The sequence below is a fragment of the Lissotriton helveticus genome, chromosome 11 (genome assembly GCF_964261635.1).
Source record: "Lissotriton helveticus chromosome 11, aLisHel1.1, whole genome shotgun sequence".
Classification (NCBI taxonomy): domain Eukaryota; kingdom Metazoa; phylum Chordata; class Amphibia; order Caudata; family Salamandridae; genus Lissotriton; species Lissotriton helveticus.
In genome coordinates this window covers 1,149,681,249-1,149,822,926 of record NC_136072.1, presented here as the reverse complement: position 1 = coordinate 1,149,822,926, position 141,678 = coordinate 1,149,681,249, and the positions used below count along the sequence as shown (strand labels likewise).

At 46.8% G+C, this 141,678-nt stretch overlaps 1 protein-coding gene across 2 annotated transcripts; it reads right to left on the bottom strand.

Moving 5' to 3' along the window:
• Positions 1-20,415: 20,415 nt before the first annotated feature.
• LOC144792750 (catechol O-methyltransferase-like) lies at positions 20,416-80,610 on the bottom strand. 2 transcript variants are annotated; one of them, XM_078667929.1, is made up of 5 exons: positions 80,459-80,610; positions 36,491-36,773; positions 30,015-30,208; positions 28,709-28,840; positions 20,416-23,150 (listed from the first exon to the last, which is right to left on the bottom strand). In XM_078667929.1, exons 2-5 carry the CDS (start codon positions 36,771-36,773, stop codon positions 22,971-22,973), a joined length of 789 nt encoding a protein of 262 aa, XP_078524055.1. In that variant the 5' UTR covers positions 80,459-80,610; the 3' UTR covers positions 20,416-22,970. The 2 variants fall into 2 exon arrangements, with proteins under 2 accessions (XP_078524055.1, XP_078524056.1); XM_078667930.1 differs by having other exon boundaries at positions 22,182-23,150; positions 30,129-30,208; positions 80,459-80,575.
• Positions 80,611-141,678: the final 61,068 nt, after the last annotated feature.

Below are 141,678 nucleotides of genomic sequence, written 5' to 3'. Positions count from 1 at the left end.
GGTCTGAGTATCTTGGATTCGGCATAGGATGGTAAAACCCTTCCTGCTAAGGAGACCAACCGTTCTTAAGTTTCACGGACCGTCCGTAAATTGGACCTCACGTCCGTTGTCCGTGAGGATCCTTTTTACGAACGCCATTTGTCCGTAAATTTGGCCTTGCAGGGAGAAGAGCTGTTCCCTGTGAGAGGCCTAAGCTCCCTGATGGGGCCGCCTCGCATTTATGCTCCAGCACAAGAGCAGACCGACCCGCCCCTTGTCATTCTGTATGGGGCTGATTGCCACATACAGAATGACAATGGGCCAGTTTGGGCTGCTAACATTGCCTTCCGTTCCTGCTGAGTTCGAAGCTGTCCGCAGGATTTCAAAGTCCACCAAAGCCTTCTTATTATCATGAAAGTTAAGCATAGAGTGGGGCTGCTGGCCCATTTGAAGCATTTAGAAACAAACAAACGAGGCATTTGCACTTCTGAAAGGACCGTGAGTGGGCTTGAGGGTTCTCCTGCCTCACCCACTCTCGGAACTCGGCCTGCAAATGAAAATGAGAAATCAGAGGCTTTCAAAAGCGCATTTAAACCGTTAAGTAAATGAAACCCACAAGTGCTCAGTTTGCAATAAAAAAGAAAAAAATGAGTGGCAGTGCTCTCTTCAGTAGGCGTCTGCAGCTTACACCCCACATTGCCCCTTCCATGCTGCCGGTGATAATAACAATGCATCTACTACCCATCCCACTCATACAAATGTGAGAATATTGATATTTTAGGCCCCCAAAGTTATAAGATTGGCTTGAGCTGCAGGTAATAGCCGTTTTTAATGCATATTTAATTCATAAGTAACTGTTGAGGTAATCTCCAGGTTAACCAGACAGCACCACCTTGTGGCAGACAGTCACAAAGCACTGGTGTTGACAAGTGCGGAGCCCAGCACTGACTGGAAACCACTGGATCAAATTAAGCACTGCGTCAAGTACACTGACAGTTTCTTTAATAATTAATAATTGTGTTCCAGTTGCAGATACTTGGTCCAAAGTAGCACTGGATTACAGGGTTAAGGTAGTTCATCAGTCTCTCAAGATTCACTCTGAGACCCCAATCCAAACAAGAAACCCTCCAACCCCTTTACAACTCTTCGTTTTTAAGGGGGGCGTGCATTGGACACATTGGGCCTGATTACAAATCACTCAGAGAGTTATAGGGGTGGATTGGAGGGAGGGATTGTCATTGGCCAATCACAATTTATGTCTTATATGAAAGATTCAGCAGTTCACCAGAGACCCTGAAGGTGCTAGAAGAAGTTTATCGCTACCTGGACACCGGGAACACGTCTTCTTCTTCTGAGCCTCTTTTTGTTCTTCGATCCGATCATTTTGCATTGATGTAGTGACATGGAGGTTTCATATTGACATCGTTTTATTGATTGTTTTCTAGTCTTTACCAACTGGTGAGAATGGAAGCATCCAAATAACTTCACTCCCTATGACCTTTTATGTACCCCAATTTTCGATCCTATCTGTAAATCTTGTTATTTGATGTAGGTGCGAATAGGGGGCAATGTCGTTTCAAAATTCAGGACCTTATCCTGACAAATGCTGTAAGCTTTTTCATTGCATGTATCGATCAGACCCTGGACCACCATTTTGTATCAAAGGTGTGGTATGGGATGGTAAGTTATACTCAGTCTAGAGGCTAGAAGCAAGTGGGCGATGAGCTTTCCGCCCATTGAGGTCAAAGGGTATTCAGAATAGGGTGACCAACCGTCTGTAAATTTCACGGACCGTCCGTAATTTGGACCTCACATCCGTTGTCCATGAAGATCACACCCCACCCATTGCCATTCTGTCTGCAGCTGATTGCCCCATACAGAATGACAATGGGCCAGTCTGGGCTCTTACAGCATGTGGTGGGCCTTCTCCTGCCTCGGTCTAGCGCAGGACATTCTGTCAGATGGAAGAAATGTACAAAAACGCCCATGCTGCTATGTGCCAGTTCATGAAAAGAAGCTGGAGAAAGAAGTTAAGGAAGAGGTTATAGTTCTTACACAGTCTCATCATTTCAGAGCTGAAGCATTTTTAATATTATACACAACGAAGCCATAGTTGCTGCTTTTTTAGGTCTTGCTGAGCCATTGCGTTAGCAATGCTTGCGAGATATAAAGTAAGGGCTTTGAAATGTGCTCCTAAAATGCAGATTGGGTACAGTGCATGTGAGCAGAACCATGCGCATTGTGCACAGCTTCCATTTGCCACCAGACATTTCGTGCGCGCACGCCGCGCTCCGCATCTGCTGCCACACGCATTCAGCTCACCAGGCTGCACACCCCCTCACCCCTATATGCTCGCTCACCAATGTGCCTCCCACCCTTCCTTTGATCTCCGCTTTTCTCTGAACTTTCAGCGCGAGTTCTCACAGGCTCCTCTCCGCCCCCTTCCTTTAATGGCCCTCCCCCTCCCCCAGCACAGAGCGCTCATCGCTTGTTGTTTTCTCCCTGCCTGCTTCTACGCAGCCCGTTATTGCCTTTCGTTCGCTCAGGTGGTCACAACTCACCGCTTTTCTCGAATACATGCTCTTTTCGGTGAGTGTCCAGCGCTCAGATTCTATAATACTCTGCTTGAACCCGGACCCCTGCTCAGTCCACGGTGTGCTTAAATGCTTGAAGTTTTCCCCGGTTTCTAAATTTCTGTGCTGCTACTTATATCAATAACTTTCCTATGCTGGACTTCACTAATTGCTTGTTTTTTTTGTTTTTTTGCACGTTATTTTAGCCACTCTCTTTATTACATTACCCATTCTGCTGGCGTTGTCCTTTCAATCCACTTTTTGCTGCTGTACTGTCCCTCACATTTTAGCAAATTAAGGTGTTATGTGGGCTGTTAGGGCAGGACGATGGTAGGTGGTATTGCAAGTTATTTCACCCTTCACCCCCTCTCAACCCATTGTAACCTCCTTCAGCGCTGTGCACCCCTTCACACACTCGCACATAGCTGACCATCGCTGCGTGCTCTCTTCAGAGAGGCCAGGTATTGGATGGGCGTTCATCAGCCGTGTGATGTGACTACAGGCCAGGTATGTTATGTTATGTTATGTTATGGGTGTCTTATATAGCGCTCGGCTACTCCGAAGAGTGTCCCGGCGCTTTCTAACCCACAACAAACTGTAAAGGGCAGGCATACAGAAACAAAAGTGCGAGCAGATTACTGGCCGTATAGCCATGTCTTTAAATCCTTTTGGAAGGCCAGCAGATTGGAGGTACTGCGGAGCACCAAAGGAAGAGTATTCCAAAGCTGAGGCGCCAAGCGTTTAAAAGAACGCCCCCCAACCCTTGCTTTTTTAACAGCAGTGACAACGGCGAGGCAAAGAGATTCTGATCTTAGAGCTCTAGTAGGTTTGTAGAGAGCGAGACGTTTCTGGATATATTCCGCTCCTACACCATGAAATGCCTTATGAGCAAGCGTCAGTGCTTTGAAAGCAATCCGCTTCCGGATAGGCAGCCAATGCAAAGAAAGCAAAAGTTCCGAAGCTCTCGCTCGGCGATGCAGGCCAAAAATGGCACGAGCCGCCGAGTTCTGGACTACTTGTAGCCTCTGGAGAAGATAGTCCGGCAAGCCCAAATAGAGGACATTAGAGTAATCAAGTCTCGAGCCAATGAGGGCCTGAACCGTGATCCTCCTATGCGCCAGCGAGAGCAGGGGAAGGAACTTGCGAAGCATCTTGAGAAGGCCGTAGCAGGTACCGGTCAGACCAAGAATCTGGGACTTGAGTGTCAAGCCGTTGTCAATCTTGACCCCCAGGTTCTTGGCAATCAGAGAAGATGACCCGGGAGGGAACATATTCACCGGCCACCACTCCTGCCAACTTGGGTCCGACTGACATCCGAAGAAGAGCACCTCAGATTTATCTGGGTTGCATTTGAGGCTGTTACGCTGGAACCAATCAAAAACAGCCCCAAGACAACCCCGGATGCTCTCTCCGTCGAACTCAGCCCCCTTTCCACAAGTGAAAAGGAGCTGAGTGTCATCAGCATAAGACACGGTCTGGGCCCCAAAAGACTCAGCCAGCACCGCCAGAGGGGTCATAAAGATATTAAAAAGAGTTGGGCTCAATACCGAGCCCTGCGGGACTCCGACCTCCAGGGGCGGCACTTCGGCCGAGTACGGCGGGGCCCAGACCACCTGTCTGCGATCAGCAAGGTAAGAACGAAACCAGCTCAATACCGTCCCTCTCATAGAGTCTACAAAGGAGACCCTCATGAGGGACGGTGTCGAAGGCCGCAGACAGGTCTAACATTACCAACATGGCCCTTCCCCCCGCATCCAGCACTTCGTTGATAGCCTCATTGACCTCCAAGAGTGCCGTTTCGGTGCTGAGATTTGTCCGAAAGCCCGACTGGGTGGAATGCAGCAGACTATGAGTTTCCAGGAAAGTGGAAAGCACAGTGTGCACGTGCTTCTCCACAATCTTTGCCAGGGCAGGCAGGAGGGCGATCGGCCTATAATTGGCATGTAACTCGGGATCAAGACCCGGCTTCTTGAGTAATGGAACAACCATCGCCTGTTTCCAGACCGCAGGAACCACACCCTCAGTCAGTGAAAGATTGATAATGGGGTTGATAAATGGGTTTATAACCTCCGCTACCCCAGCCAACAATTTGGCAGGGCACGAGTCTAACGCTGAACCCGATTTAAGCTTGATCAAAAGCTCCTTGGATGCGAAACGAGACAGGGATGGAAACTCTGAGAGAATGGGACCTGAACTCGCTGACAAATTTAACTGATCCCCCGGAATGGTAACACCACTCGGGCCCAGTACAGAGAAAGAGTCTTGGATTAGCTTGATCTTGGTCGCAAAAAAACCAGCCAGCGAGATCACCCATGCCTCAGAAAACTCATGATGTGACGCAGTTGCCTTAGGGGCCAAAAACTCCTTAACAACCGAAAAAATTTCCCTGCAAGAGCTCGAGGCCATCTCAATTCTCGCCGAGAAAAACTTCTTCTTTTCAGACAGAATATCAACATGATAGGCCTTAATGGCCGCCCTATAGGCTACCTTGGCCCCAGCATCATACTGCTGTCGCCAGAGCCGTTCAGCTACTTTACAATTCCGCCGTGACAAAGCCTCCGTATACCAAGGGGCCGAGGCCCGTCTAGAGGTTTTCCGGGGGGCGATCACAGGAGCTAATACATCTAATCGCTCTATTAACCAACCTTGCAGCAGATCCAAATCTGTCTCGAGATCTCCTGATAAAGAACAGGGATGAGCCAAAAAGGCCTGGGCCAAACACTCTGGGGTCACCCGGTGAAATGCTCGAGAGGACTGCCTAGGCTGGCTAGCCGATAGACAAGATGGTTTATTGGTACCATAGATCTGGAACCTGATCAGAAAATGGTCCGACCAAAGGACAGGGACGGGACTGGCCATATGAAGTGGAAGAGTGGAAAACACCTGGTCAAGAGTATGACCCCTACTATGAGTCGGCACTGCCAAATAGGGGACAAGGTCCAAGGGGGAGGTGACATCATTGATTTTAATCGTGTCGCCATCCAATATTAAAATCCCCAAGCACTATACAATGTTCTGCTTTCAGGCATAGTGCCGAGGCAAGTGTCTGCAACTCATGAAAGGGCCCCAATAGTCCAGGTGGTCTATAAACCAACAGCCCAGTAAAGGATTGATGGGGCGATAGGGCTATTGAAAAGGCCACGGATTCGCAACCTGAAATGTCCTCCGTAGGGACGATCAGACAAGAGACAGATCTCCTAACCACAATCGCCACCCCACCACCCCTTCCGTTCAATCTATCCTGCCTGAATATCACAAAGTCAGGAGGAATAGCTGTCACAATATCCCGATTAGAAGCCTCGCCCAGCCAGGTTTCAGTAAGCATTAAGCACACCGGTTGTTCTGCGCATAAGAGCTCATAGATGTCCAGAGCATGCCTACTCAAAGAGCGAGTATTGAGTAAAAGGCACAAATTCTTAACAGCAGCCCTAGGGCTAGCAGCCTTTTCCACCGGACAGTTACCTGGTAGCCAACCACATCCTTGACAGCGTCTTTTTCCTCTAAAACGCCCAGGAAAAACAACAGAGCACACGCCTTTACCACTCCTATAGGAGAGAAGCTCAGCCGTCGTATACCTCGTCCGGCAGCCAGCCCCTCCCGGCACACCGGCAGCCTCCGGGACGCTGACGGGCACAGACGGGCTGAACTCAGGCGTAGCTCCGGCGGATATCCGGCGACCTCGCTGCGCGTACCCGCTGCGCGTCAGCATGACCGCCTTAAGTGCAGGTCAAGCCTCCTGCGAGCCAGCAACTAGCCCGACAACAAAGATGGCGCCGCCAGGCGTCCTACCTTTCCCCCAAGATGTCCGCCGAGATGAGGGCGAAGGGACCGGGCCCGCCAAAGAAGCGGTGAGTGGATTCGTTTTATAGTGCAAGTGTGGGGCAATTAAAATCAGTGGAAACAGTATAATCAAAATTAAATTAAATACGAAGAAAACAGGATATATTTTAAAATGCACCGCTAAAACGCGCCACTAGATGCACAGATGCTCCTCTAAGCGCTGCGCGCTACGCAGTACACTGCGGGACTCGAAAAAAATGTCCCCCAAGGGACTTGTGTTCCCACTATCCTTCCACAGCTTGCGCCTGTTTAGTCCCCCCTTGCACCCAAATGTGCTGCATTATACTGTATAATTTGTCCTCTTTTTAAAAAAAAAAATTGTTATACCCTTTCCTGCCACATACTATAGCCCAAGCCATCGTTCCTGCTTATTTATCTTATGCAACTAACAACCATTGACAAAACCAATAGACCTTAATTATTGTCAGTATGCTGCTACTCGTTGTATCAGATATCTGGATGCAATGACAGAAACAGCACACTAAGCTAAGAACGATTTTTTTTTTGCACGTTATTTTAGCCACTCCCTTTATTACATTACCCACGCTGCTGGCGTTGTCCTTTCAATCCACTTTTTGCTGCTGTACTGTCCCTCACATTTTAGCAAATTAAGGTGTTATGTGGGCTGTTAGGGCAGGACGATGGTAGGTGGTATTGCAAGTTATTTCACCCTTCACCCCCTCTCAACCCATTGTAACCTCCTTCAGCGCTGTGCAGCCCTTCACACACTCGCACATAGCTGACCATCGCTGCGTGCTCTCTTCAGAGATGGGCGTGTCTCCTGTTAAGGGGTGTCATTCATTCCAGTTACCTTACACAAGGTCACATTCATTTTTATTGTCTTGGGAATATTAGGTTATTCGTCCAGAACTATAGGATGTCGAGCGACTCTGTGACTCGAACCCGATTCCCAGTTCTAAAGTCAGCAGATCTGGCCATTACAACGCATCCTGGGGTAAGGGGAGAGGGGCAGGCAATGTAAATGTAAATTGATACTTGTATAGCGCACTACTCACCCGCAAGGGTCTCAAGGCGCTTGTACGAATACCGCTGTGGAACCCATCCTGGCTTTCCCTGTGAGGTGTCCACTCCTGGGCACCCCCAAGGTGGAGGCCAGGCATCCTTAGCGTTGTGGGGGCCGTTGTGGAGATTAAGCAAGCTATTGCCCAGAGTTGCAGAGTGGGAATCCATGATTGGAATAGGCACCGAGGCGAGAATGATCAGGTCCGTGGAATTTTGAGCCCAAGCCCCGCCGAGGCGGGGAATTGAACCCTGGTCCCTGGCTAGACCTCTGCATCAGGGTCTGTTGCTCTAACCATTGAGCCACACTTCTCCAGTGCCACATGCCACATGTAGGCTCAGCTCGTCACGGGCTCACGGGGCCAACAGGACCTCGGGCCGAGCCAGAGCCAGGCATCTAGCCCCCCCCCCCTCCAGTATTCAGGGAGCTGAGCCGAGCCTGCCAGGACCTTTCTACAGGCCTCTGCTCTGCTGATGTGGACGGCATTAAACGAAGAGTGTACTATAAGGTGATGCCACGAGTCCTCGCTTCCTTCCTGATGGCTCTGCGCACAAGGCGTCTCTTCTCCTTCTCGGTACATCTATCTCCCGTAGCGCCTCGCTCTGCACACAAGTGCTTTCTCCTAGCGCTGCATGCTCCTAGCTCACTAAAGCCTCACTAAAGCTTGACGATGAGTTCAAGCGCAGTGGAAGACCTTTTACAATAGTTGACTAGTTATCTTTCATTTGTTTATTGGTGCATTTGGATGTTAAACAGGTACTGCTAATAAGGTGAAATCTTTGCCCAGATGGTGTTACCGTGAGTAAAAAAGACAAAATAGTTAAGTAATATAACAAAATGTGTTGCATTATGCCACATAATTTTCCTTTTCTTGCCATATAATTTAGCGGCATACTTTGGTCCATCACTGCCACATATTCCCAGTGGTCCTAGATTTAATGTTCTAGTTAGACCACTATTTCTATGTCAGGAGAGTTTAAAAACTCAGAAATAGACATGTGCATACTTTTGTAATCGTCTAGCGTAGGGGCGACGTGTCGGGGTCTCTCGCACATAACCTATTTTGCATCTATTTTCTCACATTTCGGTAGTATTTGTAAATACAGTTGGGTAATTTAGGTGGCTCCTGGACATGTCACAGCAGCTTCTTTTGGCGTCTCAGGTATAATCACCCTTGGATCTCAAGAGGCTAACTCTCAGGTCTCACCGGAGCGTCACTTTATTATCTCACATGAAGGTCATTTGAGGATATAATGTGAGGGTCACTTTAAGGGCTAACATGAGGGTTATTTTGTTAAATGCTTTAGATTTCACGGGGGGAAGGGGTCTCAATCAGCCGGCCAATTAATCAATGTATTGGTTCACTTTTTTTCCCTAGAGGCGATAGATGCTAAGCGGAAGTGTGCCTGGGATTTATTGAGGCTTAACAGCAGTGCAAGGTATAACTCAGACCGACCATCAAGGGGGAGCAGGGAGTCTGGAAGCACATGCTTCAGAATATCAGCATAAACTGTGTGCTCCTCAGAGCTGACAACATTAAGCTTATCTGCCCCTTCACCCGCCCCACACACACACTGCCACACACACACACTGCCACACACACACACACTGCCACACACACACAACCACACACACACACACAACCACACACAGAACCAACCGTCAGTGCACACTTTCCCCAAGCGACCCATGACCCTCTGGGTAGGTCGCTTCCCCACCACTGCAGCGCCACCTGTGCCAGGACCCTACTCCTCCTGCCTGCCTACCATCTGCTCTGCTCTGCTGTCTGACTCCTCCTGCCTGTGCCGAATCTTCTTTTCGCCTCGCTCCGCTCGTGGCCCCCCCTGGGAGACCTTCCCTGTGTGCCAGTGCCTGCCTGTGCTCCTTCTTCTTTTTTGTGCCCCTGTGTGCCTGTATTGCCCTCTTTTTCCTTCTGTACCCCCGTGTGTGCTGATACACTTGTCCCCATCGCCGCTGCCCCACGTTTTTTTTCCCGCCGCTGCCTCCCGTGCGGCCCCGCCCCAACGTGCCCATTCGCTGACCTGCCCTCCCGCCTACCAGCCTCCCAGGGGACCCCTCCTCCCCACCTCCCCTTAAATGGCGGCCGCTACGCGGTGGCGCCGAAGGCGCGCCTAAGGCAAGCCCGTCTGCGCCCGTCCGCGCCTGGACCGCGCCCAGCGCTTGGACCCCTGGCCCTCCCGCCACCAACAAAGCAAGACTCCACTACGACGCCAACACCCTCATTGCGCTCAACAACGGACGGAGGCCTACCTGCCACAAAGCTACCCCCAAGCGCACCCACGGCCCCTTCACCTGCCGAAACTGCACCTTCACCTGCACCAACGATGCCAAAGCACCTACAGAAACGGGACCCAACCGACTGCGCTGCATTCTGCTGAACACCCGCTCTGCACACAAGCACGCCGTCGAGCTCTGGGACCTACTCACCACCTCATTCCCAGACATCGCCTTCCTGACCGAGACCTGGCTGAACGAAACCTCCTCCCCAGACATCGCAGTGGCCATTCCCGACAGATACAAGATCTCCCGCAGAGACCGCACCAACGGAGCTGCAGGAGGAATCGCCATCATCCACAAGAACACCATCAGGGTCTCCACGAACACCGACGACACCCTCACCGCCGCCGAACACATGCACTTCAAGATCCACACAGACCGCAAAACCACCCTCAGAGGCACCCTCATCTACAGACCACCGGCCCACGCCCCCAATTCAGCAACTCCATCGCCGACCTCATCAGCACGCATGCACTGACCCCTGCCAATTACATCCTGCTCAGCGACCTGAACTTCCATCTGGAAAACAACAACGACAGCAACTCCTCCACCCTGGTCGACAACCTCGCCACCCTCGGACTGAAACAGATAGTCACTACCCCTACTCACATCGCCGGCCACACGCTCGATGCCAACTTTTCCTCCAGCCCACACGTCGCCTACAGCCACGCCTTCGAGCTCATCTGAACCGACCACCACTGCATCCACTTCACCTTCCAAAAACCCGTCACCCACCACCGCACCCCACAGATCCCCCGCCGACACTGGGGCAAAGTTACCAAATACCAGCTGGAAACCCACCTCGCTCTCGACCCCCCGACCAGCCCCACCAACCCAGAGGACGGGGCCCGCTCACTCAGACTCTGGATGGAAAACTGTGCCAACACCATAGCACCAGTACGACAACCCACCGACAGAGACACCAGCCTGAGAGCCAGCTGGTTCACCCCAGAGCTCCTGGCCTCCAAAAGCACCTGCCGAATACTCGAAAACTGTTGGCGCAGCGACAGAACACCCGCCAACCACGCAGCCCACAAAGACGCCATCTCCAACCACCACCACCTCATCAGGACCACCAAAAGAGCCTCATTCAAAGACCGCCTGGACAACAACGCACACAACAGCAAAGAGCTCTTTAGCATCGTGAAAGAACTCTCCAGCCCCAGCTCCTGCACCAATGACATCCCGCCGTTGCAAGCCTTGTGCAACGCCCTCGCCACCTTCATCCACCACAAAATCACCAACATCCACAACAGCTTCAACCCCCGAATGAACCCGACGTACCCTACCACTATGAACACACCCAACCCCAAAAACCACGTCTCTCTGACCACATGGACCAACGTAAGCACCGAGGACATAATCAACACCATGAGCACCATCCACTCAGGCTCCCTGTTGGACCCTCTCCCCCACCACATCGCCAACAAAGTCAACAGCCTCATCGCACCCCACCTACGCAACGTCGTCAACCTCTCCTTCGAAACCGCCACCTTTCCTGAGGCCTGGAAGCACGCCGAGATCAACGCCCTACTTAAGAAGCCCAAGGCAGACCCGAGCGACCTCAAGAACTTCCGGCCCATCTCCCTGCTTCCGTTCCCAGCTAAAGTCATCGAAAAAAACGTCAACACCCAACTCACCCGCTACCTAGAAGACAACAACATCCTGGACCCCTCCCAATCTGGTTTCTGCAGCAACCACAGCACCGAGACCGCCCTCATCGCCGCCACAGACGGCATCAGAATCCTACTCAACAACTGCGAGACAGCAGCCCTCATCCGCCTCGAACTCTCCGCTGCCTTCGACACCGTCTGCCACCACACAGTTCGCACACGCCTCTACGACGCAGGGATCAGAGACAAGGCCCTGGGCTGGACCACCTCCTTCATCACCGACAGAACCCAGAGAGTCCTCCTCCCCCCGTTCCCATCCGGAACCACCAAAAACATCTGCGGCGTCCCTCAGGGATCCTCCCTTAGTCCGACGCTGTTCAACGTCTACATGGCTCCCCTCGCTCACATCGCCAGACTACACGACCTCAACATAATCTCCTACGCCGACGACACCCAACTCATCCTCTCTATCACCAAAGACCCCCTAACCGCCAAATCCAACCTGCACCTGGGAATGAAGGCCGTCGCAGACTGGATGGAAGCAAGCCGGCTCAAGTTGAACACGGACAAGACGGAGATCCTCATCCTTGGGCCCAACCCTTCAGCATGGGACGACTCCTGGTGGCCCCATCTCTGGGACCCCCCCGGCACCCACCAACCACGCACGCAACCTAGGGGTCATCCTCGACTATAAGCTCAGCATGACCAGCCAAGTCAACGCAGTCTCCTCCGCCTGCTTCCACACCCTGCGCATGCTCCGCAAGATCTACAGATGGATCCAGGCGAACACTCGGAAAACCGTCACCCACACCCTCATCAGCAGCTGTCTCGACTATGGAAACACCCTCTACGCCGGAGCCCCGGCCAAACTCATCAGCAGACTCCAAAGAATCCAGAACGCTTCCGCACGACTGGTCCTAGACGTCCCACGCAGAGACCACATCACCTCGCACCTCAGAGAATTGCTGTTGTAAATATCTTTATTCGGCAATTTGATCACCATAAAAGCAGACATATACATAACATTTTAATTCACCGGTAAAACTTTAAAAATACAGATAAAAAAGAAGAAATACTCCGCAGTAATAATTTACTACAGGCTGTTCAAGCATCAGGCCATCGGTCCCCCCATGTGCAATTTCAGTAGACGGGAGCGCGTCACCCACGCACTGCCCAGAAATTTTGCCACCCCGCAAATCATGAAGGAGGAAGAAGAGTCAGTAGAGAGTATACGTAATGCCTGGCTATGACACCTCAGCCCCAATTCCCTACACACTGGTTTCAGCCAGACTTTCCGCGCCACTTTGTATGCGGGGCAGGCAAAGAATAGGTGGGCCACAGATTCCTTTGGGGCTGCACATCCAGGGCACGAATACTGGGCGGCACCAGAGTTAGACCACCTCGCCGTGAAGTCATGCACCGGAAGCGTCCCATATCTCAATTTTAGATATAGCGCTCGATCTAAAGGTTTGGTTATCAGGTCAAGGAAGGGTTCCAGTTTTTTTACCCATTTGATTAACAGAAATTGGTCCGTGAGTGAACCCCCATCCAAGACCCTCAGTGCAATACTCTGAACCCAATCCCAATATAACTTTTTAATCACTTCCTTGGGAGGCGGCGTTTGTGACTCCCAAGCATCCCTTAAACCCAAGTTAAGAACCAGGTCTCTCAATTTCTTCAACCATCCTATTTTTCCCCCCGTGTCCAGCAAAAGAAGATCGTCCAACCCTGCAGCATATTTTGCGAGCTCCTCAGTTCTTCTTAGACGAGTCCAAAAGAGCAATGGGCGTAACCTTACCAAGTCCTTTAGAGATCTTCTGCCCAGATCTAATCTCAGGGGGATCAGCGGGGTGGAAGCAGGAAGGGCCACCACCTTCCTTAAGAAGTTATTTTCTGCTGACGATAGATCTGAGACGTTTTCAAACCCCCAGAGTTCGGAGCCATATAGTGCCGACGGGAGAATCTGGCCCTCATAAATCGCCATAACAGGGGAGACTGGTTTGCTGCTTGACTCACGGAGCTCTCTCAGAGTCACCCCGGATGCTCTTTGGTGACTGAGTAACATTTTGGCCAAGTGGTCCTTCCATGTCATTCGACTATTTACCCGGACACCAAGATAATCAAATGAGTTGACAATCTCCAGGGGCGCACCATTAAGCAAAAAGTTATTTTTAAATCTTTTAGAGGGGGAGAATGCCATCAGTTTAGTTTTCGAGGTGTTGATGATTAAGCCTCGGTTGGTACAAAAAGAACTAAACCGGTTCAAGAGTTTTTGCAGTCCCGCTGGGGATTTGGAGATCAGTAAGGTGTCGTCGGCGAAGAGTAGAGTCGGAACTCTTTCCCCCGCCAGGGATGGGGCATCCGTCTCCTCCCCTTTCAGATGGTCCACCACTCCATTCACGAATAGGGAGAAAAGGGTCGGAGCCATAACACAGCCCTGGCGTACTCCTCTCCTCACAGGGACCCTATCTGTTAACTGTCCCTGGGATCCCCATCTGACCCTCGCATAATTCCCCTCATGGAGCTTTACGATCAGACTCAGGAGCCTACTGGGAAATCCCATCTCACCTAAGATCTCCCATAGTTTTGCCCGAGGGACCAGGTCAAAAGCCGTTTTGAGATCTATGAAGGCCAAGTATAAACTGCCTTTCTTGATGGTAACTGCCTTCCAATAGATGACAAAAAAGCGAAAGACCTGGTCCATCGTGCCTACCTTCCTTCTAAAGCCAGCTTGAAGATGGGAGAGAATGCTGGCTTCCTCCATCCAATCGCCTACCCTTGAGATGATGACCCTGCCGACCACTTTCTGAATTATATCTATCAAACTGATAGGTCTATAGTTCGCAGGATCATCTCTAGCCCCCTTCTTGAAAACGGTTACCACCTCAGCCCCCTTCCATGAGTCTGGCACCTGATGACCCCTAGTTATCAAATTCATAATTGTGGCAATTAGCTTGGCCCAAGCCTGCGGCTCTGCGATCAACAGGTCCCCAGGGATCCCGTCCGGCCCGGCCGCCTTCTTTGGGGTTAGATGTTTAATCGCCCTCTCTACCTCGGTGGTCGAAAAATCGGGGGCATCCACCCCTAAGATATCCCCAGCTCCAAAACTAGTTACCCCGGGGCTGATTAGTTCATCATCACCTCCATATAGGGATGAAAAATGATTAAACCATTGCTGGCTGGTTATGTGTGCTGCTAATGGTTGCATTTTCCTCTGCCTTGTTCTATTAATCAGATCCCAAAAAAGATTCGGGTTCCTTCTGTTCACGGCGTTGGCTAGGTCCTGCCAATGCTGTTCCTCCCACTCACGTTTAGCCAGCGATAGTACTTTTAGGTATTCCTTCCTGGCCGCTCTAACCAGCAAAGGATCCCCAGAAAGCAGGGCTTTTGTCAGATTTTTCCTCTTGCCCTTACATTGATATGTATACCAGGGTTTTTTAGAAGTGGGAGGTGTAATCAGTTTCCTGTGACTTTTACCATTCGCGATAAAGAATTGGCTGACATGATCTATTGTAGCCTTATAAGCTGAGTCGAGGGAAGAGTGCGGCGACGTACTAATCTCATTTTCACAGACCCAGGCTTCCAGATCAGAGGACAGCCCCTCTACCAGGGATTTAATTGCCCCTAGGTCATCCTCCTTCAGGTTAGCCTTATCCCATTTCAATCTACGATTGTTGTTATATGGGATAATCTCTTTAGTTGTTTTTAGTGGGGCATTCACCCTACTATCTTTAAGGATGCCCCAATTAAACTTGCAACACAGGGGATTATGGTCACTATCCTGACTTGGTAGCACTTCCATATCAATAAGGTCTGCCCAAAAACTAACATCCATTAGGATGTAGTCAATTCGGGATGGCCCAGTAAGTCTGTTGAAGGTCAGTGCACCTGCCTGGTCAGATATAGTCCTGCCATCAAGGGCTCTTAACTTGTGGTCCCTAGTTAATGCATTAATTTGAATTGCCCTAGCTGACCATTTCCTAATGGGGGGCAGGGATAGAGTTGGGATGGACCAGTTTGAATCTTCATCTTCAATACCCAGGGGGTCGTCCCCGAGGAGAGGTTCAAACGTACAATTGAAGTCTCCCCCCACGATCATTTTTGCAGAGAGGGGGCAGTTAGCTAGGGCAGAGTCCAGAGCTGTTAAAGTTAAGGAGGCGATGTCCCCTGATGACCCTCTGGCATAAACATTAAAGAGGTCTAGCCTACCACTCTCCGCATTCCCTCTAGAAGAGAGGTGGAGTATGTCCCTACACTCCAAGTTGTGGTGTGTTACCGCCCAGTCCAGCTCTATTTTAATCCAAACCATGAGGCCACCCGCTGGTCTACCCTTTCCTTTACTTACTGCAGGTAAAAAGTGGGTGTTATACCCTGATTTATATAAGGGTAATAGGCTCCAGGTTTCCTGAAATAGGCACACATCGAACCTCTCAATGAACGTGTGCCACTCTGGTAAATCTAACTTCCTTTTTAACCCCGCAACATTCCAGGATAGTAGGTTTATTACCCGCCGACCCTTGGGCATTATGGTGTGTTCCCCCTTATTCACACCCTCATTGTCCACCATGGTCATACAGCAGTCCCCGTCTTGGGCCAAGGGAGTAGGGTTTACAGGACAGCTAGAAGTGCTGGCCATAGACTCGACTATCATGGGAGCCTCAGTAATGTTGTTAGTAATGGCAATTTGTACTAGAGGTGGACTAACTTGCCCTGCATCTATACTGCCACAAAGACGTGGGGCCTCCTCCCCAAGATGTTCGCATATCACCCCCATGGGCACGACTGGTCCTAGACGTCCCACGCAGAGACCACATCACCTCGCACCTCAGAGAATTGCACTGGCTCCCCGTCGACAAAAGAATCACTTTCAAACTCATGATCCACGCTCGCAAAGCACTCCACAAGACCGGCCCTGCCTACCTCAACAGCAGACTCTCCTTCTACGTACCCAATAGGAAACTCCGCTCCGCCGACCTATCTCTGGCCGCCGTCCCACACATCCACAGAACCACTTCCGGAGGTAGATCCTTCTCCCACCGCGCCGCCAAGAGCTGGAACACTCTCCCCCTCCATCTACGACAGACCACAAACCTCCCGGCATTCAGAAGACTGCTCAAGACCTGGCTCTTCGACCACTAGCTGCAGTCCCCCCTCCCCCCAGCGCCTTGAGACCCTAGCGGGTATGTAGCACGCTTGACAAATGTATTGATTGAGTGATTGACACCATCAGTCATCAGTGCACGCTTTCACCGGGCACAAACACCACCAGCCGTCAGTGCATGCTTTCACTGGACACAAACACCACCAGCCATTAGTGCAGGCTCCCACCAGGCACACACCACCAGACGTCAGTGCGCGTTTTCACCAGGCACACACACACCACCAGCCGTCAGTGCACGCTTTCACCAGGCACACACACCACCAGCCATCAGTGCACGCTTTCACCAGGCCCACACACCCCACCAGCCGTCATGGCACGCTTTCAGCAGGCACACAGACACACCACCAGCCGACAGTGCATGCATTCATTAGACACACACCACCAGCCGTCAGTACACGCTTTCACCAGGCACACACACACCACCAGCCGTCAGTGCACGCTTTCACCAGGCACACACACCATCAGCCGTCAGTGCACACTTCCACCAGGCACACACACCACCAGCTGGCAGTGCACACTTCCTCCAGGCGTACACAATACCAGCCATCAGTGCACAATTTCGACAGACACACACACCACCAGCCATCAGTGCACACATCAATGGTTAACGCATCCACAATTAACTATTGTAACAATAGCAGTATGGCGCACTTTACTTTTAAACATATTCATTTAAAGCGCAGCATGCCACCATTGCTACAAAAATAAATACACTTTTTTTGGCCTACAATTTATAGACTTTTGTTGCAATTAGTTTTGCAATATTTAGCAATGCCATTAGCTCAAACTTAATTAATGCGAGACCTATTGCATTGTAAATGCTTGTTATTTCTTTTATGCAACTAACACCCATTGACAAAGCCAATAGTCATGGCTCGTTATAGGTCTACTGTTACTGGATGCAATGATAGAAAAAGCAAAATACCAGTCGGGCGCCACCTTATGCTCAGCACATATTTTTAGCTTGGTTTTTTTAAGCCACGCCCTTAAATTACATCAGACACGCCACTTTGAGAGACCCCAGATTTTTCATCCCACTTAAGCCCTGGAAACAGCCCGTTGTCACAGTCGCCTCACGTCCTGACATTGTGCCTCATGCATGAGTCGTGACTTCCAAGTTTTCAGATTGCCTATGTGCAGGGGCATAGTGAACGCACCCCCATCCCACCGCACCTCTTGCTTTAGGAACTACAGCAGGAGTGAAGTTCTTGATGGGCCTCTTCTGTCTGCAACTCTGCAGACAAAGGCTCTGCTCATAATTAATGTGAAAAGATGGGTGAGTAAGTGAAGGAATTGGTAAATGACTGGATGGATTAGTGAAAGGATGAATTAATGTGTGAAAGGGAGAATGGATGGATAATAAGAGAGGATGGATGGATGAGTGAAAGGATGGATGATGGGTGAATAGATGGTTGAGAGAAATGACGGATGGATTGATGAATTGATAAGTGAAAGGGTGAATGGATGAGTGAAGGGTGGATATAAGGATGGATGAGTGAGTAAAAGGGAGGGTAGAAGGACAAAAGGATGGATAGATGATTGAAAGTGTGGATGGATGAGAGGATGGATGGACGAGTGAAAGGATGGATGAGTGATGGGGTCAATGGATGGATTCATGAGTGGATGAATAAATGAATGACTGTGGATGGGTGAAGGGTGGATGGAAGGTTGGGTGGCTAAGTGAAAGGGGAATGGAGAGAGAATGGGAGAATGGATGGATGAGTAAAGGCATTTGCCAAGATCTTATTATTTGTATGAAATATTTTTAGACTTAAAAAATGTATTTATTGTTTTAAAATCGCAAGTGCATCTGATTGTTCATCAATTGGCGGAATGAACTTGGGAACAGTGGTGCGGAAATATAAATTGTGTGTTGTTTTAATATGTGTTTGTCTATCTTTTATGGTTACTGAACCGAAATAAAGATTTTGAATTGAATTGAGTAAAGGCATTGGTGAATGATTGGGAGAAGGGATGGGAGAATGGGTGCATGGATAAGTGGGAGTGAAAGAATGCACATATGAGTAAAAGGGAGGGTGAAGAGCTTGAAGAAAGGATGGATGAGTGAAAGGTTGAATGAGTGAAAGGTTGAAGGAGTGCGTGGATGGATGAGAAAGTGAAAGGATGGCGGATGGGTGAAAAGATAAATGGTGGGATGGATGAGTGAATGGATGATGGGAAGAAGAGTGGATGGATGAGTGAAAGGATGGATTTGGTGAAAGGGTGGTTGGATGATGGATGGATGAGTGAAAGGGTGGATGGAGGGACGGATGAGGGAAATGATGGATGGAAGGATAGATGATGGATAGGTTTGCAAATGGTTGAAAAGGTTTGGATATGGATGGGCACACAGATGGAAGGACAGAATAAAGACTGAATGATGGATGAAAGAATTAATAGATGACAGAATGTACATTTGAAATGGTGGATATCAGGGGTTTGATCGAAGGATGAATGGCTAGATCATTGGACAAGATAGCTCTTCTGGGGAGGGTTGTGATGATTTACTTTGCTTTCTTGGTGCCATAAGAGCTTTATTTCAAAGTGGGAGGTATTTATATTTTCTGGCTACTCCCTTGCCTATGTGTGACTTTTCTGTATTTGCTGTGTGCTTATGTGTGGGATCTATATATCAAGCATTTGGCATTGTAAGTGACACCCAACTGCTATCTGAATGTTACACTCGTAATTGTCAATGTTTGCATGTTTTGTTTTAGGTGTAAGGTTTTAGGGAGAGCCTCATAGTGCCATGAGCTGTGCTTGAGGTATATATTGTGTTTGCAATGGAGAAGGCATCAAAAATAAACTGTGTGATAGTGTATCAACAGCGCCTTCTTTAAGAAAGCTGCAGGGAAAAGCACCTTTGTGACTTCCGTCAGCTATTACAACTCTCTGCAAAGCCCCCATAAGCAAAGCCAGATTCCATATTTTAAGTTCCTCTTGCTGAAACACCCATAATGCTTTCCCTATAGTGCGTTCATCACAGCAATCCCTCCTTTAGTTCACCTATGCATGCCCCTTTACATCTCACAATGGCACTCAGATATGAGATGCTAGTAATAAAGTCCATCCGAGCAGATCTTCCTGACCGCTTCTCTCACCAAACATGCCTTCGTAGGACCAGGAGTTGTAAACATAATATCAGACTGGACAACCCAGTGCAGTAACCATATAAATACATTATTATCATATGAAATACCCCAAAAAGACCTGCACAGTTGCTCAAAGCTGCGCACATACCAAAAAAAACAGGAAGTGCACGATTGTCTCAACTTAATATAATCTTTTTTTGACTTGTACTTAAGTGGTTGTCTATTTACACACTTTTATACTATCGGGCAACTTCCTCTGTCTGTGAAGCTTGCCTTTTGTCCCGAAGTTTTGTCCTGAATTTTGGCATTCTGTCCTGAATTTTCGTCCTAAATTTTGACCATTTGTCCTGAATTTTTACACTTACAGTCCTGAATTTGCACCCATGCCAGTTGGTCACAATACTTCCTACATCAACCAATGCAAAAACAAGTATGGCACAAAGCCAATAGTAAATGATATTTGCACATTTGGCATCTTCAATCAATTCCTCAACAATACCTTATTCCAGCCATAGCCACTTTTTCCCATGGCATGGCAGACTGGCTGTTATCCCTACAACTAATCTGGTCGAGAAAAAGAGACTTACATAAAGCAATCAGCCTGAGCATTTATCACAGAGCAACTGTAAGTTACAAGACAAAGAATTTATTTAGCTCTTACCATTTGAAGCACAGAGAAATTTCCTGTAACTCGGTAATAAATTATCAAAAATGCCACCTCTTGCTAAATGGCGAAACTTCTGTTTTTTAAAAATAATAATGATCAGGAGGAAAATTATCAGCACACTCTAACCAGAAAGAAAATCTAGCCAAAGAAAGTAACAATCAATAAACATAGTTGGGTGTTAATTTTTATTAACTCGGTTTTCACCACCACTTTCTTGGCATCACCTTCAATCCTAAATTATTTATTTGGTAGTCATGAGTAAGCTGGGAATGTTTCTCAGAAATGGTCAATATTGCTATATTGGTACGTTTTACACGATGCCATTACAGGCAGATACACACAATAAAGGTAGCATGAAATACCCTACATACCCATCTCTCGTAGTATAATATATAGTTTATAACAGTATTACGCTTTTACTCCTCTGTGTCTATCATCCTTCATTAGAAAAGTCAACACTTTCTGTATTTGGTTTATTTCTACCCTGTTTGTACCCAGATAAACTGCTACAAAAAAGCAATATAAAAAGAACACATTAGTTAAAAATGTTAGCGACTATGCGCATTTTTAAAGACAACGTACAAAATGCAAATTCAAATACAAATACAAATGCAGTTACATTACTCTCTTGCATACGTACAGTTTGACCTCTTGTGAAAAAGAACACACAGTTCATGCTTCGTTAACTTTGGACCACTTGAGATCACATTCCAGAAGTATATATCCTCCTAGGAAATAACAAAAGTGCCACCTCTGGGGTGGTCATCAAAATGTTGCTAATTCTGCTTGCGGTAAGCCAGGAACACGTGTGTCCCTTCCATGTGGTCTAGATCTGCTACTAGAATAGGCCTCGTGCACATATGTAATGTTTTCTATCGCTTTTCTCCATGCCCACTGTCCACAAAGTTATTAAAGCATGAATGAATCCAGAGATTGGGAGGTGCGTAAGCTCAGATGGGTTCTTAGCACCAAGAGTGCTGCTTGCCCAAACTCAATGCCAGCACTGAAGCTGGTCTCTTCATTGTGGAGTCTGCAGGTGCAGGGGGAGGTTGTTCCAGGTCAGAATCGCCAGGTGGGAGAAGGAGCGGCCTCCGCTATTCGTTCGGTGGATACAACATGAGGCTGCTAGGAAGAGGGATTTGGAGCAGAGTTTGCAGGAAGTTCATTTGATTGCTGGGGAACGCCAGTCCGTCATTGTGTAGTGCCTTGTGAGCATGAGTGAGCAGCTTGAATTGGCATCTCTTTGCGACTGGTAGTCAGTGGAGTTTCCTAAGGTGCGGGGTGATGTGAATCCATCTGGGTAAGTTGAGGATGAGTCTAGCTGCAGTATTCTGTATAGTCTGGAGTTTCGTCATTAGTTGGGCGGTTGTTCTAAGTTTGAGGAAGTTTCAGTAGTCTAGTCTGCTGGTGACACGAGCTTGTGTGACTGTTTGCCTAGTGTTGGGTGGGAGCCAAATGAAGACCTTCCAGAGAATTTGGAGGGCGAGGAAGCAAGCAAAGGAGACGGTGCTGACCTGCGTCTTCATGGAAAGCTGGCAGTCAAGGATGATGCCTAGGTTGCGGACGTAGTCGGTGGGTTTGGACCGAGCTCAGGTGGCCACCATTTATTGTTCCAAGGGGCGTCCTCGCCTTTCCCGAAGACGAGTATTTCTGTCTTGTGGGTGCTGAGTTTGAGTTTGTTTCAGGCGGACACATCTTTCATGCATCTTTGGAACGTGTCCTTGGTGGTCGTTAGGTCATTAGGTCATTAATCAGGGAGAGGATGAGTTGGGTGTTGTCCACATAGAAGACGATGTGGAGTCTGTGGCTCTTGACAATGTTTGCCAGGGGTGTCATGTATACATTGAAGAGGGTTGGGCAGAGGGAGAAGCTTTGAGGTGTTGTTCCCACTCTTTGGTGTTCAAAAATTGCCTTAAAGCATGAATAGAACTCCTTGTAGGGTCGGGTGCGGCCCCCGCACAGAATCTGTTGGACAACAGTTCCAGTTGTAGACATTTGAAGCCCTCAGCAGAACTTCAGAGATTACATGTGCTGTGGTTACTAGGGAATTCTTTCTTGGTGTCTCTCAGTTTGTGTTTGGTTTCATGACACTGATCTGGATTCATTTACATGTGGATTGAATGTACATATTTAGCTGCAACTGCTGCCTCTATCCTGGTTTACCCCAACCCTTAGGTTTTTAATGTAGGGCACGGCATCTCTGAAGATCGACTGACAATTGAAACTAGTATGAGACAACAAAGCAACACCACAGTAAAAATACACATTTTTGTAAAACTGTATAAGTGGACTACTTTTGGGAGTGACTGCACATTGTGCAAGTGAAGAATTCCATCGCTCAAAGACCGGTAAGCCGATGGCTAAAGTGGGCTGACCCTGGCCCTATGTTCTATACTGTGATGAGTGGGACAAAATAGAGAATGACACATGGACAGTTAATTAGATGAAGAAAGCTGGCTGAAAGCTCCTATAAGTAAGGACATTATATACAATTATGTTACAATGGCTAAGATCAGATCTAGAAGAACAACTTGAATCTAAGGGAGTCGAAAGAGAATATATTTACAAATAAATACAGCTCCACAGGGGTGATGAGGTGGACACTTCTGAAAACCAGATGTCCTCTGCGGCCGTCATCGGCTCCGACAAGATTTGAACCTGCACAAAAGGCACAAGGAACAACAAACACCACAACCACAACACAGGAGGTGGCAGGTAATAGACGCTCATCCCCTAAACACTGCTTTTTCCAAGGCGTCCTCGTTCTTTGAGTATTCCACATGGGAGGGGTAGTTGGTACAATCGTAGCGCCCACTTGTGCGAACATACTCAAGGAATTCCGGCGCACCGGGCCAGATGACATTATCAGCCACTAGCACAGAGCCTTTCTTCAGCAACCCACAGGTCTGTAAAGAGGAACATGGAAAGGTACCAGTTAACAGTTTATACATATTTTCTAAAAAGTAGTTTTATATCAAAAGGCGACACTTTTTGAATGCATTGTAAGTTGCAGATTTTATTAATACCAAACTCACAGACACTCATTTAGGGTGAAGAAGGAATTAGGCAACTCTTTACATACAGAGAAAAAAACTTGTGGACAATTGGACAACACATTTGGCAAGTACACAGAGTCAATTGGGGACAATTCTTTCAGTATTTTGTGGAACAAATGGAATATTTAACAGTATGCTTAGCAGATCAATTATATGCATCCATTATGTTTGCAAACTTTATGAACCTCAAACAATTGTTATTGGGAGAAACATATGCAACCAAATTGGGTCAAAATTGTGTTGCCACTATTAAGCAATGTAAAAAAACTTCCAATCACCTCACCAATCCTATTTTACAGAATATAATTGTAGGGGGATTGTAGGGGAAAAAGAGTCAACACCCCATACAAGGGAACTTCAAGGAAGATCAAGAGTGAATGGAAATGCTCTCCTTAAAAAAATGTAAATGGCGACCCAGAGTTCACAGACCCTATTTCAAACCTCAGAAAGCAATAATCACATGGACAGTGATTACATATCTCTTCATGAATAGTTTACAAACCCAATTAGGTATTTACAAATTGTCGTCATCGTCAAGTGGTTCTTGATTGACACCCAAGCAACATCTGCAGATGTCTACGGCTTAGTGTACTGCACTGCGGCATGTTTAGCACTTCATACCTTTGAAAAAGCTGCATTTAGCTTCAGGTTCAATGGGTCCCTTTCAGATGTGTGGTTGGAGGGACATTGATCGTAGTGTGTTCTACATGGGCGAAATTGGGTGACCTGCATGATGCCCAATGACCTCATCCAAACGATGTGTGGTGATAATCGGTGGCATTAAGAATGTAGGGGAAGATTTACAAGCCCTTGCGTCACTTTTACACCACCGTTATGTCACTTTTTGTGATGCAGTGGCGGCAGAAACAATGCACCACATTGCAGCCCATTTACAACGTGACGCATCTAGGGAGATGCGTCACATTGTAAAGCCCTGCACCACATTATACCTGCGTCACGTATAATGTATGCAGGGTGGGTGTTCCCATGCAAAAAAGCCTTGTAGAAGTGACGCAGTGAAATCTACAAGATTTCACTGCGCCACTTCTAGGATGAAACTGCATCAAAACCTTACACCTGCTTGAAGCAGACGTAAGGAGTGACGCAGTGTGGTGGGAATAGGCCTCCCCATGCATTGCTGGAGATGCATTGTGTTTGCGAAACGACTCCAGCACTGCGTGACTTTTGGAGCAAAAGATGCTTCAGAATTTCTGACGCCTCTATGATTCGCCGTATTTTAAATACAGCGCATCCATGGTGGCGCAAGGGTTCTGCAGGGAGGCGCAGGGAAACTGACGCATCTGTACAGATGCGTCAGTTTCTTGTAAATCTGCCCCGTAGGGTGGTTGACCAGGCCAATCTAGACCCAATTACACCAGCGGATTGTTGCTTTAGGACGGTCTGTATCTTTGAGGAGGATCAGAGAGTCAACAAATGTTATCTGGGTCTACCTTGGGGAGGCTAAGACTTCACACCAGAGGTTATAGTTAAGCGACCACAGTATACTATATAGGGTTTGGAACATTGCATTTGCTGAGAAGGTACAGTAGCCCAAATGGAGTAAGCACCGCTAAACAACTGGTTTGTCTACCGTGTTGGCCAACATTACCAGTACCACCAGCACCAATGCTACCCCCACCAGTACCAATATGACCACTACTATGACTATCACCATCAAAAACACTACCACCAGTTCCACCACCATCAGCACATACACTACTACAGTTGGGTTGTTTGACACTATATCCAGTATCATCACCACAAGTACCACTGCCACCAATACCACCAGTAGCAGTGCTACCACCAGTAGCACCAGTACAACCACCTGTACCACCAAGAGTACCAACACTCCATCACCAGTACCACAACTATCAATGCCACTGTCAGAACAAACACACAACAAAACATACCACCACAAGTAATACCCATACCATCACCAGTACCGCAACCACCACTAGTATCATCAAAGCGGCCAGTACCACAACCACTAGTACCACCTCCCCACAAAAACTACACTACCACCACCAGGCCCACAAGTACACAACCATCACAAGTACTGCTACCACCACCAGGAAGACTTCCACCATCACCTTACTAGCAGAAGTACCAGTATGTTATGTTATGTTATGTTTATGTCTCTTTTATAGCGCACGGCTACCCCAAGGGGTGACCCGGCGCTTTGGCAAAGAGGACTGAGGAAGAGAAACACAACACAGCTGCTCGCGAAGGCCAAAAGAAAATCATACCGAGAAGAGCCAGGTCTTCAGCTCCACAACCAATGCCAGTACAACCAATACCACCACACAACTGACAGCTGGCTGTCAGTGTAGTGTAAGAAATGCAAGACTACAACTTCCAGAATGAAAGAGCTCAATTACACCCACTACACAGCCATGGGAGAGGCTATTGTCACCCCTAAACACAATCCCCTTCCCTCCCGCCACACAGATTTCTAGAGCGAAGAATGAAGGGGGTGGGCGGACGATGAGGGGTAGCCACTGGTGACTAATCAATATATTAATGCAAAACAGCCCCAGGCCAGTCCTGTTTAATGATCATTGAATAAAGATTTACTTCATGAGCTACAATGTGTGGAAGTCTGTGACGAGTATGCAATCTTTCACCCACTACATTTTAATTTTACAATAGACACAGCCCTCCGCACTCCAGAGAAGTGCTTCACTTTACATTTGACAGGATTAGTTTGTGTTGGGTCATGTGTCTCCCCTACGGTTGCCTCTCTGGGGAGACCCCTGGACTCATGTGCTTGACAGCGACCGTGCACAGGGGTCTCACACAGGGGTGGGATGTGGGGTGTTTGAGGCAGATCGCTCCAGGCACTTTGTGTTCTAGTTGTTGTGGTGTATTTAATTCATACCTCGTGCTAAACTGCCTGGCACCGACTAACACCCTGCCTAAATGTAACTTTTGCCTAACGTACAAGAGTATAAATAAACAACAAGAATCCACCAAATTGGGGTCTGTGTTCCCTACAATGGTGGGGAGCACAAAGTGTGGGGAGCACAAAGTGTTTGCAAAATACCCCTCACACACCAAAAGGACCCTTGGTGTCAGGCTTCTTCATTGGGGTCTTCGCACCCCTCTACGGGATGCGGCGTGCTACGACCTACGACTACGCGGGAGCACTATCTCGTGTAGACTATGTGTGGTGTGTGTGAGGGTTCGGTGTGAGTATGTGGTGAGGTAATTTAAGTAAGTGAGTGATTTATTAAAAAGGTCCCTGGCTCGTGGGGTGAATCTGAACTATTTTAATGAGCCCCCGGGCAGGTACTGTTAAAAAGGGTGCGGGTTGAGGTGATTATGTGATATTAAGCACATCGCCTCTAGGGTGCGTCGACATGTTTCGGGGTAAGACCCCTTCTTCAGGACAGGGTGCACCACACCCCACCTTACTCACGTTTTTCTAAGTAAAAAATGTTTTTTACACAAAAGTGAAAATGTAGTGCTGTAATATGCCTACACAGTTCATGTAGTTCTTTGCTAATATGGAATAAACTTGGTGTTCATTAGTACAATGCCTCATGAGCCTCCAAACGTTGGGGGAGAATTTGAGTCCACTGGCCCGGGTTACTGCACTGGTAACGTCTTTCTGCCCCCGGAGCCGCGTTGGATGCCAGTGGAGATATGGTTGAAAGGCCAGGACACAGGAATAGGCCAGGCACCCAACCACCACCGTGTATGGCTGAAGGCACTGAGCTGCAGGGACTGGCCACCTGCAACAGATTGACTCTGGCCCTAGGTCAAACTCTGTGGACAAACTCCTTCTGTGAACAGACAAATGTGGTGTGCTTCAGGGTTTGACTGATATCAGGGGCTTGGTGCAGCATCTGTCCAGAGGCAAGGCCCTGCACCCAACTCCTGCTGTGCATGGCCAAAAGATGTACAGTGCAGTGAATGGAAATTAAGGACATCAATACAAAACAATGAAATTAACTGAAACAAACACAGTTAAAACCAAGTTATAATTCTGGCTGAAACGTGACAAACCACTGAAATTCAACAGTAATGGCTACCAGCGCACAGAACCCATGCCATGACATGCTGGCCGCCATGCTGTTCTCGTGATCATGTTTTTTTTGTTTGTTTCAAGTGCCATTGGCAAACTGACATTTTGATCCATGTTAGGTGTTCTGGTAATCATAAATGACAAATGTCAGTTGTTTGTCGCGTATGAGCCACAAACATAACTGAGTTTTTAACTGTATTTTTTCCAGTGAATACATTTATTGAAAGCAGATGTTATTATAAATGGTTTATGTAATTAACTATTCTATAAAGTGCGCTGCTGCCCCTGGAGCTGGGATCCCGCTTTAGAAATAAATATTATGTATAGCTCCTTGGATGTAGTTGATGGATTGAAGGCGCTACATACAAAAAGGTCTATAGGAGAATGTATGTTTGCCGCTGTTATTTCATATTTTTCCATATATCCTAATCACTTGACTCTCTTGCCATGAACCTCTATCCTCACACACCTGTGTGCCCAAATGTCCTCACACTGAGCCAGATGAAGAGGAGCATTGTGTAGGGGTGCCAGCATTATCAGGGCCAGAATCACTGAGTTCAGCTGATAATTGAAACCCTGCATTTATGGGTTTTACAGCCACATGCATCAATGTTTTTTGCGAACGCAAACGTTGCGATTCGCAAAGCTTATGTGATGCATCAAACTGTAAGGCTCGCGCATTTTAAGAACCGCAATTTATTGCGATTTCTTAAATTGCGATTTATTGTGATTGCATTTAAGGAATCGCAAATTGCGATTCCTTAAATGCAATGCATGATGAAATCTCAAATAGCGATTTCGCCAATATGGGTCTCAAATTACCATCAATTTGAACTTGATGGTAATTTACAAAAACTTTGAAAAATGCACTAAAGTCCATTTTTCAAAGTTGTAGGTTACAAACACATGCCCTTGGGGCATGTGTGTGCGCAACATGTGTACACAGATCAATTTCAGGGGTGCAACAGGGTGTCCTTTTGACACCCTTGCGCCCTTGAAATTGCCTGCACAATTTGTGAGTACCTATTCGGTACTCGCAAATTGCGCATGCAATTTCCCATTCATTCAGAATGAATGGGAAGGCATTCCTTAATTGCGACTTACAATTTGCGAGTCGCAATTAAGGGATGTTTTGGAATCGCTAATTTTATAGTGATTCCTACATAATCAAGATGGGGAACTTGGACCAACTGGAATCGGCTGGCATCCCTCTCCAGTTGAGTCTCAATCAGCCCTACTGTCTTCCTGACTCCAAAGCCTTGACTTTCTTGGTTCCTTAAAAATCCTTCCTAATCAGGACAGATGAAACGTCAAGAACATGTTCAATTTCTTTATCACATGTAAGACAACATTTCTTAGTGACATACAAAACATCTCTTACTTCCAACAGTTGTGTGTCTGATGTATAGGCATCCTTAAAGTGGTCGATAAACACAAAATCGAAAGTGTCCACTTCGTATTTCTTCTTGAGCTGTGGGATCACCTCATTGGATGGACCTTCAACAAACTGGACCTGAAACAAGGAAGATCTTGGGTTAAAATGCTAGCTTTTCCCTTCACAAGTATCAGCCTGACCCATGTGCACTCCAGAACTCTAGTGAAAGGGGTATAGACTGATGGGCCTGATTAATGAATGATGCAAGTGGAGATATTGTAACTAACCTAAAGTGTTCATGGTGGTGGAAGGACCCATATGGTTTGGTCTCTGGCCCCTGGGACAGTATCCTTCAGATAATTGATGAGGCAGGAATGTGGCTTCTGGGAAAGGAGACCCACTGTGGGACCACAACCATCCATGAGAAGGGAGAAATATTTCCGAGGGTGGCAATAACTTGTCAGCTTTGTACGGAGGGCTTTTGTGGCTGGCATCAAGTACGTTCCCTATCTAAACAGTCTGTGGTAAGGAAAAGAAGCTACATCAATGGTTTCTTCCATTGCTGCCCTCAGGCTCGGCTTGTAGGCTAAATACAGAGGCCCTGGAGGCACCAAGCTGGGACAGGGATCATTACAATAGATCGTCGTAGGCTCAGTTTATCAGGTTCACTGTTGTCTTCAGGCGAGGACTGTGGACTAACTCCAGCAGGCCCCTTGGTGTCCCCAGGAGTCATCCCACAAGAACCTTTGTAGCCTCCAGATTGGCACTTAGTGTGTATCCACCAGGCCCACTGTAACCCCCAGACATGGACAGTGGGATGTGGCCTTCCTCCATTATGTGCCCTTTCGCCTGAATCAACCCATTGTTGACACATTCTACCAGGCCCCCCACCTGCCCTCAGACTAGGACAGAGGAACATGGACACATTCTGCCAGCCCCCACCTGCCCTCAGATTAGGACAGGTGGGGGAACATGATTAATTCCACCAGGTCCTCTATTCCACCAGGTCCTCTATTCTCCTAAGGTTGGCAGTGTGCACACATTCCCCCGGGTTAACTGTTGCCCAACCCCCCCACCCCCAGAGTGATGCAGTGCATGGTAAGCACACCCAACCAAGTCCCTCTTTGCCCCAAGGATGGGTCTGTGCCCAGCGGGTTCAATGAATCAGGCCCACCTTTGCCCTCAACAGGGATCTCTGGGCAGTGAGTCCATTCTGGCAGGTTGCCTCTTGCCCCCAGCTGGGTCTGTGCATGATGATGTCACTCCATCATATCCCCTTTTGCCCCTAACGGAATTAAGTAAATCCCAATACCTTATCCTGCAGCCCTGCGTGTTCCACCGTCTGCTTGGCTACTACCAGATTTGCAGCATTTATGTCAACGCTGATAAGTCGCGACCCAGGTTTTAGCAGTTGGGCAATCCTCACCGCCGAATAACCGCAGTAGGCGCCCAGCTCAAGGCACATTGAGGGGTTTGTCTCCACCAGGATCTTATCCAGAATGGACCCTGGAAAGCAAAAGAAAACAGAAATGTTGTTATATTTCTGAGCATTCAGAGGTGCAAAAGGGATCTTATTATAATGAAATGGACCTCTGCTCACAAAGACCACAGAGGGGACCATTTCATGCCCTGCTTCACGCTACTGCCCGCGGCTAAATGTTAAGGACAAAAAACACAGAGGGGCAGATTTATCAAAACATTTCACCACTGCAAAGCAGCACAAAGTCTCCACTTTACTTTGATTCTCTAAAAGGAGTAGAAAGTCTAGGTTTCTGCTTCAAGATCAGCACCACCAAATCTTTTACTCGCTGCCTACTCTACCGCTCATCATACCTGGGACCCTACTTCCTGGCCTTAGATCCTCTTAAACTACAATACGTGAACCTCACCACTCTGGTTGATTTCAATTATCACTTTAAGATCTTCAATAATTCTGAAGTTTCTAATCTCATATATACCCAAAACATAACCGGTCTCACCCAGCTAGTGACTGTACCCACCCACATAGTGGGACACGCTCTGGAGGGGGTTTGTACCAACCACCCTCAGCCAGTACTTCAAGATCCTATTGTCCAATTATAGTCTGATCATAGCTTAGGCTCCTTCAGACATCCGACGAACACCCATAATCCCTCCAGTCTCAGTACTGATATGGGCACACCGACACTGCGCAAATAGGGCAAGTTGCTGGCTAGCCTAATCTCACCACCCATCTGTCCACTACCTCCCTGCCCCTTAATGAAGAGCTATCTAATAATCTTAACTCATTTAACAATTTGATTATAAACACTGTCAACGGACAAGCGCGCCTAGTTCGATCCTGTAAACGCAGGTCACCCCCCTCAACACCCTGGTTCTACACCACTGTAGCAAAACAGAAGCTACACTGCAAACAGCTTGAATGCAAATGGTGTCACGCCTACAAACCCAAGGACCTGTCCGGATACAAGACTGACCAGAAATCCTACCATAATCTGAAGAAGACAACCAAGAAAGCCTATTTCACCGCCTAAATTGAGGACGCCCACCAACACCCAAAAACACTACTCAAAATCTTTCCTAAAACCCAAAGCCCTCTGCAGGGAAACCTCCCCCCTTTCAAGCCCTCAGTGACAAGATCTCACAGCATTCTTGGAGCAGAAGATTCAAACCATACTGCAGAGCTTTTCAACCTTCATCTTCATCTCTCCGATTGCCCATGCAACGTCATAACTGTAAATCCAGAGTCCTTTCAGAATATTTCGCTCTTACAACCTCGCCAAGCCATTCTTTCCTGTAAGACTGGCTCTACCAATGACCCATGTCCACCAACTATACTCCACATGGCAGTCAATACAGTCAACCCCTTATTCAATAAGATTCTCAATACATCTTTATTCACGGCTGAAGTCCCTACAGCTTGGAAACTGGCAGTCGTTAACCCCTTGGGCGCGGCCGCGATTCTGCACCTGTGCGGAGCTTTTAAAGAGTGGGCGGGTTCATGACGGCCCCCAGTCGTCATCAGCACACGCCCACCGCGGTGCATGATGGACGGGGGCCGTCATCAGCATAGAAGGGGTTAAGCTCCATCAAAAAAAATCCCTTGCAGACCCCACCATCCGGTCATCTCTCTGCTCCCAGCATTGATCATTTTACTAGAAAGTATTGTGAATGGTCAACACATTTTTACTTTTTTTTTTTAGAAAACTCCAATTCCTTACACCCCGACAATCCGGTTTTTGCTCAAGAGTCAGCCCTACTAAAAGATTCTGAAGCAATCAGAAAAGACCCTGGACACTAGTAACAATGCGGTCCTGATACTGCTGGACCTCTCTGCAGCGTTCAACGCCCTCTCCCCCTCCATACTCCTTCAACGGATTCAGGAATGCGGTATCTCCCATGAGGCTCTGTCCTCGATCAAATCGTTCCTGACTGACAGGAGACAAAACTGTAGCCCTATAGCAATTTGCATCAGCAGAAAGATCAGTGACCTCAGGAGTCCCACATGGCTCACCCCTCAGCCCACACTATTTAATATCTATATGGCTCCCCTCATCTCCCTGATAGCTTCATTTGAAATTGCTACCACATCCTATGCTGATGATACACCGCTGATTCTATCCCTAGGCCTAGACAAAGGCTCTTTCCATATCCAAAATTGTTTCACCAATACCATCCTGTGGATGCATGACAAATACCTTAAATGTAATACGGATAAAACCGAAATCCTGCTATTCGGCACGTCTAACCTGTTCTCTCCAATCCAATGGTGGCCTAACTACGCGCCCCTACCCCCTGCCATAGTAGAAGTCGCAAGAAATCGAGGGGTCAAATTCAACACCGCCATCTCCTTCCACCCTCAATCTCTGGCAGTAGCTGGAATGTGCTTCAAGCTTATCAAATCCCTCAAAAAGTTATTCGATTGTTTTCCCATTAGCCGCCATGAAAATGGTTGCCTTTGCTCCAATAGTCTTTAATTAGGGTTCTCCAAGCAGCTGCTCCATAAGCTCCAGATGGTACAACATACCTCCGCTAGACTGGTACTGAAACTTCCCAAATGATGCTCAGCCTCCGCTGCCCTCAAAAAAACTACACTGGCTACAAATACACAAGAGGGTCCTATTCAAGATACTCCTATTGGTTTTCAGAGCTTTTATGTCCACCAAACCCAAATACCGCACTGCCCGGTTCAGCCACTACAAGACTTAAAGGGTTGTTAGATCATTCAATGCTAACCTCTTGAAACCCCCACCCTGGGAGAGAGGGGTCTAGGCTAGCTTGGGGCAGACTGTTTTCTTGCCTGTAGGGAACTGGTCTCGTAGATGCTTGGGGGCAGAGTAGCTGAGATGGATCTGATCTAGGGGAAGCGGTGACCAATTGGAATTCTCAATTAACTAGTGTGCTCCTGGGAAGACCTGCAGTAGTCACAGGGACAACCCCACGAATGCTTTTGCGACTTGCTATTAGGAAGGGCCGTTTCCTTCCAAATAGCGAGCGCAACCCTATGTAAGAATGTTTTGCCTCCGCAATTGCGGGTGCAAAACACTCGCCACCTTCTTCAAGATGGTGGTAATGGACTCGCAAAAGGGACCTTCCCCTTTGCAAATGCAGGGGGAAATATTTTTTAAGGGCAGGCAGTGGTCCCAGGGACCCCTGTTGCCCTTAAAAATGAAACGAAAAGGGCTCACTTTTTTTTTTATGTATGTATGTATGTATGTGTCTTGTAAAGCGCACTGCTGCCCTGAGGCGTCGTGGCGCTGTAGACCGCTGGGGAACCCGTCCTGGCTATCCCTGTGAGATGGTCCCTACTGGGTATCTCCAAGGTGAAACCAGGCATCCCCAGCGAATGTGGGGGGCCGTTGTGGAGATGAGGCAAGCTAATGCCCAGAGTTGCCGAGTGTGATCCCTGGTTAGAGTAGGCACCGAGGCGAGAATTATCAAGTCCGCTGACCGTGGTCCACGACCCTGCCGCGTCGGGAATTGAACCCTGGTTCCGGGCCGTTTTCTGCTTCCGGGTCTGCCGCCTCTAACCAGTGAGCCACACCACTCCACTCCCGTTTTCCTTTAAGGAAAACGGGCTGCATTAAAACCTAAAACTGCTTTATTTAAAAGGAGTCCCAGACATGGTGGTCTGCTGAGTCCAGCAGGCCACCATACCTGGGAGGGCCGGCCATGCCCAATGGGGTCGTAAATTGCAAGAGACTCATTAATGTTCATGAGCCTCTCAATTTGCGACCCCATTGGGAATCGCTAACAGCGTGAAATACACTGTTGTACATTGGAAATAGCGCCTAGCAAACTGCGAGTCACAAAAAACTCGCAATTTGCAAGGTGCTATTTCCACGCTCGTACATCTGGCCCCAAGACCCTTGGCGTCTCCCTCGACCAGCCCCTACAAGGATTACGTCAAGAAAAGATTCCAGGACCTATCACATCTGATCGGCCTGCTGTAAGATCAAAAAATTCCTCTCATACCACACATCCACTCAACTGTTCTGGCTCTTGTCCTCTCACACATTTTCGGGGCAACATTACACTTGCTGCTTTCCAGATGCAACACTCACCTTACACAAGCTGGCATTCATAGTATTGATCACTAGTCAACACAACTACAACCACGCCACCCCCACACACTTCACTGGCTCGCTCTCACAGTCGGCAGAAAATTCAATGATCCGAGTAGCTTCTAAAAAACGGTGCAGACCCTAAAAGAACTACTTTGCTGCAAACTGTTCCCTCCCTTCTGGAGCAACATCACGGGCAGCACAAAACATCACCCCCAGAAGATTCCTACGACCAGAAAGTAGAAAACAAAGACAGATCTCCTTGTTCTCCCCATCTTTGGAACAATCTCCACCCCTGTCTAATGCTACTTCCCTCACCTTCTGTAAAAAACTTCCTGTAGATTCCCACCCACACCCCCTCTGAACTTTACTTTGACTTGGATCCAGTGAAGAGATCTTTCAGTGTGTTCCACACCAACATGGCACTTCACCTCTCTGTAATCCACTCCTGGTTCATACAATCTTGTGCTTATGAACGCATTCTTGTTACTCGCCTACAACCTAAGCAATGCGACACACAACGTTCGGTCCAATGTGAAGTGCTTTGCACGCATCCAAGGAAAGGTTGGGGCCATATAAAAATTTAACATGATTAAAATAGAAGGAACATTCACTCAATCAATCAATCAATCAGGGGTTTATATAGCTCGCTACTCACCCACCAGGGTCTCAAGGCGCTGGGGTGGGGGGGTCGGCTCCAGGTCAGTCAAAGAGCCAGGTCTTCCTGAACGTGTGCAGGGTGAGGGTGTGCCTCTGATGTTCACAGGGAGCTGGTCCCAGGTTTTCGCTGCGATGTAGGAGAAGGCTCTCCTAACGGGTCTCTTTCTGCGGATGCGGGGAACCTCTGCCAGGGCGAGGTCGGTGGAGCGGAGGTTCCTCTTGGGTACGTGGAAGGATAGTCTTTTGTTGAGGTAATTGGGTCCGATGTTGAGGGATTTGTAGGCGTGGGTGAGGAGTTTAGAGACCCTCTCTTTAACGGCGAGCCAGTGGAGGCCACGTAGGTGTTGGGTCGTGTGCTCGTGGCGCGTTGTCCCGAGGACGAGTCTGGCTGCAGTTTTCTGGATGGTTTGGAGTTTGTGTAGGAGAGTTTTGTTGATTCCGGCGTAGAGGGCGTTGCTGTAGTCCAATCTGCTGGTTATGAGTGTGTGGGTGACGGTCCTTCTGCAGTTGGGGGGGGATCCATTTGAAGGTGTAACGGAGGATGCGAAGGCAGTTGATGCTGGTGGAGGTGACGGCGGTGATCTGGAGGTTCATGGAGAGGGAGGAGTCAAGGATGATGCCGAGGTTCCGAGCGTGGTCTGTAGGGGTGGGTGGGCTCCCGAGGGTGGAGGGCCACCAGGTGTTGTCCCAGGCGGTGGTGGAGGGTCCAAGGATGAGCACCTGGGTTTTCTCTGAGTTTAGCTTCAGGCAGCTGTCTTTCATCCAGGCTGCCAGGTTCTTCATTCCTTCCTGGAAGCAGAGTCTGGTGTCTTCGGGATTCTTCGTGAGTGAGAGGATGAGTTGGGTGGTGTAGGATATGAAGTGGAGCCCATGCTGTCTGATGATGGCGGTGAGGGGGCCATGTAGATGTTGAAGAGCGTGGGGCAACAATAAAGTTAGAAGACCACATTGACCCGTGGGAAATAATTTAAGAATATTAATTTGATACCCGCTTCTTTCAACAAGAAAAGTGTGGAAATTTCTACGAATCCCAGTGAGTTTGAGCTGTCGGTGCAAGGGTTAGACAAGTTCCAGCAGTCGGGAAGGGGGGCAGTCAGGGTAGGAATTTCAGGCAGGCTCTATGAATCAGGGGGTTTTCATGTTGAAGGAATAGGGGCTTCACACAGGATCTGTGAGTCAGAGGGTTTCAGACATGATCTATCTGTAGGTGGCTGGGCCGACTAATTCCAGGAGTTGAGGTTTCCAGCTATGTTATGGATTTGGGGCGTCCTGAAAGGCTCTAGAAGGAGGAGTGAAGGATTACAAAGGGAGAAGGGGTTCAGAGTGGATCCAGGAGTCAACGGTCTTAGGGCGAGATTTAGATCTTGGCGGACTGGTTACTCCATCACAATGGTGACTAATATTCCGTCCACCGAAACATAAATCCCATTATAACCTAAGGGATTTATTATTCCGACTGACGAGATATCCGTCACCGTTGTGACAGAGTAACCTGTCCACCAAGATCTAAATCAGGCCAAAGAGGCTGGAGGAGCCTGAGAGGTGAGCCTGTGTTCTGCCAAATGCATCTTAGTTGTGTGCTTACCTTTCTCATCTCCTACATTCATGGCCCACTCCTTCTCATAGCAATACTTGTCGATGGTGTCTAGGACGCTTTGTGGGTCGCCCTTGACCGCATTCTTCAGAACATAGTCCAGAATCCGCTGCTCCTTTGTGAGACCCATGAAGAAATCCGCAATTCTTTTAAGCACCAGCTCGTTCCAAAGGATCGCTGCCAAGCTGTTGTTCCGGATTAAGACGAAGAGAAATAGACCAGCCGTAAGAAGAACCCCAGAAACAGAGTAGACAACTATAGAGGCATCCACCATCTGAATGGGGTAAACAAAAAAGCTTGTCATGTGATAAATCATAGATAAATCATATATAAGACATGTTAAATGCATGATTGATTTGCATCAGATTACTGGAAAAAGGTGTTGGAATGACAAAGTTGACAAAATCAGACAAATTACAGGATTCAAATTAGCTCCACAACAGTTTTTTTAACGTTAATCTAGATTTCAAAGGATTAATAACATTGCAAACAAACTGTTCAACAATTCATTAACAAAAGCTAATAAAGAGGAACGCGGTGTACTCGAACATCAGCAAATTAGTTGGCCTAGAAAGAGATCCAGCTGCCAACTGTATAACAGAGTAAGAAAAGTATCAACAGAATAAAAAGTGAAAAAGAGTATGCAAGGGCACGAACGTTTTACAAATGGAACACTCTAAGGGCCATATGTATGAAAGTTCGGTTTTGCGATTCTCAAACAGCGATTTTTTGGGAATCGCTATTTGAGAATCGCAAAATGCTATGTATGTAGGATTTGCAAATAATTAAACATATTCCTTAATTGCAAATACCTCCCCATTCATTCCTATGGGCCTAGAGGTCCAAAGGAATGAATGGGAAGACAGTCTCAATTTGCGATTCTCAATTAGAGAATCGCAAATTGAGAATGCAATTTCAAGGGTGCAGGGTGTCAAAAGGACACCCTGTTGCATCCCTGAAATGTGCATGTGTGCACATGTGGCACACATACATTCCCTGAGGGCATGTATGTGCATCACATGGCACTTTGAAAAATGCAAAAAAGTTCATTTTTCAGAGAAATCGCAAATTACCACCAACTTGAAGTTCGTGGTACTTTGCGATTCCTTAAGCACCATATTGCACTTTTTCTGTGCCTCTTACATTGCATTTAAGGAATTTGCGATTCCTTAAATGCAATTGCAAAATAAGGAATCACAAATTTTGCGATTCCTTATTTTGCGAGGCAGTTTTACCTTATTAGTTCCCACTTAGCTAAATTGCGATCGCAAACGCCGAAATTCTGCGAATTTTGGAGTTTGCGATCGCAATTTTGAATGATACATATGGCCCTATGCCCCTTAAATGAGACTTATGGGGAAGTCAACAAGCACGCAAGAATGGTTTTAGTGAACTGATTTAACGTAGTATTGAAAATGTGACTTCATAGACTGCAATTATTTTAAGAGTAAGCGGCCTTCCTAGCGGATAGCTCCGCAACGTCCATGTCTTAATATTACCCCATCCTTCTAAGACCTACCACAATCTTTCCAATCACTTTACATCAGCTAGGATCTTGAAGGACCAAAGCGGCTTAACAAAAAAAGAATCAGGGACGCCTAAACCACATAGAAACATTCTATGGTTTTCCAGAAATGACAAATAATTAACTCCTCTTAAAAATGTATCCTTAGGTCATGATGACCAACAACCATGGACCCATTTCCATCTTGGTCTACTTGGCAAAGTTACTAAACTGAGCATATCTTTTTGAGCACAAACCTTTTATTGAAGGTAAAACTCCTCTCAGAGCACAAGACAGTCCATTATTATCTCAGTACTTTAAGACCGAAGGAGGAAAGCTACCCATAGCTCTGCTGGTGTAGCCATGCCCCCTGCCCGCTCTGTGGGCTTCGTTTGTGATCATTACATCTTCACGCAGCACTAGGCAGAGTGCAGCATTAAGAGGTTGGCTACTTCGCAGTGCGAGTCCTTCTTACACAAGAATTATCTGCCATTTTAATTCCTCCATTGTTTCAAAATCAATTTTCCCCATTTTACCCTGGAGTATAAATCCTTCTTTAATATTGACTAGAGATGGGCAGAATTGGCAGAATTTGGGGACTCCACGTTACTCTTGTATTGTGGCGTTCCAGCCAAAATCCGCCATTCACAGTGTGGCAGCATTTTTTCCTGCGAGGCTCCAGAAATGCGAGCAAGATTTGGTGTCCCATAGAGCTATTTTCTGAATGCGGGTGCTCACAAGCTGGCACGGTGAGAGATCAGCAAAATCGACTCAAAAGGCCGCGCTCTTGTGCACTGCATAGTGCCGTTTGCACTGATTTTTCAACACAGTTTATGTTACCGGCGCTAAATTGCAGCGCAACATGCATATTTCCACCCGTTGGCGGAACTCTGCGGAATCTCGCAGAGTTTTTATGAGGCATGAGAGGCATATTTCAGCCCGCTGGCAGAAACTCTGGAATCTCACAGAGTTTTTATGAAACCCCGCAAGTTCCGCCCGCCCCTAAGCAAATTTTGTTGACCCTATTTATTCTTACAGTGGCAGCCAAACAGAGCAAATGTGACTGGCTCTCTTTTTTCTTCATGTCTGTGACTTTGCTTCTGGTTAGACCGTAAGACCCATTGTGATTTTATAAACTAAAGGGCTCTTTAAGTGGATCCTCCAATCTTTGAGTGAAAGGACTTGCCCTATCAATTTTGCAAAACTGGAGGCTACATCCCCTGCAGGGGACTGGACATAAGCAGGGGCGTAACACAGGTCCCTGCAGCCCCCGCACCCTCCAGGGGGCCCCATCAGCACCGCACTTCTGATGGGGAGCTCTAGATTGAATCCGAAGGGGGCCCCTTCACGCACCCTGCAGGGGGGCCCCCTCAAGGGTCGTTACGCCACTGGACATAAGTCCTCAGATCCAACAACATAAACTATCCTGGGCTGGTAGTTAGTAGAAATTCTGCTCTACTGTGCCATAGCTGTCATTATTTCTATGATTCGGGGACTCAAGTTTAGAAGGTCGCTCCTTCTTAGAAAGAGGCGAGATTCTGCAAACCCTTCTCCCGTGATAACAGGGATAGAGTTCAGATGGGGCTACCAGTTCATGAGAACTGGGGTCATGGATGGACTTTCCAGAAAGCCACAGGAAACTTTAAATGAAACTTTGTCAAGCCATTCTGTTAGCCCTGGCACTGTGTGATTCTGGGCAAATATGTCTAAAAATGGAAATCTGTGAAGTCCAATCGTAATATGTAACACTTAGTTGTGCCATTCGTTAATCTCCAGTTAGGTTTGCGATACATTAAAAAATAGTGATATCAATAGCGGTAGCATTCCCATGCTCCTTTACAGACTTCAAGGCACATCAATGCATCAATAAATACAAATGTCCTAAATCGATATGGGATATCATGATGCCCAAGTGCATAGATCAAATGCCAAAGACCTATAGCTCACGTTAGAAAGAAAGCTCACTTTTTGGCAAGAAGCACTTTTACGCTTCATTGTAATTATTTTGCTCATTCATATTTGCCACATAAAACAGAAGAAAGAATACATTAACGCAACTAGTCTAGCATTGCCTGGCTTTCTTTCTCATCAATGTTTTTGTGGTTTATTGATTACACTATGTCCAATGCCTTATGTTTCTTGTACGTATAAACTGTGAGAGAACGCTGATGTTGTTTATAGCTCACATTAATAGCCCCGAACTTTGTGATCAGAAGTGTAATGGGCTACTTATGTGGGGCTACTTAATTATGTAGTAACCCACAATCTGCAATGCACCACCAACAACAATATATTAATACTTTATTCACAGGCCATTCAATGGCAATGTCTCTCTATCTCTTGGCCATATGTTTTTTAAATACCACCCAACTTGAGCACAGTGATTCACTTACATGATCAGTCCCAAACTTTAAAAGTAGTGAATTCAGAGACAGATGACCCCAGGCTTGGGGTTTCTCCTTGGGCATGCAAGACCTCCATACAATGGAAATGCAACAGACCACTTTAGTTTCCACCATGTACTTTGAAAAGTGTCCTTGAAGGAGGGTACAGAACATGGTGCAGAGGCGAAGCCAATACAGATTTCACGTCACACTAGATACCAAGTTAAACACCAACATAACATGATATTCCCAAAACGATTGTCCAAATTTACCCCCACAGGAACACCACACTGATGCATATATTACTGTGTTTTGGGGGGGACTAGTATCCAGTTTAAGTTATGGTACAGTCTGTACCTGAAGAAATAGAGATTTAACATTTGATTTTCATTGAATACCTCAAGTTATTTTCACGATATGGAAGAAACATGGTTCTAGGTAAACATGAGGTCTACCTTCTTGGTACATGCCTCATTTCCATAACATATGCATTTGTACATTCACATTTTATATAACAGATGTGTATTGGTACCCAACTGTTGGACTTGGCCCTTCTGGCAGGTTCACCCCTGAACTTTTTGTCTGGTATTATTAAATAATTATAGTGATTTTTGGTCTTTGCGCACTTTGACACTGTGGCGCAGTGTAAAGTGCGTGCGCTCCCTGAGTGCGTGTGTGAGATTGGCCTGCCCTCCCGTAGGAATGCATGGGGAATGTGTGTGTCCCTGGTAGTTCCTGATGCGTGGGGATGGCAGGTGCGAGTTTGGTATGTACGGACTCGTGTGATTGAATGCTGCGCAATGGTGTGTGCAGCGTGTTTGTGTCTAATATGGAAGTGCCACTTCTAGAAGTGTGCCTGTCTGTGCAGTGAATGTGCTGGCTTGTGATTGGCTGGAGCTGGCTGGTGTGCCAGGCTCCATGAGTCATGATGGGTCTGCCCCGGTGGTGAGTGTTGAGATTAGCATGTGCGATGTGAGGGAGTGGTGCACCTGGGACCTGAATAGGGCTGGGCTTTCCCCACATAATGCTGGCTCCGCCCCCTGTGGTGCATCTAATGTCCCTAGCTTGGCCAGTGAAAGGAAAGGGTGGTTGAGCACACCACAGTGCTTCAAAACCCGCTGCGACTGTTTTTTCCCCCACCCTGCACCCTGAGACAAAGGAATTCACTGTATAAAAAGGGGCTGTGTCGCCTTACAAAATGTTCTTGTTTCCAACTCGAATCTACCAGGGGCGTCCTGCTGCTTGGGCCCAGGGGAAGGCTTGCCTCCCTGGGCCCTGCCCAGCCCCTGGATATCCTGGATGTCTGGAAAGCTCTCCCTGTGGGGCCCTTTTGCCTTGCTTGGGGGGGACTGGAGGACTTTTTCTTTACTAGGAGCTGCCTGCTCCATTTCCCTGCCCCAGGACCCCTTGGACTCCCCAGCGCTTTGCGAGCGCTTTATTTGAATTTTGCACGATGGAGCTGCTCTCTGACCTGCTCGTGATTCGAGCCTTGCAGGCGCCACCCTGCATTATGCCTGCAGTTATATATTTTTATTTACGGGTGCCACCCCGTCTATCTGCCCCCTTAGCGAGTGCCCACCTCGCTTCTACGTTTATTGTATGCCTCAAGGGTGCCTATCCCTCGTTATGCCCCCGGGAAAGATGCCTCTGCCGCTGCGGGCGAAACCGGAAGTCAGGTGGCATGGCGCCTGGCTGTAGGCGGGACTTCCGGGTTGCCGCAGGAAGTCCCGCCCGTTGCCGTGCGCTGATTGGGCGAAGCATTGCCTCAGCTGTTCCGGTGTCCCGTGCCGAGAGGGAGACTGGAGATGCTGCCGTCCCGCGCCTACCGGAGAGAGAGGGAGTGCGGCGGGAAGAGAGGCAGGCCGAGTGATGGCCGCCTGGGGCTCCGGTGAGCTGGGGAGAGCCCCGGGTCGCCAGGAACTAACCGTGGAATGTTGCGGGGCTCCCATGAGCATGAGGGAGCCCCGGAAAAGGACTTAGCACGGAGCTTGCGACTCCCCACCAAGTCCCGGTCCCGAGATGGGGGACCGGGTGAAGCAGAGCCCGCCTGCCCTACCGCCCGGAGGAGCCCCCCCGTCAAAGGAGAAGCAGTTGGCCGGTGAGTGGGGCTCTTGTGTGTTGCCGGAGTCCGGCCTTGGGACTGGGGTGCATTTAGGGCGGCCCCGGATGGCAGTGGGCAGCCCCAACGCTTTTATGAATATATTAGAGCCTCGAGAGCTCCGTGGGTCACAGGTACAATTTTCAGAGCCCATGATGGCTCCAATGTGCCGCATATGTATTGTGAGGGTGGCCCCGGATGGCAGTGGGCCGCCCCACCCGTTTGCCGAGCCAGGTAAGGCTCCAACAATGGGGCATATGATAAGATTTAAAGGGCCAGAGGAGCCCGTGTTGAGCCCCGTGGCTCCACCGATGGGGGGCATGTTTCATTTCAGGAGCCAGATGGCTCCACATATGGCCCAGTTATACCAGAGCCTAGAGGGCTCCAGCAGTTAGCGCAGTTTTGGTTCAAAGGGCCAGTGAGGGCCCTGTCGCAGTCTTGTTCTCCAGCTGCCCAGCAAGTAGTGGGCAGCTGCACCATTTAGGTTTCTTTCTTTTAGGGACACATGTTCTTTGGACTCAGGAGTGAGTCGCACCCCTTCATCCCTACCTTAACCTTACCCAGCTGCACAGCACTTAGTGCTAGCTGCAGCGTTTAGGCCCTGTTCTGTCCCTGTCCTCAGCTGCCCAGCAAGTAGCGGGCAGCTGCTATGTTTTGGTTTTGGCGCAGTGGCGCAACCTGGAACTTGATGTGAGTTATGTGCTAAATATGATTTCTGCGCTAACTGTGATTTATATGCTATCATGATTCATGCGCTAATGCTTAGGGTGCAAGGAAATGTACTGTGTGTTGTATGTTTTGCGCACCCTGTGTGCTGCACCTCTGAATGTGTTTTGATGCCTTGTTCTTACACCGCTGAATGTATGTTTATACATCATGTGTCTTTCCTACACCTCTGAATGTTCTATGCATCATGTGTGAAGCTTCTGATTATTATATGTGCTATGTGCTAATTATTATTCCTACAAGTGCTAATTCTACCAAGTACTAGTTCTAAAAATGCTGATTCCTGACAGTGGTCCAGGTGGCCCTGTCTTGTACATATCCCCTGTAAATGCTGCCCGTGCCTGTTGGCACATTGTAAAGTGTGTGTTTATATCTAATGTGTTTTGGTATAATACAAAGGCTATTTTTACATATAACCTTGTGTGGAGTTTCCTTTGTGGTGGGCCTTGGGTGTTGTTGCTGGGGGTGCGTGCGCAAACACTTAACTCACATTGCCTCCGAGTTTAGCCTTACTGCTCATGCTACGTTACCAAGGGGGTGAGCAGGGGTTATCTTGGCGTGTAACTCCCTTGCCCTGACGTGGAAGTGGTGGTCTCTGAATTACTTTGGCGCAAGCCCTGGCCAGCCAGGGATCCCATTTCTAACACCAACTTAACATACTCATTATATTGCCCTTCGAAGAATGAATGGCTGACTGGATCCATTGTGATCTGTGACCAAGGGGTCAAAAACAGATCCTTACAGTGGATACATTCATTCAGTGAGGTATGAGGCCCGGCTATCAGTGCATGATAAACTGCGAGGAGCAGAAACACTTTGGGTCTTATGGGGTAACCAAGGAAGGTGTGTAGGGAGTCTGGGTCAAAATTCAGGCCTTAGCTGCATTTTTCCCAAGGTTATGGGGATATAGATTTTGTATCTACGAGAGCAAAGGAGACAAGACAGGAAACATAATTGATGCAAGGCAAAATGATGGGATACCCCTGCGAGGTGTCATGAGTGGTCCATTCGACTCCCATACCTAATATTGCATGAATGGAGGCCCTCTGCAGAGTGAGGCACAACCCTGCGCCACAGGGACATCTGTTACGCTCCTGGGAGCCAGGTTATGGTTTATCTGCAAAGAGCTTATGCAAGTTTGGACTACTTTGGAAGGGGGCTGAATGGCTACTTCTATGCAGAACAGCTTCTCTTTGGAAAGTGTCCATTGTGACAATCCAAATGTTACCCCAGAATATATACCATATTGAAATGCATTGACCATTAAAGAAAGAGCATCTTACGGCTGTACAAGATAGAGCTAGGCAGCAAAATTCTAAGACTAAACCCATCTCTACGAGTCACCCGGTAATTAGTGACAAATTTACCACACCCAATGAAATCAGACTCTGCTATGACGTAATGTTTCGTTTACAATATACCGTTCAATTACAACTTCTAGTACAATACTGAGCCTCTTTTCTACGATAAATATCGGCAGGTAAAACCTTTATCACAAAACTCATAGTTGCGATAGGGGTAGTAACGAGTGTTACTGCAGACATCAGGATTGACTGGGCCGCTCGTAATGAGAACCTAAGAAGGCAATCCAGGTGCAGCGTTAAAAATCATGGAGCATGGGCTAGAAGACCTCTCCAGCAAGGTTAAACTCCCCACCAGTGTCAAGTAATCTGATGCCAAATGCAATGCTTCTAGCATTCCATTCTATACACCAACCCGTGGAAAGCAGTCCCTGGAAACATCTGAATGCACAAATATATTGCATGAAGTTGGTCTCCTGATAGGAGGTCACACATTCGACCGGCCCACCTGGAAACCAAAGCGGTATCGCTTATGGTACACAAAAGAAGGAGATATCAAATAGTTCAAATCTCTACGGCAAGAATTTAATTTCAAGTGCAGGATGATGAATATTGGAAGTGCCTGCAGCTGTTGCCATGTCTGAAAAGATGATTGCTCCCAGAAGATCTTGCGTTGGACACTGTGTCAATTCTCGTCTACGGGGAGTATATGGCGGATGAGTATCATGCTTGCAGGATCCCATAATCGGAGTTTGCCACCCCAAACCACCAGAAAGGGTACCCACTTGCTCTGTGTGGGAAGCCACAAGAAGACCTCATTCTCTGACGAGCACTGGTTGGAAACACTCGCTATATAACAGGGACCGGAGAGAGCCATGTCCAAAACTCAATCTCGTCGAAGTACTCCAGGGTTGGCACTGGTTGACTCACTGTCTTCCCAAGACACATCTGAGCCCAAGGCCTTCATGATGGAGATGCCAATTCCCAGACCATTCCATAGGACAGTGGGAACCAGACAGGATCTGAGATTTATTCAGGGACTTAAGTGAATCGAACATTGTACCTAATGCCCTCTTGGCCCTGCTCACGACATGTCGGAGATTCAAGGACTTATTAATTATAAAAGAAGTTGACTCTGCTTATCACGGACTGCTGCAAAACTGTGCTCGCTTTGTAGATGGAAATCTACGTACACCCCGACATTTGAAGAAGTGCTGTTAGAAATAAGGGAAATGGCCTCACCAAAAAGACTTAAATATCAGCTGAATGACCAAATGCAAAAAATGTAAAACATCACGGATCCTTCAAAACATCAACATTTTCCCAGGAGCTTGTGAGCAGAATTTCTCCGACATCTACATTAGCATCCAGTAATATCTGCCCCTATAACCAAATCCTACATGATATGGACTGATGGTGATAAACAAATACTTTAGATATCCTGGTCCCCCATTATGGGTCTTCAATACTTTTTCTAAGGGGTCTGCAGCAAGGTTTGGCTAATTCAAATGAGTGACCATTCATATGGAACTCTGTTACTAATTTGTTACGATGTTTTTGATGTGCGTTACATAGGGCTTCTGGATATAGCACTTGGGGCGAACAGGATATTTCTCACATTTGTGACTAGTATTCTGTCTGCCCAACTCTAAGGCCCATGGGGGCATATGTATCAAGCCCTTTTGCCATTCGCAAACGGCCGATTCTGAGAATCGGCCCGTTTGCGAATGGGAACTGGCCTTTTGGGATGTATCACCCCAAACAGGCATCGCAAATTAGAGAATCGCAAAATTTGTGATTCTCTATTTTGCGATTGCATTTAAGGAATCGCAAATTGCGATTCCTTAAATGCAATGTATGAAGCACAGAAAAAGTGAGATTTGGACTTAAGAAATCGCAAATTACCACCAACTTCAAGTTGGTGGTAATTTGCAATTTCTTTGAAAAATTCACTTTTTTGCATTTTTGAAAGTACCATGTGGCGCACATACATGCCCTTGGGCCATGTATGTGTGCCTCATGTGCACACATACATATTTCAGGGGTGCAACAGGGTGTCCTTTTGACACCCTGGCACCCTTGAAATTGCATTCTCATTTTGCGATTCTCTAATTGCGAATCGAAAATTGAGAATGTCTTCCAATTCATTCCTATATGGGCCTCCTAGCCCATTGGAATGAATGGGAAGGTATTCCTTAATTGAGATTCACAATTTGCGAATCGCAATTAAGGAATGCCAAGGAATCGCAAAATATTTGTGAATTTTTTATTACATCCCGTTTTGCAATTCTCAAAGAGCGATTCTCTCAAAATCACTATTTGAGAATCGCAATGACGGTATTTGATACATATACCCCATGGTTCCTTAGGTTTACCATATACATGCTTTATATTATAATTCAATTTTCTAATGACTGCTCTCACTTTAACCCTCTCATTCTTTTTCCTGTCCTTTTGGGGCACTATATAGCCATTATTCTGCCTAGGAGAATAGTTTGCTCCTATGATCCGCACAGCAAGAGGGACATCCAGATGTTTCACGCTACTGGCTGCTAACCTGCAACCGGCCCATCCTAAAACACCTACTGATATTGAACATGGTTCCAGTGTGTATCCTCGCTAGTACACAGAACAAACTTACCCTGCTCCACCCTCTTCTTACAAGTTGCAAGCACATCCCGCCTTCCTGAATAAATCCTGCATCAAGATTTTATAACAAGCATATTCTTATGGTGGCTTTTTCTTACTCTATTCTCCCTTTCGTTTTATATTATTCTTCTTTAACGTTTTGACTCTTGGAATGCTTTGCTGAATCTGGCAGGAAGCATGTGGTTATAATCTATATATAGGAATATGTAACATGTTTCATTGTTGTTTCACCTAAACTCTCAATGCAGCTTTCAGTGCTTTGGAAACTAAACAAGATGTGTTGCAAATAAATGCGAAGAATAGAAAAGAAATGCAGGAGTGTTTATATAAAGACGAAAGTCAATCAATCAATCAATCAAGAAATTTATATAGCGCGCTACTCACCCCGGAGGGTCTCAAGGCGCTTTATATCAGTGGAGGAACTAATCCACTTTGACTGACTGCTACATTTCTGTTTAAGGATTGGTGTCCTGAAGAAGGTTAACTACAATAATTAACAACCGAAACATTGTACGCTTCCCCATGCTATACTTGGGGATGTTCAAAAATGTATATTAGGCAAGGCAAAATAGCCCAGCAATGAGATCTAGAGAGCCAACTATGTATATGCCCCAAGTTGTTTTGTGGATGCCAATAATGCCGTTATCTAGGTTTTGTACTGCTGCGTTGTATTCTCTGGAACAATAATTTTTTTGATGTATATTCTCTTTACTTTTCCATTCATTAACATTCTGGTTTTAAATATCTTACATTTAAGACAAATAAAACTGCGTTGTGTTTTTGATAACTCTATAGACCTGTGCTGTTTGTACGGGAGACAACCTTTACAACGCAACTTTTACTACGCAGTGCCATTACGACGCAACTTTTACAACGCAAACCATTACAATGCATTGCGCTGGGGGGCGCTCTAGGATAGGGAATAGGTTTAATTTACTATCCAACACCTTCCCTACTATCCACGGGGACTAGAGTTGGAATAGTAAATTAAACAATTCACTATCCAGCGCCCCAAAGCACTATGCGTTGTAAAGGCATGCGTTGTGAAAACCGTGTTGTAAAGGCATGCATCGTGAAAGCATGCGTTGTGATGTCATACATCCGTTTGTACAGTCAATACATCTCACTTTTATCTAGAATCAATCCTGAAAGTGTTACATTAAAAAAAATGATTTTTCTCAAGTATCCTCTGGTTCAAAAGACTACTAACAACAGTCTGTTGCAACTAAACATATATGAGTTTCTTTTTTCAAGTCTCCTGGTTGTAAAGGCACCAGAAGAGTGATCTGGCAGAGCAGGGGAGCGGGTGCATTACTCCGTGATTACTTTGAGTCTTTGCCAGTGCTTGTTTGCACAAATGGAAACTTCCTTAGCTCACTGAGCTACATGCAGCCTTTCATGTTCAAGGTTCTTCCAGTGTGCTGCTTATCAGCACTTTGTGAAGTCCTTTGTTTATTTCCATCAATGTCTGAGCACAAGGCATAGAATGCTCCAGTCCAGCCTCAAGCTCGTTGACCAATCCTGTTTAAGGTGGGCTAGCAGTGTTTGTGGCTTTTTTGCATTTCGGGCCATTTAAGTGTACTCCGTACAATGGTTCCCTCACGAGCCTCTGCCCCCATCCCTCAGTACAGCCCCCGCATATCTGCCCGGCTGTATCTGCCCATAAGCAGCGCGCTGAGAGAAAGCTCAGAGGACCCACAAGGAGAAGCAATAGTGAGGTGAGAAGATTCCAGAAGTTTCTGCCCCACTCTCATGAATTGGGTAAGTCACTCTTATGAGTAGGTAAGGTATAGAAGTCTTGCTGAATTTTGTGTAGGCAGACAGACCTCAAAGATCCTTTCTCCTTCCGCCCCCATCACTCGGAGGGATGTGGAGATGGGTCATGGATGACACGACCCCACGTGCTGTCTCTGGTATTAACCAATAGTAATGCGGCTAGCATTGGCTGTTCCTGTCCCTGTGGTCTTTAAGACACCTGCCTCTGTAGCACAGCGTGGCGGCCCTCCTGCTTCGAGGCGCTGGCACTGCCACACCAGGAGGGACTGTGAGATTAACAAACTAAGACGAATGAATGAACAATTCAACGCACGCGACGCACACTGGCGAGGTTGTGTTCAGGGTCCCCCTCTCTGCTTCGGGGAGCTGGTGGGCATGGGACCATCTCCACACCTCACCCACAACCAGGCTTGTGCCGGCACGGCCCTACATTGTGCAACGCGCAGGGGTCGGGCCCACCTTTGGGTTGCTGCTAGCAGGAGCTGCAAAGCTGTGCACGCCAATGTTGTTTGTGTATGTTTAATGTTCTTCATTCACTGGACTTGTTCCCCCAGGCTCCCTTGACAGTTTGAGTTGCTGCTGCCAGGGCCTGCGCGCTGCTCCCGTGCAGCGCGCTGCAGAACTCCCCCTGCCCTGCACTGCTCTGTCCTTGCCGCTCTGCTCGGCCTGAAATGAAATGTCAACTTATAAAGCGCAGTTGCTGCCCTGGGGCATCCAAGCGCTAGGCCTTCATCCTGCTTTCAGCTGCAGCGGCCTGAGCTGCTCCCTCCATAGTATGCGCACAATGTGACATTCACCCTTCTTCATTTTTGACATTTTCTACCCCACTAAGCCCAAGAACTGGCAGAGTCAAAGCGTGTTGTCTAGGGCGTAGCCTTTTATTCACATCAAACCAGGTAATTCTTCACAGACCAATAGGAGAAGACCACCCTGTTTGGATATATACAATTATTCACAGCATCATGCTTTATGTAAAATGTAATGTAAAAAGAACTTATAAAGCGCAACTGACACCAGACGGTTTCTTGGCGCTGGGACATAGAGAAAAACAGACAATCCAAGGGGCAGAGAGGGATTAGTGATAGGCGTCACGAAACAGGTGAGTTTTTAGGAGAGACCTGAAGTGGGTTAGGGGGGAGGCCAATCTCACGCCTAGCGGGAGGGCGTTCCAGAAGGACGGGGCAAGGAATGAGAACCTCAGTCCTCCCTGTCTTTTACGTTTGAAAGTCGGGGTCTGGAGTAAGGCCAAGTGGGCGGAGCGGAGATTGCGGGATGGAACGTAGGGGTGCAGTAGTGAGGAGATGAACAAAGGGCCTATGCCAACAAGGGACTTAAAAATAATACAGCCCAGTTTGAACTTACACCGCTCAGCGACAGGGAGCCAGTGAAGAGATTTTAAACTTGGATGCTAAGCCTGTGCTGGACATTCAATGTAATTTCCATTGAAGTCAATGGAAACTCCATGACGAGCTGAGCTCGTCATGAGCGTCGAAGGGGTTAAGAGAGGACTTGCGTGTTGGTACTTGGGTTGGTGATGAATGAGCCGTGCTGCCTGGTTCTGAACCAGTTGAAGCCTCTTTAATTGGTATGCCGGTATGCCAACATAGAGAGAGTTGGCATAATCCAACCTGGAAATGACCAACGCCAATAGGGCCAGGGTGAGTGCTTCGGTGGTCAGGAAGCGGGCAATCTTTCGGATTTTTCTCAGCTGGAAGAAGCTGGAGGACACCACGGCGTTGATCTGGGATTTCATCGCAAGATCATTACTAATGATGATCCCAAGGCTTTTTACTGAGCTGACGGGTTTAGGGGGGAGGCCCAGCCTGGAGGGCCAGAAGGTGGAATTCCAGGGGTTGGCCATACCCCCGACAAGCAGCAGTTCTGTCTTGTCGGGGTTAAGTTTCAGATGGTTTGCCCCCATCCAGTCGCTAATGTGACAAAGGATGGTTTGGAAGTTGTTGATTGACCGGTCCGTGGAGTTGATGTCAAAGACCAGCTGAATGTCATCCGCGTAGTTGAACGCGGTGACACAGCTGCCTTGCAACGAACGAATAAGGGGGGTAAGATATAAATTAAAGAGAAGGGGGGATAAAGAGGAGCCCTGTGGGACGCCGCAGGTAAGCTCAACCTCATCAGCGGAGAACTGAGAGAGTCGAACCGCCTGGCGGCGGTTGCTCAAGAAGGAGCGGACCCAGGCCAGGGCGGAGCCCGAGATGCCGGCCTCTCCGACACGGGCGACCAGGATATCATGGTCCACCGTGTCGAAGGCGGCCGACAGATCCAGGAGTACCAGAACCTGGCTGATGTTGGAGCACCTCTCCGCAGTTCCTCCATGACTGAAAGTATGACCGATTCAGTGGAGTGGTTGGGTCTGAAACCGGCCTGTTGGGGGGCAAGGAAATGGGATTCCTCGATAAAGGTGTTCAGGGTATTGGTCACATGGGACTCAAGGACTTTACTGAGGTAGGGGAGAAGGGAAATGGGGCGGAAATTACTCATGATCATAGGGTCTGCTGTGTTTTTTTTTAGGATGGGCATGACCTCGGCGCATTTGAATGATCCGGGGACAGTGCCGGAGGAGAGCGAATTGTTCAGTAGTGCCAGGGGAGGGGAGGGGCAGGCTGTGAAAGCCTCACTGAGGACCAAGGGAGGGCAACAATCTCTGGGGGATCCAGAGGTGACCTTCCTAAGGAGGACAGGGAACTCGGTCTCTGAGATTAGAGGAATCTGGGTCAACTGCCTGAGGTTGGTAAAAGGCAGGATGGAATCGGGCCCAGGGGGGTGAGATGGGACTGAAGATAAGATACTGTTCTTGATGTTGACTATCTTTTCCACGAAAAAAAGATTTAAGGAATCGCAGAGAGCCCGAGAGGGGAGAGGTTTAGGGGTGATCCTGTCTGGGTTTGACAGTTCCTCCACGAGAGAAAAGATGTCTTTGGTTTTGGTGGCGGAGTTGGCGATCTTGTTCGAGAAGTAGGTGGTTTTGGTTTGCAGGATCGCCAATTTGTAGTCTTTGAGCAGGACAGTGAAGCGTAGTTTCATGTCAGGGGCATAGCCATGTCGCCACTGGCGCTCAGCCTGCCCGAGGCCCAGCTTCAGGGATTTAAGATCTTCCGTAAACCATTTTTGGGCGTCGTGCGGACACCTAAGTTTTATCTGTCTGAGTGGAGCCACGGTGTCACTGGCTGATTCCAGCCAGTGTGTAAGGGCAGAGGCTTGGGTGTCAATGGAGCCCAGATTGGAAGGGGTGGAGGTTTTGAGTAGCGTGACAAGATCGTTGAGATTGGCCTTGTTCCAATTCCGGGCCAGGAAGTTGCTTTCCTTGGGTCTGCCAAGGCAAGGGATAGCCGTGATGGAGAAGGAGATTGTGGAGTGGTCTGACCATGGGCAAGGGGAAATGATTGGGATGGATATGTCCAGGTTGGATGTCCAAACCTGGTCCAGGGTGTGACCCTTAATGTGGGTGGCTGCCTTAATATTTGTTTGACAGTTCATGCTGGACAGAAGGTCTGTGAACGAGATAGAGCAAGCAGTTTCCTTTGCGGCGGAGGGCCAGTAGTTAAAGTCGCCTAAAACCAGGATTTTAGAGTTGTTGATGATGAGTTGGGATAACATGTCACCAAACAGCGTCGGAAAGTCAGGCATAGGTTGGGGGGACGGTAGACTAAAACACAAATAAATGGGGTAGTAGGGGATTCCAATCACAGCACGAGATAGTCGACCGAGGGAATGCCGACTAACGTCAAGGCGGAGAACCTGACGGAGTTTTTAATAATCGCAGCAACCCCGCCTCCCGGCCTCCTCGAGGCTCTATTTACCTGGAGGATATAATAGCCAGGGGAGATTGCGGCGAGTATATCAGGAGCGGAGTCCTCGTTGAGCCACGTCTCCGTTAGCAGTAGTATGTCAGGTTGCTCAGAGTCTAACAGATCAAAGATTTCCAGCTGGTGTTTTACCAGCGAACGTGTATTGAGGTAGATCGCCGTGAGCTTAAGATGTGGGGTCTGGTTGTTGGGTGGAGGGTTGATGATTGCAGGGGGAGCTATGGGCGAGCCGGTTTCTATCTCAGGGAATGTGTCTCTAATGCAGGGGAGCCCCGATGGCTCCCAATCCGAGAGAGTCGGGGGGGGGGGGAATAAACCTGCGTGAATGTAGTTGAATCAGGTCAGAAGAGGTATATTGGGTGGAACCGGCAGGGGGACGCGCCCCGTGCCCCCCGGCCGGCCGCGGACGGGCGCAGATGGGCTTGCCTTAGGCGCGCCTTCGGCACGCAATCGTCGCGCTCGTCCGCTGCGCTTCTGACTGAGGCACATCCTTTAATGGCGGAGAAAGGGGGCGTGGCCTCGGGGCGGCGGGCGTGGCCTCGCTTCAGGCAATGGCGGCGAGAAAGAGATTTTGCCAGCGGCAGCGTTTACTCGGCTGCGCCGGGTGATCAGGAGCAGGCTTTCAAGGGGGGAGAGTGCCCAGGGGAGAGTGATTCCAGCAGGTAATTGCACACAATAAAACAAAATGAAAAGTTTAAAACGCTAGGTTATCTCCCAGCTTCCGCCTCAGGAGCTGTCTGATAGGTCTAAGTGCGAGCAGCAAATATCGCGCGTCTTAAATGCTTGCCTGAGGGGGTTGGATATTTACAATTATTCACAGCATCATGCTTTAGCCGCACCAACCTGTCAAAGGCATTAGGTAAATCAGGCACGACATTACTTGAACTTCATTTTTAGCCGTATACTTTAGCGGCAACAACATGTCAAAGGCAGTAAGAAAATTAGGCACAACATTACACCTGCACTTAACAGACCCTCCAGGATATCGCGATTTCGCGATTTGCAAAAAAATTGCGAAATCGGCACTTTTGTAAAAATGCCGCGATTTTTACTAAAGTGCCCGCGAAATCGGCACTTTTGTAGAAATCGCGGCATTTTTACAAAAGCTAATGCATGCCGCTATATCCTGGGGGGTCTGAGCAGTGGCTGCCAACAGGTAAAACGGGACAGCCAATCGGAAAGCTAGTTTTCCTTTACTGACTGCGAAAAGGACCAATCTAATGGCTTGGCAGCCAGGCAGCCAGGCAACCTCGGTGAAAGCTGCAATTGGTTAGAAAGAGAAAGCTGTGTCCAGGAAGTGCGACACAATCGCCTAGTAATTACCCGTAGTTGACCCGGCAGCTGCCAATTCTTCCCTGTGCTAATTTTCACACAGTAGGGGGTTGTGGCATAGTAGATGACGAGGGTGAGTGAGGTCAGTGGGAACTGCTTATGAGGGAGCGGGCGCGCACAGAGTGTGGAAGTAGCCGTCACCAGGCTAGGTTCAACATGCCTTAGTGTGACTGGCTGTACGGAACGAGGAGCCCCGCGTAAACTGAGGCATTTGTTTATATATTCCACGCTATGTACGTTAGAGTCCGATCCAGGAAGTGTTTGGTAAAATCTGGGAGTTGTTTTGATTTGGGTGGGCGTGTGTGTGGTGACCCTATGTGGAACAAGGGTTTGGCCTGCTGATAAACCATGGGATTAAGCTGCTTGTATCATAGAGCGTGCGGAAGCATGTTATGTACAGCAAAGTGCTGTCCTGTTAACAAAACACCGAATTAAAAAACATTTCTAGTTTGTTCCATGTAGTAGTCCTTCGCTTCTGATTGTTCGGGCCTGGACACTAATGTTAGTTAGCGTGCCCTGTTTCTACTTCCATGTGCTGGTAGATGTGTTGCATATTACAATGCCTGTTACATTCCTTGTTAGTGTTATTAACTTATCTTGGACGATTTCTATTTGGCAAGTCACCAATCTCCATTATCTTTTTATCTATACCTTTACAGTTATTATATTTTTATCTTGTGATTCTCTCCAATGTAACATATTCTATGGTCATTGGTGGCACCCTATTTTGGAGATTGGAAGAAGCAATCCCGGTGCCAGCTGACTGTCACAGCTCCCACGCCATAACACAGCATTCTTGAGGCCCTACGTGTTCCAAAACGAGCCAGATTTGCACCAAAAAAGTAATTTCTCTGTCTTTACAACTTCATTTTAAATGCAGCATCTGTTGCGTTATGTGTATTTGTATAGCGCACAACTCTCCCGGAGGGTAACCTGAAGCTGAAACAGTAGCTGTGTGGGCTGAACCAGGGTCGGTGCTAGGCGAAGAGCCAGATCTTCAGTTTCTTGCAGAATTCTGAGGAGACGGCTCTGATGTGCAGAGCAGGTTGTTCCAGGCTTTAGGAGCGAGGTAGGAGAAGGTACGACTTCAGGATCTGGTTCTGGGTATGTGGAGTGTGATTGCAAGTAGAAGTCCAGCTGAACTTAAGTGTTTGGTTGGTTGTGGAAGTTTATGCAGTTTTTGAGGTACATGGGGCCAATGTTGTGTAAGTTTTGTATGTGTGCATGAGGAGTTTGAAGAGTGCTGTTTTGTGAATTAGGAGCAGTGGAGCTCTTTTAGGTGTGGGGTTTTGTGAATGCAGGGATGGAGGTTCAGAGTGAGCCTGACCACTGATTTTTGTATGATCTTTAGTCTTCCGGCCAGTTCTTCCGGCCAGTTGAGTGTGAATTCCAGTATAGAGTGAGTTGCTGTAGTGCACCGTTGCTGGTCTTGAGGAAGAGCTGAGGGCGCAAATGATTGTTGAGTGATGAACCTCCAAACTCCAGCAACTCCCCCTGAAGAAACTCCATGCCATCGATCGCTGGGCAAACCTTCCAACGTCATAAGCCGGACCAGTTTCTGCCGTCCTCCCGTGAATGATGCTGGTAGCTCCTGGTGGGACAACGGTCCTAGCCCTCCCCCCCCATGCAACGTGGGACGCCTGTAACGCTGTTTTGCTGCCCTGGCCTGCTGACGGGCAGTCTTTTGCTTTTCGAGGGAAACAAAGTGTCTACATTGTAAATAAACCAAATATACATAGCTTCATGTTGTTAAATAACTAAAAAAACTAAGATATCTGTGTTTGTTGTAGGAAAAATGGCCAAATATAATGCCGCAAAATTGCCGCTAAATTTCCATATTTGTGCCGCTAAATTTCCATTTTTGTGCCGCTAAATTTGCTAATCCATGCCGCTATATCCTGGGGGGCCTGAGTTAAGCTTGACCTTACAATGGAACTTGACCGACTCATCCATCCCGCCAAGCTCTCCACTCAGCTGCGCACATTGAGCCGGCAGGCCCCAACGCGCACAGCAAACAGTTGCATTACTTGCAATCCAGAGCACCGAATAACGCACCGGCCCACCGGGTGCCTGAACACAGGGAGCCTCCCCAAAGTTCTACTCAGTCCATATGTTGTGGGTTAGGGCAGTAGAGTCCAGGACTACCGGCAGGTCCGTCCTCCTTTTCGGCCTACCCTCAGCACACGTGGATCCTACCCCCTCCCGAGGTCCATCCAATCTCTGTACTCTTGTTGAGCATCACCCTTTGTTGTTAACTGTCAGTGCTCCGTCACAGGGTGAGAAGCTACCCGGCGCACTCGCCATCCTTCTGCGGCCTGGGTACTAAGGCAAGCAACAGGAGGTACCGGCCCATTGGAACTACAAGGAGTAATTTATTCAGATTGTTCCGCTGCAACCGAAGTCTCTAGTGAAATACACGGCCTGAAATGAGGAATAACCAGTAGCAAAGGGAACAGAATTACATATTTGTGTGGTGAATCCTACTTTTCATGGGGGAGCCTCGGGTCGGGCTTGTATACCCCGGTACCTCTATCCATAACTCTGGGGGGGAGGGTGGAGTTAACACTTAACAAAACCTGGTACTTGTAATAAGGCCTTTCCATTCTTCCCTCGCGCCCATTTCTGTTGCTTCGCACCTTTTTTGCCCCATGTTTCTGGTCCATTTATCTTTTTGCCCCAAGTGCTTCTGTCCTGTCTCCCAGCACTGTTATTCCACACTTTTGTCATCTTTCTTGGCTAAATTGTGTTTCTTCTCTATGAAACCTCTTCTTTTACCTTTCAACCCATGTGTCTCTCGCTTGGTACAGTTATTACATGACTTCTGTGTCATTCTCTCTGTGGTGACCAACTTTACCCTCCTGCCTTACTCTCTCTTCCTTGTATGATCTTTTATCTCATGTTTGTTAGTCTTTCTAGTTGGGGCCTGTAGTGACCAGAAGGCAGGGCACTAGGACCCTGCAGGACCTGAAGTGGACACTGGGAAACCGGACACCACATCCGGTCAAGGGTGTGGGAGGAGGCATTCACGAGAGGGACAGCGCAGTGGGCAGACGTGCAGAAGCATGAGGGCAAGACATGCACAAGAGAATAAACAACTGTGACCCTTACCTGTGCCCTGTGATTACCTGAGCAAAGAACACAACAGGGCCCTGGTCACAAATCAGTCCCCTCGGCTTTCCTCCTCTGTTCTGCCTTTTGCTTAAAAGAGCAATATCCCCTGCCCCGCTCGCCTTTCAACAATCTTAATCTCTTACTGCCCAGTTCAAAAAGTTTTTAATTCCATGAGAGGGGTGACTCGGCCTTGAAAACGAAGGAGCAAGAACTATTTCCAAACTATTGTCCATTGGACCCAGTTATTTTGGTGAGTGCACTATTTTTTCCTCACTATTTCTTTTGAGCAGAGAGTGGATCCTAAATTCAAGAAGACACACACTGCATTTTCCTTTGCCTTGTTAGATCTACATACAAACATGTTTAGATGTCTCAAATCACAATCAGGAAGAGCACCCTATTGTACGTGTTCGATTCCCAAAGAAATGAAAAAAATTCAATCTCAGTTATCTGTCTTTCTTTATTTTTATTCCTCACTACATCAAACAGCCAACACGTTTCATTCCATTTTCTTTGTACGGACCTTCTTCAGGGCAAGAAGAAGAGTTGGTTTATTGCATGCTCTAGCACTGCTGGAGCATACAGCTTCCCGTCCTCTTCCATTTTATATGTAGTCACATGTTAATGTAGCTGATTTCTGAGAAACAGAGGTGCGACACAAAGAGAACTAACTACAAGGACTTCTTAACCCCTTCCACGCTCATGACGAGCTAAGCTCGTCATGAGTGACGACGCTCGTACGCTCATGACGAGCTGAGCTCGTCATGTAAAGCGGTATTTACAAAAACGCAGCGCACATCGGGAAAACCGCTAGCGCGCATGCGGTTAAAGAGTGCTGGCTTCTTTGCTCTTAGTTTTAGATGTCTCGCCTCAAGTTTTTCAAGTGAAAACATCACAACAAACATACATCATATACACACATACAGTGCCTTTCAGTCACTCCTTGACCTGTTCAAGTGACCTACACATGTTGCTTCGCCCAGCAAAGAGACAGCATTGGGAAATGGATCAGCCCACTTCATCCATTGGCTGTCTTGCACTCTGAGTTATAGCATTTTTCCTGATCACATATGCAGAGCCCCCTGAAAAGGAGGAAAGAATTGCACTTCAGCGGCAAGGCCAGCGTGCCTAGCCTGCTGGACCACTCATTTATTTTGATATTTTCATGTTTACCAATTGTCTGTTTTCATTCAATTATTGCATTTTTGCCAAGGCCAGCCTGATTGTTGTTGCCAATCCTGTGCTCAGTCTGTTGAGTGCATTATTTGTTCTCTCTTTTCGCTTAAATTGTCTGGTGTGTGCAATTATCTGTATTTGTGCTCTAGGGTTCGGATACAGAATCACTTGTCTGGCACCTTCTTGTGAGACTTGAAGGCGGCTACGTGAGAATAATGTGTAGTGAGGCACTGAGTTTCTGTGTCCTTGTCTCCTTGGGTGGTTCTGGCTCCTACCCTGTCCATTCGTGCTGATGACTCAGTGATCTTCCCAGTTCTTGGCTCCTTTCCCTGCTTCAACACATGACGTCTATTCTACCTATCCCTGGCATCTGGATGTGCCTGCTGCGTGCCACTGCCTGCTCCTGCACATCTGTACACCAGACACCTCCCAGATACTTCCTAACCAGCCTGAGTGCACCCCTGTGCTCCTCGTCTCAGGCTGAATAGAAAGACTGATCAAACAATGCGTATTCAGGGATTGAACCTCATTACAACAGGTGTTTAATTGCCCTGGCATTAGCTCTTTAAAAAAGCAAGAACTCACCCCTCACTGTTGCTTCTGTTTGTAACACAAGGATGAGCCTGATACAAAACCCTACAATTGTGTACAAGGTGCAGAGTGGCAAACAGCTCTCTTATTAATGACTCCGCGTGAAAGTGATGCTCGAATTCACCATAAATTGACCTACCAACCAAGCAAGTGCACCCGGTGCCAATGGACTGTGATTCCCAACAATCCAGGTCACATTAGAACTGATGAGCTAGACACGAACAGTTCTTCACCTCCGAGCTGAACCACTGACCCTCTTGGGTGTACCTGGTGGCCACAATGAATCATTATTACTAGTTTTGGTCAGAAACAGTTGGATCCTCCAAGTAAGTGATCCTGGGCTGCCCGAGTCCTTGACTGGCCTAAGACCCATTGCAGCCGGCACCAAGACGCGTCCCTCGACAGCGACAAGAAGCCTGGCTCTCCGACAAGAAGCCTGGCTCTCCTCCGACGTGAAGCCTGGCTCTCCTCCGACGAGAAGCCTGGCTCTCCTCCGACGAGAAGCCTGGCTCTCCTCCGACGAGAAGCCGGGCTCTCCTCCGACGAGAAGCCGGGCTCTCCTCCGACGAGAAGCCGGGCTCTCCTCCGACGAGAAGCCGGGCTCTCCTCCGACGAGAAGCCTGGCTCTCCGACGAGAAGCCTGGCTCTCCGACAAGAAGCCTGGCTCTCCTCCGACGTGAAGCCTGGCTCTCCTCTGATGAGAAGCCTGGCTCTCCTCTGATGAGAAGCCTGGAGAAGCCGGGCTCTCCTCCGACAAGAAGCCGGGCTCTCCTCCGGCGAAAAGCCGGGCTCTCCTCCGACGAGAAGCCGGGCTCTCCTCCGACGAGAAGCCGCCCTCTCCTCCGACGAGAAGCCTGGCTCTCCGACGAGAAGCCTGGCTCTCCTCCGACGAGAAGCCTGGCTCTCCTCCGACAAGAAGCCTGGCTCTTCACCGACAAGAAGCCTAGCTCTCCTCTGACGAGAAGCCTGCCTCTCCTCTAACGAGAAGCATGGCTCTCTGACCAGATGCCTGGCCCTCCGACGAGAAGCCTGGCTCTCCTACGACGAGAAGCCTGGCTCTCCTCTGATGAGAAACCTAGCTCTCCTCTGATGAGAAGCCTGCCTCTCCTCTGACGAGAAGCATGGCTCTCTGACCAGATGCCTGGCTCTCCAACGAGAAGCCTGGCTATCTTCCGACGAGAAGCCTGGCCCTCCGACGAGAAGCCTGGCTCTCCTCCGACGAGAAGCCTGGCTCTCCTCTGACGAGAAACCTAGCTCTCCCCCGATGAGAAGCCTGGTTCTCCTCTGACGAGAAGCCTGGCTCTCCTCCGACTAGAAGCCTGGCTCTCCTCTGACCTGAAGTCTGGCTCTCCTCCGACAAGAAGCCTGGCTCTCCTCCGACGAGAAGCCTGGCTCTCCTCCGACGAGAAGCCTGGCTCTCCTCCGACGAGAAGCCTGGCTCTCCTCTGACAAGAAGCCTGGCTCTCCTCTGACAAGAAGCCTGGCTCTCCTCTGACGAGAAGCCTGGCTCTCCTCCGACGAGAAGCCTGGCTCTCCTCTGACAAGAAGCCTGGCTCTCCTCTGACGAGAAGCCTGGCTCTCCTCTGACGAGAAGCCTGGCTCTCTGACAAGATGCCTGGCTCTCCACCGACGAGAAGCCTGGCTCTCCTCCGACAAGAAGCCTGGCTCGCCTCCGACAAGAAGCCTGGCTCTCCTCCGACCAGAAGCCTGGCTCGCCTCCGACAAGAAGCCTAGCTCGCCTCCGACAAGAAGCCTGGCTCTGCGACGATAAGAAGCCTGGCTCTGCGACGATAAGAAGCCTGGTTCTCCTCCGACCAGAAGCCTGGCTCGCGTCCGACAAGAAGCCTGGCTCGCCTCCGACAAGAAGCCTGGCTCTCCGACGATAAGAAGCCTGGCTCTCCTCCGACCAGAAGCCTGGCTCTCCAACTAGAAGCCTGGCTCTACATCCGCTGCTGTACATAGAACACAATGTTCTCCGTTAATCCTGGTGCACGCCTTGACGTGGTCTTCTCGTTCGCAGTTCTTGAGACAATTTTCTCTGCTTCTTCACACTGTCAGCTCTCCTGAGTGCACTTGTCAGATGAGAACCACCAAAATGCCCAAGGCATCTGCCCTAGGTAACAAGGGATGCTTTCTGTGAGGCGTCCTGCACAGAACAGCCGGGCAATGCCAATCCAGATGCAATGAATGGCAGTGCCTAGGAAAGGCAAATCTTCACTCTGAACAGAACAAGTCACAGATTTAAGTAAATTCACTACACTAGAAATGTATGAAAATCTAGTGTATTTGTTATAAAATGATGACATGCGGCACACCAGCGTCATGTAGGTTAGGGTCTTTTATTAAGCAGAGACGTAGAAAACCCAACCATCAAGAACGGGACCAAACGGGCAACTAACCGCCGTTGAACAGAACACTGGACATGTCATAGAGTCAGGAAGCACGAGCTCAGCGCGCGACATAGGCTGAGACACAGAGCGAGCAGGGTGAATATAACACATCTCTTTCCCTTAAACAGAGAATGGAAAAAGGTGCAACAGAACAAACTGGACAAAAGCTTATAGCAATCTTTTGCAAGAGAACAGGTGAGATATCAAGAAAACAATACAGCATTGAATACACTTCATACTCTTGAGAATGCAGGGCCAGGTAATACAGGCCATGTAACCCCACACCCTCCCTTAAACAATCAAAATTAAACGTAGTCTTTTAAATAGGCAGGAGCAACCCTACGGTGAAGAGGTCTGCAAACCCCTTCAGCAACAATATTCTTATTGATTGGCACCGAACAATCAGGCTTAACCTTTTTCTGGTAAAGTGCTACCCTGCGGAGGTTCCACGTTTGTCCATTCTGCAACTTAACGTAGTTGTCAACTACCGACCTTACTTGGTAGGGCCCTCTAAATTTGTTGAACATCCTCTGATTGCCGCCAGGTTTCACTTTTACCAGGTCCCCTTCAGCTATTTTAGTAGAGACGCATTTTCCCGGGATGTTGCCTCCCACCTTTCTTTCTCTCTCATGTAGCCAGGTAGGAATTAGTTTCGTACCCGCCGCCCTCCCCCTCATGAGCTCAAAGGGTGTCACGGACATGTTGCTATGGACTGTAGTGCGGTATGCCCACAGCATTTCTTTAATTTCCTTCTGTATCGATCGGCCTGAGGCTAAAGCAAGCTGCATAGTGCCCTTAACAAGTCTATTTACCCTCTCACAAAGTCCATTCCCTTGGGGGTTGTAGAGCGAAGTACGCAAATGCTTTAAGCCCAGAAATACAAAATAATCCTCCATAATGGCAGAGGTAAGTTGTGTGCCATTATCTGTCAAAACCATGGAGGGAATCCCTTCACGCCTAAAAATCTCATCAAGTACCTTGACAGTGGACTCTGCAGTGATACTTTTCATAAAGGCAACCTCCACCCACCTGGAAGTTGAATCCACCAATACCAAAGCGAATTTCTCAGAATCTAATAGGTCATGAAAAGGACCTATGAAGTCAACGCAGACCTTCTGCCACACACCATCGTCAGAAACAATCTTTCCTATGCCATCCTTACTTGCACGAACCTGTAACCTCTTTTCAGACTCCTTGCATAATTGGCATTGTTCAACCCAACTCTTTACCTGTGCATCTACCCCCGGCCACCAGAAGTCAGCTTTGATGCGTTTGCCAGTAAGGGTTTGGCCTAGATGGCCCTCATGCGCCAAAGCAATGATACGGGGTCTAAGGGATACCGGAGGTATATACTTTTCGCCCCGCACAAGAATATACTCGCCCTGTAAAGAAATCTCATCCTGTAACTGAACATAAGGCCTAAGAGCAGGTGAGACCGTACTCTGCCTTGACACCCCTTCCTTGCACATCTTAATTAAACCAACCATGACAAGATCTTTTCTCATTTCCTCCATCCATTCCCGCCTAGATATAGAACTGGGTAAATCACTTTCTAAGTCATCTAAAAACGCGACCACATTCTCAGTCACCAACTCTTTAGGCAGCTCTTTAGTGTCGGGCAATCTAGATAAACAGTCTGCAACACTGTTACACCAACCAGGTAAGTATTCCACATTGCATGTGAACTCTTGGACACTGACAGCAAGTCTCGCTAACCTCCCTGAGCAATTTCTAATTCCCTCAGGGGCTAGAACCTTCAACAGAGGCTTGTGGTCCGTTCTGAGCGTGAATGTGATTCCCCATAAGTACACTCGAAAATACCGGGTTGCCCATGCAGCCGCCAATGCTTCACGCTCTATGACCGAGTAATTCCTTTCGGTCTCAGTCAGAGAACGCGAAGCGAATGCAACAGTGTTTTCTTTACCACCCCCTTTTTGTGTCAGGACCGCTCCAATACCAACAGAGCTGGCATCGACAGTGAGGATCGTGAAATACGACTGTACAAAACTTGAGAGAATATTAGCATCTAAAATGTTTTGTTTGATCAATAAAAAGGCATTTCTTTGATCTGCACCCCAAGTGAAACCTTTCCCTTTCCGCATGATGATTCGCAAGGGTTCTACCTTTTCTGCAAAATTTTTAACGAACTTTGCATAGTACTCAACCATGCCCATAAAAGACCTTAGTTTGTCTTTGTCATCAGGTTCAGACACATTACATATTGCGCTTACAAGGTCTTTTTTGGGTTGTATCCCAATGCCAGACACGTGGTACCCCAGGTAATCTACTTCCTCAACAGCAAATACGCATTTTTCTCTTCGCAATGTCAAACCAGCCCTTGAAAGAGCAGTGAGAACCTTGTCAAGAATAACATTATGGTCATCAATGTTCAAACCATGAATCAGGATGTCGTCCTGAAAGAATACTACCCTTTCAATGTCTTTGAGGACATCTGTGATGATTCTTTGGAACGCACTTGCAGCCGAACAGAGGCCAAAGGGTAGTCTATTAAATTGGTATGTACCCTCCGGAGTGATGAAAGATGTGAATTGCCTCGAGTCCGGCTGAAGCTTTACCTGGTGATATGCGCTGCGGAGGTCCAATTTTGAAAAGATCTTTCCTCCACCCAAACTCAGGACAATTTCGTTTATGTTTGGAAGTGGAAAGTTATCCATTATGACAGCTTTATTAAGGCTTCGCATGTCCACACAGAAGCGCAAGGACTTGTCCGGTTTCTGTGTGATCACTACTGGACTCAACCACTGTGTGGCCTCCACAGGTTCAATTATGTCATCCTCCAATAACTGCTTGATAATCTTTCTGAGCTCATCTCTTGCAGATAGGGGTATCTTCCTTGCGGTGTTTCACAGGTGCTACACTCTTTTTAGTTTTAATAACATGTTGGTAACCAACAGCCTCCCCCAATTTCTCATTGAAGATGTTTTCATGTTTTTTAAGAATGGCTTCTAAGTTATCGTGAACTATATTGCAAACATTTTCTCCTTCCACACACATTACAGGTGGAACAGCTCTCGGGTTCACTCTTATATTTATCTCATATTGGTGTAACCATCCCAAAATTGCAGGGCCATGTGGGGATACATAAACCTTTCCCTGAGTAGTTCCCCCTTTAAACTTAATATTGGCCTCAAAGAACCCAAGGACACCAATGCTCACCCCTTGATAACCTCTTAAAGTGATGTCAGACTTTACCAGAACAGACTCGGTGCAAGATGAGTTATACAATTTCTTTGGGATGATTGTATAAAGTGACCCAGTATCCACCATTAAGTTCACAACATTCCCATTCAGCTCAAAATCTGCTTTAGGCCGAGATAGGACAACACCCTCTGCTAACTCCTGGCTGCCAGCGGACGTAATCATCATTACTTCCGCTTCATCATCAGTAGCTTCACTCTCAACCATAGCAACCTTTTTTGCACTATTTGTTCTACACATGCGTGCATAATGCCCTTTCTTCCCACATTTTAAGCAATCCCTAGACAAAGCCGTACAATTCTTGGAATCAGCTAAGTGAAAAGGGCTTCCACATCTGTTACAAGACCGAGTGGTCTGTTTAAACTTGCTTGTTGTCCCACTTCTATTAAAAGAGGTTGTGGGTTTCCCCCCTTTATTTGTTTGTCTTCCTTGTATTAAACCTATGCTTTCTAAAGCATCTGCCTGCAAAATTGCAACTTCTTGACTACTTGTGTGTCCCAGTTGTATCCTTTTAAGTTCCTTCATGCACCTATCGCTTTCCTCAGCAACTTTAGCGATAGTAATGGCCTCAGTGAGAGTGGGGTTTTTGGCTGCCCACAACTTTTCTTGTGTTTTTTTTTTAAAACATTGCACAATTAATTGATCCCGAATCATCTCATCCTGTATGTTCCCAAACTGTCATTTCACAGAAAGTTCTCTTAGCCTAGAGACAAATTCATCTATTGTTTCATTTTCCCTTTGAGGAGCAGTGTAAAATTTATGTCTGCGCATTATTACATTCTCCTGTTTAGCAAACCTAGTATACAGTCTAAATAGCGCATCTTTATACACATCATCAATGTCTAAAGGCGGATTCGGCAAGTATTTAAATATTCTTTGTCCCTCCTTCCCTAAAGCACCCAGTAACAGAGCCTTCTTTCTGATAGCAGAAAATTTTGTACTATCCAAGGCTATGATGTAATTCTCAAACGCCTCACACCAATCATCCCATTCCATGGATGGTTCACCAGGAGCACTTAGGAAGGGGACAGGGGCTTGGATGGTATTACTCACATTCATAGTGAAAACCCTGGAGTAACACTTACAATAATGTGAAAAAGTTTACTCAACACAGATCACTGAAAGACGTAAGGTTCGTTATACCCCAATTTAAAGTGTGTGTGTCACTGTTGTTTATGTTGTAGATGCGTGACACACTGTGACGAAGTTAGTTTTAAAGTGAGTGTGTCACCATAGATTGGGCTTATCTCCAAAAGCGGCCGTTTTTAATGACGATCGTGTTTATTTAAAGTACAGTTCCTTTGTGATTGCGTGACACACGGTGACGAAATTGCTTTAAAGTGAGTGTGTCACTGTAGCTTGAATTACGCTCGTGTCTGTTTTAAATGTACCCCCTTTGCTCGAGTGCGTTTCCCTTTTTAAGTTGTTCCCTCCCAGTGGTGGGGCTCACTGGTACTGCCTTTCCGTTTTATAATCGTTTCCCCTTTAAGAGCAATTGTATCATGGGGGCGCTGTTGCCTGCGTTGACGGGCTGAAGATCAACAGTTAAGATTCCGTCACGCCTCATACGAAGACAGTTCCCTTCACGGTGAGAGATTTCTCAACATACCTTCTCTTGAGGCTTACGTTACTTGTTTTAATTTCGATCCGCCTTCACTGGACTGCGGGTACTTCCCTTGGTCGGGTTTTCTTTCTTGCGTCGTCCCTTCGTTAAACTTTGTCTTTGTCTTCTCACGTTAGCCTCCGCCTTCGACTGTCGCCAAAATGTTATAAAATGATGACATGCGGCACACCAGCGTCGTGTAGGTTAGGGTCTTTTATTAAGCAGAGACGTAGAAAACCCAACCATCAAGAACGGGACCAAACGGGCAACTAACCGCCGTTGGACAGAACACTGGACATGTCATAGAGTCAGGAAGCACGAGCTCAGCGCACGACATAGGCTGAGACACAGAGCGAGCAGGGTGAATATAACAGTATTGAAATACCTCTTTTCCGTATATCAGAAATTAGCCCTAAATCTGCCTGAAATGACTTGCACTGGAACCGAGCTATAGGTGCGTTTGATATCAGATAAGGATTACCAGGTAACTCGAATCTTGCCACTTACGTGGCTGCTGGAACATTATAAATATACCGATTTTCCGGCTCCATCATTATGTTTACACTGCAGTTTTCCCGGTAACAATCTTAGATTTCCTGTGCACTAAAGACATGAAAAAAAATCTCATCTTCCTGTGTTTCTTACGGTATTTTTTTGTTTTTGCAAATATGTGGCTTCCTTGTGGTCCTCTCAAGCAACCATACCCCGCATCCTTCTTTCTGTACTTGTCTCATCCCTTGACCACATAGACTAGAGCTTCAGATGGGATAGGCTCGCGCCTCGCCCAGCTTGCCTTTACTACCCGTGTGGAATGCAAAGGTCTCTCCAATGTCCCCTCTTGCTTCTCTTCTGTGTTTACCATTGAGAGGTACTTGAATGTCTAGAGAGTTGCTCTGTTACAATCTGGGCCACGTTTATGGTTTACAATGACAATTGTCCTGCCTTTTAATTCACTAATGGTTCAGGTTTACAAAATGTCACTAGTAACTTCAGTGCTACAATGTAACCTATTAACGTCACAGATTCCAAGTGTTGAAGGAATACACTTTTTTTGCGTTTCGATGAGACTTTATCCTCTCTTACATGAGGTTTGTTGTATGATTTACATAGAAAACATGTTCAGGGCTCGGCTCGTGCACGGGCTCTTGAGATCGCTGACTCGGCTCTCCCTGAGCCCGTGAGATCGATGGCTTGGCACTCCCTGAGCACGTGAGATCGATGGCTCGGCTCTCCCTGAGCCCGTGAGATCGATGGCTCGGCTCTCCCTGAGCCCGTGGGATCGATGGCTCGGCTCTCCCTGAGCCCGTGAGATTGCTGGCTCGGCTCTCCCTGGTCATTTGTCGGCTCGCCCACTCGCCATTGCCACCCTTAAATCAGCTTTCTTAAGAAAGTAACTGTCGTGTCTTCCTTGTAATAATGACAGACTACTTCTTCATTTATCTAAGAGCTTAATTCAACAGGTGCTCTCAGGTCCCCGTTACTACTCTAACTAACTAGCCCATCCCCAGGAACCTCCCCTTCCCCCAGCCCACTAACTCCACCCACCCAACTAATAGACCGCTCACAATCCAAATCTCCCCCTTTCTTAACAAAATGGAATAACCAGTTAGTTCATAGTTCCTCAATGAGTCGTTTGGGCCGTTGAACATTTCGTCGAGGCCGTTGGGAGCCTCCATCATAGGCAGTCTCACTCTCAGAATGAGTGTTCTCATTTGGAGAATCTCTTACTTGGTCACGACTCTCACTGCATTCACCGCTAGTTGGTTCAACTGTTCTAGTGAGAGCATCTCTCAGAGCTGGAGTACATCTTTGGAAATGGGATATATTCCTGGTGATTCTCCGGTTGTCCGATTCTGCAGTCACCATGATGCCCTTCTGGCGCGTAATAGTCAGAGGATCATCTCGGAATCGACAGTCCGTTTTCCTTTGTTGCTCTTGTTTGACCACAACAGTATCTCCTTCCTGCAGGGAGGAGGGTCTGGCTCGCCGGCGTCGATCAGCATATGATTTCATGATCTCTTTGTTCGCACCATCGGCAGCTCGGACTTTGGAATCAATGCGGGCAGGGGACACAGGCCTCAGCGCACCTTCCCATGTGGGAATTCTGGTCCGGATAGGTCGACCCAGCATTAATGTCGCTGGGCACTTGCCCGTGGTGGCATGTGGGGTGGTTCTATAGGCCCTCAGCACTTCATTGAGAGCCACTTGGAGATCTCACTTGTTCAAAGTTGCTTGTTGAAAAGTCTTCTTGAGAGTGGCCATGAATCGTTCCACAGTGCCGTTAGCCTGTGGCCACAACGGGGTGACTTTACGGTGATGGAAATTTAAGTGCTTTGCAAAGTCCTCAAACTCCTGACTAGTGAATGGGGGACCATTGTCTATTTTCAGTTATTTAGGAACACCCCAGGCAGCAAACACCTCATCCAGCATTGCAATTGTGCTGGACGCACTGGTAGACGATACAAATTGAGCAATTGGGAATCGTGAATATTCATCAATCACTACAAGGACATATTTGCCAGATTGCAGCGGGCCATAAAAGTCCATGGCCAGTTCCTGCCACACTCCTTGAGGCAATGTAGTAATTTGCAGTGGCGGCGGCAGATCTCCAGACTTGACCAATTGACATTGAAAGCAATCCCTTAATGTGAGTTTGACCATGTGATCTAATAGAGGGAACCAGACTCTTTCTCTCAACGCCCTTTTAGTTGCTACAATGCCACGGTGACCCTCATGCGCCAGATTGATGACTCCCTGGTGTAGTTTCCTGGGAATGACAATTCTCTGATTCTTTAACAGGAGTCCTTCGGAGGTGGAGGACAATTCCTCTTTGATGTGCTGAAATGCCTGCAGTTCTTGCCGAAGCTGTGGCTCACTCTCCCCTTCCTTATCAATGTCTCTCCACAGGTTGTTTCGCAAACAGCTCATGACTTTTTACAGCGCTGCATCATCTCTAGTGGCATTCTGAATGACCTCAAGGGGAACTGCCGGTGGTCTGGCCTGATCCACCACAAAATAAAGATACTCCTCAGCCATGGATGGCCCAGTGATCTGAGACAGCTGCGGATGGCGTGACATATAGTCAGCAGGATTGGCCGACTTCCCAGGCTTATGCACAATGGTATAGATGTAGTCTTGTAATCTCAAACCCCACCGTTCAATGCGAGGTGGCATCTTCGCTCGAGGGTTTCCAAATATCGTCACAAGGGCCTGGTGATCAGTCACCATCGTGAAATGTTTGCCATATATGAAAACGTGAAAATGTTCGCATGCCCACACAACCGCCAGGCTTTCTTTCTCTGGTTGTGAGTATGCCTTTTCTGGGTCTGTCAAACTGCGACTCGCATAAGCCACATTGTGTCTTGGATCAGTGTCGTTATCATACTGTGCAAGTATGGCACCTAGTCCCACCGGACTGGCATCCACAGTGATTTCTGTCTTGCGCTTGGGGTCAAAATAGGCTAGGTCGGAGGCAGACTCTACTGCCTTCTTGATCTCACAGAAGGCGCGCTCACATTGGGGGGTCCATTCAAACGGCTGACCCTGCTTGGTGAGGGTTCTAAGGGGATGACTGATGGTAGCATAGTCTTTGATATACCTGGCACAATAACTGGCCATGCCCAGGAATGACCCAATGTCTCCAACGTCCTGAGGACTCTTGGCATCATTCATGGCAGCTACTTTGTCAGGGTCAGGCCTCATCCCGGCTGCTGAAAAGATGTGCCCGAAGAACTTGAGTGTGGACCGGTGAAACACATTTCTCGCGATTCAAGGTCAGGTTGGCATCCAACAATGCATGGCAAACTTGATCTAGTGCCTTGTCATGTTCTTGAGTGGTAGACCCATACACCAGTATATCATCACTGTAGTTCAGGGCGTTGGGTATATGGTGAATGGTTTGACGAATGGCCTCCTGAAATATTTCCGCTGCTGAGGATATGCCAAAACTCAATCGCTTGTAGCGAAATAACCCCAGGTGTGTGACAAAGGTCATGATATATCGCGACTTGTCATGCAGTTCCAACTGGTGATAACCTTTATTTAGATCAAGTTTGGAGAACACTTTTGCGCCGTTTAAGGCAGATATCATGTCACTCAGATGGGGCCCTGGATGGCGCTCTCGTTCTATGGCCATGTTAGGCACTCGCATGTCCACGCACAAGCGCACTCTCTCGGGCGTCCCTTTCTTGGGAACTATCACAACCGGTGACACCCAGGGCGTGGGACCATGCGTACGTTCAATGATGTCAGCTTTCAGTAACTCTTGCAGTTCATCTTCGACGGCCTGCTGGAGATGAAATGGCACCCTGCGAAGATGTTGAGCAACAGGACGGACTTGTTCGTTTATGTGAAGCTTAATCTGACACTTATTCATTTTCCCCAGACCGGAGAACAACTTTGGAAATGTATGAATTATATCCGGATCATTGTTGACTTGATACAGAATTTCTACTAGGCGAAGACGAGTTGTCCGCCTCTGGACCCTCAATGACATGTATGACAGCTGATATGGACTTTGTCTTATATTTAAGGGTCGTGGAGAATTGCCCAAGACAGTTCAGTGGCTCTTTGGCCATCCATGTGTACACCCGGATATGTGCTGGGTTCAAGGTGGGCATTGGTTTCATCTTTCTATACTCAGTCACTGGGAGATAGTTTAGTGATGCTCCGCTGTCTAGTACAAACTTAGTGCTGTGGTTTCCTACGAGGATATCAAGTCGGGGGTACTTTTTCAACTGGTCCGGGTTAGCTACCATGCTTACGTATTCATTGGTGTACTTAGGTTCCCACGATGCTGACCGAAATTCTCGGGACGACGATCTGCAGACCCACTGAGATCGTCTCAATTCTCTACTAGAGTTTAGGGACTCATGCAATGATAGAGTGTGATCTTGTGAGGTTCGCACGTGGTTCTGCCGAGCGCCCAGCCTGGACGTTCGAGCTGCCTGATTCTTCATTTCACCTCGATGATTTCCACGCATATCTTCCAAGCGGTCCTTATGCTTGCACTTCCGACACTGCTGGTCCATCGCAGGACGGGCGTCTGTATATGGGAGCTCATAACCACAACGATAGCATTTCTTGTTACGATCCGCCCTTTTGTCTAGCCAGCGGGTTTCAGGGCGCCGGTGTCCGGCTTGCTGGTACCAGGCAGATGACCTGTTTCTTCTGGGCCTTTCTCTGGAGCGCTTGCGAGATCTAACGTTCTGGACTCTGTTGGCCTGCTCTCTTTTCTCTGAACGCCCTGACTCCATCTTCTTGGCGTGCTCCTCGGCCTGATCGTGCACCCTTGTCATCTCCTCAATTTTATCAAGTTTGTAACTTTTCTTTAACAGCTTCCTTCTCAGTGTTTCGTATTGACACCCATCCATGATTCGAAGCCGTATGGCATCTTCAGTGGAGAATGTGTCAAAATCGCAATATTGTGATAGTCGACGTAAGTAAGTGCTCATCGGCTCTTCCTTGTCCTGTTGAGCCTGGTGAAACATGTATCTCTCGTAATCAACATTACGCTTGTGCAGAAACTTTTTGTTTAAGGCTTCGCGAACTTTGGCATAGGTCCCGGTTTCAGCCGGGGGCAGTTCTTTTATCACTTTGCTAATGTCTTTTCCAACTAAATTACGCAATGCAATCAACTGGTCTTCATCCACCGTCACCTTGGACCCTTTGATGTAGTCCTCAAAGTCTTCAACCCACTCCTGCCACCGTGGACCCATACTTCCACCAGCTATCAGAGTCAATGGCTCTGGGGGTCTCAGGTGGGTCATGCCCACCAGGATTGGCTTGGCTTCTCTTTGTGGTGAGTTGTGCGTTGACATAATGAATGATGTATCTAATGTTCCTGTTTCCTGTGACACTCTATCTCTCTTGACCATGTGTGGTCATTTGGATCGGCTTGTGCTTGTTCAAGGACTCTGTCGCTGCCCCTGGGCAGTTGTGTGATTCACTGTTCACAGTTTCAAGTGATGCCCTTATTCACACTGAGCAATCATCTCATGTTATTCATGTTTTCATCAGTTTATTGCCGTGTGGCTTGGAATGTCTCAGGCCTGTCTTCATGCAACAGGGTCACCTCATTCATGTGACTCGTCGGTACACTGTATTCGTGACACTTTATGTCTGCAATTCTGTGCAACACTACCAACGCTGGTGTCCCTTTTTTTTTCTTGCCTCTTGAGGTGATGCGCTCCTGGTGCAGTCCGTTATTCGATCATTATTGTGCGCGAATTTCTTTAACTGAATGGCGCGCACTAGTGCCTGACTCCAAGATGGCCGCTTCACTATTGACCAGGGAAGTCCTTCCCGTCTTGCCTGACTTCAAAATGGCCGCTTGGCTGGCAGCTTTCACTCTGCGATGTCCGACGACCTGCACTATTCACTCAAACGATGCGCTGCAACAGGGACTCACCGGCAGCTACCACACTGCTGGCACAACGACCTCTCCAATCGTCTGCTTGTCTCTCGCCGGCCACTCTGCTTCACCAGGTACGCTTGGGCCTCAATTCAACCTTCGTTTTTTTCGCACGCATGCCACTTCGCACGCTTCTGGGGCGAGGTTCTCTCGTGGCGGGCTATCTCATCTGTGCAATACTTTTCCACGCGTTCATCCTGATCTCACACTTCTTACGATTTCGTAGCACGGTGGTACTGGGTGACTTCAGAGCTTGTCAGTAGGCCTCACACCATGCCGGACCTCGTAGCTTCTCACCGCTTCAGGCGCGGACCGGCGCCAAATTCAAAACTTCACCAATGCGCTTCTTCGCTGGGGCTCTATGCGATCTCCCGATCACGGAACCAATACAAATTGCTGGCCTCTCATCTCTGGGCAGCAATTCTTCTTGGGGCACTTGCGTCGCAACAGCGACTTCCTTCCCAATTTCTAGGGACGGGACCGAATGTCATTTGCGGGTTCAGGGACAGCAAGCTGTGCATCCCACCCTCGTCGCCAGTTGTCGTGTCTTCCTTGTAATAACCTATTTCTTCATTTATCTAAGAGCTTTATTCAACAGGTGCACTCAGGTCCCCATCCCTACTCTAACTAACTAGCCCATCCCCAGGAACCTCCCCTTCCCCCAGCCCACTAACTCCGCCCACCCAACTACTAGACCGCTCACAATCCCACAGTAACCTGGTTATTCAAATGGAGTGCAAGGGTACTGGGTACACCTGCAGTAAAACCACACCCCTCTCTGAGGGCATTGCCAAGTAACCAATCACTGCTTCCTAACCAACAAAAAGTAGGCACCCGGCTTTCCTGTTGATTAGAAAAGTAGTCATGAGAGTGTTTTGTAGAAGAATCCCACTCCTCGTTCACTCAGGTTTTATAAATGAGCTGTTATGTGTGCACTATTTGATTCAATGCCTATTATATTCCCCATGTTAGACTCATGTTTTGATTTGTTAACTTTCCCTCTAATTGTAAAGCGCTCTGACATCCTTCGGGATCAAGTTCGCGCTATATAAAACTTTATAAATATAAATAAATATAAGAATCAAGAACCTTCCAGAATACAGCATCCTCGGCAGAAAACAGAGTGTTTGCTCTTCAGGGCTGGGCATCACTCCACCCCTGCCCCCGCGCATCTTATCAGACGCCCTCCCTGGGGTGCATGCCAGGGCAGCCCGGCCCACCATTGGCCCGCGGTGGTGCCGCCTCCACATAGTCTGTCGCCCATTGGGGTAACTTTGCTTACACTGCTGACTGTTGCCTGCACTTTGTCCAAAAACGCTGTGTTTGCCGCAACGAGGGCGTGGCTTGCTGCTGGCCACGCCTTCTTGCTGGCAGGGGTGGTCCTCGAATGGATGACCCAGGGAGAGGTGCTCTCTCGAGCTGCGGCCTCTTCGGTGCAGCTTTCCAAGTTTTCAGAACTTTATTCAGTAACCTACCTATTCATGAAACATGCATTGTAGTAAACCGCGTAAACAGGCGTCTCTCTGTGGCCAGCAAGTCCAAAACAAAAAACAATTCACGGCCAATCAAGTGACGCTGAGATCTAAAAAATAAAAAAAAAGTAAATTCGCAAACTACATACTATGGAGTTTGTGTAATCAGCAGAACTGAAGCAAAACTCTATAGCTCAGAAAAGCTGCGCTGCCCGAGAAGTTCGAGCTGCAGGCGCTTGCACGCAACAAGTGTTTAGATACAGTGTTCTAAAGACACGTAGATGTAGGTTGATAATGAAACAATATGATGTGTGTTTGGAAAGCGGCTTCTCTGGCATAAAACCGCCTTGTCGCTCGTGTCCGCTTTGGTACGCAGCAGGCTTGCTTTTGATTCAAAGGAACCATACTTCTGCAGATAACACCGAGTAGTAGGTACAGAGAAAGTGCACAACGTTCTACTGAGCACACACATTGATTCTTAAACTGGGTGTAGATGGCGTGTCCATGTTATGACACCACGTTGTTGCAGGTTAGATTTCAAGTTCTTCTTTTGTGTATTCAGTTTTTCGTTCCACACACATAGAATGGATGAAAGACTTGTACATCTTTTAATTATAGGCAGTGCACACGAGAACATGTGTCGCTGCCAGGGCCGGACTGGCCATAGTGGGCACCTGGCAATCCCCCGGTGAGGCGCACGGGTGGGGGGCCGGTTTGGGGCCCTTGGTGGCTGTTTTTGTTACAGGGCCGTTTTTGCAGCATTGTTGCAAAATCGGCCGAAAACCGGCCCTGGCAAAGAGCTCGGTGGCACCCACAACCCCTGGGGGCGTGGGGGGAGGGGGATGGGGAGGGGGTAGGCAGGCTGATCACTTTGCCAGGGCCGGTTTTGGGTCCCAGTCCGGCCCTGGTCGCTGCATGGTGCACTGGTTTTTCCCCAATCAAACACAAGCCTGTAATACGATTGGCTCTCTGCGAAGATTCACAGAGCTGAAGGGAAAGTGTTACAAGGACAGTCTGCAGGCAGAAGAAGCACAGACTCCAGATGGGTTCAGATAAGCTTTATTCACCGTCTCCACTGCTCCACTCCTGTCACAGCCTAGAGGTGCCCACAAGCCCAACATCCTAAGGAAGCCTTCAGAACCCCACAGTGGGAGCATTCTATTTGACAATGGAGAGGAGGGGGGAGAGGAAGGTACCAAGTGGGAAGAATGAAATTACAACAGGAAGTCACCTGCAGGCCTCGATTTCTTACACATATTCGCTCCTATAGGTCAATTTCAGACGTGCCTGTTGAACCTGAAATGCCTGCTAACTATTCCTGTGTGGTTTTGTTGAAAAAAAAGTTTGCTTGTGTTATGCGCTTTCATAACTCAGGCAGTTATTAACTTCATTGGTGGTGGGTGAGAAAAGGATACAGGAAAAGTAAAGACAGAGCTCTGTTGTTCGTGCATCGGTTCAGCGCCAGGAATGACTTCTTGGCACTAGGAGAAGAACAAACATACAAGTCTCTTCTTTCTGACATCATGCCATGTTCACCTGCCCCGCCCTGTAAACACCTGGATTCTGGGCAAGGCTTACATAGTATGAATGAACCTGCTTGTAAGGACTCTGGCATGATCATGGGACGATAAGGAAGGTGATGTGCCCACGATCACACTGTTTGCGGTGACACATGAAGCCCAAATAAGGACTCCAGACTTTACAGCCTTCAGTTGATCAAATAGAGCACGCCTCCTCCCAGTCGACTGTATACTATCTCCTGCCTCATTGTCCTTGTACCACTCTGAGCAGGGGCTGCCCTACAACATTTGTGCTGTGTTGTTGATGCCTCGGCTACATTAGAGTTATGTATTTGAGTATGCAAACAAAAACTATTACCTCCTGAAATGGAGAGGTGTCTTTATCGCAAGTTTACCTCTCTAAAGTCCTACCAGGGCGTGACTGGAGTTGTTAAGTAACTTCAAAGTATGACTAACGCCTAGTACTTGATTCAAGTCTCTAAAATGCAGAATCTCTACAAAGAATGTATGGTTTGATGAGTTTAACCAGGAATGTTTAGTTATGCTTCTTCAAGGCACAATAATCACTGTCAATGACACAAGCAAGCACTTCCTTCAACCCAGGACTTTAAGTGGGATGAAAAAGTGTGGGGAGGGTCTCTAAAAGCAGAGTGGCCGAGGCAATTAAGTGCATGCCTTAACCCCTTCCATGCGGATGACGAGCTCAGCTCGTCATCAGCGTTACCTGCCGTGTGCTGATGACGAGCTGAGGTCGTCATGTATCGCGGTAATTTCAAAAATGCCGCACACTGCGGGAAAAGACGCCGCATGCATGCGGTTAAACATGTAAACAAAATGCCTGTGATCCCATAATGTACCACCTGAACGGCTATGTTGGCTCCTTTCTGAACTTTCACTTATTACATCTAGGTATAGAACACATTAACTGAGATACATCTAAAACCAGACAGAGCTATTGGCTTTGTCAATGGTTGTTAGCTGTTTAAGAAAAATGGTAACTACAATAATTTTATGATAAACAATTCATATTGAAAAATGTTTCAATTCTGAAACTGTAAAACTGTGAATTAAGCATTACTGAGGCCTGTGGAAGGGGCAGTGGTCTTCAGAGTGTTGTTCATTCTATGTTACACACATACGTCTTTTTCTCTTCGTATCTCGTCCATCTGCATATCCTGACTTACACCGAATCCTTTCCTCTTCAATATTCTCTTTTCACTTTCTCCTGAATGCACTTTCTCGCACCTCCTTCACTTCACCACGCCCAAATACACAACGCACTCACTCACCTGTAAGCACTGCATTTTATTTTACCTTGTCAATATTTTGACATATGTGTACCTCCTTCACACACACCGGAAGCGAACCACAGTTGCAACTGGAATAAGTGAGCGGTGCTCTGTACACTCCGTGGAGAGGCCAAGGATTGGATGAGCATGTGTTCTGAACACTTTTCTGACCCACTGAGAGGCACGGATAGGGACTGGTTTCAATGTTTGTTTTTATTTTCTTCCAGGTCTAAAACTCAAAGGGACCCGGCCCACTTGAACTCTTGCTTTATTCTATACGTCTGTGGACTTGTGAAGTAGAACTTTAAGCAGTTAGTACATTTTTGTTTGCTGCTTTGCCTTGTCCTTCCGAGGTGAGAATCCAAGTACAGAGGCCCGTCTCCAGACTTTTACAGTGAAATGAAATTTTGGGGAAAACTAGCAGAGACGCCTCTGTGCTTCAGCATCAAAGGGCTGTGGCTGTCTCTGAAAGGAACCCAGCTGATCTGAAGCAGCTAACACCCCCCTCCCCCTCTTCAACTACCCTGATTCTGTTTGTAGGGGTGCGAGCATGTCAACAGCAGGAAACCAGCAGCTTCATATGGAGCAAACTATAAGAAATCAACACATTTTGATTGCAAAGCCAGTAGCTGAGAGCACTCCCTTTGGAGGCTGCGGGCTTGTAAACACAGGTGGATTCCGGAAAAAGTTAAATGAAAAATGTGGACATTAATTAACATTGATTAAAGGGGATTTTACTTGTTCATTAACTTCTTGCTGTTGTGCTAACTGTACCCAGGCCCAAGGAGATGGGCCTCACAGCCCTGTAAGCGGATGTGAGGCCTCGAATGCATATTGTGGCATTGCAATAATGCCAGCATGGACATATAATGACAAGAAATTATGGATTCACTATTCTTAGCTTCACATCTCCATACGTCGAAGATACTCGCATCTTCATCGAAAAGTGTGTTGTTGCGGATCAATAATAACAAGCATTTGCAATGCAATAGGTCTCGCAGTTGTTAGAGTTTGAGCTGTTGGTATTGTAGGGATAACGGAGTGGCCCTAAGGATGGTGGCGTCGCTAGGCGAGACCTAAAAAGTCAATACTATGGATGAACCAGTCAGACATTTTCAAGAGGAGAAAAGTGAATAGTGAAGTGTTACTGACACGATTGAGTTCATTAAATAGGATTGTTTTGAGATTATTGTTAAATACCTCTCGAGGACCATTTGTTCATCACTCACCCCCCCCCTCAAGGTATGGGCTGTCCTGAATACTGTGGAATTTGACGGGATATCTTGTCCCCACAGCTCTACAGAGGGCAAGAGATGCTATTAACGCTCTTCTCTGACAGTGTTCCAGAAAGGCTGCCCCCTATATGCAGATTCTAGTCTTTCTCCGTTGTCAAAGTGATTATATGTTGTGTAAAATAACAATGCATGTATATCCATAAAATAGTGTAGACTCGCTTAATGAGAGCTGCGCAAACACTACGGGCCCGATTCACAAAACTAACTTAAGACAAAATCCTGAACTTACTATTTTTGGTATTCACAGAAGGCATTTAGTAGTAGTAAAGGTAGAATTTTGTCTTAAGTTTGATTTAAGAATAACTTAAGACAGACTTAAGAAAGACTTAAGACAGACTTGAGACAGACTTGAGACAGACTTGAGACAGACTTGAGACAGACTTAAGACAGACTTGAGACAGACTTAAGACAGACTTGAGACAGACTTAAGACAGACTTGAGACAGACTTAAGACAGACTAAAGACAGACTTAAGACAGGATTTTGTCTTAAGTCTGTCTTTAGTCCGTCTTAAATCCGTTTTAAGTCCGTCTTAAGTTAAACTTAAGACAAAATCCTAACTTTACTACTACTAAATGCCTTCTGTGAATACCAAAAGTAGTAAGTTTAGGATTTTGTCTTAAGTTAGTTCTGTGAATCGACAACAGCGACCTTTGCCATAGAAACAAGCCGATTTTGAGGTAATGTATTGCCGTCTGACGCCGTCTTGTGTCTACTAGTGGCGTTGCCATTGTGCAGCTGTCCACAGTCATGTAGTACCGACCCAGCTTGTGGGGTGGTGTGTTTATTCTTTCGGAGTGTGACTTTGTGTAGGAGACGGACACACACGCCGGAGATCCGCGTCAGGCGCTACCTGCTGACTTTACAAAACCTGTTAGACGCCTCTGCACGGAACAAGCATTCCTGACACCGAGTCACACACGGAAGAGAAAACTCACAGAATAAACTCACAGCAAAGAAAGATTTTCTACTGAAAACAAAAATATTTTGGCCAACACCTTCTGAAGGGTCGGCTTTCGAATGTGCATGTCTTTTACACGTCACTTCCTGCATTATTGGGTACTCTTCCCCAGGCCTCCCACCTTTCCAGGTGCAAAGGCCCTGTGATGTATCTGCCCGGTTGCCCCACTGTCCTTTCACACTCCCTGAAATGCTGGTTAATTTCCCCCGGTCCCTACCAGCAATCACCGACTCTGCACCAGGCTCACCAGCCTCTCAGGGGAAAAGGCCCGTGGGTTAGTAACCATTACCCCCTCGTGGACCCGAACCCCCCAAGGGCATCCGCTGTGGGAACAGCGGGGCCTCTTGGCGCTGTCCGCGGTGTGTTTAGGTGCTGACTTTATTATCTGCATATTATTATGCACGTGGGGGAAGGAGTGACCCCTTGACCCACGCGGGGTGTGGGGGCAATAATATGTTTTAATTTTAAAGGCTTCGAATAACACTCACTTCACCTGACTGCTTAATGGAGGAGGCAGAGGCCCCCGCCCCCTCCCTCTCTGATAAGACAGGCGGCAAACTAATCACCAACGATGCAGAAAAGATGCGTTTCACTCAAGTACACAGTGGAAAAGCGCCTTGAATATACCGCGATAGTGCAGCGCTTAATGCCAAATACAATCAAACATATGTATCTGGAACAGGCAGAGAGGGAGAACGAGAAAAGGAGAGAGGGAGAACGAGAAAAGGAGAAAAAGAGAGAAAAAGAGAGAGAGAGAAAGAGAGAGAGAGCGAAAACGAGAGAGAACGAGAAAGAGAAAAGAGAGCGAAAAAGAGAGAAAAGGAGAGAGAGAGATAGGAGAGCGAAAAAATAGAGAGAGAAAAGAAAGAGAGAGAGAGAAGTTAGATTTAGATTTAGATTTAGAGGGGGTGAAACGAGGACAAAGGCAGAGCGGAAAGGAGAAATACAGAGGGAGAGAAAGAGTGTAAAAGGAAACGAGCCCGGCGCAGACATCAGAGAATAATAAAAGACACAGAGGAAGAGAAAGAAAGAGCAAAAGAGAGAAGAGAAAATAAAAGCAGCAGAAACGAAACCCAGACAAAGAAGTGAAACCGGGGAAGTCGGAGGGCAACTACAGACAAGAACATGATGTCCTAACACTCATTTCCATAATGGACTTGAATAAAGTGCCCGGGGTATTGTATTTACAACACTGGATTTGGAAGAGACATGAAAAAAGATCTAACTCCTAACTGATTACATTATTCCTCGCTCTGCAGCCTCCGCTAAGAAAACTCCCTCATCTGCGACGTAAAATTACAAATTAAGGTTCAAAGGTGGTACTCACGGACGGAGGCGCGCGCTGCCTGCGATGCCAGTCTCGGCTCTCAGCTGGATCGGTGGCACACTCCCGGTGCCAGCAGTATTTATCCGGAGACCGCCAGAGAGTGCGTCATTGCGTCATCGCCACGACGTACGCCACCGGAGCCGGGGTGTCTCAGGACGTGATCGGTAAGAAAGGGATATCAGGGCACCCCAAAAGTCAGTCAGAATACCTTTATTCGATCTAGCTAGACCATAAAAGTATAAAAGAACGCTAATACGTACATCAATTAATCCATATTCCTCATAGGACAAGCAACATAATCTTAAAAAACCTTAAAACATTAAATAGTCAGTAAGAACATAAATAGCTATACAGACAAATACAAATAGATGCGCGTCACTTTTTACATAATAGCAGTAGTCTTCTGTTTTATGGCGCGTTTGATATAAACTGCAGTTAAAAAGCAGATCTTCACAGGGGGGAGTGATTGCAAATTAATAAAAGCTGCAATGTTGAATATTGTCGTCTTTTTAAAAGAGGTAACAGATAGGGCCACATGGTGCGAATTGCAAAAATCGCCCGTTTACGACTGCAAAATAGCCTTTCAAATTGTATGAAATATATATTCATCCTGGCAATGTACGCTCTGAAAAACTTTCCTCAGTTGTCTTGATTGCAAAGATTAATACAATATACGATCCTTAAAATGTAAAGCCTTATTTCTCTATTCTGGCCATATACATAGATTCCAAATTACAATGCTTTGTAAAAGGAATAGATGGCCCTGAATAGGGTGCCCCTGGTGACTTGGCCTACCTGGTAAACTTACTATACATTAATACCAGCCTAAGGGCCTGATGAAGAGGAGATTGTATATCTGATGGACATTGAGAACAGATCCAAACTTTGCAATTATAAGAACTTTATTATGTGACAGTCCACCAAGTCAGCTATGCCAGGTTTGACAAACTCCAGACAGTCCTGACCTTTGAGCCAATAGCATATTGCATTTTTGGAGAGGTTATTCATTTCCCTCATGTATGAGGTTGGAAATCCGACCATTCAGTGTGCTTAGCTGAAGAGTTGGAAATGGCTGAGGGGATCACGCTTGCTACATATCAATCTCACATAGATGCACATACTCACTCCCTGCCTCTCTCTAGGGTACGCACAAGCACAGCCTGGCTACTTGGAACTTAAAGATTCTGATTGTGTGGAGTGAAGGGATGCCGACCCTGGCTTGAGACTAGGCTACTATGCTTCACAGGTAGGAAAAGACAATGAGGAGACAGTGAGGCAAGGGAGAGGGCAAACACGTGCAGCAAATAAAGAGCATAAGGGAGAAGCTGAGTGAGACAAAGATAGAAGGACAAAGAATGGAATAGACAGGCAAAGAGAACAAATAGACTTATAGAGGGATATTGAGGAGAACAGTGAAAGAGAAAGAGAAAGTGAGTCAGACGACTAAACATAGAGCCAGAGAGAGTATGAGAGAGATAGAGGAATATATATGGAAAGACAGAGAGGGCAAAGCAGGGAGCGAAAGTGAGCCTGGGTTAAAGAACAAGAATGTGCAAAAGATAGAAAAAGAACACAATCATGAGAGAGAGGGGTACAGGCATACAGTTTCTAAGCGCTGTTATTAAGGTACCAACTCAATGCCAGTATTATTGATTTTCAGTTTTTTAACCGCATGCGCGCTAGCGGTTTTCCCGCTGTGCGCTGCGTTTTTGTAAATACCGCGTTACATGACGAACTCAGCTCGTCATGAGCGTATGAGCGTCATCACTCATGACGAGCTGAGCTCGTCATGAGCGCGGAAGGGGTTAAACTCTTGTTACAGCGCTGGCATTTCTAGGTGAAGTAAGTGCATAACCTTTAGATGAGCAACAAGAACAAGCACACTGATACACATAAGTGGGTGTGTTTTCATTCTGGGCAATGAGGACCTACGTGTTTTGTACATGACTGCAATCCCTTCCTTGTTTTATGGTCATTGAGACCCTCAGCTGTCTCCGGCTGGGCACCTGATAACACTTAAATTAAGTGCCCACGTGCTTCTTTCAAGCTGAACAAGTTGAATCAAAAGAACTGGACACTCTGACAAGTCCGAATCAGAGTTTTGAGTACCAAGACATTAGTAAAGGAAAAGCCAATAGAGCCCATTGTTTGTGGGAGCTTTCTTTTGCTGAAATCATCTGCCAAGTATCTGCAGAAGCGGTCAATAAAACCTTATTGATAATATTGTCCAAACTTGGACCCCGTAGACTCCTCAAGTCTGAACCCGACTCACGCATCAATGACGTCACCAGCAGGTGGTTGCCCAAAGAAGAGGACACAGCGATCTTAGGAGCATCTGGTGACAGTGAGCTCATCCAATCATGTTGGACGTGTCCCTCGGGCGCGTGCTGCGATAGACGTCACAGGTGGTTGACTCACGAGTGGAACGAGGTCTTGTTAGTGAAACTGCTCTTCAACACTAATTTACACGCTTTCATTGCTGACCACAGGGCAATGACATCTAAAAGAGTTCCTGCTTTTATTATTTATTATGTGAATCGTTTATAGGTGTGGCTTTTTAACGTGGTGTGAAATAAGCTTATAGTTCTATTTACAATCATATATTGAAAACTGAATAAAAAAAAAACTAACTGGTCGAACATCTAATATGGCTGGTAGGAGCCAGAACCCTGGCTGCTCGATGGTATGTCCCCCTCTTGTCCTTCTTCTATTTCTCTACACAGTCCTTCCCTCCCCACTACTCAGTTTCCCTTCAATCAGGTGTCCTGCATCTTTTGTTCCTCGCCCTCCTGGCCTCTTAGTCCACTAGTGAGAGGGAGTCACCGGCCCTGGCACAGAGATGTGCCCTTTGGTCCATGAGCCCTGCAGGAGAGGCCTTACTGAGACACCCCTCGCTCATACCCTCTAGTGAACCTCATTTCAGGATCAACTGCTCATCCCTGTATTTTCATCCAGCTCGACAAAAGCCGTTTAATGAAAAGTTCCAATTTGACCAGAATTGCATTATCAGGCAGCATGACAATACAGTGCTACCTGCCTCACCTCTGGTGTTTCTAAATGCTGTGAAAAACGGGTGCTGGCATTATCCAATGTCATGATTCTCAATTTACCAGCCCCGGAAGGATGTAGAGACAAGTGGGCCTTGCAAGGATTCAGGCTATGAACTGCAGGTTACTGAAGTACCATTGAGAAAGTTATTTTAAAAGTAGATAAAATAAAACTTTGTTATAAAAACTTGATACTTTAAAATTATTTTTGAACTTGTAAATCTTGAATATTCCTTTTTCAACGTGGAATACATATTCAATAATTGTATACCGTAGTCGGCTGTATGATCTTTTTAATTAAAAAACATAAAGCTGAAAAAACATGCAAAATGCCCCGGAAATATGACAAACAAGCGTTTTCACTCTGGGTTTGTATGTGTAGTTTCCGAACTTTCAACATTTAGGCCTTGAGTACGAATGTGTCGTTATTTTGCGATCCCTGCGCAAACACATGTCTGAAAACAATGAAGATACAGAAATCTGCCCCTTGGAGTTTTGCCTCCGTTATGTTTCAGCAAATAAGACGCACGGAAATGCAGCGGGTGGAAACGACACAGTGAATAACCGAATGTGCAGATTTTGGTGCAGAAAGCTTCAACATCCACAGTTATTTCCTATTATTGGGGAGAACTTGTAATCGGTGCTGTTTGTCACAGCTGCTAAAATCAATCCACGGGACCCAGTAGTTGTACTCACAGGTTGCCGCTAGCACTGTCCCATGGCCATTGGGGTACTCACAGGCTGCCCTCCCTCCCCTCCCTGTCCCCTAGCAAAGGCTGCACCTGCAGGAGACCCAGAGGACACATTCCTTTATCCCCTGTCTGGGCTGTACTCCCATGGCCCCCGCCCCCAACACCCCAGCCCGGGCAAAGCTTCTGTCTGTAATTGGGTCGGAGCCAAAGTAGGGTTGTTGTGGGTACTCACAGGCGAGCAGTGTGCGCCCTCCGGGTCCCATGCCCCTCTGTCCTGCCATGGAGCGGAGTACAGGCCTGAGCGCACAGGTGCTCTCCTGCAGGGGGAGGGAGGGCAGAGAGGAATGCCTGGCATCGTGCAATATAACTTGCTCTGTCTTGACGCAGAACGGAGTGAAACCTTCCCCATTATCAGTCTTCCACTGCAACATAATCCTGGTCCCCCCAACCACCCCCACCCCACGCAGAAAAATCACTGCGTTCACACGTCTACTTACAGAGATCCCTGTAAACGCACACCCCAGGCCTTTAACTCTGAGGGCCCCCACCCCCATCCTTCTTCCGGACCCGGCTCTGACTGAAGAGAAACAATGTAACTTGTTACTTTGTTTCTCTTCAGTCCTGGGTCCCGCGAGGAGCTCAGAGCAGGCGGCACACGGCAGCTGCTCTAGAGCAAGCCTCTCACAGCTCTCTGCCGATGAGCTGAGGGAGACCCCTTCATGTACTGAAGACTGGGGGCCCCTGCACTGCGGGGGCCTGCAGGGGTGTTTGTTACACCTCTGGCGTGTGGCAAACACGAGTGAGCTTCTCCGAGGAGGGAAACGGCCATTACAACGAAGCCTTTACAACGAAATCGTTAACCACGCATGCAGTACAACGCATGTGTGGTTAACACGAAAGCCTTTACCACGCATACCTTTACTACGAGGTTTGTAGTAAAGGTATATGTGGTAAAGGTAAAAAGTAAAAAAATGGGGGCTTGGGGGGGTCTCCCCCCTAAAAAATAAACTCACCTGAAGTCACGTCGTGTATCAGCGTCGTTTAAGAGAAAACGGAAAATAAACTTCCGCTTTCTCTTAACGTCGTATGACGTCACCACGCTAGTAATTGTGGTAAATGTAATGCGTGGTAAACGAATTCCGTTGTAACGCATGCGTGGTAAAGGCATGCGTTGCAACGGAATTCGTTGTAACGTCATATATTCCTCCGAGGACAGGTAGTCATTGTATTCCCTTCCATTGCCGCACCCATCGGCAGCATGCAGTGGCGACAGACGGACCCTAGGGGGCATACAGCACTTTCTCGGCCCGCCTGAACTTTCCTTACCAGCCTCGGCCTTCGTTGTAAAGCAGGAGACGAGGTTCCATTGCCGTTTTAAGCTTCAATACCCAGGCAGCTTCTCAACACTGCAGGCCTCCTTTCTCCCTATGTCCCGGAGATTCCTTTGCCCGAGCAAGACCTCTGCAGCTGGCTGCCTGCAACCAGGAGGTCCACGCGGGCACAGAGGGGAACTCACTACTTGACAGAAATGCTTCCTCCCATGCCAAGTAAGTCTCTCGTATACCTTTCTCTTTTGGCTGCATGTTGTGGCAGGGAGTTTGTTTTCATGGGCGGGGTCCTTCTCCCTCTTCTGTACTTTGCAGAGAGGCTGCTTGGGCTAGCATCGCATTTCAGTGCCAGAGTCGGCCTCGGTGGTTGTACTCGTGCTCAGAGTGCAGGACCTTTCACACGCCGTGCAGCCTGCTGCCTTCCTATTCAGTACAAAAGGGGGTGGTAATGGACGGAGCATCTGAACCAATCAAACACTCACACCAAATCAAAAGATCTGGGTTTAATCCATCACCGTTCTTTAGCCCACTCTGCCACCCCAGTTTAGACATGGCTATATGCAAATCAGTCTGACCCTGTGCCTCATGTCCAGCCCGAACTGCCAACCCAGGCCTTCCCTGGACCGGAAACAAGCTTCCGAGGACCGGTTTCTGGCACTACAGCCATCTTCAGCCCGGCTTGCTTGAATCCAGTGGCAAAGTGAGCAAGGGACTCACGTCTGAGCATACCCTGCCACACTTAGGGCGGCCAAAAGCAGTACAAAAGGGGTGGTAATGGACGGAGCATCTGAACCAATCAAACGGATGTATGACATTACAATTCATGCTTTTACATCGCATGCTTTTACAACGCGGTTTTTACAACGCATACCATTACAACGTGTAGTGCTTTTAGGCGCTGGATAGTGAATTGTTTAATTTACTATTCCAACTCCAGTCCGCGTGGATAGTAGGGAAGGTGTTGGATAGTACATTAAACACATTCCCTATCCTAGAGCGCCCCCCAGCACAATGCGTTGTAATAGTTTGCGTTGTAAAAGTTGCGTTGTAAAGGCACTGTGTGGTAAAAGTTGCGTTGTAAAGGTTGTTTACCAATCAAACACTCACATGGAGGTGGTAATAGATGGAGCATCTGAACCAATCAAACACTCACAAGTTTTGAATCCAGTGGCAAAGTGAGCAAGGGACTCACGTCTGAGCATACCCAGCCACACTCATGGCGGCCAAAAGCGGTACAAAATACCGCTTTTGGCCGCCAAGAGTGTGGCTGGGTATGCTCAGACGTGAGTCCCTTGCTCACTTTGCCACTGGATTCAAAACACCACCCCCTTTTGTACCGCCTTCAATCAATCAATCATAACACTTGTATAGCGCACTACTCACCCGGAAGGGTCTCAAGGCGCTAGGGGGAAGGGGTCTGCTACTGCTCGAACAGCCAGGTCTTGAGTTGCCTCCTGAAGGCGAGATGGTCCTGGGTCAGCCGAAGGTGGGTAGGGAGGGAGTTCCATGTCTTGGCCGCCAGGTAGGAGAAGGATCTTCCTCCGGCGGTGGCTCTTCAGGTGCGTGGTACGGCGGCGAGGGCGAGGCTTGTAGAACGTAGCTGGCGGGTGGGCGTGTAGAAGGTCAGGCGGTCGTTGAGGTACTTGGGGCCCAGGTCGTGGAGAGACTTGTGTGCGTGGGTGAGGAGCCTGAATGTGATCCTCTTGTTGACGGGGAGCCAGTGCAGGTCTCTCAGGTGGCCGGAGATGTGGCTGCGTCGGGGGATGTCCAGGATGAGTCGGGCAGAGGCGTTCTGGATGCGTTGGAGTCTTTTCTGTAGCTTGGCTGTGGTCCCGGCGTAGAGGGTGTTCCCGTAGTCCAGTCGGCTGGTGATGAGTGCCTGGGTGACCGCCTTCATGGCTTCGGTCGGGATCCATCGGAAGATCTTGCGGAGCATGCGAAGGGTGTGAAAGCATGATGAGGAGACGGCGTAGACTTGTCTGGTCATCGAGAGGGAGGAGTCCAGGATGAAGCCCAGGTTGCGTGCGTGGTCTGTTGGCCTGGAAGTGGTGCCCAGGGCGGGGAGCCACCAGGAGTCGTCCCAGGCGGAGGGCGATGGTCCCAGGATGAGGACTTCCGTCTTGTCTGAGTTCAGTTTCAGGCGGCTGTTCTTCATCCACTCTGCGACGTCTTTCATCCCTTTGTGTAGGCAGGTTCTGGCTGTGTCTGAGTCTCTGGCGAGGGAGAGGATCAGCTGGGTGTCGTCGGCGTAGGAGATGATGTTGAGGTTGTGTTGGCGTGCGATGGCTGTAAGAGGTCTCATGTAGACGTTGAAGAGGGTGGGGCTGAGTGATGATCTTTGCGGTACGCCGCAGATGACTTCGGTGGCCTCGGATCGAAACGGGGGGAGGCGGACCCTCTGTGTTCTTCCGGCGAGGAACGAGGTGATCCACTCCAGTGCCTTCTCTTGGATGCCGATGTTGCTGAGGCGTTGAACTAGGGTGCGGTGGCAGACAGTGTCGAACGCTGCAGAGAGGTCCAGGAGGATGAGTGCTGCTGTTTCCCAGTTGTCGAGCAGGGCTCGGATGTCATTGGTGGCTGCGATGAGGGCGGTCTCGGTGCTGTGGTTGGCTCTGAAACCGGACTGCGAGGGGTCGAGGGATCCGTTCGTCTCGAGGAAGGCGGCAAGCTGTCTGTTGATGATCTTCTCGATGACTTTGGCAGGAAAAGGGAGGAGTGAGATGGGTCAGAAATTCTTGAGGTCGGTGGGTCCGCTGTTGGTTTCTTCAGTAGGGTGCTGAGCTCGGCATGCTTCCAGCTCTCCGGGAAGGTGGCGGTGTTGAAGGAGGTGTTGATGATGTTCCGGAGTTGGGGTGCGATGGTTGAGTCGGCCTTGTTGAAGATGTGGTGGGGGCAGGGGTCGGTTGGAGATCCGGAGTGGATAGTGTTCATCGTGCGGGCTGTGTCTTCGGTGGTCACCGTGGTCCAGGTGCGGAGGTTGGCGGTGGGGTGCGTTGGTTTGATGGTTGGGTGCGTGGGTGGTGCGTCGAAGCTGTTGTGGATGTTGACGATCTTGCGGTGGAAGAACGAGCCGAGAGAGTCGCAGAGGTCTTGTGAAGGAGTGATGTCGTTGTTGCCGGTGCTGGGGTTGGAGAACTCCTTGACGATGCTGAAGAGTTCCTTGCTGTCGCGGGCGTTGTTGTCCAGTCGTTCCTTCAGTGACTTCTTCTTGGTGGTGCGGATGAGCTGGTGGTGCTTGCGGGTGGATTGTTTGAGGGCGGTCATGTTGTCAGTGGTCTGGTCGAGGAGCCAGGCTTTCTCGAGGGTGGGGCAGGTCTTCTTGGAGTCCTTGAGTTCGTCGGTGAACCAGGGGGCCTTCTTGCTTCTGGGTCTGCTGGGAGGGTTCTTCAGTGGAGCGAGGTCGTCGGCGCAGGCGGTCAGCCACTGCGTGAAGTTGCGGGCTGCTTCGTTGGGGTCCGTTGTGCTGGTGTGTGGGTTCTGGCTGAGGGAGTTGGTGAGCTGGTCGGCGGTGATCTTGCTCCAGCTCCTGTAAGGAACCTGTTGCGGGTGGTGGTGGGTCGTGGTCCTTCTGAAGCTGAAGTGGACGCAGCTGTGGTCGGTCCAGTGGAGTCCGGTGAAGTGGCTGAAGGTGATGTGCTTGCTGAATGAGAAGACGGGATCCAGCGTGTGGCCGGCGTAGTGGGTGGGGGTGTTGACCAGTTGCTTGAGTCCGAGGTTGGCGAGGTTTTCCAGCAGGGCGGCGGTGTTGCGGTCCTTGTTGTTCTCCAGGTGGAAGTTGAGGTCCCCTAGGAGGATGTAGTCGGCGGAGGGGAGGGCGAGTGGGCTGATTAAGTCCGCGATGTCTTCTCTGAATTGTGTGCGTGGTCCCGGGGGTCTGTAGATGAGGGTGCCTCTGAGGGTTGTCTTTGGGTCGGTGTGTACCTGGAAGTGGAGGTGCTCGGCGGCGGCGAAGGTGTCATTGGAGTTGGTCGTGATGCGGATGGTGTTCTTGTGGACGATGGCGATGCCTCCTCCGGTCTGGTTGACGCGGTCCCTCCTGATGATCTTGTACCCGTCCGGGATGGCGATGGCGATGTCGGGGGCTGAGGAGGCGTTCATCCAGGTTTCCGTGAGGAAGGCGATGTCTGGTGATGTTGTGTTGAGGAGGTTCCAGAGTTCCACGGCGTGTCTGTGGATGGAGCGGGTGTTGAGCAGGATGCACTTGAGGTGGTTGCTGCTGGTGCTTGGCTTGGCAGGTGCGGTGCAGGTTCGGAGGCAGGTGAACTTGCAGGTCTTGCAGGTGAAGGGTCCGTGGATGCGTTTCGGGGTGGCCCGGCAGCAGGCGGTGTTCCGGCCGGCATTGAGTGCGTTTATGGGCGGCGGCGTCGTAGGTCTGTCGGTCGTCTTGCATCGGCAGGGGCGAGGGGTCCTGGCGCTGGGCGCAGTCCAGGCGGGCTTGCCTTTGGCACGCCTTCGGCGCACAATCGGCGCGCCCGCTGTGCGTCAACACTGCGCGTACGCGTGGGCGGCATAAGTAAGGAGCCGGGAGGGAGGAGCAGCTGGGTGGCGGGAGCGGGGCAGCAAATGGGCGGAGGGGGGCGGGGCCACAGGGAGTCAGCGGCGGCAGGAAAAGAGGTCAGAGGGCGGCCCGGCGGCGGCTGGGTCGTCCGGTCCAAAAAGACGAAGAGAAGGTGGCAGAGGCAAAAACGAGGCAGGGAGCAGAGAGCAGCGGTGTGGGGGGGGGCAACCTCGCCTGGTAAAGGCTCAGCCGTCGCTCCCTACACCTCTACGCGGTCCCCTTAAGTAAGGAGCCGGGAGGGAGGAGCAGCTGGGTGGCGGGAGCGGGGCGGCGAATGGGCGGAGCGGGGCGGGGCCACAGGGAGTCAGCGGCGGCGGGAAAAGAGGTCAGAGGGCGGCCCAGCGGCGGCTGGGTCGTCCGGTCCAAAAAAAACAAAGAGAAGGTGGCAGAGTCAAAAACGAGGCAGGGAGCAGAGAGCAGCGGTGTGGGGGGGCGACCTCGCCTGGTAAAGGCTCAGCGGTCGCTCCCTACACCTCTACACGGTCCCCTTAAGTAAGGAGCCGGGAGGGAGGAGCAGCTATTCAGGCGGTGCACTATAACTGGCGAGCCCTCCATCAAAATCCTGTTTCTGTTGTTTTCTTCCGCATGGGCCTCTACATTCAGGCCCTTCATGAAAATGATGTTACTCAGTATCCGTTGGAGTGCCTTCCTGGCAAACACTCACAGCTCACATGAAAGTCTCAATGTTTCAATGCAGTGCACCAATATTTCCTGTGCTGCAGGCACTACAGTTAGCGTGCTCTTCATTGATCAAGGGCACAGATCATCTCATGCAGACCCAAGTACTATTAATCGGGGAAGAGCAACAGACTGTCACTCTCAGCAACACTTTCAGGCTCCAACACTCTCTATTCAGTGTCAGAGGATGCTCGGGCTGCTCTTTCATGGGCACCATAATGTAGTGCCTTTTGCCAATCTCAAATCCTCAGGTGCACTGCACTTCCGTTGGAGCAAAGGAAAAGGGGTTGTGTGGCCAAAACTCAGGCCAAGGGGCTCAAGGGACTGCACACTGTCAGAGGTTAACCTGCACATGACAGGTGGGTGGAAAACTGAAGCCTCAAACAACAAGAATCCTTCTCTTTCGCTCTTTGCACTGAAATTCTGGTTCTGTGGCAAAACCAGATCCTCCTTCTTTTCTGATGTTCAACACCTTCTGATGAAGCAAGTACAATAGTTGGAGATATCACTGATGGCACGCTGGCGATCGATGTCTGGGTGCTGGGACTGTAGGGCCAAGGTATGTAGCCCTCATCTGTAGCTGACACTGATGAGAATTAGAACTCATCTTTATAGCCGTTCTGCAGGGTATCATTCTCCCTTTGACTCTGGAAGATCCCGCAGAACCTAGTGACGTAGGAAATGTGACACAGTTGTTTCCTTCAATTAAGTAGAAAAACAGTTCATTGTATAACAAGGGACTGCAAGCAAGTGGCCTGCAATCTTTAAAGGAATGGCCATACGTCATGGGACATTTCTGGTCTAGAACACACTGTCATTCTCAAAGGCAATACAAAAACAAAGGCAATAAGCAAAACAGTGCCTCTGATTTCTTCAATTGGGTTTCCATATGAGAGCATATCCTCTACCATCTAAGGGTAGATAGCTACATGGAAATTCTATCTAAATGGATGTCCTCACACATAGTGGCATTGTCTAATGGGGCAAACACATTTTTTTTCTCAATGATTACACATAGGTGTTCCTAAATTCCTTATCTAGGGCACCTCAAAAGAGACATCACATAATACATATTATCAGGGACATGTAGATACCTCCCTTTAAGAATTGTGCATCAGGTGGACTATACAATACAAAAGCTAATGATCTAAATGTGGAAACAAAAGACAAGAACTAGAGAGTCCTGGTATTTCCATTATTTAAAATACATCTGGTCCATCAAAAATTAAAGCAGCAGGAAAAAGGAACTAAAAACCAAATTAGAATAGGCATTGAATTTGTCATATTAAAAAAAACGTAAGGTGTCTCCTATTGAGGTAGAAAACCAGTCTGGTCATACAAAAGGGAATTATACATAATATGGGGTCTCTGGTACATTACTGCAGTCTGGAAGTGTGAACCTGAGCAATACACCAACTGGTGAAAGGAATTTGGAAAAGGGAAATGGGACTAGGTAAAAATGAAGCCTTTGGTATGTACAAAGCCATACACTACTTAGGAAGCAGAACAAAACTGACTAATGCAATATCGAAATTAGGTGACCGTGTACAAGAGTCACAAATCTATAATTTATCCTTACATCCAATCAGGATACATAATTTTAGGGCTGCCTGTTCCTTAAAGGAAGAGGCAGTACGTGACTATCAGCAGATGACACACTTTAATTCTGTATATCTCTTTTTTATTTTCCTTCAAATACCATTAAAGCCAAATTTGACATACACTGGTGAAGTGTTGTCTTGTTTTGTTCACATCATGAAAAAACATATCTGTGAAATTTAGTATCAGTGCAAAAAAACCAACAAAAAACACACATATGCCAAGCCATCAGATATACGCACTGTATATCAAGCACAAAAAAAGCATAGACAAAACAATAGCATATGTAAATAAGCGGTAACACACAACACTATTGCATGCACTTTTATGCACTGTGAACCTGCAGCCCAAAACAGAATATTCAGGCTTGCTTAATGTGAAGGGTCGGCCCTTACCTCCCAGGCTCAGCGCTACCGTAGGAACGCCCATACGGGCGGCATCACTAACCCACAGCCAAAACCGGCTACACCTCTCTCTGTCTCCCTGCAGGCGCCGACAGCACCACCGGAACCCAGCGGACCGGAAGCGGCCTGGATTGACCCCGGAAGTGCGACGGCTACTCACGGACCGGAAGTGACCCCGCCTGACCCCGGAAGCCTTTCCTCAAGACCCCGGTCAGATGATAGAAAAGCCAGCGACGCCGAGGAGACAGGGTTCCCAGCGGTGGACTCGTGGCAGGAGTTGGCGAGACGCGGAGGACCGACAGCGGAGACTGTAGGAGAGAGGACGAGGCGAGCGAAGGAGGAAGAGGAAGACGTTTGGTGCGAGGATTGGTGGCATCCTCAGGAGGTGGCTGGAAAGCGGCCGTAACTCGGATGAGAGTTACGGCGGGGCACGTGAGTAAACTGTTACCGTTCTCCGTGTTTCCCCCTCCCCGTGTATATAGTATAAATAGTGTAAATCTTTGCATCCTGCACTGGAGTCACACGCACACCACTGTGTATTATAATCACCCTCCACTGTACAGTACCTTCCACCCAACCCCCCCACTTTGCACCCTGTCCCTACATCCCGTCTTATCTTTCCCTTCTTCCCCTACCCTACCGCCCTCCCTCACGGTCTATTTCCATCCTCACAACCCCGGTGCCGGTGTCAGTCGACCGAGTTCCGTGACTATTGGAACTAACTGCCCTGTATCTCTTTCCTTTATCTCCGAGGGACACCCCAACGCCCGCAACCCGGAAGGAGAACACCAGCCCTGCAGTGGAAGACCTGCCTGTGTTCTCACCTGCGGACCCTCCTCGCTAGGAACCCCATCCCGACCCCAAGGACTGTGCGTCATCACCGTGCCCAAGAGCTTGACTTTGTGTGTATTCAATAAAACTCGGGCTAACCATAGCACAATACATCCGGCCTCCACGCCTGTTATTCCGGCCCGCACACCCCCACACCCCACAAGTGGTGTCAGAAGTAGGATCGCCAGGAAGCATGGAGGCCGCCGTCAAACAGCTGGCAGAAGGCCAGGAACTTCTCGGCAAGCTGATGGAGCGGTTCCTCAAAACCGCTGAAGATGACCGGGGACAGCTGCACGACGTCCTGAAGGGGCAGGGCACGGCCCAGGACCAAGCACTTGAGAAGTTAACGACCGTCATGGGACAGCAAAGACCCATGACTTCTCTTCCCTCTGTAGTCCTACAAAAATATGTGGCTGGCGAGGATCCCGACTTTTTCTTCACCAATTTTGAACGCCTCGCACAGGCCGCTGCCTGGCCCGCGGATCGTTGGGGTCATTATCTCGGTCCCCTGCTGACGGGTGAATTGCAAGCAGCATATCAGCAAGCAAACATACAGGGACAAACCCCCTATGCTGACATCAAGAAGTGCATATTGGAACGCCTGGGGATAGATGATGAAACATACAGGGTTAGGCTCCGTCAGGCCAAGGAGGGACCCCAAGAAAATCCCAGGGCATTGTCATACCGTATACAAGACTTGGCCGACCGATGGCTAAAACCAGAGACCTCCAGTAAGGCCGAAATAATGGCCAAAATATACCTTGAACAATACCTAGCTTCCCTGCATCCCACCACGCAGAAGTGGGTCCGCCAACACGCCCGGTTGACTCTCGACAGCGCTGTCGAAATAGCCAGTGCCTACAATCGAGCCCAGGAATCCCAGCGGGTGAAGGAAGAACACCCCACCCATCTGCCCCGTGGCAACCATCTCCGACCAACAAGACCCCCTCCGGTGGTCCGGAAACCAGAGCCAGCCCCATTGATGCCCTATCCTGTCATACCGAGACCACCACATCCGGGACCACAATGTTATCATTGTGGTGGATACGGGCACATAGCCCGCATATGCCCCCAGAAGGAGGAACCCATGGAGATAGGACTGACCAGGAATTATGTGTGTCTCACCACAGAAACATCCCCTCCACCCTTCCGATGTCCAGTACAAATCGAAGGTCACAGAATGTTGGCCCTGGCAGACACAGGGTGTCGCCATAGTGTTCTGCGTCCACAAGAACTACCTCATGCAGTGGGACCCGTGACAGGGTCGGTGGCCATCAAGTGCGTCCACGGTGACACGAAAAGTTACCCAACGGCACAAGTGCGTGTGCAACACCCAACCGACACAGGAACCCTGCTGACAGTCGGGTTGGTGCCCAACTTACCCGAACAGGCTATTCTGGGGAGCGACTACAGCGGTCTACCCCATCTCCTACAAGACACCACAGAGTCCCTGAAGAAATGGTGGGCGGAGGCCCCATTCTCCCATGACACCCCTGCTTCATGGGAGAGTCCCAAACCCTTGAAGACCAAAGCCCAAAGAAAAAAAGAGAAGAGGGGATTCGCCCTGGCCTGCCCCGCACAGGTAGACACTCATCCGTGGGAAACCGACCAAGAATTCCGTGCAACACAGCAAGAGGATCCAGTACTGCAGGATGCCTGGGGTCGTGCGCTCCCCAATGAAGACCCTTTACAAGTAGGTCCTCACTTCTTCATAAGGAATGGACTTTTGTATCGGAAGGGGGGGGCCCAGGCTCCCACTCAATTGGTTATCCCGGGGCTGTTTCAAGAGAAGGTGCTGTTTCTGGCCCACAGCCATCTGCTGGGAGGACATTTCAGTGACGTAAAGACGGGAGAGGCGATTCTGGAGAAGTTCTACTGGCCAGGCGTGTATGCCCAGATCAAACGTTACTGTCGGGAATGCCCGGTGTGCCAAAAGACCAGCCGGTACCGGCCACCGAGAGCACCCCTCCATCCCCTCCCTCTGATCGATATCCCCTTCACTAGGGTCGGTATGGACCTTATAGGCCCCCTGTTACCCTCCAAAAGCGGCTGTAGATATGCCTTAGTGATAGTGGACTATGCCACGCGATTCCCGGAAGCGGTGCCTCTCCGTCAACCACCCACCCAGAACATCGCTAAGGCTCTCCTTTCCATTTTTTCTAGGGTAGGCTTTCCACGGGAGATCTTGACCGACCAAGGCACACCCTTTGTCTCCTCCCTTATGCGCCAAGTCTGTTCTAATCTGGGGATTAAACAAATAAGGACTTCCGCCTACCACCCCCAGACAGACGGCTTGGTGGAACGCTATAACGCCACGCTAAAGACCACCTTGAAAAAACTTTTGGGCCTCGAGAGCAGAAGGTGGGAGGAGATGCTTCCTTTGGCCCTCTTTGCCATTCGGTGCAAAGCACAAAGCAGCACGGGTTATTCGCCCTACGAACTGCTGTATGGTCGGGCCCCCCGGACTCTTTTGGACATGGCTCGTGAGGCCTGGGAAGCTGAGCCAGACCGGACCCGTCCTCTCCCCGAATACGTCAACAATCTGAAAACGCATTTAGGTGAAATCAGAGAGATTGTGAGACAGAACCTGCTGGCCGCCCAGACTTCGCAGAAGCAACAATACGACAAGGGAACCAAACCCCGGTCTTTCGTTCCCGGGGACCTGGTACTGTTGCTCCTTCCTTCCTCGGACCATAAGTTGCTGGGACAATGGCAGGGTCCATTCGCGGTCACAAGACAAGTGACTCCGGTCACGTACGAAATCCAAACTGATGCCAACCGGGGGTCCGCCCAAATATACCATATCAACCTCCTAAAGAAATGGGAGGGGCCCCGTCCCGTTTTGTCTGGTGTTAGCCCACTCCCGTTCGGATGCTGCTTTGATGCAGAGCTATCTGAGTGCAAGAAACAGGACCTGTGCCAGACCTTGTCACCAGTACGAACAGTGTTTTCATCCTTACCAGGACACACCACGGTAGTAGAGCATGCCATCCATACGGAACCCGGGAGAGTTGTCAGACAACGACCATACCGTGTCCCGGAAGCCCGTAGGGCTATCATAAAAGAGGAAACCAATCAGATGTTGAGAATGGGCATCATAGAACCCTCCTGCAGCAGCTGGAATTCGCCCATCGTCTTGGTCCCAAAACCCGATGGCTCCACCAGATTTTGTATTGATTTCAGGGAGGTGAACAAGATCTCGGCCTTCGACTCATACCCCCTTCCACGTGTAGACGAGATGGTCGAACGCATCGGCAGGGCCAAATATATAAGTACCCTTGACCTCTGCAACGGATACTGGCAGATCCCCTTGAGAGCAGAAGACAAGCACAAGACCGCCTTTTCCACCCCAGAGGGCTTGTTTCAGTAAAAAGTCATGCCCTTCGGCCTTCACGGTGCCCCAGCGACATTTCAAAGGGCATGAATCAGGTCCTACAACCCCACTCCCACTACTCAGGCGCTTACCTAGATGACATAGTCATCTATAGCGATACCTGGGAACAACACCTGTCCCATGTGCGGTCAATTGTCACCTCCCTAGGGGCCGCCGGCTTCACCATCAACCCCTCCAAGACTACATTAGCGGCCCAGAGTGTGAAGTATCTAGGGTACCTGCTGGGTGAGGGGCATATCCGTCCACAGGACAGCAAGGTCAAGATCATCCAAGCCATTCCTTTTCCCCAAACCCGTAAAGATCTCCGTGCCTTCCTGGGGTTGTTGGGATATTACAGGAGGTTTATACCCAACTTCTCCCATACAGCAGCCCCCCTGACAGATCTCCTGAAGAAAACAACAAAAACGGAAGAGATCCTCAAACACCCAACCCCCTTGTTGTTACATGCCTTTCACCTCCTCAAACATGCCCTAATAACCGAGCCAGTACTGATGAGCCCGGACTATAACCAGCCCTTCATACTGCAAACCGACGCTTCTGACCAGGGTTTGGGGGCGGTGCTGTCCCAAAGAGACACAGAGGGAGCTGAAAAACCCGTCCTATACCTCAGTAGGAAACTGTTTCCCCGAGAGAACAACTATTCAGTGGTTGAAAAAGAGGCACTCGCCATTAAATGGGCGATAGAAAGCCTCCGATATTACCTGGAGGGGCGGGAATTCATACTGTACACGGATCACGCCCCTCTGGAATGGATGGCACGTAACCGGGGTAATAATGATCGGGTACTCAGGTGGTTTCTCTCTCTCCAACCCTTTCGCTTTCGAACACTACACCGAAAGGGGCAAGAGCAGGGCAATGCAGACTACCTCTCCCGGTATCCCCCTTCCCCAACCCCTACAAGAAACAATCCCAGGGAAAGGGGATGTGAAGGGTCGGCCCTTACCTCCCAGGCTCAGCGCTACCGTAGGAACGCCCATACGGGCGGCATCACTAACCCACAGCCAAAACCGGCTACACCTCTCTCTGTCTCCCTGCAGGCGCCGACAGCACCACCGGAACCCAGCGGACCGGAAGCGGCCTGGATTGACCCCGGAAGTGCGACGGCTACTCACGGACCGGAAGTGACCCCGCCTGACCCCGGAAGCCTTTCCTCAAGACCCCGGTCAGATGATAGAAAAGCCAGCGACGCCGAGGAGACAGGGTTCCCAGCGGTGGACTCGTGGCAGGAGTTGGCGAGACGCGGAGGACCGACAGCGGAGACTGTAGGAGAGAGGACGAGGCGAGCGAAGGAGGAAGAGGAAGACGTTTGGTGCGAGGATTGGTGGCATCCTCAGGAGGTGGCTGGAAAGCGGCCGTAACTCGGATGAGAGTTACGGCGGGCACGTGAGTAAACTGTTACCGTTCTCCGTGTTTCCCCCTCCCCGTGTATATAGTATAAATAGTGTAAATCTTTGCATCCTGCACTGGAGTCACGCGCACACCACTGTGTATTATAATCACCCTCCACTGTACAGTACCTTCCACCCAACCCCCCCCACTTTGCACCCTGTCCCTACATCCCGTCTTATCTTTCCCTTCTTCCCCTACCCTACCGCCCTCCCTCACGGTCTATTTCCATCCTCACAACCCCGGTGCCGGTGTCAGTCGACCGAGTTCCGTGACTATTGGAACTAACTGCCCTGTATCTCTTTCCTTTATCTCCGAGGGACACCCCAACGCCCGCAACCCGGAAGGAGAACACCAGCCCTGCAGTGGAAGACCTGCCTGTGTTCTCACCTGCGGACCCTCCTCGCTAGGAACCCCATCCCGACCCCAAGGACTGTGCGTCATCACCGTGCCCAAGAGCTTGACTTTGTGTGTATTCAATAAAACTCGGGCTAACCATAGCACAATACATCCGGCCTCCACGCCTGTTATTCCGGCCCGCACACCCCCACACCCCACACTTAATTTGTCAGGCTGCTTCTGACACACAGGACCAGCAGGAACAATTCATAAAAGGATAAAAATGCAAAAATATGTAAAACGCACAAACATTTCTGCACATAACTCACAAAATATCAACTGTAACAACCATCTTTTGAAAACATGCTAAACCTTTTTAACTTTCCAAAAACTTTTTCACAGACACTCTGCGTGTCCCGTGCGCCAACACCCTTTGAGGCCCTGCTTTTCCAAGCAATAATTTCTCCATCTCTTTACACTTACTCCTATCCTACCTCACTGACCTTAAGGTCAAAAATCTGCCTTGCGGGCTCCTCAGCCCTCAATCTCTTCTTACTCTAAGGCTGAAAAAAAGACAAGAAAAACCTTTCCCAACTCTTTCTAACCTGCAATAACCAACCCTATTTAAAAACACATGATATAGATATTACTCCTGTTAGGGGCTCTAAGTTATTTCTATACTTAGATTATTAAAACAGTTACTGTGAATAATTTGCAGAACATAATAACACACATACCAGTTTTTAGAACAAATGCTTGTTTGCAATGTACTCATTTCATCTACCTTAAAATGATGAAGGTATCAGTTAGGTCCAGCAAAGTTAAAACCTTCCACCCTGATATTAAACTCAAACCTCTGCACCAGGCACATTGGCTCACTGACCTATTTGAAAGGAAACTCAAATGGGAACAAACTGCAAATTTGTATTATACCTAAATGTATGCATTTACTGAAGCCTAAAGCACTTTTAAAGCTATTGTAAATGGCAAAAATGCCCAAATTGTACCCAAATTCGACTTTAACATTTGGGGCACTTAAAAATAAATATCCTATAATAATGTTTCATATTAATCATCCTCAGAATGTTCTTTACAAATTGCAGAGATTGAACATTAAACATATCTCTTGCAAATCCTGAGAAAAATGAGTTTTTCACGCCTGCGTCAAGTGAAATTCTATATGCTAATTTCCTCATTATGCAGTATACCATAACTTAAATTAAATTATAATGCTAGGAGGTCACAGTATAAGTATTAAGCTTCATGAATAGTAAAAAACGAATTTTGTAGCACTTATTTTTATAACCCTATCATTTTTGATGATTCCACATATTAAAGCTCTGTAATTCCTTGAATCTGACTTCATTTTCTTTTTTTTTTTTTTTCTCTGTGCCACATAGGCCTACAAAGAACAAAGTGGCCTGACCTCCCCAGGTCATTTACACATTAACCAGTTTGAACTGTAAGAAACTAACTTTCGTCACCCGAAACTGACCTGCAAATCCAATTTCCCTGATTGATCTTTATCTGAGATTGCCAATCAATGTTCAAGACATCGTTAACTTTTTTGTTTCCCTGGACTTGCCCTATCTGGTTTCAGCATCTGTTACGGTTTCTCTCTTTTTAACTGTTTCTTCACTACATGGGTTAATTATTACTTAGCAACTGAGCCAAGAATATACTTATGCTTAAAGAAAGGAAAACCCTTAAATAAAATGTCTTCCTATAATACAAAATAATGAACCTTATTTTTGTAACCTTTTTAAAACAACATTCTGAAATGCAAAGTTTCACCTATGCAACTAAGGGGAAAATCCTGACTGAATAAATATTCCTGTTTATTTGTCCTGCTTGTCTCTAAGTATTTATAACATGAGCAGCTAGCAGTCTTTTTCAAACTAAAACATATCAATGCGTGTTCTATATTATTTTGAGTTCAGCAGGAATTTACTTCAGCTAATCTGTTTGCCTGTTAATACCTAACACAATGTATCTAAGGAAAATGCTGTAAGTTTATTTTTTGCAAAACACACAATTTCGTTTTTGGGGGCTTTTTATTCCTAGTGAATGTGAATTTACATTTTAGTTTTTAAACATTTAGACATCTTGCTTAATAGACTGAAAACATCAAAAAGAAACACAAACACACATTTGAGCTCATTTCAGACAAACAGAAAGGGGTCAAACATTCCGGACACACAATACGGCGCGCTTTTAGCCATGCATTTCGTGAATAGCGCCAACGCTATGTACTTACAGAAATTGCACTAATGGGAAAACCACATAGACATTCAAACACACATTTAACCCACAAACCAATACTCAGGACAGAAACTAGCCCACAGACTCTACTTAAACAAAACCATTTGTAAATACTAGTTTAAGTCATATTTACAAGAAACGCTTCTCAATTGTGTTCCAAAAGACTGCAAAAACAGCCCAACAGACTAATGTATGTCCAAGAAGCGAAAATACACTCAATTCACTAGCTTTGACTAGCAGAACACCAAAAATCGCTCTGCATATCTTCATTCATAAAATTGCACAGAACAAAGGATCCTTGTATGTATTATGTCCATATTTTAATTCCCTGGGGATACAAAATCACCAAGGAAGAAATATGTTTATATACCTAAACCTATTTAGATATTCCCTCTAGGAAAGCCGGCTAATTTACTTCACATCACAACATGGTACCTTCCAAATATAAAGCAACACATTCTCATGTGAGCTTTCAAACAGGCATGCCCAAATATATTGCAAAATATACAATATTATAATCAAAATAGTGCTTAATGTACTTTTCGTACGTGCACCGTTCAACTAAACCAAATAGAGAAAATTCTCCTCATTACCTGTCTACACAAATTGCAATTCACGTATACAAACCTATACAAATCCAAAAGTTGACCAACACAAATTCTAAAGTTCCAAAGCTACAGTCCCAAATTTGCTAAGATTAGGCATCTTATAGCTCACCAATCTAGCTTCAAACTTCAAGGGGTTATCTCTACCAATACACTCGCAAATATACGAGCCCTTCGGCTTTGGTAATTTGCAATAACCAAATCAAAAACCAAGAAACCAAACCCCTCATCTTTGGTAATTGCAATAACCAAATCAAAACCAAGAAACCGAACAAAGTCGTGGGAGCGACCCACTTGTACTTAACTCTTACTTTTACTAATCAAAAGGTTATCCGAATTCTGTCAAGTTCTAAATGACCTAACGGTCTCTTTGTTTTTTTTTTAATACTCACGCCAAAAAGGGTTCTCAGTCAGGAGTGACATCATGTGGAGGATCAAAATCAGGAAGAGCAGAAATACACTGGGCTGCAGAGACGAAGAATCTCCAGAATCCCTGTGCACAGAGTACCTTCTTAGTAGAATCCTGTCTTGCCTTCCTCAGTAGCTTTCTGTCTCCTGACAAGATCACTCCCACAGAAAGTCACTTCTCTGATGAAGCCCGCGTTGGCCGCGCCATTTGAAGAACTGAAATCTTCATTCTCAGGGGTCTCACTAATACAAAAGAACTTGGCATAGAAGCTGTAATATTAAAATACATCTTTATTAAACTTAATAAGTGAGGCCACGTCACACAGAAGCCGTAGCAAGTGAATGAGGTAGTCTAAAGAATACAGAACACAGAGGTCTTTTATATGCTTAGGATTTACAAACTCAGCATACAAGAAAGGGGCAGTCCTAGCTTCTGCAAGCATACAAAATACCTAATATGGACATACAAGATCTGCAAAATATTAGCCAATAGAAAAACATCATGTAACCAGAATGTCCCCCTTACGTCGTGTTTCTGCCCAACCCATAAGTTAATCAACTTCAGCACTTATAGGTCAATCAGTAATGGCTGAACGTGTCTGTATGCAGTTAGGCCAGCTAGTGTCTGAGATTGCTTTCAAAGCAAGGACAGAGGGGGGGTTTCTACACGTTGCAGTCAAAAGGGCAGAAACACTTCATGAATAGAGCAGTCTGTGTAAAGGCAACACAAATTCATGACAAATGTAAGATGGAGTCAAAATTAAAGAACCTCAGCAGGTCTCACTGCGGTCGGGCACCGCCATGTATGCACAGGCACATCAGGTGCGGGGTGGGCTCCCGATCACCTCTTCCACTACCTTGAGGCCCTGGGCTCTTTACCTGTCCCACGGGCGGTTAGGCGCTTCCTGCGCCAGCTCACAGGGGGTGCCCTCGATGCGGGCAACTCTCTCCCCCTTCCACCAATCTAACACAGCGGCTGCACAAGCGGGCAGGTCCTGCTCATCACCAGTGTTAGGTTCTGGGTCCTAGGCCCACATTGTGTAGGAAGGACGACACAGACACTGGAATGTGGTACCGGAAACTAGCCACGAGCACATGCACTTGGGCTCTTTTATTTACTGGCTCACTTGACTGGTGACGCCCGTGTTGGATGGGTGAGGGGGGAGTGTATGTGGGCCAGCCCTCGAGGGAGTGGCTGGCAGAAACACTAGACTGTGTCCAGCAGGACACAACAACACCTACCTTAATCCTAGGAGCTCGATATGTTCTCTTGCGCGGGCCCCGACTCCGAGTCGTTGGACTCATGACTGCAGAGTGCAGAAGACAGTGTGGCAATGACACAGGCAGGCACATCCTAAACAAACTGGAAAATGCTGGATTGACCCCTCACCCAGACCCCAGCACACCAATCACTTCAGTAAACAACAACAAAAGTTACTGGGTCTCGACGAGGAAGAGGCAAAGGCCACTGCCACACTCCACTACTTTCCCGAGCCGGAATGGCCTCAGTGGCCTGTCCCCAGCCATTAGAATTAAAGGGGAGCTTCTCACTCCTTCCTGGGCTTTACAAAAAAACACCCAAATTAAAAGCTGCATTCTGGCAGTGATACACAGATCCTGCCCACCTGTGTGTCATCACTGCTCTGCTTTCTCGCTCCAGGTCGAAGAAATCTTCGCCCAGCCAAAAGCATGCACTGCAGAGCCAAGAGCCATCATCCCCCCACCTCCTCAAAGAAAACCCCGGATTTGCCCATGTGTGTTCACCGAGCAGCCAGCACAATTTATTGCTAGCTGCTCGGTGTTCCAGCTCACATTTTTTTAATCCCCCAAGTGTGTCAGGGCGGAGCCCATTTTGCCCACGAAAACCAGCCGCCCCTGCTAAAAGGCATTTAGTTCTAAAGGAGTATGAATTTAATATCCATTCTTGTGCAGGTGTCAGTTTGTTGTTATGTAAAATGAGGAGGAACGCACTAAAAAGCAGCTCAAATATTACAGTAACCGCAGTTAAATTGGTGAACATTAGAGGTCAAGATACCTTTATCCAGATTGTGTAGAGATTCTACAAACTCTTCATAGGTATGAATTATTCACTTAGAACAATCTAGAACTCCAGGAAATATAAAAGTAAGAACAATTATTTGTCATAGTCCAAATGTACTTTTGCCAAAATGGTGTGATGGCGATCCATAAAAATATAATTTTTTTCTCACACATGAATCTCCCCTTAACATTTCTCTCACTAATTTAGGAACTATGGGCCAGATGTAGGTAATCTCGATTTACCTACTCTTAAATACCGAATCATACCGATTCGGTATTTAAGAGTAGGTTAATGGGATGTAGGTAATTTCTCTTTTTAAATTACCGAATCGGTAAGATTCGGTATTTACCGAATCGGTAATTGCCATTCATTCCTATGGCCCTAGAGGCCCATAGGAATGAATGTCAATTACCGAATCGGTAAATACCGATTCGGTAATTGGGGGAAACATTGAAGGGTGGCAGGGTATCACTTTGACACCCTGTTGCACCCCTCAATCGTGTATGGGTGCACATGTTGCAGACATACATGCCCTAAGGGCATGTATGTCTGCAACATGGCAGCATTTGAAAAGCAAAAAAAATGCTTTTTCAAGGCTTTTCATTATTTACCACCAACTTCTAGTTGGTGGTAAATAACGAATTGTTAAAGCCCTGTAGCACTGATTACAATGCTACCTACATCTCATAATACAGATTCTGTAATTTTACAGTATTGGTAATTTTACCGAATCTGTAAAATTACCGAATCTGTAAAATTACCGATTCTGTATTTTAGGTGGCCCTACATCTCAGTAGCCTAATACCGGTCGGTTACGGCCGAAAATCGGTATTTTCGGCCGTTACCGACCAGTATTTGGATACCTACATCAGGCCCTATATCTTTAATAAGACTTTATAGTTTCATCATAATTAATCTAGGAAGTATAGAATAAGCTTAAGGGCAAACTGAGTACAAACAGGCCAGAAAAAGTGGGTTAGTAAAAGAGAAATAGAGGATTGAGGAATGTGTAAATTGGAAATATGAAGAAAATAGACTTCGACTATCACCCTATAAACATTGTGGGGCTTATTTACAAGCCCCTTGACCCACCGGTGCATAACTTTTCCCAATTTTTCAAAGTGATGCAACGGCGGCGCAACAGCCTTGTAAATAATCCCCTGTGTTCCGATGAAGTTACAGGTGCATCTTGTTTCACAGAAAATAGGCAGTGATGGAGAAGTTGTTTATGATTTGTGATTGCAGCAGCCATTTTGGAAAAGATGTTTTAGCAGGGTAAGGATATCATGAGGGCTGCTTATAAGAAATTCTCTCAGTTAGTAGGGATCATCATGGATAATGCACACGTTAGTTCACGCCTTTATATCAAGGTGGAGTTGTTGCATTTCTAGTAATAAACCCTGCTGTTCAAACCTTCATTAGGGGGTGAGATTGCAGCTAATGTTTTCTTATCCTTTGCAGGGTACCTGAAGCATTTCAGTATCTATGAACAGTCTGGTTTTCCTATAAACATCTTGGATGTCAATAATTTCATCTATTTAGTGAACTACTTGGTGTACTCACATAGGGGCATATCAACAAGGCGGCGATAAAAAAATTATCGGTGCTTTTGCGGCCGCTTTTGGACAAAAAGCGGCGATAATTTTTTCGCTATATCAGCAAGGTCACGCTATCGCGTGATTTCTTGCCTTAGCGCCCTTTCCGGTAACGCCCACCTTTGCATTTCTAATGAGATGCAAAGTGGGTGTTCCAGCTCAAAATAACTGGAGAAATGTTGCTAAGCGACATTTCTCCAATTATCAATGGGCATGGTAACAAGCATAGCGTTAAGAAAAGTAGCGCTAACCTTGGTTATCGCTACTTTCCTTACGCCTGCTTTTCCTTTGACTAAACAATGTTAGCCAATGGGTGGTGGATTATACGGCTGAGACCACCCAGCCCTATCAACAAGTATATTGCCGTTTTCCATTAAACATCACTGGAAAACCAGCGATGTTCCATGGAAAACATTGCTATCACAGGAATAATTATCGCCATTGCGCTATGCGTTGGTAACACAGCTCTAGCATGGCGATAATTATCTTTGATAGCCGGCGATAAAATTCCTCACGCTAAGGGCGGACAGCGATAATTATCGCTGCTGCTTGTTGATATGCCCCATAGTTTGCTATTCCCTGTCTAGTGGGTCAAAGGTGATGAAAACAATTAAATCATTACAGTAAACTATTATAGCTTGAGCGAATAATTCTTTCTTCACCTCGGTGATTAAACATTTGCTCTATTTAGGCAACTGTGACCTCAAAGTAATATATGGAAAGTCAGATAAACAAAATGTTCTCCATGATTTTTCAATTGATATGGTCACTCAACTTGCTCATTTTCAGTTTCTAGATTGTGCAATCCCGGTGGGTATAACAAAAGTACACAGGAGACACTAGACGACATTTACAAATAAGCAAATTAAAGAGTAAACAAAATAGTAACACTGACCCATAGAGAAATATTGCAGACAAAAGACCCGATTCAACTGCAAAAGGAAAGTACTCCTTCCCTGAACTTTGAACTTAAAATCTGCAATTTCAAGTATTTAAAGATTGCTTGGCAACTTCCAGACATCCTACACACTAATTGCTAACTGTTCCGGTCAGAAAAGGGGATATCAACCTATTGTGGCTGAGAGTTAATGTCAATGTGGTCTTCTAAGAAGATATGGTTGGGTCTTGGTGAAGGTGGGGGAATTACTTCTTTTGGAATTAGGGCCCTCACACACCCTTGCGGGTGTCATGCTTCATCATCGGACTGAGCTGCTCTTGGGGGTGGCGCTGCTGTCCCCCACTGGCCCTGAAAGAGGGCTCTTTACGGAGATCTTTTGTAGGAGGTACTGCAGTTATGCATGCGGGTGTGTGGGCCTTGTAAAAAAGTGTGTGTGAATGGATAAAATTACATTGCCGGTACCAGAAAACAATTTTAATTCGAGGGTCTGGAAGGTAAGGTAAAAATAAAAGTTTGGAATGAAGTCTCTTGTAATATGCTGTGCATCTTACTTTAAGCCATTGTGAAAGCAATTGTGTGTACACTATGTGGAATGCTGCATCTATAATATTCCATGTCGCATAGTGTAGTTCTGAAGACTGCTTCTTGAGAATGTGATGATTCAAGAGAGGGCAGTTGGATGAACTACAGCTGAGTTGGCAGTCTGAGGTGTGAAAGACTTATCCTGAATAAATATATTTTGAAACTACATTCATCTGGAATGTGTAGATCTTTACAATGGCGATGGCTTTACAGAGCCCATGGATCTCACCTCAATGCTACCAGTTCTCTTCATATGCCTTTTAATTGGAGAACATCGTTTCCCTGTTTTCAACTTTTCTTCGAACGGACAGGCTACTTCTCAACTGTATCTGGTGATACAGCAACTTTAATTGGTATCGTATTATATACGCTTACTTTATTTGACGATTTAAACTGTGAGCTGAGTTGGCAGGCTATCGTCAAACAGCACTTGTCTTTAAACGCGACTTTTCTTTTTAGTTCGCGCAACATAATTCAAGTATAAACTTTGTTCTCTACTAACTTATTTTGAAAGCAGTGTTCTGTGTTTATCGTCAAACTGTGCTTATCTTCAAACGTGACTTTCCTTTTGGTTTGTGCAACGTAATTTGTGTGTTTGCCATTTACCTTTTTTAACGTTGAGCAAGCTGCCTTCTGAACTTTGTTGTTTCCTAAATGACTCGATGTTCTCAGCGCGCTCCTCATAATACAAGTGCGATGTTCCGGACTCTTCAAAAGCATATGTCACAGGTTACAAAAGCTAGAGCGCTAACCTTATTTCCTGTTTGCCATCATCAGACAATCTAACCTTATCAAAGCTAGTCTGCAAGCCTCACCTCCTGTTGGATTTCACCATGAATGATTCTTTGGAACTATTCTCTTGTTTTGGAATTGTCATTGTTCTTCATTACAAACAAACATTCTTTTCTTCTTCTGGAGAACCAGCCATTCCATGGAAAAACGTGTTTTCTATTTATTCACGAGTATGTGTTATCTCGCTCAGTGCAGAAAGGAAAATGTCTCTCATTTGCACTGTCTAGGTTCAGAGGGACAGGTAATTTTTCAACACCTTCCAGAGTTATTTTCTCAAGATGCGGATAATCTAAATGACTATGAGAGCGGTCTTAAAAAACTGGATCTTCAGTTTTTTGCCAAAAGTATCAACTGTATTAGAAAGACATCACTTTGGCAATCGCATGCAAAGCTCTGATGAGAATGCAGAAGAATATATCACTGAGTTGAGTAAACTAGCCTCTACTTGTAATTTTGGAACTAATTATGAAGAGAGGTTAAGGGATCTATTCATGTTAGGCTGTACCTTCGATAAAGTAAAAGAGCAATGTTGGGCCAAATACAATCCTTCTATTTCTGTTGTGATCTCTACAGCTAAATCGTGTGAGTACACTAAAGCATGTGTAGTAGAATTAAAAAAGAAGGATGATGAAATACAGAAAGAAAGTAATGTTCATGTTGTAAGCAAGTTTAAGAATAAACAAAGTAATATTTTATCTTCTCAACATAACAAAGGAGAGAGTAGTTACTCACAGCAAAACAAAGGGGCCAATAAGTACAAAGATGAACACAATAGCAATGATACTTACAAAAATTAATCTATCGCAAGAACATTTCAAGGTATGTGTTATAGATGTGGTGAGTATGAGCATAGAGCAAATTTTAGAGATTGCATTGGTTGGAGAGCCACATGTAAAAAGTGCAAGAAAAGAGGTCATATCTCAAAATGTTGTCATAGTGGGACCTTTAAAAAGAAAGTTCAAGAAATCTCCTGTGATGATGAATGTGAAGTAGAAGAGATTATTATGAGAATTTAAATAACTTAAATCCCTAAAGAGGTACATGATAAGTTCCTATCTAACAAAGTTGTTTTACAGAAAGCAGATATCAAAGCAAAGGGTTACGGTGGTGAACCAATAAAACGGTCTGGATTTTTTAATAGTAATATTGTTTTCAAATCCAACTGAGCTACATGGAAGGTTTATGTCTCTGAAAGAGGTGATTCTTTGGTAAGTTGGGCTCTTCAGAGGGATCTCAGGGTAATTCTTGATCCCAATGAAACTCCCTCCATAAAGCTTAAACAAATTGAATCTACCCATGCTTGTTCTAGCCATACCGTAATTCTCAGTGCCCAACATAATGAATTACTATAAACCTCAATTTCCTCGTTTGAGAGTGAATTTCCTGAAGTGTTTAATGAACAAGTAGGTTGTCTGAAAGGATATTCCCATAAGATAGTACTGAAGGGAAATTCTGTACCCATTGTTAGTAAAGTTAAAAGTGTTCCCATTAAAGTTAAAGAAAAAATGAAGATTGGACTTGCTAAACGTTTAAAAAACTATTATTGCTGCAGTGGAAGCCACGGAGTGGTTAGCTCCTGTGGTTATGGCACTCAAAGCCAATGGAGAGTCTAGACTCTGTATGGATCCAAGAGAACTCAATAAGTGTGTTGTCGTAGACCATTATCCCTTGCTTAGCCCGCCCCAGCAATAAAGATAAAGTTGTAAAATTTCTTAGGATGTCAGAGTATTATACTAAATGTATTCCCGACTTTGCCAGCAAAACACATAATATGCGACTCTTGCTAAAAAAGGGTGTTGGATTCACCTGGAATACTGAGTGTGAAAATAAATTCAAACTCATTAAGAGATCACTTTCTGAAGCCTCCTCTTTGAAAAGCTTTGATCCTGGCGGGATATAGTCATTATGACTGATGCAAGTGCAGCAGGTCTAGGTGCAGTCATGATGCAAGAATTTGATGGAGCGGAAGGAACCATTTTGTTTTTATCCAGATGCTTACTAGGGGCGGAATCAAATTATTCTGTTGTGGAAAAAGAAGCCTTGGTGTATTCTGGGCTGTGAGGAAACTTCGCTAAACTTTAGTTTTTGTGGGGAAATAATTTTATAATTAAGACTGAACATAAGCCACAGAAAGAAATATTTGAAAAAAAGTCTTAGCCAACATATCTTCCAAGATACGGAAATGGGTCGTCGCACTTCAGGAATTTGACTTTCATGTTGAATACGTACCAGGTGTAAAAACAATATAGCTGACTGTTGCTCCTGTTTGATCACAAAAGAGTATGCAGAAGATGAAATACTTGGACAGTTTTAGTGAATTTGATGAATATGCGGTCTGCAGTGTCACAGACCGCATAATTTGCTCAGTGAACTATCAAAAGATGGAATACTACAGTCGGTCTTAAGTAGTATCAAAACGGTTGGAAGACATGTGACAAAGTAAATGTTACTTTATCTGGATTTTTTTCAGTAAAAGATGAATTATCCTGTCACAACGACATCTTGCTGAGGGGTACCAGGTTAATTCCTCCTATCAGCTTAAGAAACCAATTAATCGAATTCACTCAGAAGAGCCACCCTGGTATTTCAAAAACAAAAGACATTTTAAGACAAACATACTGGTGGCCATGGATGGATATCTGCATAGAGAGGTCTGAGAGAATGTGTTGAGTGCAACAGATGTGACAAGATTCTTGAACTGAGAGTTCAACCCATGGCTCTAAGAGAATTACCCAAACACGCCTGGGATGAAGTTGCTATAGACATTCTAGGTCCCATCAGGTCTACCAGTGCTGACAAATACATTATAGTACTTATTGATGTTTACTTTAGGTGGCCAGAAGTCAAAATTACCAATTCTGTGTAGACGAGATATGTAATAAAGTTCTAGAAGTCAGCTTTGTGAGTGAAGGTTTCCCTAACACCATCTTATCTGATAATGGAGTTCAATTTACGTCAAGAGAAATGGACAAGTACTTGTCTGATAGAGGTATCAACCACAAAAGGTCTGTTTTATATCATCCTGAAACTAATGGTGTTGTGGAAAGGTTCAACAGGGTGCTTAAGCAAACCATCCAAGAGTTGGCAAACTGAGGTTTTGAACAAAGCTAAGATCTACAGACTTTCTCCGCACTCCATGACTGGTAGAACTCCTTTTGAATTGTTTCGTAAAAGGAAGCTGTATACCATGTTAAGGTGCAGGTGGAGGTCGTTTCAGGTCATAGTCGCCAGGTGGGAGAAGGAGCGACCTCCACTATTCGTTCAGAGCAGAATTTTCTGGTAGGTTGTCAGAAGTTCATTCGAGTGTTGAAGAAAATCAGTCCTTCGTTGTGTAGTGCCTTGTAAGTGTGGGTGGGCAGCTTGAACTGGCATCTCTTCGCAAATGGTAGTCAGTGGATTTCCTGAGGTGTGGGGTGATGTGAATCCGTCGGGGGAGGTCGGGGATGAGTCTGGCTGCAGTGTTCTGTATAGGCTTGAGTTTCGTAATTAGTTCGGCGAGTGTTCCAATATGGAGGAAGTTGCCATAGTCTTGTCTGCTAGTGACAAGAGCTTGTGTGACTGTTTGCCTGGTGTTCGGTGGGAGCCATCTGAAGGCCTTCTTGAGCATTCGGAGGGTGAGGAAGCAAGCAGGGGAGACAGCGCTGACCTACTTCTTCATGGAAAGCTGGCAGTCAAGGATGATACCAAGGTTGAGGGCATGGTCAGTGGGTTTGGACCAAGCTCAGGTAGTCACCATTTATTGTTCCAAAAGGCGTCCTTGCCTTTCCTGAAGAAGAGTACTTCTATCTTGTTGGAGCTGAGTTTGAGACAGTTGTTCATTCAGGCGGCCACATCTTTCATGCATCTTTCGAACTTGTCCTTGGTCGTCATTAGTCAGGGAGAGGATGAGTTGTGTGTCGTCCACAGAGGAGATGATGTTGAGTCTGTGGCTCTTGATGATGTTTGCCAGGGGTGTCATGTATACGTTGAAGAGGGTTGGGCTGAGGGATTAGCTTTAAGGTGATGGTCTCACTCTTTGGTGTTCATAAATTGCCTTAAAGCAGGAATGGAACTCCTTGTAGGGTCGGGTGCGGTCCCACACAGAATCTGTAGGACAACAGTTCTAGTTGTAGACATTTGAAGCCCACAGCAGAACATCAGAGATTGCATGTGCTGTGGTTACTAGTGAATTCTTTCTTGGTTTCTCTCAGTTTGTGTTTAGTTTCATGACACTGATCTAGATTTATATACATGTGGATTAAATGTAAATATTTAGTTACAGCTTCTGCTTCTACTCTGGTTAGCTCCAACCTAGCCCTCTCATTTATCTCAGGTGCCGGAATCTCTCTTCCGTGCAAATTCCTGCTGCCCCCCCCTTCGCAATCCCTACTACTACCAGGACCCACTACACGGAACGGCAATCCACGCCTCGCTGTCTCTAGCGCTGGAACGGATGCCGGGGAGGGACCACCGGACACCACAACTGACTGCGCGGAATAGCCATCTCTCTTCTGCAGTAAATCCCTGCTGCTGCCCCCTTCTCATTCCCTACGACTACCAGGACTCACCGAGTCACAACAGGAGTGAAACGGAATTGCGCTGTATGCCCACTACAGGGAACGGCGATCCGCGCCTCGCTGCCTCTAGAGCTGGAACTGATGCCGGGGAGGGACCAGCTGACACCACAACCAACGGCACGGAACAGCCATCTCTCTCTTCCAATGTAAATCCCTGCTGCTCCCCCTCGCGAACTCACCGAAGCACAAGAGAGGTGAACCGGAATAGTGTGGCGTGCCAGAGGGCAGCCATCGGCAGATCAGGACCTGAGGGCAATGCCGGTGAGTATCCATGAAGCCAGGGTCTGCTCACCAGACCACTGAATCATTTCTGTGAATCGCTGGCCGCAGGGACACGGGAAACCCGGTCGCCTGACCCTAAGATGGCTGCTCCGTGAGACCAGTGCTGAGCAAATACGGCAGCCATCTTCCGATCTGCTGATCTTGATAGTGAAACTGGGAATGAACACACTCTAGCCTTTTGCAACATTTCAGGCGGCCTCTCGGGACCAGAGCAGAGACATGCCGGCAGCCATCTTCAGATCTGCCTGATTTTGTAACCGTAACTAGAAATGAGTGCGCGTAACACACACATAACTCCCTGCCTGCTTGGCAATGGAAACAAGCATTTGCAATGCAATAGGTCTCGCATTAGGAAAGTTTGAGCTATTGGTATTGTAAATGACATATTTTTTATTTATGTGTTGGTTTTGAAAATAGCTAAATTAATAGCTTTGTCATTTACAATGCCAATAGTTTTAACTTTCACAAATGTGACACCTATAGCTTTTGTAATGCAATATGTGTATTTTCACGAAAATCCAAGAACAGAAGTGAAATATTAACATTTTTTTGTGACATTTATAAGACAGACGTCATTGTTGTTCGACTACTTTACGCTGGTGTTTGGATTCCTGTAAATCCCCAGTGTTGCGGTGTGCTTAAGAATTTTGTGATCACAGTGGTACTGTATTCCGTGCTGGGGGGAGGGGAGGAGAGAGAGAGAGAGAGAGGGAGGGGAGGAGAGAGAGAGAGAGAGAGAAGGAGGGGAGGAGAGAGAGAGAGAGAGAGAGAGAGGGGAGGAGAGAGAGGGGGAGGGGAGGAGAAAGAGAGAGAGAGAGAGGGAGGGGAGGAGAGAGAGAGAGAGAGAGGGAGGAGAGAGAGAGAGAGAGAGAGAGAGTGTGTGTTGTTGCCTCTTTCTTATATTGTGTTTTAATTTAACCAAAGAGGTCCTGTGATTAAATTTTAGGCATTTACAATAGAAATGCATCTGTAACTTTCTTAAGCTTTTCTTAGGAGGATGAGGGAATCCCTTGGGCACGTGCACATATGCCCTTCACATGAGTATAGCAATAATGATTATAGGTGAAACACTAATTATTCATAAACCTGTACCTTCTCAACAGTGGGTTCATCACGCTAACTCCCCTTATTTGGATGATGCGCCTGCCCCCCTCCCATTGTGACTCCAATGGACTCATGCACAAATATCGCTAGACAAGCCAGAGCCGTCAATATTGGAGTTATGCTAATGCAACCAACACTCACCTTTGTCAATGGTCTATCTCTGTGCAGACTTCCAGATCCATCTACAAGGTTCATAAGACCTCCAGCATGGGGATCAGGGGGGGATCACTGGGGGTCGCTGGGCGCCCTGCTCTCCACTGAGGGTCCCTGGACGTGGCCAGCAGGCGCTGGAGCTGCGAGGCCTTGCCTGTCTCGTGGGGTTCTGGCGCGCTCTGGGCCGGTCCCCGGCCTCGTAGACCCCGTGAAAGCCCCCCGCTGCTCTCCCTGAGTAATGAAGAGTGTGGACCAGCCCACGCTGACCCCACTGCTCCCAGGCCCACCTGATTTCCACATGAAAGGAGCCTGGCGGGGACTTTCTCTCTTTCACATTCACCAGCACTTGAGAGCTATAGATTAAAAAAACTTCTGAAAAGCTGCAGCTTTGTAGTGTTGGAAAAGAAAAACGGCTGCTAGGGGTGCAGGGAGAGGGGTGCAAAAAACTGTTCCACAGTGGGCGCCCCTGTAAGGCCACATCCCCATCCTCCGGCCTCCAGGGAAAAAACATGCGAGGAAACGAACAAATAAAGGGGCAAAGTGGACATGCACGCGCGTGAATACAATAAAATATTCATATCTGCACACCCGTAGGCGGCCGAAGTGTGAAAACGCCCACCTCGGTGGTACTTTTTTATGTGCCGGCGGCTAAACCCTGGAAGTCGCTACATAGTCCACACCATAATACCACGCTCTGGTGCACCACAAACGGTATATTCTATTTCTCAATCACACAGAAGCGCCTCGTATGGGGAACGAGGCGCTATACAAGTGCTACGATGCTGACAGGTGCCCATGGCACGCGATGCACGTCAACAAGTGTGAAAAGAAACACTGACATATTTATGTCTGTATAACAGGCACACGTCTACAAGTGTGAAAAACAACCCTGTCCATGCTTGCATTCACCTGACACAAGTGTCAAAGCACAAACGTGTTCTTATCTTCACACGGATAGAAGGTCTCATGTGAGCGCAATTAAATGAGCGAGGCGCTGCCGGCTTGTACCCTCGCCCCCTACTACACTGAGAATTATTTCATTTCAGTTTGGGCGTCAGTGTAGAACTTTTACCAAGAAGGATCCAAAGTGTCACCTTAATTTATACATACAAATTAAAGGGTTGTGCAGAGCTGAGGTAGACATTGGGACAGTAGACAGAATGAAATAGGAAAGGTTCGCCTCTTCTCTTTGCATGAGCATAGGGTATAAAGTGGAAATATATTTTAAGTTGTGTGCTCAAAAGCACACTAACAAAGATATGGGGCGCCTATAAGTAATGCGCCTGCTCATAAAAAGTACCAACAAGATCCGCAGCCCGGCTTGAACAGGAAGCCAGGCAACCTGTGTTGGGACAGGGGCGGGGCCGCAAAAAGACAGGAAGCAGACGGGAGCCTACCCCGCGCTCCTGTGCTGAAGCGCTCCTGTGCCCGTCAGCCGGAAGATTTGCGTGTCAGCTAGCGGGGCTCCCGTGCTCGTGGAGAGCCCCACCTGCTGCTGAGGATGACCCGCTGCCTGCCGAGGGAGAGAGGGACACACGAAAAGAACTCGGTGAGTGGGGTGTGAGGGGGGGGATGTGTGTGAGAGCGTGTGTCTGTGCGAGTGTGTCTGTGTCTGTGTGTATGTGTTTGTGCCTGTGTGTGCGCGGGTGTCTGTGTGTGTGTATGTATGCATGCATGCATGCGTGCGTGTGTAAAAAGAGCCAATGACTGGTGGGGGGATGGAAAGTGAAAGTAACCAGCGCGCGTGTGTTTCAGTCTGTGTGGTGGCTGGCTGTGTGCGCACGCGTGGACGGAGCCGACGTGCGCGTTCGCGCACCCAAATCCTGGAGAAAAGCTCGTAACTCCCTTTTGTCCCTCATTCCCCCGAGACAGGCAACATTAAGTCTCCAGCTGGACTCATCCTTCGGCTGCAGTACCAGCGAGACCTAAAAATGGGAATGAGCGCTTACTAGCCCTCCTTGACATTTCTCAGATGCCTCTCTTGAACAAGGACGTCCCCGAGTTATCTAACTGAGTCTGCTGACTGACCCGAAGATGGCTGCTCCTCAAGCTCAGAGCCGAGAAAAGCCTGTAGACATCTTCAGATCTGCTTGTTTTTAAATAGAACATGGCAATGAACGAGCACTAGCCTTCTACAACAGTTCTCTGATGCCTCTCTTGAACACAGAAGCCAACAACAAAAAAACAAAATAGCAGCTCCATTGCACTTCATTTAGGAATTCTTTCGCGGACTCACGGCTCCCTGAGCTAGCTGACTGAGCTCAATAACAGTGAAGGGCGGTACTTGTCATGACTTAACTTGATCACTTGACCCCAAGATGGCATCAGGACACTTACGTCAATTATGATTAACTTATGATCCAACTCCTGTATCAGTTTAATACAATGAATTACAGTCTTCCTGGATCCAGATATGTATGTAAAGTTCCTTGCCTCTAGTGTGACACGCTGACTCTAGGCCCAGACACCTCCTAGTTCTACCCCTCTAAGTCCAATAGACTGAGATCTGGGTGGCTAGCTACCCTACTAACTAAGACATAATGATACCTTCCGCTCTAACTTCCCTCCGTGCCTCCAGCCTGAATTGCCTGAAACCCCATGGACCTAACTCTTTCTCCATCATCTTCCCCCCAATCTTTCACTCAAAGAGAAAAGAAACTTCAAACACAGGCAGATTAGACAACACTCGGAAACACTATTTGCTGACATATACCAATGCTCTTCCAAAGGCCAGCAGAAAATGGATCTCATTTTCCACACCCAGAGCCCTGCGGAATGGAAAACCATTCTTAGAATCCACCTTCACATATCCAAAACTACTAGCACCGCTCTCAGCTGCAAACTGACGATCTCAATCTCCAACCGCCCTAAGCGAAGTGGCCACATCTTTGCGACCATCTACAGCAATGGTACAGTCCTGATCCAAGCTAACAATGACAACCTAGATTCTTTTGACTCCCTTTTCCTCCACCCTACGCAATGCCTTCACTCATTTACACTATTCCCACTCTAACAATTCCCTATACCCCAACCGAATTACCCCCTGGACAATTCTCAAAACAATCACATGACACATTCCACCACCCCCAACTTATCTCACCCTGATGCCACTCTCTCGCTCTCCTCCACTTCCCCTGACTCACAATATACATAACTCTCTTCCAGAACAAACCTGAGGTGCATCTCCGCTGAGACTCTCCAACCCCTTGACAACCTCCACCTCACCCCCTCCGCTCAACAATTCTATTGCCAACAATCATCTAGCGAAACTGTCCCTCAGACAATGACTCAAGTCTCACCGTTCTCCGGCACTCATGAAGATGCTGCGTGAAGCACAATGTGATGCCCAGCTTATATGATTCCAAGGAAAAGATGGATTAAACCCCTCTGTATAAATATTGGCGTGCGAACGTGCAGAGAAGCAGAAAGAATTTTAAAAACAGATTCGCGCCAGGTCTTTGTTTTTGGTATCAGCAGGTTATTGCTAGCAGTGAATTTCCTTAGGATAAAAGCTGGTGAAAAATGTTAGGACTCCACCGTGATCCATTATCTTTTTGCACAAACTAAATTAAGATTGCAAAAAATTTACTGTGTTTTTAAGACAATGATTTTATTGTGTCTTTTTAAACTATTTATCTACGTTTTAAATTATGATTGACTCCTCCCTCTTATGACTACTAATGCCCGTATTTGTATCCATCTATGATAGTGCAATGATGTAATGATTTCTCGCAAAACCCGTGTTGTTCTTTTTTATGTAACTTTTATGATACAACGTATCGAAATAAAGATTAAATAAAATTAAAAAAATAAAAGAATCACAATGTGGTTTTCTTTTTTTTTTTATAAATCTTTTTATTATTATAAAACAAGAAAAAAGGAATAGACATATCCGGTGTCATATACACATATGTGATAATAGGGTGAACAGGAATGATAGCAGGATAGACGTGGAGCAACGGAGGAGTCCATGAGAGGCCCGCGCAATAAATACAAAATATGTCTTGTTACAGTCGATAAACAGTTTAAATGCGGACCCTCAAGACCCTCCCACCCATAAAATCAAAACAGCAGAAGATTCATGGCAACCAGACACTAGAATGTGAAAAACAAACTCAGGATATTTCGCCAATATTACTAATGGAGAAAGACTAAAAAGAGATTGAAAAAAGGAAAACCATATGAGCGATAACAGAAAGAAAACAAAAAACCCAACCCCCCAACCTGCACCCCTGCAACGGCTGTCGCCTAACCCCCATTAGCAGTGTGCCTGTCGCCCAAACTAACTAGATTCTAAAAATAGAAAAGAGAAACTGTGGGGGAGGGCATTTCCATACATGCTCCCGGTCCCATCCCCCCGCCAGAGACCAGCACCCACTATGATGAAAAGTCAACGATATCTATAAACACCGAAAATTAAGTCAGGGGGGCACAATGTGATTTTCAACTCCTCTCGCCCACGGTCATCCTCAGGGGCAACATAGGCAACAGTAACAATATGAGCCACTCTCCTAATGATAAGCTCTCTCCGTCCTGGGTCAACCCCACTCAGGACTTCCTGATCCCTAACTCCACTATCCCCTCATCCTCAAATACGGCTCAGAGACTTGCTCTACTGGAAAGCCAGCTAGAGATCATAATACACGGCATCAACACAATCTTATTGAACCTTTCCACACCTCAGGAACCAACCCAACTCCCACACACCACACGCACAGTTACTAACACTAAACACACAAGGCCTCCTAAGGCTCAATGCCACAGCTGCACACAACCCTCCCTCTTGAACCAGCCTCAGAGACCTAAAAGAACAAGTGACACAATGTCTGCCAGAGAGGCGATGGATCTCACCATCTCTTAGGTCGCATCTTCAACTATCAGCCCCGCTCCAAGATCTAGGTTATCACTGGATTTGGTAGAGACCACACCACACCTAGAATGTCGAGGCCTCCAGCCTTCCTCACGAATATCCCCTTGGCTCCACTAACAAAGAAATTGCACAACAAGGGCACAACCAACTGCATGCTCATTAACTGTAGATCGGCTACCAAACATGCAACAGAACTGGCTGAAACCATCCTCAACCATGACAGACATCACCTTCATCACAGAAACTTGGTTAAATGAATCATCCCCCCTTTCTTCGACATGCTTGTCCCCCCGGGATTTTCAATCATCAATAAAGACAGAAAGAACCACCGAGGCGGGGGTATTGCAATAATCCACAAGAAGAATATCTCTGTAACCAAATTGGACTCCTTCAACTACAACACATTTGATTATCTAACCTCCACCATTAAGACGAAGTACAACAAAACACTCTACTGCCATCTCCTATACCATCCACCAGACAACAACCCATCATTCGGAGAACACCTGTCCGACTTTATAACACACTGCTCACTCTTAGACTCCAACATCATAATACTTGGTTACCTTAACCTACACTGGAATGACGAAAAGAATTCTGATCCAATCCTTAAATGAACTGCTACGCAACAACAATCTTATCCAACACTGCACAGAGCAAACCCATAACAGGGGCTCAATTCTGGATGCCATTATAGCTCACGAGGATACAGTCACCATTGATCACATCCTTCCTGTTGACTGGTCCGACCACCACATCATCCTATTCCACATAAACCAAATGACCCACTGCCTACCCCGCACAAAGGAGTTGCCCCATTGGGCAAGAAACCTAAGACAGATTCATCTAGACGACCTGGAAGAAAGGAGAAGTTCACTCCTTCCCACCACCTAATGCAACCTTTCTACAACTGAACTTACCTCACACTACAATGCAACAATGACTTCAATTTTTGACAAAATAGCTCCCTTGAAACAAAAAACAGTCAAGAACACTCAATCGAGATCTTGTTTCAACACAGACCTAAACTCAGAACGAAGCCAACTAAGAGCCACCGAAAGACTCTGGCGGAACAACCCGTCCACAATCCCCCTTGATCAACTTAAGTCTGCACGCAGGAAATATAGAAAACACATTAAGAATGAAAAAACTTCCTTCTGTAATGCACTAAACAATGCCAAAAATCGGCCCAAAGAACTCTTTAATCTTATTAGACAGCAAACATCCAAACCCCCCTCTTCCTCTGTGCAGACTTCCAAAGACCTATGCAATAACTTTGCCAATTTCTTTAATGACAAATTCAACAAGATTGAGCTCTCCCTGGACGTCAACCGCTGGCCAACCAACAAAAGCCTGCCCCCTTACAAAGAAAACAACCCACTCGTGCACCCCCCTAACAACTGAAATTCTTTTAATCCCATCTCCGAAGCAGAGATCATTAAAATGATGACCAGTGCCAAATCCTCGTCCCACTTCTCAGAACCCATTCCTGCCCAACTGGCTAAGAAGCTCAAACTCTCCCTAGCCCCGCTCTGGACCAAGATTACCAATAGCTCCCTGAGAACTAGGGTCGTCATGCCAGACTGTCTCAAAATCGACCAAGTCACGTCATTACTGAAAAAAACGGGCTCTGACCAAAAGATCTCAGTATCTACACGACTATCTCCAATCTTCCATTCTTAGCCAAAATCCTGGAAAGGTGTGTGCTCCAGCAACTTAGCCAATACATTGACAGTAACAACCTTCTAGACCCTCACCAATCGGACTTCAGATAAGGTTGCAGCACTGAGCCAGCGATCCTGAACATCATAGATGATTTCCACAAATTACTAGACACGGACCGATGCAGTCTACTCATACTCCTGGATCTATCGGCAGCCTTCGACATAGTAGACCACAAACTGCTCATCAATGTACTTCGAGAAAGGGTTGGAGCAGAAGGAAATCCTGCAGTGGTTTACCTTCCTTTTTTTTGCAAAACCGCACCCAAAGTATAAAAATTAAAAACTGCATGTCTGACCTACTCCCCATAAGCAGGGGTGTCCCACAAGGATCACTTCTCCCCCCATCACTGTTCAACATCTACATGGAGCCCCTCACCACCATACTCAAGAAAGCCAATGTCCCCTTCCACCTATATGCACGCGATACCCAGATCTACCTAGAAACTTCCTCCACTGGTGACTTTCAGAGACTAAACGTCACTCTAAGAGAAATCTAACACTGGCTCTCCCTCAACCACCTGAAACACAACCAAGATAAGACGGAATTCCTTCTCATATCCAACAAAGAGCAGACCCCACAAATCACAGAATGGCTAAAAAGCATTGATTCTCTCAACTGCAGTTTCACCCCGGCCGACTCCGTAAAATCACTGGGAATCACTCTGGACATGGTTAAACATATAAAGAACACCGCAAAGAGCGCCTTCAACCTAAACCTTCTCAACAAAATAAAACCCTTCATCCCACCCAATGACCCAAGACATGCCACTCAATCCCTGGTGTTGTCCAGATTGGATTACGGGAACACAACCCTCACAGGAGCAGCAAAATCCCACTTAGCTCCCCTCAGATCAACTCTAAATGGAACAGCAAGCATGGTGACGGTAGTAAAGAAATACGATCAAATCTCTCCCACTCTCAGAGAGCTAAAATGGCTCCCAATTGAAATGCATGCCAACCCCAGAACTGCTCGTCTCACACACAAAGCTCCGCACACTGGTGCACCTGCCGACCTGGCCTCCGAACTCAATAAGGCCGGTCAGACAAGCAACCTCAGGAGCACTAACACTACTTCTGATTCCTCCAAAAACTCACAAACAAAAAACCTTATCATGTTCCTTCTTTAGAAATGCACTCAAAATTTGGAACTCCATACCAGTCCATATCAGGACTAACCCCTCCTTTATAAAGTTCAAAAGCCAGCTCAAAGAACTCTTCCTCAACCAGACTTTTTCGAATGGATAGCTGCCGCTTATCGTAGAAGCTTTCCCAGTGCAGTATATAGTCAGTTTGATAAGAAGGCATCTACATCACCTACCTCATGCCTCGTTCCTTTGTCCCCCCTCCCTGAACTGGATTTTTGTCATGAATCAATTTGTTAGTATTGTTATTTTTGGTGTTCGATTGACTCGTGATAATTGTAAAGCGCTGCAATGCCTTCGGGTCTGGTCATCACTTTATAAAACTCTTAAATAAAATAATAAATAAGGTTTTTAATGCAGGACATGGCATTTCTGAAGGCCGACTGAGAACTGAAACTACTATGAGGCAACAAAGCAACACCACAGTAAAAATACACATTTTTGTAAAACTGTACACGTGGACTACTTTTGGGAGTAGAGTGCACATTGTGCAAGTGAAGAATTCCATCGCTCAATAACCAGTAACCTAATGGCTAAAGTGAGCTAACACTGGCCCCATGTTCTATACTGTGATGGGTGGGACAAAAATGTGAATGACACACGGGCAGACAAATAGATGAAGAAAGCTACCTAAAAGCTCCTATAAGTAAGGAGATTATTATACAATTCTATTACAGTGGCGAAGATCAGACCTAGAAGAACAACTTGAATCTAAGGACGTGCAAAGAGAATTTATTTACAAATAAAAACAGAAGCTCAGGGGTGATGAGGTGGACACTACTGAAAACCAGAGGTCCTCTGCTGCCATCAGAGGCTCCGACATCATTTCAAGCCACACAAAAGGCACAAGGAACAACAAACACCACAACCACATCACAGAAGAAGGCATGTAATAGGCGTTCCTCCCCTAAACACTGCTTTCTCCAAGGCGTCCTCCTTCTTCGAGTACTCCACATGGGAGGGGTAGTTGGTACAATCGTAGCGCCCACTTGTGCAAACATACTGGAGGAATTCCGGCTCACCGGGCTAGATGACATTATCAGCGACTAGCACAGAGCCTTTCTTCAGCAACCCACAGGTCTGTAAAGAGGAACATAGAAAGGTACCAGTTAACAGTTTATACATATTTTCCTAGTAGTAATTCTATAAAAAAAATTATTTATATCAATTGCAGGCACAGTTTCAATGCGTTGTAAGTTGCAGATTGTATTAATACCAGACACTCATTTAGGGTGGAGAAGGGATTAGGCAACTCCTACAGAGAAAAAAAACTTCTGGACAATTGGACAACAAATTTGGCAAGTACACAGAGCCAAATGGTGACAATCCTTTAAGTATTTTGTGGAAAAAATTTGAATAAATACCAGTATGCTTAGCAAATCAATTATATGCATATATTATGTTTGAAAACTTTATGAACCTCAAACAATTGTGATTGGGGGAAACATATGCAACCAAATTGGGTCAAAATTGTGTTGCCACTATTAAGCAATGTTAAGGGACTTCCAATCACCTCTCCAATCCTATTTTACAGAACGTAATTGCAAGGGGTTTGTAGGGCAAAAAAAGTCAACACCCCACACAAGGGAACTTCAAGGGAGATCCAGAGTGGACGGAAAAACTCTCCTTAAAAAATGTAAATGGCGACCCAGAGTTCACAGACCCTATTTGAGTTTTGCAAACCTCAAAAAGCAATAATCACAAGGACATTGATCATATACCTCTTCATGAATAGGTTACAAATCCAATTATGCATTTACAAATTGTTGTCGTCATCGTTTTTTGATTGACACCCGAGCAACAATTGCAGATGTCTACGGCTTAGAGTATTGGACTGCATCATGTATAGCACTTCATACCTTAGAAAAAGCTGCAATTTGCATCAGGTTCAATGGCTCCCTTTCGGATGTGTGGTTGGAGGGACATTGATATTAGTGTGTTCTACATAACCCTGGGCGTAGTTCGCGAAGTAGCGCTACGCGAAGTTACGCGAAGTACACTTCGCACTACGCGAACTTCACGTAGCACTACGCGAGCTGCGTAGTAGCATGTTCGCGCTGTGCAAGATGCATTTTCAATGATTACACAGTGCGAACAAGCATCTGGCACTGTGCAATCATTGAAAATGGCATCTTGCACAGTGCGAGCTGTAGTTTTCTGCCACTCGAGTAGATTTTTACTCGAGCGGCAGCTTTCTCAACGCGAACTGGTAGTTTTTCATCGCGAGTGGTCACGAGCATGCACAACGACTCGCAATAAGAAACCTGACTTCCCCGCGTTGAGCGTCTCGCCTGGATGTCATTTTGCTTGCTCGGGGTCGCGAACACGACGTTGAGGACCGCGAACAAGCAAAAAATGACCGCGACGCATGTTCGCACTGTGCTACGTGCAGCTCGCGTAGTGCGAAGTTGCGCAAACTTCGCAAACTACGCGAACGTAGCGTAGTGCTTTGCCCAGGGTTAGTTTGATGCTGGGTTCGATATTAGGCAAAGTGGGAAGTATCCGGGTAGAAAATATCGGACTTTTAGAACTCTCCGTGAATTAGTCTTAGGAAATGGGCTTATTGATGTGTGGAATACTATTCGCTCTAGCGAACATGGACATAGTTTCTTCTCTGCCCCACATCAAAAATTTGTTCGTCTGTATTTTTTTTATTTCTCAATATTTTTTAGAAAAAGCTAATATTGAAATCCTCCCCCAATTAATATCAGACCATAACCCACTAATACTTGAAATACAACTATTTTCCAAAGTAGGGGGCAGTAAAACGAATTGGTCATTTCAAAGAAATCATTTATTGGAAAACGACTATTTGCAATATATGACTACAATTATTAAGGAGTTTTTTAAATATAATAATGATACTGCTTCTGTTCAAATTGTTTGGGATACTTTAAATCAATAGTTAGGGGGGAAACTCTTAGCTTTTCAAGTTTTCAACGAAAAGCCAGACGGAGCAAGTTCAGTGAGGAATCAGATATGGTATTGAAGGCAGAGATCAAGCTAGCTGAAAATATCAAACTAGGTCGGGGCATTGAAGAAGCCCAATTAGACTTGACTATTAAACGGAACACAGTGTATTCTCATATAGCTGATCAGATTGCACAGAAGCACAGACAATTAAAGACGGAGTGTTATGAACTCAGTGAGCAAACAGGGAGAGTGCTAGCTCAAAGATTGAGACAGAAGGCGGCATCTAATGACATTTTAAAAATCTGCGATTTGAATGGGGTTATGCAGGGATCAAAAATGGATGTCGTAAAAGCATTCCGTGATTTTTATCAATTATTGTATGATGAGTCTTATGACGGTGTGGATGTAGGAAGGAATGAGTTATTGTATCTTGAAAATATTAATAGTGTCAGACTCTTGGAAGTACAGTAAACTTTATTAGCTACACCTATTTCATGGGAAGAAATTGAATCAGCTATTTTAGGTTTGGCTCCTGGGAAGGTAATGGGACCAGACAATATACCTCTTGAATTTTATCGTATCTTTCGTGGATTGTTAAAATCTGAGCTACTTAAAGTGTTTCATAATGTCTTTTTGGGTTATCCTCCTGAATCATGGTCTTTTGCCACCATAGTTATTTTTTAAAAAAAAGGAAAGGTGGACACTGAGTTAGGGTCATATAGACCCATTTCACTTATTACTGCGGACAGTAAGATTTTCTCCAAAATTTTGGCTAACAGGCTGAACAAATTAATGCCTGCTCTGGTCTCAATAAGGCAGCACAGATTTATCTTAAATAGGGATAAAACGGATCGTGTGAAGAGAGTCATTTCACTTTTGGACTGGGCGCAGGCTACAGGATCTCCGGTTGCGGTGGCCCTGTTGGATGCTGAAAAATCATTCGACAGGGTCTCCTGGAGGTTTTATGTGGTCTGTATTGGTGTAGAAGGGATTTCCTAGAGAATATGTCAATGCAATACAGGCATTATATAGCCACCCCAAGGCTACAATCCGAATAGCTGGTGACGTTTCTGATAATTTTGTAATAACAAGGGGGACAAGGCAAGGCTGTCCTTGTTCCCCCTTGTTGTTCGCATTATATATTGAACCTTAATTGAATAAACTGGAAAATGAAGCCGAAATAATTCCGGTTAGGATTCATCAGATTGATTATAAGGTGTTTGCATATGCAGACGACATCGCTATTACTACTGTCGATATCAAAGGATCTTTACCTAAAATAATTGAATTGGCTCAGGAGTTTGGGGGGTACTTGGGATATAAACTGAATATCTCCAAAACGCAGTTGATTCATTCTGAGGAGGGTCGCCCAAACGATATGGTTTTCGCTTCAGATGCCCTGTACCTTGGTATTACATTCAGTACCAAAATAGATGATATAGTACGCCTTAATATAGATCCTGTATTAAACTCCGCTAATAGAACTTTGGAGAGGCTGAATAATTTAAATTTTTCATTATATGGCCGTACTAATATATTGAAGATGCTAATTTTTCCAAAATTCCTATATTTGTTTCGTACGATACCTCTGTTGTTCCCATTGTTTTTTTTTTTGCAAGATAGAGAGAATGTCTTCTAGGTTCCTCTGGGGTTATCGAAGATCTAGAAGAGCTTTGAAATGGTGCTGTCTTCCCAGAATGAAGCGTGGCTGGGGGATTCCGAATTTTCGGCTGTATTATTGGGCTACCCTATTGAGATGTATGGGTATTTTAATTTTTCATGATGTCAGGGCGAGAGAATCGGTTAGTCCCTCAATTTATGAAATGTTATTAGGGAAGGAGGCTAGGCAATGCCTAGTAAGAATAATCAAGCCCAGTTATTACAAAAAAAACAAATTTTAAGTCATGATAGCTGCTTTCCAAATATGGAAACAATTGAAAAAAAGATTTGGTCTTTGCTTTGATTTAAATTATTATACGCCCTTGGTAAATAGTCGGATTTTACCCGAGATTTTTAGGGACCAAGTGATAAAAAAATGGTACTTTGCAGGTGTTCATTTGTTAGGAGATCTTTATCAGGGGGATCAGGTTGCTACTTTTTTTTTCTACAGCATAAATTTAATCTCCCGAGAATGGACGTCTTTAAATATCTTCAATTACGAAGTTTTCTGGACTCCAAGGGACTTTTAGATAATCCTCTGATGTATAAGATTGATGTACTTGAAGTTAGCAGAAAGGAAAACAAAATTGGCCTTGTGTATCGTACAATGATAAATAGACTTCAAGATGATTTATCTATATTTGAAAATAAATGGCAAAGAAAATTGGAAATAGACAAAATAGATATGTATAGAGCATTAGAATTGTCAATGAAAACTTTATTTAATGGCTCACTAAAAAGTCAACATTTTATGTCTATTTTTGATCTACATTACACACCTGCCAAATTGGCGAAATGGAAACCGGGCAATGGTGATAGGTGTAACCGATGTGGTCACATGGCTGCTGACTCTATTCACATGTTTTTCAATTGCCCAAGGCTGTCTCAATTCATCAGGGATGCTCAATTTTTTTTAACTACCAGTCTGGGGGTACATGTACAAATGTCTGCTGAACTAGTAATTCTTGGAATTCAGACACATAAAATCGGAATCAGGTTAGCTCCAGAGGAAGGATTTTTATTTATCTGTATGTCAATATATCGATCTTGCATTACTTCTCGATGGCTAGACCCTGATCCACCGGCTTTTAATCATTGGCAATTGAAATTATTATCTATATATCAATTAGAGATCGCGGTTTATAAATTGAAGGGGTTAAGAAAGAAAACATTGGGCCGAAATGTGTGGGCTCCTATCTCTAAATGGATTTGATTTCTTGGCTATTTTTGATTGACTATTTTAAGCGCCTGTAATGTTGTTTGCGCTTCTTTATGTTACTGTATATAATGACTGTTCACTTGGTTCCCTGCACTAGGGAGTTTTACTTTTCTTTCTTTCTTTGTATAACTGTCTGCTGATATAAAATCAATAAAAAAAAATTTAAAAAAAGAGAAATAAGGCTTTACATTTTAAGGATCGTATTGTATTAATCTTTGCAATCAAGACAACTGAGGAACGTTTTTCAGAGCGTACATTGCCAGGATGAATATATATTTCATACAATTTGAAAGGCTATTTTGCAGTCGTAAACGGGCGATTTTTGCAATTCGCACCATATGGCCCAAACTGTTACCTCTTTTTAAAAGACTAGAATATTCAATATTGCAGCTTTTATTCATTTGCAATCACCCCCCCTGTGAAGATCTGCTTTTTAGCTGCAGTTCATATCAAACGCGCCATAAAACAGAAGACTACTGCTATTATGTAAAAAGTGACGCGCTTCTATTTGTATTTGTCTGTATAGCTTTTTATGTTCTTACTGACTATTTAATGTTTTAAGGTTTTTTTAAGATTATTTTGCTTATCCTATGAGGAATATGGATTAATTGATGTATGTATTAGCGTTCTTTTATACTTTTATGGTCTAGCTAGATCGAATAAAGTTATTCTGACTGACTTTTGGGGTGCCCTGATATCCCCAGGACAAACTCAGATTTAAAAGCCCCACAGCACGACTGTGACTGATCTGTAGTGATTCCTTCACACCCTGGGCTTGGTGGCTTAGTGAGCTAAAGTATGCAGTGCGGAGATCTGTGTTTGGCCTCAGGTCACAGATTCATAGCTGGTGTAATCCACTCAGTGTTTCATCCTTCTGAGATTAATCAAATGCATGGTATAGGGTTGATTAACAGAGTTTTCCCTTCAGGATGACCTATTTACAAGCATTGACGTGTGGTGATGACAATTCATCCATACAGGTGTATTGACTTTATTAAACGGGTTTATTAAACGCTGAGTCCCCTTCAGACCTCTCTTTTCTGGATTCTGAATCATTTTTTGGAAGTGTGTTTTAAACTACAGCACCAGGCCCTATTTCTTTACTTTTTAAAGGTCATTGCCTCGGGGTAGGTGCAGCAGATGGCTGCTGGGCACCGTGACTCCGCGTTTTCAGCGCCCTGCTCCCAGCCATGGTCGCCAGGTGTGTTCATCCAGTTGTTGCAAGTGTAGTGAACCGAGACTACACTTCCCAGGATGCATTGGTGAAACCCTCGGACTAACACCAGGCGTGTGTGTGACATGGGGAGCCTGGGCAGGGTTGGGATGTGGGGAGGGAGGGGGCTTTCTTATCGATCACGTATGGCGTACGTCGGTACTCCGGTGGCGTAAGTCGTGGCGATGACGCAATAACGCCGTCTCTGGCGGTCTCCAGATAAATACTGCTACCACCAAACCGGCTCAGAGCTGAGTTTGGCATCAAAGGCAGCGCACGCCTCCATCCCGTGAGTACCACCATGTACCCTTAATTTGCAATTTTACGTCGCAGATGAGGGAGTTTTCTTAGCGGAGGCCCCATAACGAGGAATAGTTTAATCGGAATAAAGAGTTCAGATATTATTTCATGTCACTTCTCCTCAGTGTTGTAAACAACATATCCTGGGAACTTTATTCAGGAAGGGAAATGAGTGTTAGGACGTCATGTTCTTGTCTGTATTTTCCATACGACTTACCTGTTTTCTCTTCTCTGTCTGGGTTTCTTTTCTGCCCTTTTGTTTTCTCTTCTCTTTTGCTCTGTCTTTCGCCCCCTCTGTCTCTTATTATTCTCTGATGTCTGAGCCGGGCTCGTTTCTCTTTTCACTCTTCTCTCCCTCCTGTATTTCTCCTTTCCGCTCTGCCTTTGTCCTCGTTTCTCCCACTCTCACGTTCTATTCTGTTGCATTTTCTCTTTCTCTCTTTATCTCGTTATCTCGCTCTCTCTCTCGTTTTCTCTCTCTTTATCTCTCTCTCTGAGCCTGTTCTAGATAGATATGTTAGATTCTTTTTTTGGGCCACTAAGCGCTGCACTCCTGTGGTATATATATTCAAGGCGCTTTTCCACGGTGCACTTGGGTGAAGCGCATCTTTTCTGCATCTTTGGTGATTAGTTTGCCGCCGGTCTTTTCAGAGAGAGAGGGGGGCACTGCCTCCTTCATTAAATTGTCAGGTGAACTGAGTGTTATTCGAAGCATTTAATATCAAAACATATTATAACCCCCGCACCCCGCGTGGGTCAAGGGGTCGCTTCCCTCCCCCACATGCAGATAAAGTCAGAAACTAGATACACCTGAAAAACTGGCGGGCCTGGTGCAGAGTCGGTGATTATCGGTCGGGTTTGGGGGAATGAACCAGCATTCCAGGGAGTGTGAACGGACCACGGCACAGTCAGTGAAAGGCCTTGGGGGAACCGGGTAGATTAAACACAGGGCATTTGTACCTGGAAGTGTGGTAGGTCTGGGGCAGAGTCTGTCGTACCAGACACCGCCTGACCCGAGTTATGCTGTGCCCTGGCTCAATCAGCCTGTCGGGCAGTCCCTTTTCCCTGTAAACCAGCACGCCTAGCCAGGCGCGCAACACCCATTGGACTCGCCGGGCTTCAGCGCCCCCCCCCTCCCCCGTCGTGTGTGGCTGCCCGGGAGGAGACAGATCCCGGGCACACACAGAGCCGCACCCGAACGTTTCACAGGTTTTTAAAAGACCATTTGAATGTTAATTAGGCCTTGCAGTTTTTTCACCCCTTCTAAGAGCCCCTGCAGCTCCGCTCTGCCTACTGTTCGGCGCTCATGACAGCTCGTCATGAGCGTAACGTGCCCGACGCTGATGACGAGCTGAGCTCGTCATGTAACGCGGGTTTTGTAAAATCGCAGCGCGCATGCGGTTAAAGGTTCAGCCCCCCCCCCCCGAAATGTTTTCTTAGCCCCCCCCCCCCCCGAAATTTGGCTCTAGTTGCGCCTGTCGCCTACATTGATACAGGATGTGACGTGTAAAACACATACACGTTGGAAAGTCGACCATGTACAAGGTGTGCGCGCTTATGTTTTTGTTTACAGCAGGATATCTTTCTTTGCATTGAGTTTATTCTGTGTGTTTTCTCTTCCGTGTGTGTGACTCGGTGTCAAGAATGCGTCTTCCGTGCAGAGGCGTCCAACAGGTTTGTAAAGTCAGCAGGTAGCACCTTGTAAAATTTGTCATATATATTCATATTTTTGCTTGTACAGTCTGTGCTTGAGATTGTGTGCCTTTTGCCTCCGTCGCTTCGATTCTATGGCCGGCTATTTTTGTTTGTTCCATTCCTGTAACCGTTCTCTCGTGTAATGTAACTGGTTCTATTGTACAGCGCTCTGACACCTTCGGGTAAAGTCCGCGCTTTATACAAATGCATCAAATAAAACAAATGTCCGTCTCCTATACAAAGTCACACTCCGAAAGAATGAACACCCCACCAGGGGTGGCTCTAGGCTCATGGCGGCCCTGGGCGGGGAGCGTAGGTAGGGGGCCCCGGAAGTAGGGGTCCGGGCGGGGCAGAGCGCGGAGGCCAGTAAAGAAGTGGGGGGAGAGGGGATCAGGGTGTTTGGAAGTGGAACAGAGCCGGAGGCCGCCAAATCCCTGCCATGGGCTGCCACGCAAATATGTATCCATCCTTAAAGGATTATTAAATTAAGGATATATATTGGCGTGGCGGCTCCTGGGGTTTGTACGCCCTGTGCAGGTGCACAGCTTGCACATGCCTAAGGCCGCCCCTGACGCCACAGGCAGGGACGGTACTACATGGAAAATTACTCTGGACAACTCATTAACGGCAACGCCAAGAGGAGGCGCTAGATTGCAAGACATTGGTCTAGTTGACTACGGTGTCGTTATCCGGACTGGACCCAACAAGCCTTGGCAAACGCAATCCACGCAGGAATTGAAGATTGGCTTCGGAGCCGACCAGCAAAGTCTTAGGAGCTTTTCCTTTGCAGGGAAGCTGGAGCAAGCCTGGAGCAACCAGGAAAGCAGTTTGGTTTCAAAGATTTGTCTTCAGGGGGCTCACTAGCCAGCGGGCTAACAATCGGGAAGACTTGTTGAGCTGAAATGCAAGAGCAGCCCCACGCAGCACTCTTGGAGTGTGGAGGGCTGAGCTTCAGTGCAAATGGCGCAGAGGTCTTGGGCTTCTCATACCCCAATGCACACCTGCAGGGTACTTCAGTACTCGAGCTGTTAGCAAAATGCAGGATGTCCAGGGTGTCCCGCCCGCGTCTCTCGTGTCCGCCATGGGTCTTCGCTTTGCTGTGGATGTGGGTCGGAGTCAGAAGTCTGAGAATCCAGTTCCTGTGTCGCTGAGTCTTCGTGTTCCGGCGGGAGCGTCGACAAGGCAGACCGGCAAGTTACTGGTGGTGCCTGTTTGCACAGGGTGGTCACTCCTTGACCACAAGGGAGATGTCTTCAGTCTTCTAGTCATAATAGAACATCGAAGGTCCAAGAGTTCTGTATCAAAGTTTCATTCCAGGATAATCTAAAGTCCTGGGGACACAGCACCTATCTTTATACTACGAAAATGGGCTGGATTACCTGCTAGGTCCCTCCTATGGGTGGACCTGGGAAGGGGGTGGTTACACCCCTTTCCCTTTGTCCAGTATCGTGACAGAGCAGGGCTGGAGTGCCCCAGCAACTGGTTTGTACCGGGCTATGCATGGAGCACCTTGTGTGCTCCAGGCAATGTCTGGAAAAGCATCTTTCCATTCAACCCACCCTGCCCCAATACATTACAGGCTGTTGACAGGAAACCTATTGTCCAAGCCTCCCTTGCTGGAGTTTCCACCTGCAGCAGGAGGTCAGACTCATGTCTGTGGCAGCAGCATCCATTTTGTGATCCTGGGGCTCTGTTTAACTTTAACTGGGTAAAGCAGGAACATACATGTCTTTTCCCTCTAGAAGGGTGGAATGATACCCCCGCTGCCAGAATTGGCAGGGGGGAGGTAGTATTCCATAGGGAGAGCAGATAGCCTGGGGCCCTGAATCGCAAGATCCCAGGCCAACTAAGTCGAAAACCAGCAAAATACTACGCAAAAAGTTGGGGTAACCATATAGTCAGATATCCACCTTCCTACAAGTAGCGTGAGCAGCACTATAAAATTAGTGGGAATGGCGCCATGCAGTGCGCGAGACCATTCAAGATTTTGCTGCTCTCTCATTGTGACTGTACGCGCTAGAAAATAGTGCTGAGGACACCAAATCTCTCATTTCTGGAGCTTTTCTGGAAACATTTTGCCGCACAGTGATTGGTGGAGTTTGGCCGGATCTCTGCATTACAAGAGTAACGCAGAGTTGCTAATTCCCCCCCCAATTCTAGTGAATATTAAAGAAAGATTTCTGCACCAGGCCGAAATGAGGAAAATGGATTTTGAAACAATGGAGGAATCGAAATGGCAGATACCTTGTCTAAAAAGGATTTGCACTGCAAAAAAATGCCAAACTCTTAATACTGCACTCTAGCAAGTGGTAGATGATGATGTAATGGTCCCTAACCAAACCCGCAGAGCATTCCAGAGGCAGAGCTACTCCAGCAGAGCTGCTGGCAGCTTTCCTCCTTCGGTCTCAAAGTACTGAGATAATAATGGACTGTCTTATTGAATGTAAAACTCCTCTCAGAGCACAAAAGGCTTGTGCTGAAAAAGATCTGCTGAGTTTAGTGACTTTGCTTAAAATGTTTCCTTAGGTCATGATGGACCACCAACCATGGGCCCATTTCCATTTTGGTCTACTTGGCAGAGGATAATCTTTTGTCATTTCTTGAGAACCATAGAATGTTTTTTTGATTTAGGTTTCTATAAAGTTCCAGGATCCAGTTTAAATAGAAATTAAGTTTATTCTTCTGGAGCACAGTACACTTTCCAGCCAAGTTCATCAGTGGAAAATCAGAATACAGATCTTAGTGATGTCATACACAACTGCTAAGCATGTGCCACAATCAAAGGAATACAATGTACCTAAAAAGGGAAACACATTAAAAGGGAAATACACAGAGTAAAAGATATGAAGAATATAACACATCTCTTCTCTTACAAAAACATCAATCTTTCATACTACATTTAGAAACATGCCTCACATCCCAAACTTGACCATTTTGGGTGACAATACTATTTCTGTTAACTTTTACAACCTTCAAAGGTCTGCTAAATCTTGCTTAGTCTTTGAGCAAGATTCCAGGCTTCCGTATCTTAACATAATCCCCAATACAAAAATTTGGAGTTTTAACATTCATGTGAGAGTCATAATAGATTTTGCTTCTCGTCTGTTTATACTCAACCTTTTGAGCGATATCATCCTTAGACTGCTGCGAGCATTTATCGTTAACAACCTTCTTGAACCACCAAGGACATAGTTTAGAAACAGGATCTCTACCCCTAAGTAAGCGGAAAGGTGAGACTTCAGTGGTGGTATGGGGAGTTATCCGATACAACCATAACTTCTCCCTTAACTTGTCTTTCCACTCAGCACCAAAATTTCGCGCCCAGAGTATATCTTGCTTAAGAACTCTATTATACCTTTCTACCTGACCCATTTCCATGAGGTTCGTATAAAGGTGTGGTCAAATGATGAATATTTTGTGATTTAAGAAAATCTTGCATCTCACAAGACTTCAACTGTACACCATTATCAGAAATAATCACTTCTGGATTACCTTCCCTGGCAAACACCTCCTTCAAAAACAAAATCACACTGCTGGTTGTGATTCTAGGTACTAGTTTGACTTCCGGCCACTTAGAATGGTAATCTACCATAACAATGGCAAATCTACAATCTTGTGGCAAAAAATTGAAAGGCCCTGCAAAATCAATACCCACTTTCTGCCAAGGAAACTCTGGCCATTTAACAGGAATAAGAGGAGCCGGACTGCATCGGAGAGATTTTTCACTACTAACACATTCCGGGCACTCCCTAACTAACTTATCCACAAACCTGTCGACTCCTGGCCACCAAAACAAAGATCTAATAAGTTTTTTCATTGAGGAGATACCAACATGACTTTCATGACTCAAAATCAAAAAATGTTACCGTAAAGAAACCGGTGGAATACACTTTCCTTGTCTGTAAATAAAATCACCCTCAATAAAAACTTCATCTGAAACTTTCCAAAAAGGGAACAACTCCTCAAACTTAATTTTTGGAAGGCCACCCTTCATGACAGTACACCATAACTTTCTGCAAAACTTTATCTTCTATCATACTTTTTTTTCCCACAAATCCTCTGAAATACTTCCAAAATTCCCAGGTAACACATCAGCAATCCCTGCTACAATCTCAACATTGTCTAAATCTTCACTACTCACACAAGGAAGACACGACAAACAATCTGCAGTAACATTGACTTTCCCAGGAACATATTCCACAGTAAAAGTATATTCTTGTAATCGTGACATTAATCTAGCAATCCTTGCTGTGGCATTCAAACCTCCACCAGGAAACAAAATGGAAACCAAAGGTTTATGATCAGTCTTGACAATAAATCTCGCTCCCCAAATGTAAATCCTGAAGTGTTCCACACTCCACACACACGCTAATAACTCTTTTTCAATCACTGCATAGCGTCTCTCTGTTGAATTAAGAGTGCGTGAGGCAAACGCCACATTCCATTCTTCTTTACCTGAAAACTGCGAAAGAACACAACCTAGGCCATACAAGCTAGCGTCAACAGTAAGAACACGTCTTCCCAACACAAAATGCTTTAAGAGATGGCGCAGCAATCATGTCCGCTTTAATCTTTTCAAAAGCCTTTTGCTGACTATCTCCCCATTCAAATACAACAATCTTCCTTATCAATTCTCTTAAAGGTTCCATTTTTGACGCAAAATCCTTAATGAATTTACTGTAATATTCACAAAGACCAGAAAAAGAAAGAAGTTTCTCTTTAGAATTTGGTGCAGGTGCTTTGAGAATGGCATCAACTAACGATTTTTTTTGGAATAACTCCAGTTTTAGAAAGTGTATGTCCTAAGTACTCGACAGACTCTTGGAAAAATTTACATTTGTTTTTTTTTAAAGTCAGACCATAATTCTTGAGGATCTCACATACATTATTTAAGTGTTTCGAATGATTATCTACATCTGATGAGAAAATCAAGATGTCATCTTGAAAACACTTCACACATGACTGCATTCCCTTAAAAAGATGACACATTGATCTTTGGAAGACTGACGCCGCAGAGGCAAGACCAAATGGCATTCTTTTAAATTGAAACAACCCCTGTGGCGTTATGCAGGCAGTCAAATGACGAGAATCCTTAGCTAGCTCTATCTGATGATAGGCCGATCTCAGGTCTAATGTAGAAAAAACAGTGGCCCCTCCCAGCGTACTAGCAACCTCATTCATGTTGGGTAAAGGATGGCAGTCAATTAGAATGTTAGCATTTAGAGCACGAAGGTCCACACACAACCTCAGGGAATTATCCGATTTTCGTGCCAAAACGATGGGCGAAAACCATTCAGACGATTCCACTTCTTCTATCACTCCCTCACTCAACATTCCATCCAACAACTTTCCTAACTCATCTCTCACATTTATGGGTACGTTCCTGAGTTTTTGTTTGACAGGCGAAGCCCCAGCCTTCAGTTTAATCTCATGACAAAAACCCTTAAGTTTTCCTAATGTATCTGTAAATACTTCAGGAAACAACTTCTCAACTGCAACAGAATAATCATTTACCCCAGAACAACAATCCATCTCTTCTACTAACATAACAGGTTCTTTACTTCGTGGATTGAGTTTGATACCAAGTTTCCATTGATCTCTCCAACCCAAAACATTAATACCTTTTTTAGCAACATACATCTTCACTTGAGCTGATCTCCCTTTAAATTCTAAATTCGAAGCAATATAACCAACAAAATCAATGGAAGATTCATTAAAACATTTGGCAACAATGTCAGGGCTAGTTAAATCATCCAGACTTAAAATATCTTTAAATTTTTCATGGAAATATTCTACAGTTATAATGGTCCATGGCGAACCAGAATCAGCCATAAGAATCAAAATTTCACCCAAAAATTTGACATGACACTTAGGAGAAGGAAGATACTCTTCAACTGCACATACACTTTGAATTGAGACAACCATCCCAACACAAGAATCCTCATCCACAGCATTCAAATCTCTCACAACTGAAACATCTCTACTTCTAGACCACACACTCCTTTGAGGTTCTATAGTTCTCTTACGATCATCTTTACAAGCTTTAGCAAAGTGCCCGATCCTGCCACACTTGATACACTCCTTCCCAATAGCAGGACAAAATTTAAACAATGCCACATGGTTGGTACTTCCTCATCTAAAACAGACAATATTCCTAGAATCTTTAACATATTGTGGTGTAGACTTCTTCTTTAAACTACACACTTCATCAGTAGCTTTACTATTATCTCCTTTAGCATTGACATCATCCATAGTCTTTCTCCATTTCTCCGATTGTTCAAAAGCTTTCGCCGTGGATATAGTGTCATTGAGATTTGGATTACCCAAAATCAATAACTGCTCTTGTGTTTTTTTGTTCTTAACGTTTACAATAATTTGGTCTCTTATCATTTCGTCTGCTAAATTACCAAAATTGCATGAAATCGCAGACTTCTGAGAGCAGTTGAGAAATCATCAAAAGTCTCAATCTCTCTGAGCTCTTGTATAGAACTTATATCTATTAAGTGCAATACTAGAAGAGGGCTTAAAACTAGTTTCAATACGCATGAGGGCATCATCAAATGTTCCAAAATCACCACTAGCAACAGGGAGAGTTCTGAGAATAGCTTGCCCTTCTGAACCTAAGCAATGTAAAAATATACTTTTCTTCCTTTCATTACCCATCCTTTCTCCATCGATCGCTTTTAAATAAGTGAGAAATTCTTCCTTCCATCTGGACCAAGGAATATGAGGATCTCCCTTAGATTGTAAGAACTTAGTAGGTGGGTCAAATTGCATAGTGGTAAGGACAATTAAAACTCAAAAATTGAATAAATTTCGTAAAAGGAAAATATCACAAAACTTTGCAAACTGATAAACATAAAAGATATCGTAAAATAAAGAAACAATACCCCTCAGAGAATGAAGTAGAAGTGTAGTCATGCAATTAATGTAGTTATGCACGAGTATGGCTCATGTAAACCACTCCAGTAATTTTCAGAAGTCAGATTCTTCCTCAATGCACATCAATGTTGAAGAATTTATGCAATATTAAATGTTGTATGTACTCTCAATGCTGTAGCTGTGTGCATCAGCGTTCACAGCGTGTTGATGCACTTTAAATGCTGTCACTGTGTGTATCAACGTTCACGGAGCGTCGAAGAAAAGAAACACCGTGTTTCCGTAGCTTCCGTGTGTATAATGGTTGCCAAGGTAATCCAAAATGGCCGCTGGCGTGAGATGCCGCTGACGCTTGCGAGGTGTGTTGACGTCAAACGCTGGAAGTAACTATGGCAGCACGCTTGGAACTTCTGCGCGTCGACATCACACGCTGCATATGTCCATCGCAGCACGTCAGGAGTTCCTGCTCTTCCGTCAGAAGAATTCTCCGCTCCGAGATTCACACGCGCACCACTGCAGCGCGACTTTTAAAATGATGCAGGTAATCTTCAAGAAATATTCCAAAATGCACTAAAATGAATAACAGGCGATGGGAACGCCTTAGAATGTTCCAAACAGCATGTAGATATTACTCCGAGGGTGAGGAAGTTGAAACAGCAATAATAAATCCACAAAATCCATGAGAGAATTTTTTTTTTTTTAAATAAATCCCAAAAAGGTTGTACCGCTCCTGTGCTCCTTAAAGTAGCAGGTACAGTTCTCCTCGTCGCCAATATAAAGTTCCAGGATCCAGTTTAAATAGAAATTAAGTTTATTCTTCTGGAGCACAGTACACTTTCCAGCCAAGTTCATCAGTGGAAAATCAGAATACAGATCTTAGTGATGTCATACACAACTGCTAAGCATGTGCTACAATCAAAGGAATACAATGTACCTAAAAAGGGAAATACATTAAAAGGGAAATACACAGAGTAAAAGATATGAAGAATATAACAGTTTCCCTGATTCTTTTTTGTTAAGCCGCATTGGTCCTTCAAGATCCTAGCTGATGCAAAGTGATTCGAAAGATTGAGGTAGATCTCAGAAGGATGGTGAAATATTAAGACGTGGACGTTGCTGAGCTATACACTAGGAAGCCAGTTTACTCTTAAAATAATTCCAGTCTTTGAAGTCACATTTTCTTGTCATTCATTTTCAATACTACGTTAAATAAGATCACTAAAACCAGTCTTACGTGCTTGACTTTTCCATAAGTCTCACTTAAGGGGCTTAAAGTGTTAATCCATTTGTAAAATAATCCTGCTCTTGCGCGCACTTATATTTTTTAAAAAATCTTTTTATTGAAAACCTACAAAAGAAGAAAAAAAACATTAACTGCATCGGGTGACATTTGGACACTTTGCAACTGTCGCAACACTTCCTTAATTACATGAAAAAAACTGTATGATAAACAATATCGGGATCAGGTCGGACCCAACACTTCAGTAACATCAATTGGAGCAGAGGGCGTACAGATATCGCCTCTATACTCATTCCAAGCTCTACAGATCTTCCCCCCACTTCCCAGGTCTCCCCCTGGTTACATACACCAAGCGCTCTCTAAACATACACCAATCCAGGTCCTCAATCCATTTCCCAATCTGAGGGGCCTGACTGGCACCCCATAGCTGTGCAATATTGCGTTTGGCAACCATACATGCTAGCGTAACCCACATTTTCCCATGTGTCGTGAGGTCGGTCGGCGCCCATACATTAAGCCAGCAACGGCGCGCCTCCAATCCAAGCTCCACTCCCCACAAATCTCGTATTTTTGCATGCACAGTGACCCAATACCCACGAACTTCCGTACACTCCCACGATATATGCATAAATGTCCCAGTCATCCGGCACCCTCTACGGCAGTCCACAGTCACAGCCAAACCCATCCGCAACAATCTAGGACCTGTAGTAGAAGAGCGGTGAAGAATCTTCAACTGCACAAGTTTAAGCCTCATCTGAATGGCGACTGTCCTAGGAGACGATATCGCCTCCCCCAATCCTCCTCGTCTAAAACCAAGCCATCAGCAATCCATTGTCCCCTAAGAATCACTAAGGGGTCATCGGTGTGGTTAACCAGCTTTTTGTAGATTAGCGAGATCGCCTTAGTGGGGAGATGCCCGTCCAGCACTCGGTCCTCCAACAGAGAGGCCACAGGGGGTGTAACACCACAGGGGACGCCAGCCAGCAATGCATGCCTGATCTGCATATAACTGAACCGCTCACTCTCCTGCAATTGATGTCTAACCTGCAACTCTTGTAACGTGAGAATCCCACTCTTGCCCCACATATCTTTCACCTGCGAGATCCCAATAAGATCCCACCGGTCAAAACCTTTCGATTTCCATAAACTGCTGTGACCCTTTGAGTTCCAGAGCGGAGTCGCTAAAGTTATCCTACCATCCCACTTAGGAGAACGGTTGGCCTCATGCCACACCTGTGTTGCAATAGCCGGCGGCCCGACCAGAGGAAACCGCCCCTGTCTAGCATACAAAGCTCTAGTGTATTCACCTCCCTGCCCCCCTCCCCCTGGCATTTGACCACAGTCCATTGCAAACCCGGGGTCAAGCGGCGAGCCATATATTGCGTGATTGACAGCCGCCAACTGGGAAGCCCAATAATACTTACGGACGTTAGGCAAGCCCATGCCCCCATCATACCACGGCAACATGAGTTTAGATCCGCGGTCTCCGTCCCAAAGGAGCTGCCTCTGAAGGGACTCTATTTCCTTAAAATATGAGGGGAGTACCGTGTCAAGGGTATTCTGAAGTGCATATAGGAAGCGTCATCATCTTAAAGAACTGCCCAACCCAACAGAGAGCTGCAAAGACTTTCATCTCGCCACATCCCCTCGGAGCCTAGTCAACGGGGGTGCCAGATTAGCACCGAATCTCATCTTGGGGTCCTACGAAACAAAAATGCCCAAGTAGGAGTTATTTACAAAGCAACTTATAAAATTGACATTATTGATCTGGACCCTGCGGTGGGAACGGAGCTGCTGGGTTTATCTATCAGGACCTGCTCTGGGACTGTTTGCACGGGTGTGTTATGCTATAGAGCGCCAGGGGCTTTCAGCATTCTGCAACAAGTGCTTTTAGCCACCCTGACTAATATTGCAGCGTCCCACCATAAGCTGGTCATTTTGGGGAATTTTAATCTCTGGCGCAATGGCTCCCTTGATTTCTTAATCTGCTTCAATCTTGCGAAAGCTTTGGCCTTTTTCAGCAAGTCACTGGAGCCACTCATAAGGCGGGGAACCGCCTAGATATGGTGTTTGCGGTCCCTGATCTGCTGGCCATGGGGGAAATCTTGCCTATGGACTGGTCAGTAATTACGAAAAATTTGACAAGAAAATGGTCTAAGGGTGCGTACACTAGGGCTCCACCGGCTATTAAAGAATTTCGGTGCAGAGACTGGAAGGCGCTTGCTCGTTTGAATCCCTCGGACGGAGTATTCAATGTGAGTAAGTCCTTTGGCTTGGATAAGCAAGTTGAGGAGAATTATACCTCACTCTGCTCATGCCCCCTTAAAAACACGTCGCTGTAAGGGGAATGTCTCTGCCCCATGGTTCAACGATATGCTGAAAAATTTGAAGCAGGGTTGTAAACAGGGAGGAAGAAGATGGAGGCGGGATTATGAGGAAGCGTCAAGGATGCTATGGAAAAGCAAAGTCTTGGAATCCAAAAGTTTGATTAAGAAATCCAAGGCGGACTATTATTCCTCCGTGATTTGCACGACTGCCAATAGCTCCAGGAGTATCTTCAACATATTAAATAGTCTGACCAGCCCTGAATGCTCTAAGAATGCCATTGTCCCGTCTGAAGGACTCTGTGAGAACCTGGCTAAATTCTTTAAGGAGAAAATTAGGCACATTATTGAGGATCTGGAGGCTTCCCCCGACACCTGTCACCCTAATGACAACGAAGTTGAGGCAACGGTAGGCAGGGATGATGATTCAGCCTGGGCGTTGGGGGAACCACTACTTGAATTCCCACTCCTCACGGAAGATGTATTTCGTGGGTTAGCTAGGGGGATC

Excerpts from the sequence above, each read along its gene's own strand:
- LOC144792750 (XM_078667929.1), bottom strand. The coding sequence starts at position 36,773 with ATGGTGGATGCCTCTATAGTTGTCTACTCTGTTTCTGGGGTTCTTCTT. Across the intron at positions 30,209-36,490 it reads GAATGTAGGAGATGAGAAAG|GGTCCATTCTGGATAAGATC; the intron begins GTAAGCACACAA and ends TTTGCTTTCCAG. Across the intron at positions 28,841-30,014 it reads ACGCAGGGCTGCAGGATAAG|GTCCAGTTTGTTGAAGGTCC; the intron begins GTATTGGGATTT and ends TCCTTGTTTCAG.